The sequence below is a fragment of the Saccopteryx leptura genome, chromosome 12 (genome assembly GCF_036850995.1).
Source record: "Saccopteryx leptura isolate mSacLep1 chromosome 12, mSacLep1_pri_phased_curated, whole genome shotgun sequence".
Classification (NCBI taxonomy): domain Eukaryota; kingdom Metazoa; phylum Chordata; class Mammalia; order Chiroptera; family Emballonuridae; genus Saccopteryx; species Saccopteryx leptura.
In genome coordinates this window covers 15,365,771-15,509,949 of record NC_089514.1, presented here as the reverse complement: position 1 = coordinate 15,509,949, position 144,179 = coordinate 15,365,771, and the positions used below count along the sequence as shown (strand labels likewise).

The window sequence follows — 144,179 nt, the reverse complement described above, 5'->3', positions numbered from 1 at the left end:
CAACAAGGATGAGATTTGTAACATGGGCCGACTGGCCTGCACCCCAGGCGGCCTGACAGAGTCATTGGCTTGTGCCATTGGTCCCATATTCTCACTATGTCTTTCACAGACTTCATCACGGGCAGAATGCTTTTTGCCTAGCGCCTTCACAATTCGTAGTTTGTCATCTCTTTCTTATCAAAGACACCACAGCACATACCAGGACCTGCCAGGGAAATGCAGGGAGACGTGGGACGTGTCTCAAGCTTTCAGAAATCACCAGCAGAGCACCGCACAGGTGCCCCAGGACCAGCTGCCAGGTGAAGGGGGTGGCAGGCAGCAGCCCCGTGACTGGCTGGGTTCAGAGCTCTGCCTCCGAGAGCTGGTGTCCCGAGGGCCACACTGACCACTCAGAGCCCTACAGAGTGCTCCGTCTCAGAGGTAAACAGGACCAGCAGCCAGGGCAGATCAGTTGGGCTGGGGGAGGGGAGTCCAGCAGGTCTTAGAAAACCATTTTCCCTAACTGTGCTCTGAAGTGGAAAGTGCTGTCATGTACACAGGCATGGGGGCAGGGGGAGAGGGCTGTCTTAGCAGTCTGGAGTACAGAGCGTTCGTATATACGCCTTTGCCTCCCCCATAAAGTGACCCTTACTATTAATACCTTGTGTTAATGAGGTACGTTTGTTACAATTAATGAGCCAATATTGTTACATTATTATTAACTGAAGTCCACAGTTTACATCAGGGTTCACTCTGTGTTGTGTAGCTCTGTGAGCTTTGACAAATATAAGGTCTACCGGAAAGTTCTGTCCGTTTTTGGAATTAAACAAAATACAAATTTTTCTTACCATCAATCAACTTTATTAAATAATATAATTGCCATTATTATTAATGATTTCTTGCCAGTGTGAGGGCAATTTGTATATTCCATTTTTGAAAAATGTTTTATCTTTTGATGCGAAAAATTAAACCAGTGCTTATTTGATATCTTCTTCATTTTTGAATTTTTTGCCCTTCAAAAAATTTTGTAAGGACAAAAACAAGTGATAGTCGGAGGGTACTAACTCCGGGGGGAATATGGTGGATGTGACAGACATGCTTCTGTAGCATTTCTTCCTTGTTGAAATTCGTAAAAATTACAGTGGTGTAAATGAACTTTATCAGTAGCCATGGGTACACTATCACTTCACACATAAGACTAATGTGAATCAACTTTGTTTTAATTAATTTGCTACGTCAGTATGTATACATTAAGTGATAAAAATAGAGAGGCACACATGCGCCAAATAAATATGTGCTTACGTGTCAAAACTTGTGATAGAAACGGACAGAACTTTCCGGTAGACCTTATACATGATGTCATGTATTCACATTACAGTATCACACAGAATAGTGTCACAGCCCCCCGAATTCCTTGTGCTCCCCTAGTCAACCGTCCTCTTGAATCTCTAAGAACCACTGATGACTTTGCTTTTTCTAAAGGCTGCTTTGTCTGGAATTAATACAGCCACCTTCACTCTCTTTACACTCAGTGAGTGTGGTCTATCTTAATCCATCCCTTTAGTTTTCAAAGAATTGTGGCTTTCAAATAGATCTTCTGTACATAATAGACACGTAGGTGTCTTTATTTTATATTCCTTTAGACAATTTCTGTCCTTTATGCATTTAGACCTTTGACATTCAAAGTGAATTTTGATATGTTTGGATAATATCTTAATTGTTTTTGTTTTCTGTTTATGGTCTTTTGTTTCTTTCTTTTTTTTTTTGTCTTCCTCTTTCTTTTGTCATATCTGGTTTTAGTTGAGCATTTTATATGATTCCATTTTGTCTCCTCTGTTAACATATCAGTAATACTCCTTTTTAAAATTTTTGAGTAGTTACTCTTGAGTTTGCAAGATACACTTATAACTTATTCAGGTTCACTTTCAAATAACATTACACTACTTGAGGGGTTCTACAAATACCTGATAACAAAATACTTCCAATTTCACCTTTCTACCTCTCATACTTATCATTCATATCACTTATCCATAAGCTGTAATCACACATCTCTTAATACTACATTGCCCTTGGGTAAGGTCAATGAAAAGTTACCACCCAATCCAGGCAGGACCAGTGATAGCCCAGACCCTTCCGGAATGGCGGCTGTGGTCCCTTCTCCAAGTACAGTCAAGACCCAGAATCAGCCGAGGTGCTTGCTGACGGCACAGGGAACACAGACTGGGGAGCAGAAGAAGCTGTTACAATCACCAGCTATGAACTCGTGAACAGTTACAGAAACAAGGACTATGGCTGTCACAAGTCTGGTTATAAATTTATGTGTATATAGATATGTTTAGCAAATACCTTTGTTTTCCTTCCTCTTATTCCCTTGTCATATAAAATGTATTGACTCTCTGTCAGTTACAGTCACATGCCATATAACATAAAGATAGCTGGAATTCCAAATACCTAAAAATGTAAATTTAATAAATATTGACTGATTGTTTCTCAAAGGGTTTTAGCAAAGCAAATTTCAATGTACGAGAGTGTTTGCTTTCTGGAGAGAACTTCTTTCCTCAAAGGTGGTTTGGAGGACAAAAATGATTAATAATTTATCTTTTTGATACCAGTGCCTTAGAAGAGGAAGTATATGTAATAGAAACAGAATGGGATTTGGGCTAACTGGTTGTGAGACATTAAGGAAAACATTCTACCTCTCTAAGTATCACTTCCCCATAGCAAAGAGTCACTGCTGAAGCCTTTGGAATCTGACTCTTGGGCTTCCAATCTTACTAATAATAATATGTGATCTTGAGCAAATGAACTTTCCTGTGCTCCAGTTTCGCCACCTGGATCATAACAATAATAACGACTCAGGTCACCGTATGTCCTGGTTGGCCTGGGACAGTCCTGGCTTATGTTTTCTGTTCTGCTGTAATTGCTACTAGTGTCCTGGTTTCAGGCACTATGCTCACTCTAACAGACCTATGTGTTACAGGGCTGTCGAGAGGACTAAGCTAGTTATTATGTGTAAAGTGTTTCAGCCGGTCCGTCGGGCTAGTATTCATCCTTTCAGTGTAGCTGAGTGCCTGCTATGGTCCAGGCCCTCTCCTAGGGGCTAGGCTTCACGGGGAACAGCACAGACCCTCAGGGTCTGGGGCTGGCCTAGGCCTAGTGGCTCGGTGCCTGGGCTCCGATGCTAGGCTACATGAGCATGAACCCTGGCTCTCCTCTCTGTTAGCTGTGTGACCTTGAGCAAGTAATTTTAGTTCTCACTTGTCCTATGACCTGTTGTGAAGATTGAATGGGTTAATATGTACAAAGCACTTAGACCAATACCTGGCACATAGTAAGTACTACCCTATGTATTAGTGAAATAAAATAAATGGAACTTTCATTCCAAATGTTAGAAAAATTAGATGCATTGGTACATGCAATGGTTGTATGCATTTATACTGGAGACTTGCCTTTTTAACTCAAGTTGTTCATTCTGGTGGTTTCCCCAAAACAACGGAACGCTCTTCTCAAGGTAAAGTGATGGCTCCTCCACTTCTGGAGCCAGAAGACTTCCAGGACATTTTAGGAGACATGTTCTTCTAACTTAAAAAAAAAACATTACAGTCCCGTCATGTTCTCCCAACCATAAAGAGCAGATGTTCTTAATATGGTTCTTGTAAGGACACTGAGGCTCCAAGACTCTCTAAGGTCACAAAGCTTTGGCCCTTCCGATCAAGTCTTTTTTGTGTGTTTGATAGAGACAGAGAGAGGGACAGATGGGGCAGAGAGACAGGAAAGGAGAGAGATGAGAAGCATCACGTCTTTGTCGAGGCTCCTTAATTGTTCATTGACTACTTTCTCATGTGTGCCTTGACGGTGGGGGTGGGAGCTACAGCAGAGCGAGTGACCCTTTGCTCAAGTCAGCAACCTTAGGCTCAAGCCAGTGACCTTGTGCTTCAAGCCAGCGACCTTTGGGCTCAAGCCAGCGACCATGGGGTCATGTCTATAATCCCACGTGCAAGCCAGCGATGCCACACTCAAGCTGGTGAGCCCCTACTCAAGCAGGTGACCTGGGGGTTTTGAACCTGGGTCCTCTGCATGCCAGTCCGATGCTCTATCCACTGTGCCACCACTTGGTCAGGTCAGATCAAGTCTTTTAGCAAAGGTGTCAAGGTGAATGTGACATTTAAGTGTTTGCTGGAGGACAGTAAGCAAGCTTCCTTTGCCGAATGGGGCCAGAGCAAGTTCAAAAACCACACTGTCAAAGCCAATGTGAAGAAGCTGGACTGTCTTGTTAGTGGGGATAGACAAGCTATGATAATGAAATGTGCACACAGGCAGTCCCATTCCAGACACTGTAGACAGAAAACGGCCGCCATGGGAGGAGAAGAGACCTTGAAGCTGATGAGGGTTACAGATCCAACAGTCAGCCCTGATGTTTCATGGGCTGGGAGAACACACCCAGCCAGGCGTGCCTCCCGCAGCCTAACGACATCTGACTTGGTGGTTAAGGACCTTCCCCACCCACCACCTCCCAGGCTTCGCCAGATTTTACCCATCGCCGTTTCCGGCATCCGTAAGCACAGGAACGCTTCATTTTCTGTCAAGAGTCTCCAAACATTTCGAGTGGCTAATGCATCCGGGTCTCATTCCAGCTTTGCCGGCTGAAACCCGACTACAGGGACGACCTCTATTTGCCATAATGCACGCGCCTCTCCGTGCACTTAGCAATGCTTCCGCCCTCACCCCAGCCTCTTTGAATGTACAAAATGTGCCTGTGCCACATCCCACATCCTCCTCCTTTTTACTCTGAGTGCCCTTTTCCCTGGAGCCTCGCTAGCGTTCTCTACTAATGGCTTATCTTTAAAGGTCTCCTCGAGACCAAAGATGACATCCGGGTTTAAAATCTAATGGCCTCAGAGCCCTTCCCCATTTTAAATGTCTCTCCGATGCTCACAAAGGGGCCCTGGGAAGTGGACTACCCTTGTCCTTGCTTGCTCCTGTGCCCTAGGGCAGCCGGACTGAGAAGACGCCCTTCTGACTCTAGCGTAGGCTGTCCTGCCGGTGACACACTCAGGTGTGGGCTGGTGTTTGAGATCCCTGACACAGGTCACAGGCCTTTGACCCATCTCCCAGTCTCCTCTGGATGTTTGTGTGGTTTTTCACAGATGCAAAAGGAGAAGACTAAAGAGCAAAGACAGAAAATCTCAGCTCTGTAAAACAGAGGAAGGTTTATAGATGCTTTTTTTTTTATCCTTCTTAAATATTAACTATTTTAAATATATAGATGAAAGGAGGGCGCACTGATGTTGCCTGACAGCCCTCACAAGGGAAACTCCCTTTTCTGTCTCAATGCTGTTCCTGAATTTCCTTCCAGCTCTTAGCTGAAGTCAGAGGTGAAGTCCCATTGAGTGATTCTGTGCTTTGATGAAAACGCTTTGGTTCACCCACAGGGCAGTTCCGCAGTAATTGTTAACCTGGTGGTGAGCATTACCTTTTCTTATACTGGGTTGTGACTTTCTAACTGCAGAGATGCCAGGCAAAAAAATACGATGAGAGGAGAAAAAGGATAAAAGGGTGAAGGAGTCTGAGAAAATGTGTTTTCTCCCTGGAAGCTCTTTCTGTCTTCATGCCCCGGGGAACAGTGCACCACCAAACAGCCACCTGTAATTACTGTTCGTGAGGCCAGGAGCTTGGGGGGATGTTGACCCTGAGCAGAGGCAAGAGTGGCAAATCTCGATACATTTGCGAAGGGAAAGACACCTGCCTTTCAAAAGTTGAAATACAGCATGTCATATATTAGTTGCTAAACTCATATGGTTCTACTTAAGGTAACTTTTAAAACAAATGCTATAAGGATACATTCCTTTTCAAAAAATATATATACGTATATATTTGGGGAAGGGAGTCACTATTTTCCTGATGCAGCCACTTACCATCTCCTGCGCTTCGCCAGGGGCGGAGCCGGCCCATAAGAGTGTTAGAAGGGCGGAGGCTGGAGCTCCGTGCGGAGCGGACTTGCGCAGCGCCAGCCTGTGAACGCACACGGAAACCTCGCCCGAGTTACTGGAGTGGTCCTTCTCCTCCTCCTCCAGCTCTGGCCCGTCCAGCAATGCCTTTGGCAATGACACGCATCCTATTGGCCCCAAGGCACTCACTCTGCCTTTACCGCTCAAATGCAGGCAAATCGGTTCATTTACGGGCTCTGAAAATACTGCCATCCAAGGTTGCGCTACTAGATCATGTAAGGAAGCCAGACAGACAGGACTCGTAGGAGTTTCTGGGGCTTCCTGACACTGAGGAGCTGGGGAATAGGTCATGCTGTACTTCTTTTTATAAATATTTATTATATTTTTAATTTAGACACTTAAATTTAACAGGGTGACGTTGGTCAACTAGAGCAGTGGTCCCCAACCTTTTTTGGGCCACAGACCGGTTTAATGTCAGAAAATATTTTCAGGGACAGGCCTTTAGGGTGGGACGGATAAATGTATCATGTGACCGAGACAAACGTCAAGAGTGAGTCTTAGACGGATGTAACAGAGGGAATCTGGTCATTTAAAAAAATAATAAAACATTGTTCAGACTTAAATATAAATAAAACGGAAATAATATAAGTTATTTATTCTTTTTCTGCGGACTGGTACCAAATGGCCCACGGACCGGTACCGGTCCGCGGCCCGGGGGTTGGGGACCACTGAACTAGAGTACATAGATTTAGAGAAAACATCTCTGTATCACTTGGACAGTCGATTATGCCATGCTGTACTTAATAATCAGGTTTTTATTATATATATAGCTCTGCACTATTTACAACATTATTTTTTGTGTTTGCTTTGGTAATACATACAGTATATGAAATTGATTTTAGCAGCATCCTAGTGATTGGGAGGCAGCCTTGTTTGGTGGGAAAGACGTAGCTTTGGGGTAAAGCAGGGCTGTGTTTTTAACGCTGGTGCCTCCACTCCGCGACTCTGGGGACTCAGGAGCTGAACACTCGGCTCCTCTGACCTCCATTCCTCATTGGCAAGTGTGAGCGATGACACCCAGCGGCGAAGAGCGAGAGAGACCACATTCAAGTGCTGTCAAGGGCGGCGGGCCTGAGGGGCACGCTTTGAGAACCGGAGACCTGGCAACTATGGCCATCTTCCTGTGTTTGGTCTTCTTAAATAGAACATCAATTTGCCATTCATACTGCTGGGTCTTGCTTTGTTTTTCTATGTCTATCAGGATATCCAAATGAATTCCTTGACAAAAATCTGTCTTGAGGCCCTGGCCGTTTGGCTCAGCGGTAGAGCATCGGCCTGGCGTGCGGGGGACCCGGGTTCGATTCCCGGCCAGGGCACATAGGAGAAGCGCCCATTTGCTTCTCCACCCCCCCCCTTCCTCTCTGTCTCTCCCTTCCCCTCCCGCAGCCAAGGCTCCATTGGAGCAAAGATGGCCCGGGTGCTGGGGATGGCTCCTTGGCCTCTGCCCCAGGCGCTAGAGTGGCTCTGGTCGCAAAAGAGCGACACCCCGGAGGGGCAGAGCATCGCCCCCTGGTGGGCAGAGCATCGCCCCTGGTGGGCGTGCCGGGTGGATCCCGGTCGGGCGCATGCGGGAGTCTGTCTGACTGTCTCTCCCCGTTTCCAGCTTCAGAAAAAAAAAAAAAAAAAAAAAATCTGTCTTGAGTTATTAAGGCTTTTCCCTCCCTGTTATGGATGAATTGTTAGTCATGAATTTGAACTCGGTGCAGCAACGCGATTGATGCGGGTGGATTTCTCATAGTCTGCGACTCTCGGTTTTCATTTCCTTCCTCTTGTTGTTTGCTGACTTCCTGCAGTTTACAAATAATAGTGAAACAGGGACAGTAGCCAAAGCACGTGCAATCAGAAAACAACCTAATTCCTCCCCTCACTACCTGTTAACTGTCAATTTTTCCTTCCCTGCCATTGGACCACATCCGTGGCAGGTCCCACGACTTCCTCAGCTGATTTTAGGTGGGTATAATATTGTAAGTCCTTAATATTGTTCTGGGGGGGGGGGGAGCCCCAAGCCTGTCAGAACCCAAGCTGGCCCCAGTGCTGAAGCAGGTTTCTGGAGGCGCCCTGCTGGGCCTGCGGGCCCTCTCTGATTTCTGTATCTTGGGGCCTGTGGAGGGCCCCAGGGGTCATGACCAGGAGAAGGGTCACGGCCATCACTTGCACGCATGGGGCTCAGGCTGGGGAATTTACCACCTGGCACAGATGTACTTACATACGTTTATGATACTGTGTGGACTAGCAGGACCAGCCTTACTCTTAGGCAATAAAACAATTCCCTTGGTCATGTTTGGTGCCAAGTCACTGGTTACAATTTTATCTCATATACTAATAATCTAAAGGCTAAACTTTAATATTAAAGCCGTTCTTCTACCTCAACTTGAAGAAAAGAGAGAAGAACAGCATCTCTCTTTCCTGCCTGTCCCTTCCACTCTGTCCCAGTCTCCAGCAGGACTCTGACCGCTCCAGGTCTGACAGGTGGGGGCAGGAAGGCAGCTGACTCCAACCAGGAAAGGCAGAACTTAACAGGTACAACCTGGCACCGGGGTCTTTGATGGTCGCCGCATAGAATACTGTCTACATTCCTAAGACTATCATACATAAAGAAATTTCAATACATAAATCGAAGTATGTGTTAACTGGCTGTGCTTGTGAGAATGTAAATGGCAGGTGGGTTCAAATGTCGATATCGCCACCAACTGGGCACAGAATGTAATGCAGCATTTTACTTGCATCAAATTGGGCAATATTATTCTATTCTATAATATTAAAAAGACCATAAAAAAGGGGGGTTGAACAGCACGTATACACCTTTTAAAAAGTGTGGTAAAAAAATTTAAGAGAAAAATGAGAGTAGCTAAAATGTATGTATGTGTATTTATTTAAATAATTTTCAATAAGCAAACCACATTACCAAGAAACGCAAGTCATACAGAAAAAAGAAAAGAGGAGCAAACAGAATCTCTCACCACTAACACAAATGCGGTTAAAATTTTTGTTGCATTTTCTTCTAAGAGTTTCCTTATAACAACAATAATAATTACTAGGTGTCGTTTAGCAAGCTCATATTCTACGCCAAACACTTTTCTAAATGTTTTAAATATATTCTCTCAACTGGTAAGTGAATGAATAAAATGTAGTATATACATACAATAGAATATTACTCTTTTTAACTTTTTAAAATTTATTTTAGAAAGTTTTAACTTTTTAAAATGTATTATAGAAATGAAGGGGAGGAGAAGAATATAGTTCACACACATAGATCACACACATAGATCACACACATATATCTATTCCTGCATGTACCCTGACCAGGGATCAAGCCAGCAATCCCTACCCTTTGAGATGATGCTCTAACCAACAGAACTATCCAGCCAGAGCTGTGGAATATTATTTAATGATGGGGAAAAAAGGAAATTCTGGTATATGCTACAAAACGGATAAACCATAAAAACATTATGCTGAGTGAAATAAGCCAGACACAAAGAGACAAATAGTCTGTGATTCCATTTATATGAGGTGCCTGAAAGAGGCAAATTCACAGAGGCAGAAAGTAGGGTTTTTGGGGACAACGGGAAGAGGAAGATGGGGAGTCAGTGTTTAATGAGTAGAGTTTCTTTTAGGGATGATCAGAAGTTTTGGAAATGGATAACGGTGACCATAGCACAGTATCGTGAATGTGCTTAATGTCATTCCGTTGTACACTTAAACATGGTTAAAGTGGTAAGTTACATGTTATGTATGTTTTACAAAAAAAAATGTATTCATTCAAACCTCCTAACCATCCTGTAAGGTGAGTTACACAACTAATGAATGGATTTGAACCAAGGCAGGCCGTCTACAGAGCCTAGATCCTTTGCCCGTAGCTTAAAAAAAAGAGAACATTGCAATGAAACTCCACATGCCCGTCACCTGGCCTCATCAATGATCTGTTTATGGCCAAACACCATAAACCCTGGGGTATTTTGATGCAAACCCAGACATGATTAATCTGTAAATATTCCAGTATGTATCTGTAAAAGAATAATTTATTTAAAAAGCATTGTAACACCTAAAAAAATATCTAACAGTTTCTTAACATCACTAATTATTCAGTTGCTGTTCACATTTCCCAAACTGCCTAATAATTTTTTAAGTTTGTGTGACTTAGAACCCATGTACAGTCCGTATATTGCTCTTGGTTACTATGTTTCTAAGTCTTCCTACACTAACTCCCCGTCCCTCTTTTGTTGTTGTTCTTATAGTTTTTTTTTTAATTATGTGTGTCATTTGTCCTGTGGAGTTACCCTCAGTTCAGTTTTTGCTCACTGCACCCTACGGAGTGTCATTCAATGTGTTCCTTTGTCCCCCGTGTTTCCTGTCAACTGGCAGTTGGATCTGGAGGCTTCACCAGAGGCAAGATCTGCTATTTTTGCAACAAATCACAGGTGGTGCTCTGTACTCCCATCAGGAGGCCCAGAATGTCCAGATGCCTGTTTTGTTTTTCGTGATGTTAGCTGTCACTGATAACTATTGCCCGGCCCCGTGAGTTCACCCAGGATTGGGAAAGGACGATGTTCCCTCTCCGTGTATTAGCTGGAATCCTTCTATAAAGAAAATGTTTCCTTTATTCAATTGCTGGTTACCGAGACACAGTTTGTACAGAAAGGGCAGGACGAAGAGTTGATCATTTCTCTTTATTTACCATCTTTCAAATTGCTGTTTCCTGGCAGTGAGTTTTGTTTGTCTTAATATAATTTTGGGCCTGACCTGTGGCGGCGCAGTGGATAAAGCGTCGACCTAGAACGTGGCGGTCGCCGGTTTGAAACCCTGGGTTTGCCTGGTCAAGGCACACACGGGAGTTCATGTTTCCTGCTCCCGCCCCCCGCCCCTCGCAAATAAATATAATTTTGAAGTCACACATTTAAACACATTTGCTGTGTTACAATCTGTTGTAGTTACTGTGGTAGGCAGAATAATGCTCCCCAAAGACGTCCATGTCCTCATTCCGGGAACCTGTGAATATGTTACCTTACATGGCAAAGACGAATGAAGGCATTAAATGGAAACAAGGCTTCTAACCAGTTGACCGTACAATAGGTACAGTTAACCTGGTGGGCCCAATGTATTTCTTTTTCGGGTCCTTAAAGACAGAAGAGGTTGGCAGAAGAGGAGGTCAGACTGATGCGGTGGGAGGGTTCCTCCATTGTTGGCAGTGAAGATGGAGAAAAGTGGTCCCAACCCAGGAAAACAGCCCCCAGAAGCTGGACAAGGCAGGAGAGAGGGTTTCCCCTCCAGCTGACAGCAAGGAATGCAGTCCCGCTGACATCTGCATTTCTAGCTCAGTGGGACCCATGCAGGACTTGTAACCTACAGAACTGCAACTCCCTGCTGTCCTAAGGCACTAAATTGTGGTACTGTTACCAACAACAGAGAACTGATACAGTTGTTACCCTTACTGATCCTCATATTCATCCATCTTTGGCCAGTGTTATCTTTTTCAAGTTGGCGTCCGAGTCCTTGAGTTGTCTTTCTTTCTGACAGGATGTTCCTGGACCACCTACCGCTAAATTGAGAGTTTCACTTTTACCTCCCCTTGTTCTCTTGATGGTAACCAGTGATTTTAAATAGAAAAATCCAGTCTTTATCATTTTTGTCTTCTCTGAGGCACTTGACACTATTCTTGTTTTTTTTTTTTTTAAAAAAGGCATCTACCCTCCCCTGTGACCACACAGCCCTGTGCCATTGCTCTTCCTGGATCTTACCTCCTCACCCCCTCATTTCTCCTTTCTCCACTCTCCACTGTCTTCCTCAGTAATTCCATCCCTGTGATACCCCCACCCCCACCCCAGGCTAATGGCTCCTGAACCTGTACTTCTCCCTTCACCTCCCCTCCTGGTACCAGGACCTCGTGTCCAACTGCCTGCTGAGGGCTGCCACCTGTACAGGCAGCCTGCACCTCAACTTCGTGGCGAAACTTTTACTCCCCTTGTCCCTCAACTCTTTCTTATTTCTGTTCATGGCTCTCTTTAATACTCAGATTCAGACTCTGGGTGCTATTTAAAAGCCTTCCTGCCAGACCTGTGATAGCGCAGTGAATGGAGTGTCAACCTGGAATGTTGAGGTTGCTGGTTCAAGACCCTGGGCTTGCCTGGTCAGGGCACACGTGAGAAGCAAGTTGATGCTCCCCCCCCCCCATCCTTTTTTTCTCTCTCTCTTCTCGCTATAATCAATAAATAAAATCTTTAAAATAATAAATGAAAACCTTCCTTGTTCTGCAACCCTCCCCAAACAAGAAACATAACTGCCACCAAGTACTTACTTATAATATTTTCATTTTTGTTTGGTTTTTGTCATAAGAAACAGGGTTTTTAAAGTATGTTTTGCCCGTGAGTGACCATCCATAGACAGAGCTCCCCATGTGAGCCACATAATCCTCAGAGTTTGCTTTGTGAGCGTGGGGGTAGCTGGTTTGAGGAGTTAATGGTCTGCAGCTCCAACGATGCAGTGTGTGGCCTTCTCACGGGAGTGTGACACATGAAGTCTTTGCTAAGGCCCCCTGTTCACCGAGAGAGCTCGGGTTGTCTCCACGGTGCTTCTGCAGCCTTTCTTTCCAAGTCCCTGTGTCTGACCAACCTCATTTTGTTTTCCTTAGAAATATTAGTATCTTCAATCTAGTGATTGGCAAATCTTACAGGCATGTAAAATCACAAAATTAATTGAGATGGCTATCTACTAAACTGGGATGGCTATCTATCTCCCCTGGATATCTAGCGAGGGGAGAAGCTATACATTTCTGTTTAACAGTTGGTATAACCCTTAAGAAATATCACTTAAAAACAACTATTTGTATATCTGCTATGATGCCAGATGTGGGCCTTAAAGGCCTGTGCATCACTGTGGAGTCTAGCGCCCTCTTGTGTTCACTAGAAAGCACAGCCGCCTCTCCAGGATTTATCAAGCGTATTTTTAAACAGCTCTACAGTGTGTCTGTAAAGTCATGGTGCACTTTTGACTGGTCACAGGAAAGCAACAAAAGTTGATAGAAATGTGAAATCTGCACCAAATGAAAGGAAAATTCTCCCAGTTTCTGTAGAATGATGTGGCAGCATGTGCGCATGCGCAGATGATGACGTAACACCGTGTATACAGCGGAGCAGCCCACGGCCATGCCAGTCGAGATGTGGACGATACAGAGGAAAAATCAGTGTGTTCTGTGGCTCGCTAAATTTGAATCCGTGACCAAAGTGCAATGTGAATATCGGCGCGTTTATAACGAAGCGCCACCACATAGGAATAACATTACTCGGTGGGATAAGCAGTTGAAGGAAACCGGCAGTTTGGTGGAGAAACCCCGTTCTGGTAGGCCATCAGTCAGTGATGAGTCTGTAGAGGCTATACGGAATAGCTACCTAAGGAGCCCTAAAAAAATCTGTGCATGAGCCCACATCGAACTGCACTGAATAGGTATGAAATTGGGAGGGTTTTCTTTTTATTTGGTGCAGATTTCACATTTCTATCGTCTTTGTTGCTTTCTTGTGACCGGTCAAAAGTGCACCATGACTTTACGGACACACTATATATTTGGGGGGAACTGAGAAGAATGTGAAATTCTTTAGATCCCATTTTTTCCTTTTTCATCTACTTTCTCCAACACTGTCAATTCCCGTTTATCCCCCATTTATTCTCTCCAGAGCTCCCAGAGCATATCTGATCCAGTAACTTGTTATTAAATCATCTAAATTTGTCTATACTCCCAAAATAAGGGGAGACTACTGTAAAAACATTTAAAGCAAAATTAACGTGTGCAAAGGCAAAGAGGCATAAGCAGCTTGCTGTGTTTGGAGAACTGGGAGATTAGAAGGGCTCAAGCTCAGAGAATGGGGGCGGGGAGGGGGGCAGGAGTTAGAACTGAAAAAAGTAGTCCAGGCTTAGGTTATCGAACAATGTTCTGTACGGCTAAAGAATTAGGACTTTGTCCTGAAGGAAGTTTCTGGAGAAACGTAACAAGGTCAGACAGCTGTGCGTTAACGCCTCGGCGGCGAGTGTTCAGGACGGAGGGAGAATCGAAGGCAAGGACGCCAATCAAAAGGCTGATTCACAAGTTCCGTGGCGGCAGAATGTGGGTGTGAACTAAGGCAGTGACTAGAGATGAGGAAGGCCAGGAAATCAAGATCTTTCTGAAAGGTCGAGTCGACAGCTTGGCAAGCGATGTGAAGTTAACGGCAAAGAGCTGGAAGGGTCCAAGATAAATCAAAGGGTGTTAGCTTTGATGGTGATGCCATCAACTTACAAAGGCAACAGAGGGAGAAGGTAAATGTTGGTCAGGAAAAATAACGATTTCATTGTCAGCCTTGCTGCGCGTGAACTGTCTGTCTGCGGGCAGCACAGGAAAGACCGGTGCTGCTTTGCGCTGCCGCTCAGCTGCATCCAGAGGGCCACGTTCCTAATTGCACAAGGACGGACCCCGGTGCTTGGTCAGGGAAGAAGTCCGGTAGATGGGGCAGAGTGAAGACCCCGGCAAGCAATCACAATGCAGAAGACATAACCATACACAACTGCACTGGCCACGACAGCAGCCAGTGGCTACATGTGTCTATTTACATTCGATGTCGTCAAATTAAATTATTTTATTTTATTTATTTATTTTTTACAGAGACAGTGTGTCAGAGAGAGGGATAGACAGGGACAGACAGGAACAGAGAGAGAGATGAGAAGCATCGATCATTAGATTTTTGTTGCAACACCTTAGTTGTTCATCGATTGCTTTCTCACATGTGCCTTGACCGCGGGCCTTCAGCAGACCGAGTAACCCCTTGCTGGAGCCAGCGACCTTGGGTTCAAACTGGTGAGCTTTTGCTCAAACCAGATGAGCCCGCGCTCAAGCTGGTGACCATCTGGGTCTTGAACCTGGGTCCTCTGCATCCCAGTCCGACGCTCTATCCACTGCGCCACCGCCTGGTCAGGCATTTGATGTCATCAAATTAAAGAACAGATTCATTTCTTCAGTCCCATTAGCCACATTTCATGTGCTCAATGACCAACATGATTAACTGCTACAGTATCGCCTGGTAGAAATTAGAGATTATTCCCATGATCACAGGTAAAATAAGAGGAAAGGTCTGGGGACAGACCCAGGAAAGAGGACAGAGGATGAGCGGGGTGAGGAGGCGCCCAAGGCGTATAAAGAGAAAGGAAAAGGCATACCTCCGCGACCAAGAGATGAGTTCAAGGAAATGGAATAGTGAGAAATGCGAAAAACCGAAAAGAGGTCAAGTAAGAAAAGAAGTGAAAAAGGACCTAAAGGCAGTTATTTTCCCCTGGCATTTGGCGTAGTGTTGGAACCGGTACTAATTTTTTTTTTTTCAGTTGTAAAAACTCAATGAGATGAATTCTACCACTCAGGCGACAGATTCAGCTTTCAGAAAGAACCCCACAGGAAGGGGAATGTTGCAAATGTGGCCATTCTCTTCCCATACTTTAACGAAGGTCAGGGCTTGCCTTGCTGTCATCCTTAGCTGCTATCCTTCTGGAAGTTTCCAAGAGTCTCTGGTTAAGATTTATATAATTGGCCCTGGCCGGTTGGCTCAGCGGTAGAGCCTCGGCCTGGCGTGCAGGAGTCCCGGGTTCGATTCCCGGCCAGGGCACACAGGAGAAGCGTCCATTTGCTTCTCCACCCCTCTCCCTCTCTTTCCTCTCTGTCTCTCTCTTCCCCTCCGGCAGCCAGGGCTCCATTGGAGCAAGGATGGCCCCGGGCACTGGGGATGGCTCTGTGGCCTCCGCCCCAGGCGCTAGAGTGGCTCTGGACACAACAGAGCGACGCCCCAGAGGGGCAAAGCATCGCTCCCTGGTGGGCGTGCCGGGTGGATCCCGGTCGGGCGCATGCGGGAGTCTGTCTGACTGCCTCCCCGTTTCTAGCTTCGGAAAAATGAAAAAAAAAAAAAAAGATTTATATCATTGTCCAATAGGTCTCTTGAACTTATATGTCTAATAACTATATTCAGACATAAAACAGCACACAAAATTATCTTCTCATAACAAAAATCAAGCTAATAGAACAGCAGTTCGCAGGGGTTGGAGCCAGGGAGCGTGGGGAGTTATTTTTTAGTAACTGCAGAGTTTCAGCATGAGATAAGAAGAAAGTTTGGAAGGCTAACGTTGATGTTTGTATAATGATATCAGTGCCATTGGACCGCACTTAAAAACGGTTAAAATGGTACATTCTCTGTAATGTATATTTTACTACAATCGGAAAAATACATATATTTTAACAAAGCTGAAACTTAATCATGTAATGTGGGAAAGGATCTAGAAGAACCTCTTACAACTCCCGACACTGGAAAAGCAAAGATACCCAACATAAAAGTTGGAAACAATGATCGCCAACACCTGCGACTTGAAGTAACATACGTATTTGTGTTACATTTATGATATTAGGGGTGAAAATATGGGCTTGGCAAATGGTAAGGTATTAAGCATCCCTTATTACTGTTGATATGTCTCCTATGAAACTGTCAATGATCTGGAAAATTAAACAAGTGAGACTTTAAACGATGCTAACAGAACAAACATATGTTAGGTCAGTTTCATAATCAAGATGTTATTTATACCCCTTATCCTTTTTTTTTTTATTATTTGTACCTCAAGTCAAATGCTGCCATTAGCCGGTAGAACAGCACAGCATAAATGTCAGATGCCAACCCCGAGGCAGCCACATTTGCACGGGCAGATGCTCACTCTGCAATTACAGGAGGGCAGTACCCATGAGTCACTCCTCATGAAGCCTCAGATAGGCCCAGGGCAAGGCTCAGGACCAGAAACACGGAAGAAATTCTAAGAGTCGCCTACAGCTACTTCCTTTTGTGTTACTGCATCCAGGAAGCAGAAAATGAAGCTAAAAATGAAAGCAAGTAAATGTTCATGTATGTAAAGTAATACTAAACTAGTGACTTTTTGGTCCAGAATTGTTATAAGTTATACAATAAATGATCTCAGAGGAATTTTAACTGCTGTCTCCTATTGCAGCCAGACTTTTCCTTGTGGACATACTGAAAAACTAAAAGTAACCCCTTGCACATTCATGGATCACCCCAAGGATATTGATTAAATACAGAGAACAAAACCATCTTTTAATCAAGTCAGTTTTCCTACACTACTAATTGGAGCTCTACCCACATTATACAGGGAGTCTGCTAATGCCAGAACACGACAAATAAAATCACCTCGTGACTGTAAGTTAAAAAGGCGCCAACACAATGCAACAACAGTCACTGGAAGTTGAAACAAACCAAAGAGAAAGAATGGTAGAAGAAAATGACATAGACAATGAACAATTCAAGACACAAGTCGTACTGTACTTACAACTTTCAGCTGGACAGTCTGGCACAAACTGCTCATCACTGTCGGGGACCTGAGCTGGAGGGGGGGATTTTTATTTAAATTAAGAGATAAACTGCTAAGGCATAAGGCATGTTAAGAAAGATCTTTCATGTCAGATCTTTTTGGGCTGAGATCAAACCTGTCATTATCTGCCAATGAGCTCCTATTTAAAATGGCACTGCCAGCAATACGGGGGAGGTAAAGCAGATGTGATCATTGATGTCAGCTAGAAAACATACATGTCAGAAATACAATGGTGGCAGCCCCTGAATTTCACCTGCCAGGTGGAAATAAAAGAAGCACCAGGATTTCTATTAGCTTTAGTGTTTTCTTTTTGCAAAAGTGGAGTAAAAGGCATTTCAGTTCACCCACTGCCAGTGCTTACGCAGCCCGCTCAAATTAACCACACAAATCTTTCAGATAACACACGGTTGTCACACACTCTCCCCTGCTTCACAAATGTCAGCTTTTGGTCTGTATGGTCGATAGCAAATTAGACTACCATCATTGAAAATGTTTGCCCTAAACTTGGCCAGAATATGTAACAAAGTTTTTTTTTTTAATGAAAGCATTGTCATTGATCTTGCTCATGTATAATAAAATATTATGTCAATGCATATAGGCATAATAATACAAATAATAAACAATAAAAATAAACTCTATCTTTTCATGCAAAATGGTTTCCTGGAGACTCTTCAGCGCTAACAAAAGGAGTATCACTATTTTATCAGTCCTAATGTCAAATGACTTTCCTATTTTTAGTAAAGGAAAAAAAAATACTGAATAGAAAGGATTTAATGCATTCAACAGCAATCAAAACACAGGACACTTTTTTACTTTAAAACATTTTCATCATGGTTGATTTTTTAGACATCACAATAACCTATCCAAATTGACAAGCTATTATGAAAATGAGTTCTAAAAAATACACATACTCCGTTCCTGTCTGTCTGTCCCTATCTATCCCTCTCTCTGACTCTCTCTCAATAAAAAAAAAAAAAAAAAAATATATATATATATATATATATATATATATATATATATATATATATATGCACACTCATACCCATACAAACTACCTAAAATAGAAGTTAGGTTACTTTTACTTTGGAAAAATATAATGAGTTATCATACTAATTAACTTTAGCAATGATCTAATTAGCTAGTATTACTGTGCTACTGGTATATTACCTAATACTTAAAACTTTATATCAAGTTATATTACAACAGATGTCGGTTAATTTTTAAAAAAACCTATTCTGTATGGGGACTGCTTATTAATATAATCAGTCTCTGTTGAAAATGTTTTGAATTGGTAATTGAATGAGTTAAGAAAAAGTCTACATAAGAAGAAATTCTATATTAAAAATTCTATAGATGGTAAAAAACAAATAAGACAGAGTTAAAGGTTCTTTTTATTAGCTTATTTAATAGTATTTTTAAAAACAGAAATATGTGGCTGAATAAAATTTACATTACTGTATATTATTAAAGCAGAACCAATGATAATTTTACCATTTGTCAAAATATATGCAGTTTCACATTCAACCGTTTTCTAACAATTTCCTTCTGTACACCAATACTTATACTTATTAAAGACGAATTCCAATATGTGCCACCAAATGAAACCAAACAAATTAAGAACTTTCCCCTCCTAATTATAAAAAAAATACCTATTTTATCAGCCTACACTGGAAGATTTTTTTCCCCTCTTCATATTCTACAAACATCTGATACCATGGGTAACTAATCTCATGCAAACTTTAAATCATAGTTCTATGGCTTACTAGCTGTGTAAATTGTGTAACATTATTTAACCTTTTTAAACTCCATTTTTCTCATTAGCTTAATAGGAATAATACAGGGTGTGTGTGTGTGTATTAATTGAAATTGTCTAAACACAATACCAGATACACAAAGTGTTACTTACCTTTTTCTTTCCAAACTACAACCACTCACCCATTTTTTTTTTCAATTCCCACACAAAAAGCTAAAGTAGTCTCGCCTTATCTGAGATTTGCTTTCTAGCCTTTCCCGTGGTCACCTAGGATAAAACGTGATTCGAAAATATTAAACGGAAAATTCCAGAACATAGTAACTGGTCACTTTTAAACGGTGAGCCATTCTGAGTAGTGCGCTGAGCTCTCGTGCTGTCTGCGCCCTCCGCCGCTCCGTGCGTGGCCGAACCTGTGCCCGCGGCTCCACGCCACGCCGTACACCTCCCGGACGTCAGTTACTCGGCTCTGCTGTTGCTAAGCTTGTGCTCAGCAACTCTTATTTCACTGAGTAACAGCCCCAGAGCGCAAGGGCACTGATGTTGGCAATTGGGAAATGCCACCGAGAAGCTGGGAAATGCTTCCTTTAGTGAAAAGGTGAGCACAGTCCACGAAGATTGAGAGAGATCAAGACAGATCACGTTCACAGAACTTTTATTACAGTATATTATTATCGTTCTATTATTAGTTATTGTTGTTTATCTCTTACTGTGCCCAATTTATACATTTAACTTATTTTTAGGTATGTACGTATGTATAGGAAGAAGGCATCGTATATAATGTATAGGATTTGGTACTGTCCGCCATTTCAGGCATCCACTCGAGATCTTGGAATGTGTCCCCCATAGATAAGGGGGCACACCTGTACTGTATTAGTGCCAGGGATATGAAGATAAATAGGACATAGACCTGTCCTCCAGGGGCTCAGAGACTCATGGGAAATGGGTGGTGTGAAGGGAATGCTCAGTGTGCAAGAGGAATGGGAACAGGACTTAAGATGCTTCTAATGTCCAGAGTTATTGCTTCCTGCTATTAGAAAAGAATACTACCCAATGTTTCCATCACTTGGAGAAAGCTCAGTTATAATTCATAGCCTCTTTCCATTCCCTTATGGCTTTCTGTGGAAAACTAATAATTTAGGAGTAGTTAAAATGGACATGTGTGGACTGAGTCTTCTCTTCTTCCTTTTGGGAGCTAGGTGCTCAGGAAGCAGACATTCTATGTAATTCTGGTTCAGTATAGCCTACAAGTGAGTTCTTAAATTTGCCTAACTCTTGCCCTAAGCTTTCTAACTTCATGTTTATCAGAAATTAAGATTTAATTTCCCATATGCCTCTGCTTTATTTTATTTTTCACTTTGTTCAGAATTTGTGTAAGGAAAAGAGATCATTATTTAAACCCTCTGGTGACACCACTCACTCACACAGAACTTTTAAAGACCATATGAACTCCTCCAATCACTGTTGTCTGAAGTATTGGTGGAAGTGGACCAAGAGCCAAAACAAACATCCAAAATACTATACGACTTAAGGCCGGGATCAACAAATGAACTGGGCCAATTCTATCTTATACTGAAACAAACAAACAAAAAAATTGATAGCAGGACAGAAAGCTGTATAGAGTGTGGCTGGATCCCAGTAACTGTGGTGTTCTAGAGTTAAGATTCCCGCTGCTCTCCAGCTCCACTCGTTCTTGGTTTTCATTAAAGTGCACAGATACATTGGGAGACAATTCTCCAGGGTCTCTCATGTTTTACTTCCCTTGTGAAAAAGAGGTACTGTTTTAGAGAACAGGAGCCTTTGTCTGGGTGATTTTTTTTCACAGATGTTTGTGTAATGAACAGCCTTGGAAGAGAGAGACAGTGTGTCCCTCTGGACAGGATTTTTGATTGTCTGGTAAAATCAAGATAGTGTCTCCTAAGGGAGAAAGGTCAGAGAGGCGTAGGCCCACTATAAAAGATCGGGTTCCCTATGTTCTGTGTTCCTTGTGTGGTGCAAATGCAGGTATTGTCTGACCCTCTGCCCTTGTCCGTTGGGAATTGGGGATCGGGGAACTGACACAGCAATGCTGATGCTCTGACTTCTGTTATTACAGCAATTAATAAACTATCCTTTGTCTTTGATCAGGGAGTCTTGTGTCTTTTGCCAACATCCACTAAATGGCAGCAGGATGACTTGCTAGTTTGCTAGTAGGGTGTAAAGCCAGAAGCCAGGGCTATCAGGGCCGCCCAGCCCGTGCAGGTTCGCATTGGATTCGGACAGTCGGTAAAGAAACCATGGAGCCAAAAACTGGTGGGCCATAGCCTTTAATTCTACCTTGCACCCGGCGGGCAAGTAAAAATACACACTGGGCTCCAAAACCCAGTCACACTCAGTGCTCACAAAGCCACTGACTTATCCGAGTTTCCTAGAATCAAAGGTTTCTAGCTCACCAACCTTATTCTCCTCAGTTCCCCATCTCCTTCCTTATCCCAGATACAAACTCTACACAGACTGGCATCTCACTCAGTACTCCGCCATCTTGGCTGCTTCTCCTGGCCTACTCCACGTGGCCTCCTTCCGCTGCTGGCTCTACTTTCTCTGCTCTCTCATGCTAACCTCAGGAACCAAGAGCCCAAGCTCCCACTTCGTCCCCATTTTATAGTGTAGCAATCCAAACTCTTAATCCAATATACAAAACAGGGTAGTCTCTAATACAGTCACTTCTCTGAGGCATGATTGGATTGTACCACCCTACAGCAAAAAGGGTGGGAAAGGCTTAATCCCAAAACCAAGCCCCAGGTTACAACGATCTCCAACACACATTAATATCACCTGGGCGACTGCCTCCTCGTGTTATCTTTAACAAAGTGAGCATAATACATTTTATCCACCCAACAATCCACCCCTATGCTCACTTTACTACCCACAATTTACATCACCAGCATTCCTGTGCAAGGAAATTAGAACATTACACAGATTACAATAGCAAAAATCATACAGTTTCAACAATTACAAAGGTACACTTCACCAGTCTCTGAGCACTTTGCCCAAAGCGCAAAATGTCCTCGGCCTTCTTCCTAGCCATGGGAAAAGCTTCCCGGGGCAGGGGAGTGCTTCTAGAAAAGCCACCCCCCACCCCCATCAGGGTATTTCACATTGTCCAAAATCCATAATCCGTAAGTCCATCCAACAAAGGAGCCAATGCCCACTCCAGTCGTAGTCCAGGAAATCAGTCCACGCACGTGGGTCATCAGCCACCCCCCTCATTCCTGCCATCCTGGCAGGTCTTACACTGTCCCAAAGAGGGGCATGTGGCAATGGCAGTCAGCATTTCCATCTCTGCTCTGGATAGCATATCCAGCCCTATGTCCCAAAAATCGCAGACCTACCGGGGCCGCAGTAGGTGCTCCTTCCAGCTGCGCTTTCACCTTCCGGAGACTGCGGATTGCAACTCCGGCCCAATTCTCCTCATCCTCCAAAGAGGAACTGAAAACAGCAGCTCCCACTGCCGGGCTCGAACCCCGGGCCACTGCCGCCTTCTGCTCCGCAGACCTTGCAGCTCCGGACCTGGCCTCAGCTTCAGCCTTTAGCCTCAGCCTCAGCCTTCTCATCCTCAGAAGAGGAGTCGCAAGCGCCTGCTCCCGCTGACTCAAAGCCAATCCACCGGCACGGATGCTGCTGCTCCTTTGGTGACCGTTTAGGCTCCTGTGGCTGCTGGCTTTTGGCCAGAAGCTGAGACTCGAGCTCTTGAATCCGCAGTTGTTTCTCCAACAACTGCCGGTGAACACGTTCAACTTCCAGGGTAAACTGCAACTCACGAACCCGTAATTCCTTCTCCAGTGCTCGCTCCAATTCCAGCCTTTTCTGCCGTTCTATTTTCAATTCATACTGAAGCTTTTGACCTCGGGCAGTTTCCTCTTCAGTAAAAAACATGTAGCCCATGGCCCCTAAAAGGACAGCCATGGGGAGCCAGAGCAGCAACCAGTGCCGACTACGCCAAATGTAAAGCCAGAAGCCAGGGCTATCAGGGCCGCCCAGCCCGTGCAGGTTCGCATTGGATTCGGACAGTCGGTAAAGAAACCATGGAGCCAAAAACTGGTGGGCCATAACCTTTAATCCTACCTTGCACCCGGCGGGCAAGTAAAAATACACACTGGGCTCCAAAACCCAGTCACACTCAGTGCTCACAAAGCCACTGACTTATCCGAGTTTCCTAGAATCAAAGGTTTCTAGCTCACCAACCTTATTCTCCTCAGTTCCCCATCTCCTTCCTTATCCCAGATACAAACTCTACACAGACTGGCATCTCACTCAGTACTCCGCCATCTTGGCTGCTTCTCCTGGCCTACTCCACGTGGCCTCCTTCCGCTGCTGGCTCTACTTTCTCTGCTCTCTCATGCTAACCTCAGGAACCAAGAGCCCAAGCTCCCACTTCGTCCCCATTTTATAGTGTAGCAATCCAAACTCTTAATCCAATATACAAAACAGGGTAGTCTCTAATACAGTCACTTCTCTGAGGCATGATTGGATTGTACCACCCTACAGCAAAAAGGGTGGGAAAGGCTTAATCCCAAAACCAAGCCCCAGGTTACAACGATCTCCAACACACATTAATATCACCTGGGCGACTGCCTCCTCGTGTTATCTTTAACAAAGTGAGCATAATACATTTTATCCACCCAACATAGGGTAAAATCTCTGACTCTTCACCACTGACCATATACCTTAGAAAAACAAAACAAGCCTTCAAAATTTCCCCTTATCTGAGATATAAAGGCTCTTTTTCTTGATAGTAGCTCTGACTAGAACATATTTAAAACAAATCATTGTGGGGGGAGGGAGAGGCAGTTTCAGCTATAGGAGTGGTATAAAAGCTATCTAGGGCTGGGAGCTAATCGCACATGCGGACCTACCCAGATCTGAGTCCAGGGAGTTTCCCTAATGTTTGCGTGGACCATGATTCCACTTCCTCACCCACATCCTCTGCTCAGTCCAGGCGAGGCCAGTAGTTCCCTGAGGCTCCATCAGCAAGTGACTAATAGCTGCACCAAGATCTGGATACTCTTCTTTTTAGAGAAACAAGTTACTTCAGAGCCTTTGGTTGTTTTTGTGTGTTCTCAGCCACTAACTAGTAATTAGACATAGTATTTTCCCCCCTTTCTATGTATTTGTTGTTGTTGTTTTGGACATAATATTCTTGACTTTTGTTATCAGCCTTTGGGACTATCCTGTGTGTCGCTGCATTTTAACTGCTCAGTCAAGGTGATGGCTCTTTGAGTCAACCACACTCTTACCAGGGCTCCCTGCACGGTCACGGTAACTAGGCAGGATTGAGGTTGCAAACTATGTGTGGCATCAACCACTGAGAACTGAGGGTCAGGAGGTAGAACTGCACTAGAAAGAACAAGAGCTCTGGAGTCAGAGACCTGACTTCAAATATTAGTTCTACCATGTACTGATGAGCAAGTTAAAATCTCTCAGCTTCATTTTGTGATAAACAAATAATTACCCCCACACCTGCACAGGATTGTTGTGTTAAGTGAGACCAGTCATAGAAAACATGATACCCATGCAGCTGGAGCACAAAATATCAGAGCTATAGAGTAGCTACCGTTATAGTTTTTAACATGGATCTTTGACCTTGCTTACCAAAACGGTCACAAATGGACTCATTTATAATTTAGAGAAAAGAATGCGACATACACGAGGGTGATGAAGGCTTTTATTTGGGGCATACATTGAAAAACAGAGTGCAATTTATCTATGAATGTCAAAATGAGGTTTCTTTCATGACTGATTTGGAGCTGGTGCAGCACTTACCCCAGAATTATCAACAAGGAGAGAGGAGTTAGAGTGCTACCAAGTAAAATCACGGGATTTAGAAATCAAGCAATCCTACTTTTCAGGGGAAAGGAGGAAGAAGACACAAGTATTCTTCACTCTGGCCTGGGATGCACAGTGAGACTAGTTTGGGGGTCTGGAAAGAAACAAGACTTGAGACACTGTCCGTCTGTCATTAAAGCAGAGTGCAGATGCCACCAGGCAGCTTCCTTACAGGGACAGGTCATGGGATAGATGGTGTCATGCAGGAGGCGGGAGGTCCACCTTCCTCTCAGCTCGGGAGCTAAAATGAAGTGGGTTGAAGACAACGAAGAAGCAATCAGGACTTGGTTAGATCACATTAGAGAAGAGAGAACTCGCAGAGAGAGGTCTGTAGCTGTATCTTCCCTTGGAGAAATGACCCACTGAGGTCGGGGTAGGAACCTAAGAATTCAGGGGAAGGGCATGGGCAGAGGACCTCCGATGGAGAGACAGGAAGTAGAGACTTGAAGGGTGCATGTCTGCGTAAGAAGGAAGGGGGTCCTGCTTTGGAGACATCTGCCACGTTTTCAGGTTGAACAGGGCAGGAGGCTCACAAGCCAAGCCGGAAGGCTCCAAGGAGCAGAGCCGTTTGTGTCAGTCTTGTAGTGCAGAGGAGACAAGCGTCGAGTTCAGGACTCGCCCTAGGACGAGCCCAGGCAGCCCTGGCTCTGCTGGAGCCCTGACAGGCTGCACTTTGAGAGCACAGTCGAACCTGACTTAGGAAAAGACGAGGGTGAGTTTTAACCCAGCCAGGAGTCAGCTCAGTCTCTAAATAAATTAAGATAATCACCTCCATTCCAGCCACCCAGGAAAACAAAGGGTGAACTTTCTCTGGAGGAAGATACCATTGGGTGTCTATAATTAGTCACAGTCCATATCAGCATTCGATTAAAAATTACCTGGCATGTCGAGAAAAAGGACAAAGTGACTAAAAACTGAGGGAGAAAAAGACAATAGATCTAGAAGTGATATGGATATTGGTATAATGGGTAAAGACAATAGATCTAGAAGTGATATGGATATTGGTATAATGGGTCAAGGACTCTTTGGATGTAAGAATGTCCAAACCTGCACAGGATTTTTACAAGATTTTATCTGAGACACACTGACCACGTTGCCGGGAACCAAGATCTCAAAGGCTCCGGAGAACAGTTTTGCGGCTCCTTTAGCACCTTTGGAATTCAGGTGGATGTAAGGAAGACAACAGGAGGGTGGGCGACACCAAGCTACAGGATAGTGAACCAGACAGATTTCCCTTATCACCCACCCCCGAACCGAAAGCTTTGTAGGGACAGCTACAATTTCATGAAACTTAAACTGAAGGGAAAAGATGTACTTTCTAGAACTTACACGGCGTATTTGTTCTGTTGGAGGACAGTTCCCAGGCTGAGCTCCTGCACTGAAGTGAAAGCCAGAGCTAGCTCTTCCAGTTTCTAAGGGAGAAGGGAGCAGGGGCGCAGGGGGTCCGCAGGGGGTGTCAGACTGACCACGCTGCAGCGTGTGGAACACCTGGCGCCGCTGTCTGATGTAACTGAACATTCTGAACCATATCTGAATGAAGAACAACCTTTTTGAATGTAAGGGATGGTGAACAACAAGAACCCTGTAGTCAGGAAGTAGAGATTTCCTATCTGAAATGAGAGGCCAGGCCATCTGCTGTGAGGACGGAAGTTAAGGGTGAGGTAAGCTTGAGCATGATGAACTTCTGAATCAACCACGAGGAAGACTGGGAGAGAGCGAACACACAGAAGGACAGTCGCACAGGGGGTCTGCTGGTTCAGATGGATCAGCGACAGAAATAGAGACAAGGGCTGATACCAAGTTGTGATCAGATTGGTGCAGTGGGTTTTCTCAGTTCAGAAGTGGGGAGGTTCTGAAGCAATGATGGGTTTAAGCTGCAACCATGGGAAAGAAGTGCTGAGGCCCTAGCCAGGTAACTCATTTGGTTAGAGCGCCGTCCCCACAATGCTCAGGTTGCAGGTTCGATCCCCGGTCAAGGCACACAAAGGAATCAACCAGTGGCAGCATGAATAGGTGGAACAGCAGGTTGATGTTTTTCTCTCTCCCTTCTCCTCCCTCTAAAAATCAATAACTTAAAAAAAAAGTGCTGAGAAGAATTGAAATAAAAAAGTTTGAGGCTACTGTGGCAGTAAGAATAGAAATCATTCATTCACTTTGTATGTAGCTATAACTGGTATAATTCAGGGGAAAAAAGTCAGAATGAAGTACATAAACTAAGTGCTGAAGTTCTCAGTGAACAGCCAAGTGTCCGCGAAGATGTCAAGCATCTCACCCAGATAGTTCTGCATGAGAAAGGAAGAGTGATCTGGAAGATGCCTGGACCCCAGGCCGCGGTTGTGGACAGTGTGGAAGAACCAGCAGGCTCCACCTGCGAGGGCCGCAGGGGGTCAGAGGCCTGGAGAAAGCTGCCTCTCGTAGGGAAGGTGTGAGTTCTGTAGAGGCAGAGGTGACCCAGCTTACATGGAGTTCTAGAAGGCACTGGGGAAAGGCAGGGTCAGCACACATGATACTTCCAAAGTAATACTCCTCGATGACCTCTGGCTGTAACACCTCTCTGAGCCTGCTTTAGGTATAAAATAGGGACAGCAGAGTAGGTCCTCGAATAACGTCATTTCATTATCACATTGATGAGACGCTGTAGGAATGTAACTCTCGTTTATAGCAAGTAATCGAGGGTAGAATTGGTTTTTTTTTTTTTTAATTCATTTTAGAGAGGAGAGGGAGAGACAGAGAGAGAGAGAGAGAGAGAGAGAGAGAGAGAAGGGGGGAGGAGCTTGAAGCATCAACTCCCATATGTGCCTTGACCAGGCAAGCCCAGGGTTTTGAACCAGCGACCTCAGCATTTCCAGGTAGACGCTTTATCCACTGCGCCACCACAGGTCAGGCTAGAATTGGTTTTGTTACATGTCATTTTGCTCAAGTCACAGACCCTATCATCAAAGGACTTATGGTACCTGTTCTATTCAACTTATGAGGCAGTGAGGGTAAATTAACATGTGAATACACCCTATACTAGAAACAAGTTGAGTTATGGGAATAGAATTTGGGCAAATACCATGCTGAAGTATGTATTTGGGTTACTCGTAAGATTGCTGCTGAGCATTGCCCAACAGATGATCACAGCTATACCTGCATAATTTTATGTCAATGCACTTTTTGTGGAATTAACTTGAACTGAGGGTGGTAAAAATATTAGTCAAGGGTATCAAATATCCCAAGTCCCTGGTTGGCAAACTGCGGCTTGCGAGCCACATGCAGCTCTTTGGCCCCTTGAGTGTGGCTCTTCCACAAAATACCATGTATGGGTTCTACCTTGATAAGGAATGTACCTACCTATATAGTTTAAGTTTAAAAAATTTGGTTCTCAAAAGAAATTTCAATTGTACTGTTGATATTTGGCTTTGTTGACTAATGAGTTTGCCGACCACTGTTAAGAGCATCGGTGACAACTGAGAGTAAAAAGACTAGTAGGCATGGATGGTCACTGCTAAACTTGGAAGCAGTAAGTTTTTATGTGATTTTCAAGGGACTTCACCTCGATATAAAATGAACAATATTTCAGCCCTTCCGAGTTAAGCCTTCACAGATGTCACTCAGTGAAGGCTCAGCAGAAATCTTATGAGGTACAGGTTATTTCTGTTCTCCAGATCCAAAAATGAGATTGTGTGATCTATTGTAAACCAGGCGTTGAGAGCCTTATTCTGTCAAGTGCAAGCCGGTGTATTAGGCTTCGTGGGTCACAGTCTATAGCAGGCGTCCCCAAACTGCGGCCCCCGCCGCACTTCCGGAAGGGGCACCTCTTTCATTGGTGGTCAGTGAGAGGAGCACTGTATGTGGTGGCCCTCCAACAGTCTGAGGGACAGTGAACTGGCCCCCTGTGTAAAAAGTTTGGGGACCCCTGGCACTGCTCAGCTGATGCTGTAGCACAGCAGTACTCAACCTGTGGGTCACGACCCCGAACAACCAAAACACAGGGGTCGCCTAAAGCCATTTTCCAATGGCTTTAGGGTATCTTGGTGTGGTTTCAGCTTTGTTGTTCAAACACTTCTCCCAATTTAGACAATACTTTGTGGCAGGGGTTGAGGGCAAAATGGTAACCAATCCAGAGGTATGGAAGAGGAGGGATTATGGCTCCCCTTCCCCAGGTCAGTGGGCAAGACCACTTTTTCGACTGTGGCCACTTTGGGGTCAGCACCCTCCAAAGAATAAGCTCCCAGGCAGAAGGGCTTCTCACCACATGGGGGAGGGAAAGGAGGAATATGGCCACGTACCCCCCCCCCCCAACTTCCACTCACCACTTACCTCGCCCCCTCAGGAGGAAGGTTTCAGGTCAGGGACTGGGCTAAACCTGTCCCTCTCCAAACCAGGTGTCTGCCTTATGACTGTCCCCCTCTTCCCCGTGATTAGTTTGGTTGGTCTACCAGGCCGTTATATGGCCCAGCCCAACACAAGGCAAGTAGTTAATAGTTCCCTAAGTCTAGCTCAGGTTAATTTCACTTCTTATCACAGCTGGGTAGTAAGAACCTCTAAGATGTCCTTCAGTTCCAACATTCTGGGACTTGTCTAATGTGACTGAAATATCTCATTTCTCACTTTACCAAAGCTCTACCTGGTTAGTCCCTCTCTTGCCATTTCTAAAAACCGGCAATGATGTATCAATTACTGCACTGTCCTCCTGCCACTGTCTAGTCCTCTGTATGGAGAGCTATGCTTGCTGGTGATATGCAGGGAGACTACCAGTGAAGTTCCTGCTAAGAACCTGGATACACCTACTGAGAAATAGAACACCACCTGTTTACCTGAGTGACCCAACCAACCAGAGGTATGAGCAGTTTTCAAATACTACCCTCTAAATAGTTACTAGAATCCAACTGGTAATAAGCAAGTGGAAACCCAGTATCTACTATACTCTTACTATGTGAACACCAGGACAACGGGCAGTCTGGGCACAAATAATGTACCCCGAGTTCACTGCAGACCCCAGAACTGCCTAGCGGAGAATCATCCGGGAGACAGACTTCAGGTCACTGTGGAGTTGTCGTCACACGCCCTCAGGCATCAGCCTTGCTTGTGTAAACTATGCCTTAATTAGCCACTTAGTCCACGCTCAGCAACATCTTATTTGGCTTCAAGGTACTGATACAATGAAGGGAGCCAAACACCCCATCACTAGAAATGAATCCTCTCCCTTGTATGAAAATTGGTTTTCGTTTACTCCTGCCCGAGCCTGACTGGCCTGAACCAGCCTAAGTCCAGCGTGCTGAGGCAGGCAGCCTGGTAAGGCCTCTTCTAGACAGCACGTGAATCCCACCACGGCCTTACAGTTTAGTCTTCAGTGGTTAAGGCAAAAATGTACAATGTCTATTTTAAAAAAAAGAATACAGCCAGACCAGGCGGTGGCGCAGTGGATAGAGCATCGGACTGGGATGCGGAGGACCCGGGTTCAAGACCCCGAGGGTCGCCAGCTTGAGTGCGGGTTCATCTGGTTTGAGGAAAAGCCCACCAGCTTGAACCCAAGGTCACTGGCTCCAGCAAGGGGTTGCTCGGTCTGCTGAAGGCCCGCGGTCAAGGTACATATGAGAAAGCAATCAGTGAACAACTAAGGTGTTGCAACGCGCAATGAAAAACTAATGATTGATGCTTCTCATCTCTCTCCATTCCTATCTGTCTATCCCTGTCTATCCTTCTCTCTGAGTCATTCTCTGTCTCTGTAAAAAATAAATAAATAAATAAAAATTTAGGGGGGAAAAAAATACAGGAAAATGACCCAGAGGTGTATTTCTACTAGAATGTCACCAACCTAAAATAAATTGCCAACTTAAAAATGGGTAAGTATAACATGGTAAAGAAAAGAGGTGAACATGAGATTTAGAAACGGGAACTGGACTGTGTTAAGGTCACTCTGGCATACTTGCATGAACCCTAGCTTGAGAAGATAAAAAGCCCAGGAGTGCTTCTGTCAAGACCACTGGCTGTCGCTCTAGATGTGTTGTCAACACTAACCACTTGTGCTCTGTAAACTTCAGTCAGTTACAATGAAATACTCAGCTGCAGTTACACTAGCCATGTTTCAAGGCCTTAACAGCCACATGTGGTAACTGGCTACAACACTGGACACAAGTCCAGTCCATCATCACAGAAAGTTCTTTCAGACAGTGCTGTTATAAACAAAACCCAGACGGTGTATGACACTTGAAAGAAATAGTCCTTAGGTATATCTGGCTCTCATATTTGATACTATTCACCAAGCCTCCTTTGATGAAGTACTGGGAATGAAGCTGTGGGTAATACAGCTGGAAATGGCCCTCAAATTTATTAGGGTCATTTACACTGTAAATAACCAGAGGCATTGAGTAGAACTAGCCTAGACAGCAGGTACTCAGTAATTATCTCTGCCAACACAGGCCTTAGCTGATGTAGGAAGACAGAAATAGATCAACTCGCTGGCCTTCCATACGGGTCTAGAAAAGTCTTTTAGAAGCTATATTGCTACACTGCCACTGAATATCACTAACTTATGCAAGTCCTATTACAAACGCTTTACCTCTGAAAGAATTCTAGGATGCATCTTTAAATTCTCTACTATTCACACTCAGATTAGGACTCAATTTCTCTTAGCATCTCCATAAATCTTCCAGGAATTACTCTAAATGTATGGTAAGGACTGTGGATGAAATAATTTCATGCATAAATAATAGTTATATATCACAAAACTATGACCAGAAGCACATTCTTCTATCCACTCTTTGGAATTAATGCTACAGTGTTCACGCTAGCCAAAGAATTCTAAGGATGAATAATTTAAGGGTTCTAGTTTAGGCTGTCCTAGAGGACCAAGTAAACAATCTAGTAGTATGACTAGTAACAGTGCTGCATCAATATTCGGGGCTATTGTACTTTTCAACCATTAAAATTTGGTCATCAGGCATTAAATCAAGCACATTAGGAAAAATAATTATCTGTGATTTTTTTTTAATCATCTTCAGCCATAATTTACAATTGTGTTGATGATCGATTCTCCTCTACTTTAATCCTTCTAGTCAGTTGGCAGAAGCACCATCACCAATCACACACATATATAGTAATTCTACAGTTGTTTCTGAATAGCTGTTCAAGACAAGCCTCTATTATAACTTAGTCTGACTAAAAATTCAGTGTGCTACTATATCTTGTCATCTTTGTTAAAATTTTAAAACCATCTTACCTTATAATCTATAAAATGTGAGAAGTGTTAAATATTCTTTATTTGATATTATACATAAACCACACTAAAATGCCTTCCTTCAGTAAAAGGCAACAGTTTAGATACAGGGCATTTTAATTAAATTGGCATAGTTAGAACTAAAAAGATAAAATGGACACTGCTAGTGTATCTTCAGCCCTCGCCTTGTAACAGGCTAATCAACACAACTTGAAACACAAGCAAGTCTTGTTCCAAGAGACAGTGAAGGGGCTTCCTCAGTCCTTAAACATATCAATATAACCAGTTTTATAAATCTAAATATAAAACCAACCTCCTACAGGTTTGGAGATGGCATTCACCATCTCTGTGAAAAGCCGAACATTATGAATTAAGTCTAATCACATTTTCAAAAAGGGAAAACAGTCATAGCACTTAACTGAAATTACCATCCAAGTTCAAAAAGCTGATCATATTCATTTAGCCACAAACCAATCTTACTTAAATCTGGACTGCCCAAAAGAAATGTTCTATCAGCCGTTCATGATCTGAATTCTGGTGTATGAGATCAATTTAAATACAATACACATAAAAAAAGTCATGGAACATTTGTTTTGTAATAAATAAGGCAGCGGCCAACCATTACTCATTAGTGGCTTTTTTGAGGTAAGCTATCAAGTCTGCCCTTTCTGCACTCTTCTTGATGCCAGCGAAGATCATTTTTGTTCCAGGGATGTACTTCTTGGGATTCTCCAAATACTCCATCAGTGTAGCCTCTCCCCAGGTGATGCCTGAACAAGAAGACATACATTATTAAGTACTTGACACTCCTGATAAAGGGTTCACCACAGGTTCCATTCATGGAACTCATGCTTTGGTTATTTAACTGTCTCCCTCTTACCTTTGTTCTTGTTGGCATCCGTGTAAGAAAATCCAGGGGCCTGACCTGTCTTCCGCCCAAAGAGACCATGGAGATTGGGCCCAGTCTTATGCTTGCCTCCCTTTTCCACGGTATGGCACTGGGCACACTTCTGAACAAAAATCTTCTTGCCCTTCTCAACATCACCCATTTTGAAATCTAAAAACGAAAGACTCAATTTATCAAGTTTTTCCTCCAAGTAAAAATACAATGGGGAAAAAAAAAAATCAGCGATCACTTAAATCACCAATCCATTGTAAACCTGTGACATTAAGTACCAGGCTCAATCTGTTTTGACTTAGCACACTTGCAAAGGTGCTTTAATACCAAAACACTAAAGAACTTCCTTAAAAGCACATCTCTGTGTTTTTCAAGCCACAGAAAGTTAAAGCCCAAGTAAGCAAAGGGGGAAACTAGTTCAAAACTGCTTGAAAAGATGAGGTCAAGGTCACAAAAAGTCACGAACCCGATAAAGTATGAAGGTGAGTACGTTAAGCCCAAACCACTGAAACTGCAATTAAGAATAAGAATGCCTCTTTATTCGTACGACTTGAAGCCATGTCTCTGGAGACGAGGGAAAGTACACTCAGAGGTCAGCGGCGGCCGCGAGGTCTCCCGGAGACCCCCACTCTCCAGCTCTGGGATCCGGGGGCGACCACGAGGTCACCCGCCCAGACCGGCTTCACGGAGGCTGATGAAGACGTCCTGAGAGGCGGGGGCAGGTGGAGAGGAGAAGCGACAGGTGGCCCGAGGACCACCCCTCATCGGGGCAGCATCCGTTGTTGCCCCCCTCGGAGGGGAACGTGAAGCGCCGCGCGCCGTCCTCCCGCCCCCGCCCGGGAAGACTCGCGTGTCGTTTCCACCGCCCGAGCCCCGCCAGCGGGAGCGCCGCGTTCAGTCGGATCCGCCTCCAAAGCGGGATCTCAGGGCCTTGACCCAGTTAGCTGGGGTTCCGCCCCACCTCAAGCCGTAGCCCCCGGGGTTCAGACTGGCCACAGCCCGGGCTCCTAACTCCCGGCCCGCCCGACCGCCCGCGTGGGCTCCACACGGAAATCCCAGGCGCAGGCCTCCAACCGCCTGCGCGGCCCCCACACTGATGCGCGCCCCAAGGGTCGGCCACCCGCTGCTGCGTGCTCCGCGCCCTGCGCTCACCGCTCTTTGGTCGCGCGCGACACGCAGGTGCCTATTCGCAAGCCGGACGTCCCGCTCTCTAAGTCCAAGGACACGCCGATCCGAGCCTATGTACCGGTGTTGGTGCAACCAAACTCGCTCGGCCCGTTTGCGGCCTGACGTGCAGCCGGGCCTACTGATACGCAGTGACGTTACCGCTTTTCATTGGCTGAAGTCGCCAGGGCCTGTGCGCGCGATCTGTGCGCGCATGCTCGCTAGCAGGGTAGGGTGTATTGCATGTGTGCCCTTCCTCTTGAAGCCTCTCTGGCCGGGCAGTTACGACAGTCGGAGGGACATACGACACTGTGGTGGTGCTGGGAGGGGCTGCCATCGCCCTCCGGCTATTTTATGCATGCGTGCGCCGACGGGGAGGGTGGAGTGGAGTCCCGTGGTGGATCGAGGGCGTTATCCTAAGGTAACTGCTCTTGTGCTGCTGACGTATTGCCTTTGAGGACGGCGTTTATTCTCTCCGGAGGGAGACGTCCCTTGGCGACCTTCCCGTCAGCCGGCGACCTTTACACATACTTAGTCACACTGTCACAGCTGGCGCCAGCTGCACCCAGATAGCCTGGAATCAGGCAGGAGTTTTAAGAGTTGAACATGTACACCTGACCTTGTTCTTCCTGCACCCTGTTACTTTAAGTCATCCTCCAAACCTCCCCTTTACGGCCGCCCCGGGACCGGGGTGGGTGCTGCAGTTGTAGTAATGGCTGGATTACGGCTCTGGCCCCTCACCTACCGCCTTCTTTTCTGCCAACTCCAGTGTCGCTCCCTCGCGTTTGTGTGCACAAGAAAGAGGAGGTGTGTAGTCAATTTCTAGGAAGCAAGGTTGTTACATGGTTAGAAAATTCTTGGAAATCTAGACAGGATTTGCATCCCAACTAATCTAGGTGAAGGTCATGTTCAAGTAAGCTAATGTGCTTGGGGTCATATTAGAAATGCAGGTTTGATCACCAAAGCTTCCAGCTGTATACTTTTCCTCATATATTATCGAATATTGTCACATTCATTCAGTCAAGTGTTCCTTCAATACATATTATGTATCTAGAGTAAGTCAGTGAGGACTTTTTCTCTGGCAAGATTTACCTTCTATTGTAGCAACCTTCCTCCTGCCTCCAAGTTACAAGCAACAGATACTAGGAGGATACACTAATTACCGTGGATCCCTTCCAAACCATGGGGCCTATGATTTCTTCTCTAGACCACCCGATGTCCTATATGATGATTATTTTCTCCTGTGTCCTGACTTCCAGTTCTCCTTTCTCTATTCTCACTATTGCCGCAAAAGTGTGCTGTGAAACAGAGCAGAAATCACACATATTCAAGACCATTTCTCCCTTTTGGAAGGGGCCACAACAGTGAGCATTTAGATGGACTACTGAAGTAGGTTTATTTGGCTAACCAAGTTAGTAAAAGAGCAAGCTTAGCAACACCGTTCAAATTCAGCGTGTACTTTTGAAGTCCTGATATTGTCTACCAGACAGATTTTGAAAACAGATAAAGATAACTTGTAGAAATGAAAATGATAATCATTGAAATAAACTACATTTAGTATAAGCTTTCTACAAAGCTCAAGGGCAAGCAAAACGAAGCCATATAAATGTGGATTGTATATATATATTTACAATACATATATATTATATATAATATAAATACATATATATTATATATAAATATATATATTATATAAAGATATATATATATTTAGACACAGGAGCATATATGGTGTATGCCATGGCTATATATAAAGTAAAGGAAATATAACTGACAACAATAGCATATAAGCCACTAGAAAACCAGTGTTAAAATAGTCTGCCTGACCAGGTGGTGGAGGAGGGATAGAGTGTTGGCTTGGGATGCTGAGGACTCAGGTTCAAAACCCTGAGGTTGCCAGCTTGAGTGCAGGGTCGCTGAATTGGGTGTGTGATCATAGATAATGATCCAATAGTGCTGGCTTGATCCCAAAGGTTGCTGGCTTGAAGCCCAAGGTAGCTGGCTTGAGCCTAAGGTTGCTGGCTTGAGCAAGGGATTACTGGCTTGACTGAAGCACCCCTCCACATCAGCACATATGAGAAAGCAATCAATGAACAACTAAGGTGCCACAATGAAGAATTGATGCTTCTCATTCCTCTTCCTGTCTGTCTGTCCCTCTCTCTCCCTCTCCCTCATTCCCCGCTAAAAATAAATAAATAAATACATAAATAATAAACTAAGGTCCTTGTATTATCCAGGAAGAGGGTATATTTTTAGATTCTAGGAAACTAATAAAATAATAGAAAAGTTTTGTGTATTTTACAAATTAATGGAAAACAATGGAGTGCCAATAAATATTTTCTAAAAGGGAAAAATAAAAGGCAGGGAAATTAAAAAACATTGTAAGCTGATAGATTAAAACCCAAATAGATTCTTTACTATAGTAAATGAACTCAATTCTGTGGTTACCAGACAAATATTTTAATTAATACCTTTTTTTATTGATCTTAGAGAGATGGGAGAGGGAGAGAGAGTGGAAGAGAGAGAGAGAGAGAGAGAGAGAGAGAGAGAAATATGTGGATTTGTTGTTACATTTATTTATGAATTCATTGATTCTTTTTTTTTTTTCAGAGACGGAGAGTCAGAGAGAGGGATAGATAGGGACAGACAGACAGGAATGGAGAGAGATGAGAAGCATCAATCATCAGTTTTTTGTTGTGACACCTTAGTTGTTCATTGATTGCTTTCTTGTATGTGCCTTGACCGTGGGCCTTCAGCAGACTGAGTAACCCCTTGCTCAAGCCAGTGTCCTTGGGTCCAAGTTGGTGAGCTTTGCTCAAATCAGATGAGCCTGTGCTCAAGCTGGCGACCCCGGGGTCTTGAACATGGGTCCTCGGCATCCCAGTCCAACGCTCTATCTACTGCGCCACCGCCTGGTCAGGCTTCATTGATTCTTGTATGTGCCCTGATGGGGGATTGAACCTGCAACTTTGGTGCATTGAGACAATGCTCTAACCAATTTAGCTACCCTGCCAGGGCCAAACACTTTTAAATTTGGCTATTTTAAAAATATAAAACATAATAGTACAAAAGGTTTGAAAGTAAAAGAATGAACCAATACAACAGATAAATACCTGGTGCGAAAGATCAAGAAAAAATACACTAAAAATCCATGTGGAAAATGACAAATTCTATAGACATTGAAAAGATAATTAGTATTATTTTATTGAAAATTAAGATCAAATGAAAAATCCTTTGAAAAAGACAGTTTATAAAAATGTAGGAATAAAGACTAAACTTGAGTAATACTATAACTTAAAGAAATTAGTCCATAATTTCAAGCCTTTCCATGAAGAAAACTCAAGGCTCACATGGCTCCAATCATGGACTATACCAAGTATTTATGGAAGAAATAATCCCAGTACTGTAACTTTAATAAATTCTTCCAGAGGTCAGAAAGAGACTGTATACTCTTTTTTGTTGTTGTTATTCTTGCTGTTGTTACAGAGAGAGAGAGAGAGAGAGAGAGAAAGAGAGAGAGAGAGATGAGAAGCATCAACTCATAGTTGCATCACTTTAGTTGTTCATTGATTGCTTCTCATATATGAATGGACTGGGGGGCTTAAGATGAGCCAGTGACCCCTTACTCAAGCCAGCAACCTTGGGCTCAAGCCAGTGACCTTTGGGCTCAAGCCAGCGACCTTGGGATCATGTAAATCAGGGGTAGTCAACCTTTTTATACCTACCGCCCACTTTTGTATCTCTGTTAGTAGTAAAATTTTCTAACCGCCCACCAGTTCCACAGTAATGGTGATTTATAAAGTAGGGAAGTAACTTTACTTTATAAAATTTATAAAGCAGAGTTACAGCAAGTTAAAAGCATATAATAATAATTACTTACCAAGTACTTAATGTCGGATTTTCGCTAAGTTTGGCAGAATAAATCTTTATAAAACAACTTACTATAGTTATATCTATCCTTTTATTTCTACTTTGGTTGCTCCGCTACCGCCCATCATGAAAGCTGGAATGCCCACTAGTGGGCGGTAGGGACCAGGTTGACTTCCACTGATCTAGAGAGAAGGGCTTGGAAATGCCACATAGCTGACAGTGGACAGTTAGTTATGCCACCACCAGTTAAGCTATATACTCTTACTACATATAGAATAGTAGTTTTAATTAGTCATCATCATCTTAAGAAATTTAAAATAATACTTTCTCATTCTCCCAAATCCATGTATTTTGTGAATAGACTGAATAGAGATTTAAATGGGATGTGACAAGAATAATCACCCTGCATTTTTCAAGTCTTCGATGATGGTACTAATTAATAACCTGTGCGTTCTCTCATCTCAAGATGTGGTATTGACTTTGGGGGGGGGGGCGAGAGGAGCTTAGATACTTCCACTTTAGAGGTTAGGGAGCCAAAGCAGGATTCTGCCAGTTGCTGAGTATATCTATTCCAGTGACACAGTCAAGAGTAGATATATGTGATTCTGCCAGTTGCTGATATATCTATTCCAGTGACACAGTCAAGAGTAGATATATGTGATTCTGCCAGTTGTTGAGTATATCTATTCCAGTGGCACAGTCAAGAGTAGATATATGTGATTCTGCCAGTTGCTGAGTATATCTATTCCAGTGACACAGTCAAGAGTAGATATATGTGGGGGAGTAACCCCAGCGTGTCTGTGATCCTGTTGGCTTGAACAGGAGGCAAGCTTTGGGTAAAACCTGTTAAGCCTCTCTCACAGTGGTCTTCTCATAGTGGTCTCTCGTGCGGTCTTCTGGCTCCCAAGGGGTTAGCTGAGAACCAGTGTTTTGTAATCTTGAAATAAATGGGCACTTCCCTTTCTGCAGTGTGTGGTTACCCCTTGGGATCCCTTTGTGAAAGGGTGGGTCAGAGATCTATAATAGGTACTCACTGTGGTTTTAATTTTCGGTTTCCTGATGGCTCATGATGTTGAACATCTATTGTGCTTATGGTCCATCTATCTGTCTTCTCTGTGAAGTGTTTTTTAATGTCTTTTGCCCATTTTCTAATTGGGTTGTCTGTTATTTTACTGTTGAACTTTTAGAATTGTTAATATAGTCTAGATATGAATTCTCTGTTGGATATGTGGTTTGCAAAATATTTCCTCCCAGTATGTGGCATAGCTCTTCATCCTCTTACCAAGATCTTTTCTACAGCAAGAGTTCGAAATTATGATGAAGGCAAATTTATCCATTTTTTCTTTTATGGATCACATTTTGTTGTCAAGTCTAAGAACTTATGCCCGAATATACATTTTCTCTGTAAGGCATATCACAGACTTCTTGCACTTGGGAACACTAGACAGCACTTCACAGCAAAATCACCAGTGAAAGATACAAAAAATATGAAAAACGTGGCATGAAGTAGACCGCAAAAAGGACACTGTGTATAGTGTAAGAACTGAAAAAAGAAGGCAGAGTGTGGTGACGGTCAGCCTCAGCCGGGAACTTGCTCTCTCTTGCAGAGGTGACGTCTGTTAGTTTTCTGGCAGCTGGTGGGGAAGAGGGCTGCGTCTCAGATTGAGGGGTTGGTATCCGTAAGATCACGGCACTGGTTATTCTCTTCTTGCCTGTCTAGATCCATTTTCCATCCTTTTGTGCCTTAGGACAAGGGTGTCTAAGGACAGGATCCCCTGGGCCCCTCGCTCTTGGCTCCGGTCGGTTCGCCAGTGGGAGGCACTGTAACACTGGGCCCTTCCCTTTCCTGGAGGGTTGGGAGTGAGTGATCAGCCTTCTTGCTATTGCTAGTTCCTGGGTGCCCCCACTATCAAGGATCCTATCACCTTACCCACATCTCTGTAAATAGTACCTGCACTAAATTCCCCTCAGTGGAAGCCCTTGAGGGTCTGTACTCTGCTGGGACCCTTATTGATAAAAGTACTCATTTCCAGTTTTCAGAATAGTAGCAGTTCTCAGCTATGCCTGGTGTTTTTGTTTGTTTGTTTTTTTTGTGTTTTTTTTTTTTTTTTCAGAGAGAGGGATAGATCGGGACAGACAGACAGGAACAGAGAGAGATGAGAAGCATCAATTATCAGTTTTTCGTTGCGACACCTTAGTTGTTCATTGATTGCTTTCTCATATGTGCCCTGACCATGGGTCTTCAGCAGGCCGAGTAACTCCTTGCTCGAGCCACGACCTTGGGTCCAAGCTGGTAAGCTTTGCTCAAACCAGTTGAGCTTGCACTCAAGCTGGCAAGTTCGGGGTCTCGAACCTGGGTCCTTCCGCATCCCAGTCAATGCTCTGCGCCACCGCCTGGTCAGGCTATACCTGGTGTTTTGAATGCCAGAAATCCTTTCTTACATTTCTTCAGAAATAATCCTTGGGACTTCTGCCAGGATGAGGGAGGTAGTTTCCTAGCTCTGTGGAGTGGGGTGGGGTGGGGCAGGGAGAGGATCTAGGTAGCCAACGTGTCTCCACTTTCACTCAGCCTTCCCTGATTTAGCAGCCCGACCCCCACTCCACCCCTGCCTCGCACACTCCTAGTGCAGAGTTCCTGAGCCTTTTAAGGATTCTGATGTGTAAACTGGGCTGTTTTTCCCACCGCCAGGGTAAGGTGCTGGTGTCTTTAACTAGTTAGGATTCATCTTTTATATCCATCTCCTTTCCAAAATGTGCCTAATATCTCAGCTCCTCTTCCCCATATTGACCTGGCTAGTTAATGCTTTTGTATATAGGATAAACAATAACAAAAGTCAATAAAAAAAAAAAACCTAACGAAGCTTACTGTAGTTTTCATGGACTTTTTAGAGTAAGTGAAATTAGATTCATGGGTTCAATCTGTTTTAATCTAAAACCTCCATAAATATTGTTTGAAACTGAGCATATGATGAGCACACTTGGAGCATAGGTGTTCTCTGTCACCTAATAAGGCCAGATCCATGGACTTTAACAACCAGCAGAGTGAGGAGTAGGGCTTGACACCTTATGAGCTTTGAGGAGGATGACTCGCCAGACGTCTGAAGGGAAGGCTACACCCCTGCTGCACAGCGGGGGGTGACCACGCGGCCAGAACGCAGTCCTGGGGCCCCGCTGCACAGCGGTGGGTGCCACGCAGTCAGAGTGCAGTCCTGGGGCCCCGCTGCACAGCGGTGGGTGACCACGCGGTCAGAACGCGGTCCTGGGGCCCCGCTGCACAGCGGTGGGTGACCACGCGGTCAGAACGCGGTCCTGGGGCCCCGCTGCACAGAGACGGGTGACCACGCGGTCAGAACGCGGTCCTCGGGCCCCGCTGCACAGCGGTGGGTGACCACGCGGTCAGAACGCGGTCCTCGGGCCCCGCTGCACAGCGGTGGGTGACCACGCGGTCAGAACGCGGTCCTGGGGCCCCGCTGCACAGCGGTGGGTGACCACGCGGTCAGAACGCGGTCCTCGGGCCCCGCTGCACAGCGGTGGGTGACCACGCGGTCAGAACGCAGTCCTCGGGCCTGCAACCCAGGGTGAAATGTGCAGTGAAAACCCCCAATTCCTATACTGCAGCATTGTATCTTCCAAAGTTTGTTCTTTGGAATTCTAGTCCAATGGTGCTTTATGATAAAATGATCAAATTGGTTTGAGGTATGTGTATGCTCTTTCCCCTTTACCTTGGACATTCCCAAATATGTTACATATTACAGACGATGGAGAATCCTGTGGTCAGGTCAGATGATTGGCTTTGTGGCCCCCAGTTTTCTCCAATACTATTTTATCATGAAATCTTTTGCTTCCCATAATATTTAATATGACTAGTCCTATAGAAAAGAGTTTGGAAAAAATTCCATAATTTTAGCCCAGAAAAGTTTTAAAGATGGTGCAACCAAAAACATGTTGGTCGAATGAAACAAAAACCAAAATTAGAAGAAGGAAATCTCAACCAAACCCTCCTAAAAGTACATTGTGGTCTTCCAGTGATAACCGTCTGAAATGTGCCTCTTGGCACATTAACTGGATTGACCCACACCTGGGATTGGCCAAACTCTAGTGGGCACCTTCCAAAATGATGGCTTTAGGATAAATGACACTAAACCATTTGTTATGGTCTAAATGTGTAGCCTGAAATTCACATGTTGGAATCCTAACCTCTAAAACTATTTAGGAGGATGGGGCCTTTGGGAGGTAATTAATCGCGAAGGCAGAGCTCTCACATGTGGGATTAGTGCTCTTATCGAAGAGGCCCTGTGGAGAACCCTCGTCCCGCCACCACTGGGAGGTTGCAGTAAGTCTCATCAGCACCCAATCTGCCGGCCCCTGGCCTTGGACTTCCCAGCCTTCAGAACGTTGAGAAAGAAAAGCTTGTTTCTAAGCCCCCCAGTCTCTAATATTTTGTTCTATAGCAGGCCAAATAGACTACGACACCACCCTTTCTTACACAATAAGAACTCACCAGTTACTAGTTAAAGCCATTGCCAGTTCTTCACAATACAGTCATTTTTTCTGCATTAAAGAAATGTTTATGTTTCTCTACCAGAAGGTTAAGGGAAAAGAAATATCCCACTTAGAATGCGTGCATGCAGGGCATGTGGGTTTCATCTTTTCCACTGACTTATTTTGTCCACACGTTCACATAAAAAGATCAGGGCCACGTGCTTTATTAAGGCAATGTAGTTTGTAGAGTTGTCCATCTCTCAATTAACCGAGCATTTGAGTTTTGTCTTGTACCTAATGCTATTCTATACAAAAATTTCCATAGAGGGATAGTGTTCACATATTTATTTATTTATTTTTAATTATAAAAATTTATTGATTTTAGGGAGAGAAACATCTTATTAGTTGTTCCACTTATTTATGCATACATCGGTTGATTCTTGTATGTGCCCTGACCATGGATTGAACCTGCAACCTTGGCATATTGGGATGATGCTCTAACCAGCTGAGCTACCCAACCAGGGCTACATATTTAAGGTAATATAATTTGTATAGACATCTGTCAATTATTGGGCACTTGAGTTTTTTTCAAATATTCATTTATTTTAAAACAGTAATGTAAACTTTGTCATACACATTGTTTTTTATAGTTTTGGAACGTTCCTTGGGATATAATTTGGAAATGAGATTAAAGACTATAAACTTTTCTGGTACTAATATTTTATTGCCTAATGGTTGAACTTTTCAAGAAGTCAAAACATCACCTTTCCTGGTTCCTCTGACCAGGTCCTAACTTAAATTCCTGGAAACATAAACCTCATTAACAAGGTCGTTATGGCTCCTCTATAAAACAGAACCCAGCAACAAGGAAGAAATTCTGTTATATTTTCTTTTCTTGCAAGAGGCTGGGTTTTGAAGGGACAGACGAATCTCTCAATTATAGAAATAATAGGAGTTGTGGTCATAGAATTGGTGTTTCATGCCCGAATGTACCTGATCCCGGAGGTCTTTGCGGTCTTCTAGAATTGATTTATGGAAACGTTTCTGTGCTCCAGTTTTTGAAAAAGAGTTCTGAAGCTCCAGCAGGTCAGTCTGAGGCTTGGCCAGCCCAGCTCTAGGAATCCAACCCAGAAGAGATCTTGTTTCGTCATCGATTTCTGTGTTAAAGGTCATTCGTTCTTCTGGCTTACTTAAAAAATGTTTAAGAGCTAAAGCTTCCGAGTCTGGTTTATTTTGTAAAGTACTAGGCTTACTAAGGCTAACAGGGTTTTGACACATAGCATATGAGTCACGTAAGGCAGATTTAAAATAGTCATAGGGAATGTAGTGGTTTGGGTTGCAGTAAGGTACAGGTTGGGGTTTTAATGCCAACTGTCTCCAGTACAAATCTTCTGTCTTACTAGTATCTGTGATTTTTGGAAATGGTTGTATGTCATTAATGCTAGTCAGATCTCTCGCTCGGTAACAAGGTGGGCATCCATAAGTAGAGAACAAGCTTTGTTCTTCCTTAATCCTGTCTTCTATTTCCTGGTGTTTGTGGGTTGTACCCGCTCGTATGTTATCACTAAGTGCCATCATTTCTGTAGAACTGGGTATGAAGGTATGAAAATTACACAGAACTCTAGGGGTACAATCTGGACAGGAAGGTGGTCTCTGCTGGACAACAGCCTCCAGAGGACGTCGGTTCTGAAGTAGTCGCGCAATTCTTCCTTCTAAGGGTCTGGAGGGTTTTAAGACAGGATGGGATCTTTCTGTCTGTAGTGGTGGGACAAAAAGGAGAAAAGGGATTAAGTAATACTCCTGGCATTGTAAGGATGTTGCCACAAATGGCCAGTCACAAATCACACCCATTTTCACTGTCTGAGTAAACACAGGATGGGTGTTTACACATTCCACTGTCCTTTGATATTTAAAGATATTGGGTCCTACTAAACACATTTTTCCCCTCTACCAATCTTTGCCAATATGGAAAGGGTGCATTATCACTTGGCCATATAGAAATTCCTCTACGTAGGAACTCTGCTTTCAAAGTTTCAAAGATATAAAAGTCACTGGAACAAAACTTCTGCCCATCATCAACAGATGATGTTAACAGTTATGAGCAGTTATTTAAATCTCTGCCAAAGGCTTCTCTATTAGGCCAAGGCAAGGGTCCTCCAACCTTGGTTGAATCAGAGCTCTGAAGTTGGCAGAAAGTAAGGTTCCTAAACGTGGTCCTCTCTGAGACTGACTCAGAGGGCCGCAGCGGGGCTCAGAGATCTGCTTTTTACCCAGCGTCTTGGTGATGCTGAGGCTAGTGACGTGTGCTTGCAGAGACAGTGGTCTGGGGGAATCTGTCATATCTGTGCTTGTTTTTGAGGTGTTTCGTAAATATTGTGAATTCAGTCATGTCTATAACTGAAAGAGCTGTGAGTGTATTGAAAGGGTTATTAATAGATATATGTCTCTGGGGGCCAAAAGGAAGAAGGGAGGAAGTTGGCTTAGAAGAGCCATGAGGGAACTTTCCGGGATGATGGGAATTTTCAATATATTGGTAAAGGTTTAGGTTAGAGAGATGTATGCATTTTTAAAGACTCATTGAGTGTACACTTAAGATTCGTGCAAGTCACTGAATGATATTTTACTTTAGAAGAACAAACTGCGGACAAGTTGAACTCCGGTTAACGATATGCATGCTGAATGTTTAGAGTGAATTATACTAATGTCTTCAGTTTACTCTGAAATGCATAAAATAATAAGTATTGTTGAAGGGATGGAAAGATGGAGTATGTGATTAGTAAAATGCTAATGGAAGCATCTAGGCAATGGGCGTATCGATGCATGTTAACAATGAATTATTTAAGCTTTTCTGTGTGTTTAAAAATTTTTATATGTTGGTAAAAACTAAAGGAAAATGGATATATGATGATGATGGAATAGACAGCAGAGATAAAAAACAAGACTGGGCAGAAAGTAACAGTAGTTTGGACTTAGGAAAAAGAATGGACTTAGGAACAGCCTTTGGAACCTCCTTTGTTCATAAGTTGGAGGAATTTCTATACTGTTATTAACAAGTCTGTTACAACCTTTAACTAATCAGGTCTGAGTAGATACTATCAAAAAAGGGGGGGGGGGGACTCCAGCTCTTTGAAATGCTTTGTTGAATTTGTCATAAACAAAAAAGCACATGGTGTATCATACCCCACTTTGACAGTATCCCTTTATGCAAGAAGCAGTTTTTAATACCTTTATTTTATTCTCCCACCGCAAAATATTTCATACACATATTTATTACCAGTGAAATATGCCTTCCCAGAGTCCATTATTTATGCTTTAGTCAGAAACCAGCAAGATTCACTGAAACTTCCAACTATTTTAGGCATATTTTAGCTTTTTTTTAAAAAAAGTTTTCTTTCTTTTTAAATTTTATTGATTTTTAGAGAGAGGTGGGGGGGGGGGGGGAGAGCAGGAAGCATCAACTCATAGTAGTTGCTTCCTGCATGTGCCTTGACCAGGCAAGCCCAGGGTTTTAAACTGGCGACCTCAGTGTTCCAAGTCGATGCTTTATCCACTGCGCCACCACACGTCAGGCACATTTTAGCTTATTATTAATAAAAACTTAGGTGTTGATTTACTTACACAGTAATTTTGCTTATAATATACTTGGCAGGCATCCTTTGTATCACTGTACACGTATTTCTTAATAAAAATGACAAAGCTGCTCCCCAAGGGGCTGGACCCTACAGGGTTAAATCTGTGGAAATCTGGACAGTTGCGGAACACTCCTGGCAGTGTCAGAGTATACGAACACTCCTGACAGTGTCAGAGTATATGTATCATCTTTTCTAGCCTTAGAGAACGCTTCTTGCAAGTGAAGATAAAGAAAGTAAAAACCCTTCAGTAAATGATACAGCGCAGCCTGCGGAACGGCTTTAGGTGTTAATGATTTTATATTGCTTTGGGAAATACTGAAGCTAGTGTAAAAGAATGTGCACAGTTCAGTGGAAAAAGAGTTTATGTTGAAATATTTTACAGTTGTTTTTTCATGTGTTTTCCATAGCTTACATCTTTGAAACTATTAATTTTGTTTTCAGAACTTTGTAGTTTTAGACGGTAAAATCTGGGCCCCAAATAAAACAATAAATGAATATTATTAGGTCATTTTACTTCGCTTACATAATGTAGCCAACAAATTATAGCCTCTGTCACGAAAGGGCTTGGTCATTTCTTTCAGGCCATTTCACATAATCAATTAAGAAATTGATATTGGCCCTGGCCGGTTGGCTCAGCGGTAGAGCGTCGGCCTGGCGTGTGGGGGACCCGGGTTCGATTCCCGGCCAGGGCACATAGGAGAAGCGCCCATTTGCTTCTCCACCCCCCCCCCCTTCCTCTCTGTCTCTCTCTTCCCCTCCCGCAGCCAAGGCTCCATTGGAGCAAAGATGGCCCCGGGCGCTGGGGATGGCTCCTTGGCCTCTGCCCCAGGCGCTAGAGTGGCTCTGGTCTCGGCAGAGCGATGCCCTGGAGGGGCAGAGCATCAGCCCCCTGGTGGGCAGAGCATCGCCCCTGGTGGGCGTGCCGGGTGGATCCTGGTCGGGCGAATGCGGGAGTCTGTCTGACTGTCTCTCCCCGTTTCCAGCTTCAGAAAAATACAAAAAAAAATACAAAAAAAAATTGATATTTACAGAGAATTTGTTGGCTTTTGATTATAATTCAGCCAACTCTCAATTATTGTAGATATCAGGAAGAGGATTTTATCTTCAAAAGCAGTGATAATGTACAAGATACGCTAATCAGCAGAGTCACAGAATTTAGGCTCTTGTTAAATTACTAGGTAAACTTTTGTAAACCAATTCCTTTGTAAGTTTTAGCAATAGTAGTATAGTATAAAATTTGTTAAAAACAACAACAATAAAACAAGTACCATGAAGAAAAAAAGGAAACCTTGCTTGTTCTTCAAAATAGTGGAGAAAGGTATTCAAAATGTGTTAAATTTTCCTTTTCCTCATTTTGTCACCAATACTCAAGAAGCAAATAAGACGTGGGCAAACAAGAAAGAGCTCAAGCCTGACCAGGCGGTGGCGCAGTGGATAGAGCATCGGACTGGGATGCAGAGGACCCAGGTTCGAAACCCTGAGGTCACCAGTTTGAGTGCGGGCTCATCTGGTTTGAGGAAAAGCCCACCAGCTTGAACCCAAGGTCGCTGGCCCCAGCAAGGGGTTACTCGGTCTGCTGAAGGCCCGCGGTCAAGGCACATATGAGAAAGCAATCAATGAACAACTAAGGTGTTGCAACACGCAATGAAAAACTAATGATTGATGTTTCTCATCTCTCTCTGTTCCTGTCTGTCTGTCCCTGTCTATCCCTCTCTCTGACTCACTCTCTGTCTCTGGAATAAATAAATAAATAAATAAATAAATAAATAAATAAAATTAAAAAAAAAAAAGAAAGAGCTTAACAGGTAGATACTTCTCCCCAGATAACTGAGAGCTGACTGCAGTTACTTACGGGCTCTGGGTCAAATCCTGTCCGGCCAGTCAACTCTGCTAGCTCCTTTTCATGGTAATCGTCCAGCTCCAGGGGGTTCATGGGCCCCAGACCTTAACAGAAACATCACATCTTATTATTTTGTTAAACGAAAAATGGCACATAAATGAACTTTTAGAGAAAAACTTACCCATTCATTCCCCTTCGTAATATAATTAGAACCAATAAAATGAAGACCTACTTTACCTCCCAGTTACCCACTAAGAGAAACTTGCCACCCACCTTAATTTCTGTTAGTACTTAGATTAAGAAATGGGGGTGCCTGACCAGGTGGTGGCGCAGTGAATAGAGCGTCAGACTGGGATGTGGAAGGACCCAGGTTCGAGACCCTAAGGTTGCCAGCTTGAGCGCGGGCTCATCTGGCTTGAGCCAGAAAAAAAAAAAAAAAAAAAGCTCATCAGCTTGGACCCAAGGTCGCTGGCTCGAGCAAGGGGTTACTTGAAGGATAAACATTCTGCTGAAGGCCCGCGGTCAAGGCACATATGAGAAAGCAATCAATGAACAACTAAGGAGTCCCAACAAAAAACTGATGATTGATGCTTCTCATCTCTCTCCATTCCTGTCTGTCTGTCCCTATCTATCCCTCTCTCTGACTCTCTCTCTGTCCCTGTAAAAAATAAATAAAAATTAAAAAAAAAAAGAAATGGGGGTGATGTGGGGGGCTGACCAGTAGTGGTACAGTGGATAGAGCGTCCACTTGGGACGCTAAGGTCCCAGGTTTGAAACCCTGAGGTTGCCGACTTAAGCGTGGGCTTATATACATGATCCCATGGTCTCTGGCTTGAAGCCCAAAGTCACTGGCTTGAGCCCAAGGTCGCTGGCTTCAGCAAGGGGTCACTGACTCAGTTGGAGCACCCCTGGTCAAGGCGTGTATGAGAAGCAATCAATGAACACCTAAGGTGCCACAACTATGAATTGATGCTTCTCATCTCTCTCCTTTCTTCTCTCTCTCTCTCAAACAAAAAAAGAAAAAAAGAGAGAGAAAAAACAATGGTGGAAATATTAGAAGATGACAGCTTATAACAGCACTGGTCAAATGTCTAATTTTGTTCTTTTTATTTGTATTAAGGTGAACTCATACCTGTAAAATCATGTTTGTAGGAAGTGATCCAGTGAGACTTCTCAAGATTTCTTTGTATGTTGGCTTCTTTTACAGAGTTAATAGGATCCCATGGATTTAAAGAAGTGTTAGGAGCGAAGGTTTTAGGAGGATAAGGGTAGAATATTGGCTTGTTTTTCTCAACACATTTAGGAAACTAGGATATGAACAGAAAAGATTATTGCTATTAATGTCATGTAGTAGAATAAGGGCGGATTCACCATCTCACCAAGAGCAGGGGCGAAGAAACTCCAGGCAACAGAAACGAGAGCTGAGCCGAGCTTGGAAGAGCGAGCAAGTTTTAGACAGGCAGGGAGTCCTGCAAGGAGGCACTCGGGAGTAGGAGATGGCCGTGACCCGGGAGGACCAGCTAGTGGAGCCAGGCTTGCGGGAGGGAGAAGGCCGGATCCTGAGGCTCTCTGGAGCCCAGTAAAGCCCTGGGATGTACACTTAGGTAAAGGGGAGCTAGTCAAGGCTGTCGCAAAGGGGTGCCAGGTGAGGAGAGCACCATTTGAATGAGCAAGTAGAAATGAGGGAACTGAAAGTGGGAAATTAAACTAGAGTTAGACGCTTTGGCTATGAGAACATGTAATGATGGAATGATCTCTCAACTGTTTTCTCATATATCCAGCTGCTTAGACACAGGTTTAACTTGAGAATGAAAGAGATTCAGTAAAACAGATGATTCTTTAAGGGCTTTTCTTGATGTAGAACTTTACAAAAAACAAACAGGAAATTGCTTACTTTATATGTGACCATGTGACAATGTACTGGCCACACTCTGGCATGACACAATGGTTTTTCTAAGTGGAATTCAAATGTTTCCAGCCTTCCATAATTATATCTTGCCTACCCAATAGATTGTTAGGTACTGGAGATAACATGGAAAGCCCTTGGCACTGCCCTTCACAAACTCACTGTGCCAATGAATGAATAACTATTATTTTCAAATTTCTAGATATTTTCCTTCATGATTTAAAATTTTCTTTTTTTTAAATCCATGTGGAATCATGATATGGAGGTTAAGGGCAGAGACTGGAGTCTCACAAGCCTGACTTCATAAGATAGTCACAAACTCTGTGAGCCTCAGTTGGCTCATCTATAAAATGGGGCTGGTGATACTAACCTTATGAGCTTATTATAAGGGCTAAATGACATACTGTATCTATAATAGTATGTAGCAATTTCTCAGTAAACGTTGGCTATTATTTTATTTTATTTTTGTATTTTTCTGAAGTGAGAAGCGGGAGGCAGAGAGACAGACTCCCGCATGTGCTGGACTGGGATCCAGCCGGCATGCCCACTATGGGGCGATGCTCTGCCCATCTGGGGCCCTTGTTCCTTTGTAACCAGAGCCATTTTAGTGCCTGAGGCAGAGGCCATGGTGCCATCTTCAGTGCTCGGGGCCAACTTGCTCCAGTGGAGCCTTGGCTGTGGGAGGGAAAGAGAGAGACAGAGAGAAAGAAGAGGGGGAGGAGTAGAGTGGAGAAACAGATGGTTGCTTCTCCTGTGTGCCCTGACTGGGAATCGAACCCAGGACTTCAACACCTGGGCTGATGCTCTACCACTGAGCCAATCAGCTAGGGCCTTATTTTATTTTTGATTCTACACAAATATAATAGGACAGTAAATTACAAATATTTCTGAAAAATCTACCATTTACTCAACACATATTTGGAGTTACTTGATATATTTTGAATTGTAAGAATAGAGTTGGGAGATACACAGTGGGTGAAATATAGTCTTCTTCCACCTTCTTTTGAGAGGAACCCTTTTTTTTTTGTAACTGGAAATGTTACATAACTGCCAAATCTGAAATCAGCTAAGAAAACCAACAAGCTGGCCCCGTGGTGGCACAATGCATAGAGCATCAGGTCAATACCTGGAACACTGAGGTCGCTGGTTCGAAACCCACCCAGTCAAGGCACATATGACAAGCAACCAATAAACAGCTATAGTGAAGCAACTACTTCTCTTTCTCTCATCCCCTGTAAAATCAATAAATAAAATCTTACAAAAAAAAAAAAAAAAAAGAAGAAGAAAACAAAAACATGTGAATCCTGGTCAAAATCTCAAAATTTTTACCAAAATAGAATATAAAAACAGCCCATCTTTTGGATTTTTATAAACCTATAGAATAAAAACAAATTTTACTTTACTTTAAACATACATTTAAGAAGATACTTACATCATAATATACACCCTGACCTGGCCAAGTCAAGGCTTTCTTCTTGGAATCCATGGGAAAGTCAAGCAGTTCGTATCTGTAAGCATTACCTGAAAATTTCAGGGAAAATGCTGTTATCCTGAATATACAAGAACTGTCTTCTAAGTTATGAGATTTGTGGGTGCAATAAATAGAAACAAGATAATATGAAGTGGAGAGAAGTGCAGGTGCACATGTTAGCTACATAGTTATAGGTTCATCTGACTTCTTGCACCCCCTCCTGAATGTGCAGCATGTGGGCCACACAGACCGAGAATGACTCTCTAAACCTAATACGCGCAGTTGTACGAGGGGCAACTATTTAATTTCTTGTTAATGAAAGGAATTTTTAGGTAAATTATAAATCTTCTTGGATCCTTTTTCTAGTTTTAGCGAATATAATTCTAAACCATCTATTTTGGCTTTTTCCTGCCTAAATATCAAGAAATGGAATTAGTACTTACTTATCAAAAGAGTACTGAAAAAGAACATCTTAAAGAAGAGGGCTTCTTCTAATGGTGATACAGTGTTCTCCCCTTATCCACAGGTGATATGTGAACCTGAGGGTAGTACTGAATCCTCTATATACTGTTTTTTCATTCTGATAACCCAGAGGCCTTCTCAGTGACTAATGAGTGGTTAGCACATACAGTGTGGACACACAGGACAAAGAGAAGATATATGACAGGGTGGAACGGAGTGCGACATTGGGAGATTTCATTATGCTACTGAGAATGGGGTATAATTTAGAACTTATGAATTGTTTATTTTTGGAATTTTCCACTGAATATTTTCAGATCACGGTTGACTGCAGATGACTAAGTAATAAAAATAGAAACTGCTGCCTGACCGGGCAGTGGCGCAGTGGATAGAGCATCGGACTAGGATGCAGAGGACCCAGGTTCGAGACCCTGAGGTCACCAGCTTGAGCCCAAGGTCGCTGGCTCCAGCAAGGGGTTACTCGGTCTGCTGAAGGCCCGTGGTCAAGGCATGTATGGGAGAGCAATCAATGAACAATTAAGGTGTCGCAATGCGCAACAAAAAACTAATGATTGATGCCTCTCATCTCTCCGTTCCTGTCTGTCTGTCCTTGTCTATCCCTCTCTCTGACTCTCTCTCTCTGACTCTGTAAAAAAAAAAAAAAGAAACTGCTAACACTTATCTCTATTATGCATGAAGGTAGGTACTAATATTCCCATTTTATAGATTGGGAAGTGGAAGCATAGAAGTGAAGAAACTTTCCCATGGTCCATGGTGAGTAAATGGCAGGGCCAGAATTCTTCTCATGCAGTCGGACTCCACAGTCCATGCTCTTAAACATTCTACTACAATATCTCCCCAAATGCCTCCTAATAACATGCTGAGGTTGATAGTGATGATGGCAGTATCTGTTCTCACATTTGGGTTCAATTATTCATGTATAGAGGACCTGCATTACAGGACAGTTCTTGGGTCTTACCTTCCTCACAGTCTAAAGTCAGTCAACAAATATTTATCTCGGCCCTGGCCAGTTGGCTCAGTGGTAGAGTGTCAGCCTGGCATGTGGAAGTCCCAGGTTCAATTCCCAGCCAGGGCACATAGGAGAAGCACTCATCTGCTTCTCCACCCTTCCCCCTCTACTTCCTCTTTATCTCTCTCTTCCTCTCCCGCAGCCAATGCTCCACTGGAGCAAAGTTGGCCCAGGTGCTGAGGATGGCTCCATGGCCTCTGCCTCAGGTGCTAGAATGGATCTTGTTGCAATGAAGCAATGGCCCAGATGGGCAGAGCAACGCCCCCTAGTGGGCATGCCAGGTGGATCCTGGTCGGGCACATGCAGGAGTCTGTCTCTCTGCCTCCCCGCTTCTCACTTCAGAAAAATACAATATATATATATATATTTATCTCTGCTTAGCATGTACTTTTTCTGTCACCTTCAGTTACCTTCACTCTTTTGCCATAGGTCTCTTCTCTGTCTTGAGGTGTCTACTGTGGGAGAGACTTGATGACTAGTGTATGGATTAACCATCCTCTATAATAAAACTCATCTGGGGAGACCCTGATGTTTGCAACTAAGCTAAAATGCTCCAAGGTGTGAACAGGAACAGAACAAACCACTCCCATCACTTTCCGAGTCTTATTTCAATGAGGATCTTTCACTTTCATCATGGCTGCTATGTCCATGTTGAGACTCTGATGCTCTGAAACTACCATTGTCTCTTGTGTTGATTATTTGAGTTAGGATGAAATTTATAAAAGCTACACCATAGGAGACAGCAAAAAGAAAATAACAAAATATAAGTGGAACAGAAACAACCAATTCTACAATGTTTGTTTCTGATTCTACCCTGGGAGGCTTGGCATAAAGGAGAAAAGTGAAGGGCACCTGCAGAGAACCTGACTCACCTGGTCTGAGGTGAGGTCCCCGCTGATTCTACCGCACAGCCAACTGAGAACAACTTTTCTAATCTGACGGGTCACACTTTTGTGACTTGAGTCCTTTGTCCTACTTTCTTTAATTTTATAATTGAATAAAGTCCAAATATAAGAAGAATTAACACTGTTCTGATTTCAAATCTTATTTTACCTCTTGTCTTCAAAATCGTCGTATCATAAGCCTTCGTTGGCACGGTGGGAGGAAATGGCTGTTGGCTCCGGGCTTTATTGCCAGTGTATGGATCCTTGGGTGACGTAAAGGTCGGAAACATGGCCCCACGAGGGATGTGTGTGTGGTAGGGGTGTTCAGTCGGATATGGGGAGCAGATTTCGCTGAGCAAACAAAACAACAGAATAGAAGTGCAGTTTTAAAAAATTAATCATCAACTATTTGTTGTCACTTTTCTTTGTGGCTGGTACCATTCTAAACCCTGAGGAAATAACAGGGAGCTGAAAGTCTAACTCATGGAGTTAGCATTTCGGTTGACTACATACCTTAAAACAGATGAAATTTTCTTAATTTTGCTAGACTAATTAAAAATAAATTTAAATTTTAAAATAAATGATTCTGAATTATCGTGAATACCTTTCACAACTAATATAAAAATGTTAAGAAAAAGATATGTGAATTTTATAGTTTTTAGAATTTCTAGTTGCTCTTAATTCTTGTTCTAAGAGGACTCTAGTACTTTAGTTTATGGAGTGATGTTGGGCATTCAGCTTCAGTCTGCAAAGTGATCTTTGACATCTGGGATTGAACTTTCAACCCAGGCCATCTGTTTCTTTAAGCAATCAATCAACAAAATATACTGCCTGCTTCTGTACACCGTACTGTTCAGATATCAAAAAGCCAAAGGTAGTTAGTACGCTGAAAGAAAAATTCAACAAGTTAAAGAGACCACAGGGATATAATTTTCCTATCATTTGATGAGCTAGCAGGGGTTTAAAAAAAACTGTGAGAGCAATCTGAATTAGAGGAAAAGAGAGATTAGGAAGTACATGGGATAGAGAAATATTATATATGATTAGAAAATAAAGTAAGAAAAGGCAAAATCAGTGTTAATGGTTGAACTGTGTCCCTTTAAAATGTTTATATTGAAGTCCTAAAACATAGTCCCTTAGAATTTGACCTTATTTGGAAATAGGGTCATTGTAGATGTAATTAATTAAACTGAGGTTATACTGGAGTATCGCGGGTCCCCAATCCAATAGGACTGGTGTCCTTATAAAAAGGGAAATCTGGACACAGACGTGCACCCAGGGAGGATGCCATGTGAAGACGGAGGCAGACTGGTGTGACACCTGTACAGGCCAAGGAACACCATAGATTTTCAGCAAGTTGCTACAAGTCAGGAGAGAGGTGTGAAATAGCTTGTCTCTCAGCTCTCAGGAGACAACTCTGCTGAAGAGAAACCTCCATCTCGGACTTCTAGTGGCCAGAACTATGAGACAGTAAATTCCTGGGGGGTTTTCCCCACAGCAAATATAACCAGGAGGATTCCGACCTCCAGTGGAGCACAGGCAAGCTGTGAGAAGCCCCATGCCAGGAGAGCGGTTACTCCGGGCTCTGGAGGAGAACAGCTAAAGAGCGAGTTTAAAAGAGGAACTGTGTTGAGAATGCTAACAGTTTCTACCCACAGAGTCTATGGCAGAGATGTTTAATGTCCACATTTGCCAGGTCAAAATAAATGTACAGGTTATGCCGTGAATGTTGGTGTGTAGTCTTGTTATAGGATTTTCCCTTTCATTATTTTCTATCTAAGTATCAGCAGAATTTACATAATAGCTCCTGCAAGTCACTATGGATGGTGAGACTGTGAAATAAGGAGGATAAGTTCTATAGGAGACATTTAAAAATGTCTCACTGCCTTCTCACCATAATGGTATGTTTCAATCTCAACCAGTTTTGGTTGGTTGTGACAGATATTTGCAGCAGCATTTCAATCAAGGTATCAGGAAAAAATAGCTTCATAGTCCAACAGCTAAAATGGCAAACTTATTAAGGTATAAGTTATATCATAAAGCCTCAATTTCAAACCCAGATCTCAAAGTGTCTGTTGTCTGACTGGTAGATAACAAGCTGCGGTGGCCCAGCCCCAGATTTGGGCCCCTCCCCTTGCTCAGCCTGCTGATGCACACCTGTTCTAAATCAGTAGCCATGGCCCCTTGGTGGGCTGGCTGAAACACCCTGGTCTTATAGTTACCATAGAAATTAAGGTTCATTTGTCAGAGAAACAAGCTGGACTCAAGGCAAAAGTCACTTATGAGGCCAGTCAGATCTTTTTTTTTGTTTGTTTGGAAAGTGATTTTTTTTTTTGCCCTTGTCAAAAACTCTCATTTGAACCTATTGTGGGTTTGAATTGGGTATAGCATTACTTTATTGCTAATCACTAAATACTTTTCCAGTTTACTTACTTTGCTTATAAAGTGTCACATCAACTACAGCTTTATGCTTGGTACAGGGCACAAGGTTGTCAACTCTGATGACTTGAGAACAGAATCAGGGCATCCCTAAATTCCAAGTGACGGACAGTCCTCGGGGTCATGGCAACTGGTGTAGAACTGCTCTTTCAATGAAGCAATACAGACTGTACTTCATTTTATGTACTGCACATACGTTCTAAATAACTTTCCGGTGTCCAAGTCAATGGATTCTATAGTAGACCATACCCTTGAATTAATTTCCTCTTACAGATCTACTTGAAAATAATATAAGCAGCTCTGGCTGGTTGGCTCAGTGGTAGAGCCTCACCCAGCGTGTAGAAGGCCCAGGTTTGATTCCCAGTCAGAGCACAAAGGAGAAGCAACTATCTGCTTCTCTATCCCTCCCCCTCCTCCTTCTCTTTTTCTCTCTCTTCCCCTCCCACAGCTATGGCTTGAGAGAGTTGGCCCCAGGCACTGATGATGGCTTCATGGCCTCACCTCAGGCACTAAAATAGCTAGGTTGCTGAGCAACAGAGCAGTGGTTGCAGATGGTCAGAGCATTGCAGGGTAGGGGGCTTGCCGGAACTCCGGTAGGGGCGCATGTGGGAGTCTGTCTCTCTGCCTTCCCACCTCTCACTTAATAAAAAAAAAGAACAACAACAAAAAGAAAAGAAAGTCAGCATTTACAAACAGAAAGTAAGTTATTTCTGTTTGTGTTCGGGGGGGGGGGGGGTGTCCAATCTGGAGTGTAGATAGGATTGTGTTTACTGTGGTCTAGTGAAAAGCCCATGTTGTAAGGAAGGCTCTTGGATGTTCACCTCTTGTAAGGAAGGTAGAGTTGCCAGGAAGTAAGGGACCTGGACAAGAAAGAAAGAGATCCCGGGGATAGTGGGGAATGAAATGAGAAAGGGGTTCAAATATTGTCCGGTAGCCAGTAGACAGTTACTCACAGAACGTTCTAGAAAGAATGGCTAATGAAGTAAATTGAATATAATTGTCTTAATATGTGCTAATTAACTTATCTGGATAGAAAATTCATTTTGATTCTCTTGGATTCTTCCCAGTAAGTCCCAGGCTGAGCTAAGATGTAAGCCTCAGGGGGACGTGGAATCATTGATTGACTTTTGAACTGCTGATTCCATTTCCCGCAGGTTTCGTGCTGTTTAAGGAAATGCGGTATGAATATTTTCACAAAATGGCCAAGTCTGGTTCGCTGTCACTAGAAAATATCGCAGAAGGGGATCTGGGAGGTCCTCAGAGATTGTGACTGCTGCATAAGCAGGAATTATATGAGAGGACAGTGCCTTTCAATGGTGTTAACCACAACAGTAACTGTGACAATAAAGCACTTTTGTGCCAGGCTTTGTGCTAACTGCTTTATCTACAGTCTTTATCAGAGACGCAGTCACAGGCTGAACACTAATAGGCACTGAGCACCAGGCCAGAGGCCAGGGCAGGGAGGCCCCATTTCCTACTAATCTGGTGTTGATAAGGACTTTCTGAACAAAGGCCATTATGTTTGCTTTCTTTATATCTTTTATTTTCATCACAGAGACATGACCAGAAGGTAGAGATTAATTTGTTAATTTAGCAAGTCCTAAGGGCCAAGAATATGTTACATTACAAAAACAAAAACAAAAACACAAAAAAACCCACAAGAATCCCATAAACCATTTCTTTCTGGGGATTGGTCTCCTTGATAGGAAGTAAAAGTTGTAAAATGTATATGTGTAGTTCTTATGATCTCCTGTTTTTTGTCTCTGGCCAGGATTTTGGCTACGTGAAGAAGGGAGAAAAGGTGGGTGTTGGAAGGCAGGGAGAGGCCCCAATTAATTCTGATCATGTGGAATTGAGGCAGGATTTTTTCCCCGTTGGATTCTAGAAATGTATATTTCCTAGCAACTACAATAGTATTAAGTTCATGGTATATCTAGTAATGATTTAGGAAAATGTGATTTACTCTTAAGACCTGAACTATGGTCTCTGTGTGTCTTGGGTCTATGTGTGAGATTTCATTCAGTATATTGCAAAGGTTATTTCTGTTTGTTAACATATTGAAAAATTATACCTTCCACTAAATTTTCAGGTTTTATTCCATTCAGGTTTTGAATACAACAGTATTCAATGACCAGAATTTACTTTTATTCCTTTAAATTAAGACTATGCAGGGGAAAAAATTATGTTCCTGTTATATTAAATGATTTATAAGGATTACTTTTCTTTTTGTGTCTTGAGTCCCTAAATAGAGAAGACATGATAAGAAAAGGCAGAACATCAAATATTTGCTTAACCTCAGCTGCACTTAAATAAAGGAATTTAGTTCTTCTTCTATATTATTATTCAGTTAGAGGCATAGGCTGTCTTGGGACTCAATCTGCCTTGTTGAGCAAGATTTACAAAACTGTTTAACAAGATGTTACAAAGCTCTTCCATTGCTTGACAAAGAGGCTAAAGAAAAGACTTTGGAATTTATCAGGCTACCAGCAGACAGGTGATCTGATAAAAAGAACTCAACAAAAGAGGCTTTACTTTTCATATTGCTATGAAGAGAATTTGAAAAGTCCAAAGCAAAGGTCTTCACATAGTTTTAAATAAAAACAAACCCCCAAACAACCTAGGCTTTAATTTTAATAGCTTTTTTAGTAGATCTTTGCTTTCCCTGCAACACAGTTTTAAACGTCAGCTTATTATTTTCAGTTAAGTTGACAGGGACAGGGACAGGGACTCTAGTAGCGCCAAGCCCGCCTAGTGCTCAGGTCTTGGTTTCCAACACCACCCTTCAGTAGAAGGAACTGGGCTCCTGGGAGAAATGGCTGATTCTAGGACCAGGTAGGAAATATATGTTTCTGGAGCATCTTCTAGTGCCAGGACGGAAGGAAGTGCTCAAAGGAAAAGACAAAAAACCCCACAACCGTAAGTGAAGTCCTCAAACAAACAAAGAAACCAGAAAACCCCATAACAATAGGGATATGGATAGAGGAACCAATGAAAAGAGTTCCCAATGGCCAAGTTGAGTAACAAAATAGTACAGATTACTACTCAGGAACCCAAGTATAACATAAACAGCCACGAGTCCATATTGATGTAAGTGGGTGAATAAATAAATGGGGTGGGACAGACAGACCCCATGGAGAAGGATGCCATTATGTAGGTACCTTGTCCACAAGGAGGAACATAGTTCGAGATCTCTAAGTGGAGGCTGCACATGATGCCTTTCTTCTAAAGGGTACAGGACAGAAAGAGGAGGGAAGAAGCTGTGCTGTGCTGTGGGATCGCTGACGAACACTACCTCGCCTCCAGGATCAAGGTCAACAGCAACAGTGATAAGGACATTGATGGCATGTACTCTTCATAGGCCCTGGTGAAAATGGCACTTCACCTCTTCCTCCCCAAAACTCCGTACCTGGGTCTACTCATGAGAAAACACCAGACAGTCCCCAACAGGGGACATTCTCCAAAATATTGGATCGCAATCCTCAACAGTATGTACATTGTTAAAAAAGGAAAGAAAAGAAAGCCTGCATAACTGTCACAGCCAAAGGGAGACTACTAAATGGAATGTGGTGTCCTGGATGGGGTCCTGGAACACAGAGGGGACACTGGGGGAAAACAGGACATCTGATTAAATTGTGGACTCTAGTTAATAGTGATGCATAAACATTGGCTCATTGATTGTGACCAATGTATAAGGTATGTAGGAACTCTATTTTCCAATAATTCTGTAAACCTAAAACGACTAAAAACATTTGTTAAAAAAAAAAAAAGATTAGCAGGGGATGTAATTGTAGGAAATCACTAACACTAATCTTGGACTCATACCAGCCTCTCCTCCCACTTGTTAATCCCTTTCATGAGCCTGACCAGGCGGTGGCGCAGTGGATAGAGCATCAGACTGGGATGCGGAAGACCCAGGTTCGAGACCCCGAGGTCGCCAGCTTGAGCGCGGGCTCATCTGGCTTGAGCAAAGCTCACCAACTTGAGCCCAAGGTCGCTGGCTCAAGCAAGGGGCTACTTGGTCTGCTGAAGGCCCAGAGTCAAGGCACATATGAGAGAGCAATCAATGAACAACTAAGGTGTTGCAATGAAAAAAACTGATGATTGATGCTTCTCATCTCTCTCCATTCCTGTCTGTCTGTCCCTATCTATCCCTCTCTCTGACTCTGTCCCTGTAAAAAATAAATAAATAAATAAATAAATAAATAAAAACACAAAGTAATACTACTATAGACCTACTGGAATGGCTAAGATTAAAACAAAACAAAACAAAACAAAAAAACCTTTCATGAAAAGGCTCATGTATCCTCACAGAAAGACCCATGGATTGCCAATCCTTTCTTCTTGATTAGAACAGGGAAGGGAAATGCAAGTTGTATACTTACCCTACTGTTGCATTAGGTGGTTTGGGCAGCCTAGAAAAAAAAACAGAAAACAAATCCTAATTTATATTGAAGACTTTTTAAAGCTTGCATTACTATTAGAAACCTGCTTAAGAATAAAGAAGTATCCAATTTTCCAACTACAGTGTCTGGAAGATAATACTGACTTTATACTATTGGTTTTCTGGAACCCTGACTACCTGACCAGAGAGAGATGATGTCATCACACCTCAGTTGTCTATTGATCAGTTTCTTCCATTCTGCTTCCTCGAACTTCAGTCCTACTCAACACCTGTTTGCATTCCTTATTTGCAGTGCAGGCAGGACCGCCTACTTCTAACATTAACAGAGCTCTGGTTCTTACTGACTTCCACCCTCACAGTCAGGCGGTAGCCACAGTGCTCTGAGGCAGTCTGCCACCTTGCGTGTGGTGCAATTACATGACCTAAAGTGACCCGAGTGTGCCCTGGTTGGAGAAGATGAATCTGTGCTGTGTGAGTGAGCTTTGTCCTTTGCCCAGTAGAGCTGACTCCTCCCAGCTGACCTACAGGCGCGAACAGAACTGAGCAAGGTTCTGAAGGTAGGCCTTTTCTGAGTCAGTTCATTCGAAGGCTGTGTGTTGACTAAGTACGCTGAGCCCTGCATGTCAAGCTCTAATTCCGCAGCCCGGGAACAAAGTCCGTACCAGGAAAGAACTGTCATCCACTCTCACTGGATTCCAACAATTAGTTTCAAACTATGCAGATATTTCTGAAATATCTCAGGCATGAAAAATGGACAGATGTTAATCAGTTGATAGTAAAGATCAGTAAGATTGGGTATACTCTTTTTTTGTTTCTCTATTTAGAAAATGGTATGTTAGCCATATAATTTTATTAGTCTATCATATATTATAAACACACGATTCACAGGAACCATAAAAGTTTATGTCCTTCTTTATTTGGACTCTTAAGTCTGTGGGTCCTGCCTTCCCGCAGTATTTCTTCCGGTTGAGCTGGGGAACAGGAGGCAATGACTATAAGAACCCAAGGGATCCAGAGCTACTAGATTGGCTATTATTTATGAAACATGAAGTCAACATATAAAACTTTTCTTATGTGTCAGATTTAGCTATGATATTAATAAGCATATGTCTAAAATTGATTTAATTCAAAATGGAAAACTAATTAAAAGGAAAGCTTCTTTTAAAAAAAAACTTTAAGTTTGAAAATCAAATGAATGAAAAAAAAAAATACTCAGAGACACCAGATCCTTGACCTGAACCGGTCTGGTATTTTACTGCCCTATTCTTTATCTATTGATACTTTTCACTGAACTCATCCCAAAGCGGCAAACAGGGCCCTGTAACCACAAGTGTGTGCTTTTGGCTCCCTCTTGTGGCTGACCTCTGTTAACTTACTTACTACCTATCAACAGATTCCTAATAATTTTAATAAAGCAGTGTTTTATTTTTATCTGAAAATTGAAAGTATCACTTTTGTATTATATACAACAAACAATTTCAAAGTGAAAAAAATAAATACCAAGTATTCCTTATCTAAAAGAGACTTAGGGAGTAATCTTACTTATTAAGAGTTATTTGTAGATTTTCATAATAAACATCTCATAAAATTATGATTAAAAACTTTGTTGAGGGTGGTGCATTTTCTATGAACCTTTAAAGAATTGTAACATTTTCATTAGATTAACTAGGTCAAAGGCAGGGGAATGGACCGACGGCCTGTACAAAATCCCTTTGAACATTACTATTCCATTTTTCCTATTTTTTCTTCTCTTATTTAAATACCACAAACTATTAGTGGGTTTTAGGTTTATTTGTTTTATTTTTGTCACTTGTTTGGTCTTGGTTTCTATGATTAATTATAGCTATTAAAAAAAGAACATTTTTGTGTTTTCTAAAAGTTCCCATTTGGGGGATTTTTTATTTCTCATATAACTCATTTTCACTTAAAAATGTTATTTGATCTCATATAAGGAAAGGAAACCCCAAACTTACAAAGAATCATTCCCATAGGTGTCACTTTTTTTGTTCTGTGTCAAATAATAGAATTGTTCAATAGGAAGCTTTCTGAAAAAAAAAGAAAAAGAAAAGATTAAATTGAACAACTTATCAGACGTGCAGAATGGTAGACACTCAGTTATGGCTGAGTGTTGTCCTAAAGAGTGTGGCACAAGCGCTGAACCAGAGACTAACAAATAGTTTCTCCCAAAGCTAGAATGCTCGCTCTAAGAAAGCGAAGGCTGGACGTGGGGGGTGATGCCTCTCGGTTTACTTTATGTTACACTGGAGCACTAACTTTTCCTTCTTCCACAGCCCCTTGGGCTTTGCTGGTTCAGAGGTCAAGGGAGAAAACGCTCTCATCAGAGAACACAACAATAGTACCATGGAACTGGAAGTTGAACTGATGCTGTGGTAGTCCGGGGCTTCTTATGACTCTGGGGAAAACAGGCAAGAAAGCACTGTGCCAACTAGGCTGGGATGACTGATCCTTAAAGCAAGGGGCAAGAGCACTGCTACTATACAGTGATGGGGGTAAGAAGTATTTCTAGAACCTAAAGCATCTTTTAGACCCCTCCTAGCATTGCTTCTCGTTGCATACAGTTAACGGAATACTGTAGCAGCCGCACACTAAGAGTTTAGATCTGGCAGAAACAGAATTTGGGTTTGCTTCACCAGGTAATGAACTTGTACCAGCTCCAGACCTGGCTGAGGGCAAAGGAACTTGGAATGGGTGGTGGAGGAAGGAGATTATAACACCAACAAGAGCCTCATGCCAGCTGTAGAAGTAAGAAATACAATTGTGTGCCATCTTTTCTTCCTTGTTGTGTCCTGTATACTTTTATATATTAACTAATTTTTCCTCTCCTTTTCTATTATTTCATATAGGGTGTGTTGGTGATGGTTTATTAAGTGTAAACATGTGGACTATGGAGACAAAATCCTGACAGAACTAGACAGGAGTGAACGTCACGCAGAGAGCCTGGACTCGGAGCTGGAAGCAGAAACTGATGAGACCTGGGTCTTCCCTTTGGGGGAGGTGAGAACATTTTCCTTTGTCTGCTTTTCATTGCTTTACTGAGGCTTCGAACAGGTCGCTGGCCGCCACCCGTTCCTGTTGTCACTGTTTCTCTAGCTGTGACTTGTCTTTCCAGACTCCTTTTAGCTGCTTTCGACCAAACTAGTCAGCTTGATTGTTAGCAAGTAGGTAGCTAGATTGTTAGAGAAAGTAGGAGGAAGGGGGCCTTGTGTGAAGGATGATGCATTTTATTTTGAATAAATTTTATGATTTTTAGTAAATAATGTGACATTTTATTTGCTGCTCAGATTTTTTTCTTTTGTGTTCTCTTAAGCTTTAACCTGTGTTTTAAATAAAGTTGCTGAAAGAGTGACTTTAAGATTTATAACTGATGCTTGAAATATTTTAATAATTGAAAAACAATGCCCAATAGATTCTAATGACTATAGATTGATGAACAAATTAGAAATCAAAAGTTCTAAAAAATCAAGAACATCTGTACAAATTAGGGAAGCTATTTGCTCAAGAAAAAACATTTTTAATTTAATCTCTCTCAGGAATATTCCATTTATGTAATTTTAGAAAAAGTATGATTAGTGAGGGAATTAAATTAATCAAAATTTCTGATAATAATACTTGAACATCTCTAAGGACAGCAAAGATATCCATAAACACAGATTTTTAAAATTCATTTCACAATTAGAAAGTATATAATTAGTTTTCCATCTGTGTCTTATTTCTTTTTTTTTTTAAACATTTAGTTATTGATTTTAGTGAGAGAGGGAGAGAGAGAGAAAGAGAGAGAGAGAGAGAGAGAGAGAGAGAGAGACAGGAACATTGATCTGTTCCTGTCCATCTGTGTCTTCTTATGAGTAGTAAAAGAAGTTTGGAGGTAGATTTGAGTTATGAAGGGCTCACAATAGACATAAAAATGGATAATAAATACCTCCATGTGAAAGATCATTTACCTTGGCCAGGTGTGTCCACCAAACCCACAGTGCCGATGTCCCTTGCCCGTGACACAAGGAGGTTCACATTTGGGGATCATTCCACCACATTCCCTGTCAGCGCCCCATGGAAGCCTGCATTGTTGGAGTGACTCCCTTAATTCCTGATACCTGTAAAAAAAGAGAGACTTTTACATAGCTTCAGGATGGAATACTATGGTTTGAATGTTTGCGTCCACCAGATTTATATGTTGAAACCCTAATGTCCAGTGCGATGGTATAAGAAGGTGGGGCCTTTAGGAGGTGGCTAGGTCATGAAAGTGGAGCCCTCATGAATGGGTCTTACCCTCTTATAAAAGAGACCCCAGAGAGCTTGCTAGCCCCTCCCACCACGTGAGGACAGCGGGAAGGTGCCCATTGTGAACCAGGAAGAAGGCTCTCACTGGACATGACCCTGCGGGTGCCACGACCCTGGACTCCCAGCCTCTGAACTGTGAGAAATAAATGTTTGTTGTTTGTGGTAGCTCGTTATAGCTGCCCAAACGGACTAAGATAAACAATTTATATGCCCATAGTTTCAAAATTATTTTTAGATTACATTTTCAGAACTCAGACAGAAGTCTCAGTGCTGGGTGGATTGTAACAGATACTGGTTATTTAGGCATCACTGGATTGCTGAAGGAATGAGATTAAATTCCTGAGTGCCTAGAGCAGAGGTTCTCAAACTTTTTGAAGTCAGGGTGCATTTAAAATCCTACAAATAATTGTAGGCGCACTATATACAAATTTCTGAGAAATATGTTATAATAATTAAGTCAAATATTAAAGAAAAAATAAAGTCCAAGCATGCTTTTATGGTAATTAAATGAAATAAAAACGACAAAATTAAAATTATTCTGACATTAAAAAATTTTTGTTACATTTTTTGAGTTATGCTTTTTAGAATTCGTAAAAAAGAGGGGTTAAAAATTTTTAAAAAAAGACAAAAAAGTTATCTTTATATATATATATATATAGATACATTCTTAGTAAGATTTAGTAAATTTGGCAGGTCCTGGCGTGAATGTGTTAAGTTTTTTCATTCTTGTGTTTATGAGAAACAGCCTGATGTGTCCTAGCGATTTCTTCAATGTTTGGGCATATATTTGAAAGGCAAACTCTCATTTCCTCATCAATACATTGAAGAATTCCTCTCTTTTTACTCTTAATTGTGTTGAGTGCAGAAAACCTCCACCATACATATCATCTTAACTTTACACCAAGCAAAGGATAGAAGAAACTTGCCTCCAGTCTTTCTGGGGGACATGGGGGTAGTGTAAACAATCCAGCACCACAGCTTAACAGCCTTTTGCAACCTAATCAGGCAAATGAGGTGGGGGGTTGAGCAGACTGTCAGCTTACAGCCAATTCCCCACACCTCTGTCCCCCCAAAATCTAACCTCCAAAAACCCTGTTGGTGTTTTGGTCCCCAACAGGCACATATTTCTCTGGAATACCATAGGGGCACACCTGGAAATCTTCTAGGGCGCACACTTTGAGAACCACTGGCCTTTTCTTTTTTTACGGTTGCAGTATGTATGCTTATTTCTTTTAAATGTCTTTATTGAGATATAACCCACATGCCATAAAAGTCATCCCTTTAAAGTGTGCAATTAAATTGTTTTTAGTACATTCATAAACATGTACAACTGTCACCACTGTAATCAAGAACATTTTCATCCCTTTAGAAAGTACATCACCTTGTGCTCCTTCGCCGCCATCCCCCGACTCTCCCCTCCCCGCCCACGGCAACCGCTCATCTACTTTCCATTTCTATAGATTTGCCTATTCTGGACATTCCACGTAAATGAAATTGATATGTGGTCTTTTTTTCTTTCTTAAGGGAAAGAGAGAGGGGGAGAATCATCAACTCATTGTTTCACTTAGTTGTTCCAGTCGGTTGTGTACTCATTGATTGCTTCTCTTATGTGCCTTGACTGGGTGTCAAACCTGTGACCTCTGGTGCCTCTTTGGGTTGACGCTTTATCGATACACTGAGCCTCCTGGCCAGGGCCTATGTGTGCTTTTGTTACTATATCAAATTTCACTAATTTATTTCTTTTAACGGCTGAATAGTATTCCATTATATGGTTATAGTACATTTTCTTTGTCCATTCATGTTGGTGGACATTTAGGTCGTTTTTACCTTTTTGCTCTTGTTTAATGCTGTTGTGAACATTTGTGTGCAAGTTTTTGTTTGAATACTTGTTTTCAATTCTTTTCGATATATATATATACCCAAAAAGTAGTGGAATGCTGGGTCATACAGTAATTCTATATTTAATTTTTTGAGGAAATGTCAAACTGTTTTCCACGGTGGAAAATTTCTACCACCAGTGATGTACAAGGGTTCCAGCTTTTCCGTATCTTTGCCAACACTTGTTAATTTCCTTTTAAAAAAAGTTATAGCCATCCTAGTGCATGTGAAGTGGTATCTTTTTGTGGTTTTGAGTTGCATTTCCCTAATGACTAATGATGTTGAGCATTTTTTCATGTGCTTTTTGGCCATTTGTATATAATCTTTGAAGAAGTGTCTACTCAGATCCTTTCCATTTTTTAAACTGGGTTCTCTTAATATTGAGATGTGAGTTCTTTATATATTCTAGATACTAGTCTCTTATCAGAGATATAATCTGGAAATATTTGCTCTTTTTCTCTACGTTGTCTTTTCATTTTCTTGAAAGTATACTCTGAAGCACAAGTTTTTAATTTTGATGAAGTCCAATTTATCTATTTTTTTGTTTTGTTGCCTGTGCTTTTAGTGTCATATCCAAGAAAATATTGCCAAATCCAAGATCATGAAGATTTACTCCTATTTTTTTTCTTCACAGTTTTTTAGTTTTAGCTCTTAAATTTAGGTCTCTGACCCATGCTGAGTCAATGTTTGTGGTTGGTGTGTGATAAGGGTACAACCTCATTGTTTTGCATGTGGCTATCCAGTTGTCCTAGCACCATTTGTTGACAAGACTATTTCCCCATTGATTTGTCTTGGCTACAGATTATCTTTTGATTTAAAAAAATGGAGAGTACTGCGAAGGTGCAGGGAACACTTGCTCCTAAGCTCTATCTGGAGCTCTAGAACAGTGGTTCTCAGAGTGGGGATCACGGACTAGCAGCATCAGCAGCTCCTAAGAGATTGTTAGAAAGACAAATTCTCAGGCTCTACCTCCAACCAAAGAATCAGAATTTCTGGGGGTGGAGCCCAGTAATCTGTTTTCACAAGCCTTCTAGATGATTCTTATGCATGCTGAAGATGTAGAAACACTGCCTTATTCAGCAGTTCCCTCTCACAGAAATCAAGTCTTCAGTAGTCTGACCCCTTACAACTCAACCATTCAGTGGGCCGGAGACATGGGCCTTTCCTACACTGACTGGTAGGGCTTAGCTTGACCTTAAAAATTGGTAGTTCAGATGACATTTTCTGCTCTTTCTTAACAAAGAAGTGAAGGGCAGGGACTGTCTTGTTCACTGTTGTGTCCATGCTTCAGAGGAAAGGATTAGAACTAGATAGACGTCTGTTGAATGCAGGGAGACATGAGCGAGAAAGCAAAAGCGAAGGGACGATCTGTTTCCTGGCCTGCAGCCTCTGACACAGTACTGAACACTTCAGGATGGGGCGGGGACCCCACAAAACACTAAGGCGATCTGGCAAAAGATCTGCTTCTTACTTAGGAAGGATTTCATGACTTCTAGTTTCCAGTAAAGGCGATCTAGATTATTTGGATCAACCTTCCCACTAAAAACAATTAGAAATGCTGGAAAGGGAACTTCTGGGTTGGTGGACACTTGGAGATGCAGGAAGAGCAGTGTGCTCAGACCAGGAAGCTCTGTGTCCTTCCCACAGGCCTCACCCTGAGCATCTTTGCCATCTGGCTGTCCCTGGGCTATCTACTTCCATAATAAGACAGTTATCCATCACCACGAGACGCAGAGTATAATGTTCCAGAGAACAAAGAACACTGACTCGCTGCCGAGCAAGAAGAGGACAGGTCACTGTAGGTAAGGTCTCCGCCACACTCCCCACAGACTCCCCAGGACATAGCAGAGTGTTGTGCAAATATGGGATGCTCAACAAATTGATTGACTTGAGAGCAGACAATAACATGAGCGTTTTAAAGAGGAAACCAATTGTACTTGGGGTTAAATTTTCTTGGGGAAGTTGAATTCTGTTTCTCTTTGACCTTACTGATTTGCCTGGTGAAGACAAAGCAAAACAAGAGAAAAATAAAGAAAAATGTGTTCTTAAAAGGAAGGGATACCAGGCCTTCATAAGAGCGAAAATAAGACCCAAGGAGGGAAGCAAGCACAGAAGCCTCTTTTGTCTTAGGGCAGTGCCAATTTGGTCAAATTTCATCTTTGTTTTAAAGACTTTGCAGGATGAGGGATACAGGTATTAGCCAGGCGAGGAATCTAAAGGAGACCATCTCCAAAATAAGCTGGGACCCCACAAGGCTACCCCTCTCATGTGAAAGATGAGTCAGAAGTAAACCAGCAACAGGGAGCCAGTTAGAACCGCGGGAGAGGCGCTCAGAGAGAGATGGCTGTGCAGCCACTTTCTTCTCTGCAGCGTACAGTGCTTTGCTAAGTGTAATTCCCTGTCAGTATCTGCTGATTGGAATGAAGAACCAACACGCATGGCTGTCTTACGCGTGGAATGCTTTATCTTATAAAGTCACTAATGGAGGTGGGCAAACTATAGCCCGTAGGCCAATTACAACCTACTGCTTGTCTTTCTAAGTAAAATTTTATTCAAATGCAGCCACAACCATTCATTATCTATTGTCTATTGTCTAAGGCTGTTTTTGCCCTACAATAGCAAAGTTGAGTGGTTCCACAGAAATTGTCAAGTCTAAAATATTTATTGTTTGGTACTTTACAGAGAAGTTTGCCAACCTCTGCACTAGCTAGTCGGGGCGGATCTGGGGGACTACTGATTTGGGGTGCTGTGGAAGGGGTGGTGGCATTCAGCTCAGAGCTCTGAGGCCGTCATCAGCACTGTGACTATGATCAACAGACATGCTTTGGGGGGTATGACAAGTGAAAAAATTTAAACACATTTGATTAATGACAATCTAAGCTTTAATATCTAAGTTTTTAAAAGTTACATTTAAATTAGATGAGTCAATTTCTCAACATCTGACCCCTATATATTACACTGTCCCAGAAATATGAGCCAGTAGAAATATTAATCAATCATTTGAGTTGGCATCTATGCCAGTAAGTTGTAAAGAACCATTTAAAATAAAAGGCAAAGCAAAAATAAGTCACATTTCCCTTTTATTTTAGAGTCTCACATTTATTCCCTTAGCTTTACATGAAGCTCAACAAATATTTACCTTTAACAATACTTATATAGAAGGAACTAATTTTATTAGCTTTAATAAAAATTATTAGAAGGAACTAATTAAAAGAAATATTGAAACTAAAGGATCAAATAATTTTAAAGTTTAAATAATACATGTCTCCATAACAAAGAAAATAATAGATTGTTAGTGTTATAACCTGTAACCTCAAAAAATTAAGTGTTTACTTGTTTTTAAGAAAGATCTGCCCTGGCCAGATAGCTTAATTAGTTGCTAGAGCTTTGTCCTGATATACAAAGGTTGTGGGTCTGATCACGGGTCACAAAAACAGATCGATGTTTCAGTCTCTCTGTCTTTCCCTTCCTCTCTCTAAAATTAATAAGTAAAGGAAGACATACTCCCTGTGAATAATCAGTATCTCTTTGATGTCACTTTACAGAATTTTGAACGTTACAGTCCAATCTCAAGGGACTGAATTTAGTAATTATTAGAAGGCATGATTAAAGGGCAGCTCAGAACAAAGATACTCTCACTTTTAGTTGGCAGAGAGCTAATAGTCAAAAAAGCGTCCAGGCTCTGGCCGGTGGCTCAGGAGATAAAGTGTTGTCCTGGCGTGCCGGGGTCATGGGTTTGACCTCTGGCCAGGTCATATATGAGAAGCAATCAATGAATACACAACTAAAATGGAACAACTAAGTGGAACAACAAGTCGATGCTTCTTTCTCTCTCTCTCCCTCTCCCCTTCACTCCCTCAATTCAATGGGAAAAAAATAAAAAAAAACAAAAACAAAAATTTGGTAACTAGAAAGCAATGGAATAAATCCAGAAACAAAATGGGAACATGTAGTGGAATCTTAGGCAATTCTCAAGGCGCTTTGTTAATCGAGCTGTTTGTCTGCCTGCTGAGCTAGAGAACTTGCTAGAGGTAAGGGTATGTCCACCGAATGGAAAGAGGGGAGAGACATCTGTGGTTCTGAATACCTGTACCTGCCATTCTTAAATGTTCAATGGAAGAAATACAAAAGAACTCCACCAATGATTAATATTTTATGAGGCAATTAACTGAATATATACACAGGACAGGGGCAAAAGCAGGTTTACAGTGTGAGTACTTTTGCTCCAACCCTGTATTAGTGACTACTGTAATTGCCTCAGAATTTACCAGTGAAGAAGTAACTGAAATACAAAGATGAACTTGCCCCAGGACAGTGGGTGGGCCGGAACCATAGTCCTGGTTTTCTTACTGTTTTTAGTGCTTTCCACTAGCTCAGTGGCTCTCAAAATAAGCTGGAAAACTTCTAAAAGTGCCCATTCCCTAGACACACCTCAAACCTAGTGAGCTGGAATATCTACAGACAGAACCTGGGAATCTGTATTTTTAGAAAGCGGGCCAGGTGATTCTGATGTACCCTGTCTGCATACCAGTGGTGGGTAACATGGTGATAGAGTGCATTTGCTTATTCTGGAAAGAAAAAAAAGTAGGCCGATGCGAGGAAATCATTTTTCACTGCAGTTAAAATGACCAACTTAGTTCAAAATACATTAGGAACAGGGTTGTACATAGGTATTGCTTCAAATAAAGCCTTATTGTAGTTGTAACTGAACACGTGTTTATTTTATAGTCAGTTAATGAAAAGCAGTTAGTTACTTTCTCAAAGATGCTTCTCTTAAATTTCATGCCAGTTAGAGGGTTTTGGAACCAATTACTAACCAACCGTAGGCTCATTTAGATATAAGAGCTCAACATTTCAGTGAAAAGCCTAGATGAATACTTCTGAGGAGATGAAGAATCAGTCAGGTATGGCAGACCTACAGTCCTACTCACATCCTTTCGGCCAACCATAGAACCTCACAATGTTGCCTTTGAGCCGGAGTCAACTGTGCATCCCTAGTCACACATGATCTGCTAAGGGTTCCCTCAGACTCGGTGGAAACCTGCCTAATCTGATGGCCCTTGGAGCTGAGTAGGAATTTTGGGCTGACAGCCACTTTTTGGACTCAGGTAGTAGTAGTAGAAAGCAGGTGCAGCAGGATTGGCTCAGTAGACGTAAGCTTAGCTTTCTTTCCTACAAATCTGAAAATAGTCCTTTTCATTTAGTGAAAACAGCAGTTTACAAAAAAAAAAAAAATACATTGAATCTGATCGTTAAATAAAAAAAAAGAAAACGAAGAGAATACATATTGAGATATTAACAGGGGCCGTTATCTCTGGATAAAGGATTTCCAGGGGTTGTCTTCCTTGTGCTTTAATTTCATAATTTTTCTTTCTGTCAAAAAAATGAAAATTTGTTTTCTTTATGGATTTCCATGATTTCAAAATTATTCATAAGGAATGTGTTAGTTTTATAATTAGGAAAGAAGTCTTCTTTCTCCTTATTCATACAAGGAGCATGTTTACAAACTGAAACAAATCCATACACATCTCATCAAGATGGCAAGAGCCTTAGATGCAGGAAGAATGAAGAGTCAAGTCTGTTGAGAGCCAGCGTCTAGCCTGGCAAAGAGAGCTCCGAGTGCCAAAGAATCTTCACCCCTTCTCGGGCTTCTCTCATGGAGATGACTGGGTTTTCTTACTTTGCATGGCTTCAGAGGGAAGAACCAGGATCAGCAGGTAGAAGTTAAGAGGAAAGCGTTCTTAGTAGGAAGAAAATAACAATCAGAAACATTCAAAATCGGAATGGCCTGCCTGTGTGGTAGTGATGTCCATTTTGGAAGTGTTTAAACCGAGGCTGGTGACTTCCTGTCTGATTTCTTAAGGAAATAATTTTTAAGTGAGAAGTTTGGCCAAATGAAATTAAAAAACAAACAAACAAAACAGACGAACAAGAAAACAACTACACAGGCTAGTTTTTCACTGTTTGAGTGTTCTGAGAATCCTTTTCCTCTCAAAATGATTCAAGTAAATACAATACATAAAAGCTGGCACTAAGATCTTGGAAATTTTGTTTTACTTGTTAGTTCATTGTCGGGAGCCGATTTACTAATGCTGCCTAACTAGGTCACAGCAGAAGAAAATTCACAACTGCTGATTGACAAAGTCACAGCAAAAGAAGATAGAGTCACCGCAGTAAGACCAACAGCTGCGGGTTGACAAAGTCACCGCAAGGAAAGGCACGATACTTCCCCCTTTAACTTTTTAAATTAATCTGGCCTTATATTCCCCCTTTTTTCTGGGTGTGTGCTATTAATTATGGCACAGGGATAATAGTACCGTACTTTCCCTGTAGATTTGTAGTAATTTCTTTGGAAATGAGACAAAAGGTGTAAGTTCCACAGAAAAGCCTGTAAGCCCCTTGAACTGGGCTCATAAACATAAGAGGCTGGCTATGATATCCCTCATAAAGGGTTAAGTTTGTAGGAGAATTCCTTCTTAATCATGTTAGAAAGAATAGATTGTGACTTGTGACTAGATAGAAGGCAGTGGCTGTGCACAGAGCACCTCTCGGCCTTCACTTAATTCAACATTTTTTCTCCTTAGCCTTTTCATGTGATAGAGTAGAGAAACATTCCTTTCTTCTTGCTTATTTGATTTGCAAATAGTGGTACACTCTGAGAAGAATAGAGTTAGAACTTAACTAGTGTTTAAATATAATAAATAAGTAATATTTGACTAGACAATAGTATCTTAGATAAGGTATAGTAGAATGGCCCATTGTGTGGCCTAGAATGAGAGCGCAGTCGGCAAGAAAAGAATGTTTTACTAAGAGAATTGTCTTTTGACTAAAGGCAATTGCTAGGCTTTCTCAATGAGATGTTTTCATGAGATTTATATGCTTTTCAAGATTTTTAGATAGTGAGAAAAATGTAGAGAAATTCATAGAAGTAATAACAGTTAATGTCTTATGTTGCTACTAGGCTATCTTGCAAGTACACTCTGTATATCTTTGAATGAAAGCTACTCTTAATGTTATGTCAATTTCTTTATAGACAAGCCTTTTAGAATCTTGTGAGAAAAAGTAGGACACTGCATAAAATCAAAGCTATTTACCTAAGCAAGCGGTGGTCCATTGTTAGTCCTTAATAATTTCATCTGCTACTCTCTCTCTGCCCCTTAACTCACAACAGCAGTAAAGTTAGTTAACTATTAGTACTAATACTTTAAAAGTTTTTACCAATGTTGTTATCACTATTCAAGTTATTTTGTACTTTGAATGATTTGCTACCTGGTTTGTAATTTATAGATATAAATTAACTGTTATCCAGAAACATGTAAACATAGTGAAACAAAAGCAATGATTAACACCATGTAATTGTAACTCAGTGTGTGTGTATAAAAAGGGAGCTATACTAGCATTGAGCAGAGATGCCTGGCAGTAAATGCTAACTAGAGAATAAAGAGAAAGAAAAGAATTCGGCTCTCTCACTCAATTTCGCCGACGCCGTCTCTTCCTGTGGGACCCCTGAATCCCCCCCGGGGCTGGACCCCGGCAGTTCATACATAAAATGGGGATAATAACCGCACTTATCTTACAGGGTTGTTGTGAGGATTAAAAGAATCACTACATTGAAAGCATTTGGTACAGTGCCTATACACAGTAATGACTCAATATACGTTAGACGCAATTTTAATCATATTCTGTAATTAATGTGTTATAGGAAATTTCGTAAAGCAAAAATTTAGGCAGCATTATGAACAACAGATTCTGGGAGTATTTTTAACCAGATAGTGTTATAAAATTTAAAAAATGTTTGAAACAGATTAACTTTTAATTGAAGGAGCCAATCATTCTAGAACGTAGTGGGTGAATTTGATGTCTACCTTTTAAAAATACACACCGACTTACTTTGTATCAAGTTCCTAACTGACCTTAGCACTAAGGTTTACATAATTGTGATAGTATTCTTTCCCTATGGTGTGATAGACAGAAGAGCTCCACAACCATCTGTGTTTTTTCTCATATATAAAAATATACAAATATATTAAAAATCCTTTTAAATTGTTTCAGTTTCTCTAGTTACTGTTTTACCTGTCCTCTGAGGCAGTTGGGCGAGAAACTGTTTGCAGTGGAGTGTGTACTTCATTGGAGTAAAATGTGTCTGACAGTGTGTCCGCTCCTTCAAGCTCCCTGCAGCAACAGGGCCTGCTGTGGAGGACCTCCATGCTTCTTGGCTAAAAAGGCACAATCTGGAAAAGAAAATGAGGGCACACTTGATTTGGAAGTGGCCTGACTTGGTCACTGTCATGCTGACCCTCTCTCAGGGCAGGCGGGGAAACACGCTTCGTACTAGATTGTGCTAGATTGTTCAACCCGCGCAGGTGCAGAGAAATCAGGGACTTCCTTCCTCACCGAGAACCCCTCTGGATCCCCAGCTGCCATCTCAGTTAATAAATAGCAAGTGAAGTTCTATGGAAATAAATTTCAACGGAAACAAATCCACAAAGTGGAAGATGTTCCTAAGTACTCTGAACAGTATGTGGATGACCTGTAGGTCCATACAAGATGGACCTGGACATGAAATTCAATTCTTGCTTCAAATTTAACCATAACCACTCAGGAACACTAGCTGATCACTCCCGCCCCCCATGGCGTTTCTAAAAAGCAGGGAGACTCATCCTACAGAATCAAAAGGCTTCGGGTATCCTGAACGAGGGAAGTCCTCTGCAGAGCAGCGGATAATCAGTGGTGCAGCATGAGCAGGACCCCCAAAGGGTGAGAATCCACCCCTCCCTCGGACGTTGGAGGGGTTGCCAAGGAGGCGCCGCGGGCCCTGGGGGCTGAGGCCGGGCCTCCCAGCCATCAGCGCCCCGCCGAGCGGCGCTCGGACGCACCTGGGACATCAGCCCGCCGGCGGCACTGGCCGCGCCCCCGCTTCCCTCCCCAGAGCGGGCGGGCCTGCGCGGGGTGTGGAATTCCGCCGTCGTCCGCACCCGCGGCCCCGGGGCGCTCGCGGGCAGGTGCGGGGGAAGGAGGAGGGACTGCGAGGCGGCCAGGGGCGGGGTTGAGGGTGCCTGTGACGGCGACCGTGACCATGGCGCTAGGTAATACATTCCCGCGGGGCCGCGCCGGCTCGCTGAGGTTTCGCGGGGAGCCAGCCCAGGCGCTCCCGGACCGGCCAGAAGCGGAAGCGGGGCCGGAACGAGGGGAGAGGACCGGACGCCCAGTCCCGAGGCGAAATAGAATCCTCCACCGCCCGGCCCTCGGCTCGGTCCCTCGGCCGCGGTCCTGCCGGGTCTCCGTCCCCGCTCCTCGCCCCGCCCCGGGCGCCCTCTACTGACGGCAGCATTTTCTCCTGCGAGGGCTGCCTGTTGTAGCGGTGTCTCCCGGCCGGGGCCCTGCTTTCCATCCAGCCCCTGGGATTGCGCCCTAGCACGGAGCCCGGCCCTTCTTCCCCTGGGTGGGTGTCTGTTGCGATTTTCTTTCCTTATCTCGTTGAGCTTTCTCTCAGTCGACGTGGCTGAGTTCCAGTTTTCCTGAGCCCTTTTCGCATAGAAGGTGGTCTCCTTTCAATAGAAAGAAGTGCTTCTCTCCAATTCCTTGCCCATGTCTTCCGCCATCTTCCTGTAGAGCAGGGGTCCCCAAACTTTTTACACAGGGGGCCAGTTCACTGTCCCTCAGACCGTTGGAGGGCCGGACTATAAAAAAAACAAACTATGAACAAATCCCTATGCACACTGCACATATCTTATTTTAAAGTAAAGAAACAAAATGGGAACAAATACAATATTTAAAATAAAGAATAAGTAAATTTAAATCAACAAACTGACCAGTATTTCAATGGAAACTATGCTCCTCTCACTGACCACCAATGAAAGAGGTGCCCCTTCCAGAGGTGCAGTGGGGGCCGGATAAATGGCCTCAGGGGGCCGCATGCGTCGTTTGGGGACCCCTGCTGTAGAGAATACAAATCTGATTTGTGGAGTTCATGTATTCAGGCAAGTTGAGAAGTTGTTTTTCCACTTCAGAGCAGCACATTTCTGCCTCAGTTTTTTCCCAAGTTGCCTTAAGTGATCTTCCTGTGGTTCAGGCAGAATTGGAAGTTTCAGCTTCAGTTGCCCACTCTCACTTCCTAGGTTTGAGTTTTCACACTGCAAAAATACTTCCTTGATTGCAGATTGGTGGTATGTGCTGTAAACTCTTCATTTATTTGCTTTTCTTCTCACAATTGTCTGGCTATGACATGATGTTCCTCAACATGAAGAAACACATTGAGGTTGGCATCATTAGGGGCGCCTTTCAGATCAACTTGTGACCGAAGGATGGGGTGATCGTTTTCTGCTTCCCTGTCTTGTTCAACCGACCTGCCACTTCACACGATCTAAGTGATCTCCAAGGACATCAGGCGAAGGGGTGGTCTGCCACAGGTGTTCAGACACTGATATTAAATGGCTGATTTTCTCTGTGCATGCGTTCGAGTGCTCCAGCCTCTGTCTCTCCTCCTTTCCTGGTCTCTTTATCTCATAATTTCTTGTTGTAGCAGTTGTGGAATATCTTTCTTTTCTTTTTCTTAAGATTTTATTTATTGACTTTAGAGAGAGGAGAGAGAATGAGAGAGAGGAAGGAGGGGAGGGGAGTGGGAAGTATCAACTCATTGCTTCTTGTATGTGCCTTGACCAGGCAAGTCTTGGATTTTGAACCCGTGACCTCATTGCTGGTTCATCCACTGCACCACCACAAGTCAGGCTGGAATTTCTGAAGAAAAAATGAGTGTTGTTTTCACTGAAATTATTTTCTTTTGAAGTTGTTCTCCATTGACGTCTGATGCATTTGATGTGGGTTTTTCATCAGCCAGCTGGAGAAGTTTGTTCCCAGACTGGCTCTCCCATACCATTCCAGAGAGTCCACCGTGTCCTGGAGTGATAACGTGCTCAGGTGCGTATTCAGTACCAACAAGGATGAGATTTGTAACATGGGCCGACTGGCCTGCACCCCAGGCGGCCTGACAGAGTCATTGGCTTGTGCCATTGGTCCCATATTCTCACTATGTCTTTCACAGACTTCATCACGGGCAGAATGCTTTTTGCCTAGTGCCTTCACAATTCTTAGTTTGTCATCTCTTTCTTATCAAAGACACCACAGCACATACCAGGACCTGCCAGGGAAATGCTGGGAGACGTGGGACGTGTCTCAAGCTTTCAGAAATCTCCAGAAGAGCACCGCACAGGTGCCTCAGGACCAGCTGCAAGGTGAAGGGGGTGGCAGGCAGCAGCCCCGTGACTGGCTGGGTTCAGAGCTCTGCCTCCGAGAGCTGGTGTCCCGAGGGCCACACTGACCACTCAGAGCCCTACAGAGTGCTCCGTCTCAAAGGTAAACAGGACCAGCAACCAGGGCAGATCAGTTGGGCTGGGGGAGGGGAGTCCAGCAGGTTCCCTAACTGTGCTCTGAAGTGGAAAGTGCTGTCATGTACACAGGCACGAGGGCAGGGGGAGAGGGCTGTCTTAGCAGTCTGGAGTACAAAGTGTGTGTTCATATATACGCCTTTGCCTCTCCCCCTCCCCCCAAGGTATCCCTTACTGCTAACACCTTGTGTTTGTGTGGCACATTTGTTGAAATTGATGAACCAACATTGTTATATTTTTATCCACTGAAGTCCATAGTTTACATTGGGGTTCATTCTTTGTGCTGTGCAGGTCCGTGAGCTCTGACAAATTCTAGCTTCAGGAATTATGGAAATGGGGACCGTAGTAATGCTATTATTTCCTTCCTGGCTTCTGGTGGAGTAGATTCTAAAGATGGCCCTCAATGAACCACACCTCCCACCATTAGTGTTCATGTGTAGTTCCTGCCCACATCTGTATGGGCTGGTCTGTGACTCGTGTTAGCCACTTGAATACGGTGGAAGTAACGCTGTGCCAATTCTAGACCTAGGACTTAAGATGATTGTCAGCTTCCACTGTCTTTGTTTTGGGACACTGCTTCTGGGAACCCTTATCCACAATGAAATAAGTTTCACTACCTTGCTGGAGAGACCCTGTGGAAAGGTTACACGTGGGCTGACACTGGTCTTTAGGAGCGGTCTGCTCTTGTTGGAGGGTATGAGTGGGCCGGACTCTTCTGTAGAAGTGGCTTGTCACTACTGGAGGGTGTCAGACAGATGTGGCTGTTGGTGGAGAAAGAGCAATCTGAGGGCACAGCCAGAACTCCTCTATGTGGCTTCTGGGCTTTTGTGCTGAGCAGTAACCGAGGACCAGTACCTGAAATGGAAGGGTCTTCCTGTCATCACTGCCTTCCATTGTCACTGCAGTGCGCTCTATTGACGAGCTTAATTCTACCATCTAACCAAGGAGAAATGTTTGCAGGGTCCAGCTCCAGTGCCACAGAGCAAGGCAAAGAAAAGTGGGTTTGGAGCTGAGAGCTAATAAATTGATAACTCACACACATCTTAGTAGTAACAATGACACAGTAGTCCTCTCTAATCCATGGTTTCAGTTACCCTTGTCAACAGCAGTCTCAAAATATTAAATGGAAAATTTCAGAAATAAAAAAAAAAATTGTTAATTTAAAATTATATGCTGTTCTTAGTAGCATGCTGAAATTTCGTGCTGACCCCAGCCCTGCCTGGGACCTGAATCATCCCTTTGTCTAAAGTTTCCATGCTGTATATGTTACCCATCCAGTTAGTCACTTAGTAGCTATTTTGGTTATTGGATCAATTATTAAAGAGAGAGAAAGAGAGAGATCACAGTCACAGAATTTTTATTGCAGTATATTGCTATAATTGGGCTTTTATTAATTGTTAACCTCTTACTTTGCCTACTTTATGAATTAAACTTTATCATTGGCATGTACATATATAAAAGAACACAGCACATGTAGGGGTCAGTGCTGTCCATGGTTTCAGGTATCTACTGGGAGCCGGGAATGTATCCCAAGGATAAGGAGGGACTACCATATTGGTGAGGGAGGTAATCATATAAACCAGTAGGTGCTGCAGTATTAGTGCTGTAATACAGAGGTAATACACCTCACTGACAGGGAACATAAGAGGAAACATTTAACCTTCCACAGAGAAGAAAGGAAAGTCAGGACAGGAGAGAGGATAAGAGCATAGCTTTGATCTCCAGACAAACCTAGATGATTTTTTTTCACATGCCAGATGAGGATAATACCTACCTCATAGACTGTTGTAGGATTTAAAATTACATCCACACATACACACAGACTTAAAATTGTATCATAGCATGTACATTGTATATGTTAAGTAAGTTAACATATACTGTCTTTATGGGATACATTTCCAGACACCCAGTAGATATCTAAAACCATGGGTGGTACTGAACCCTATACATACTATGTTTTTTTTTCTCTATATCCATGCCTATGATAAAGTTTTAAGAGTAATATACTAATAGCAGACAGCTTAGGCACCATATCTGACTTTGAAGGGAGATGTAGGTAGCCTGTCTTAACAATGACATTACTTTTCCTATCCCTACACTTTGTTTATCTGGGATTCTTACACTTTGTTGATAATTTGGATGGATATAAAATCCCAACAAAGTGTGAAGGAGAAAAAGTCATTTTTAAATGAATTAAGCCTTCAAAAATGTACCTTCCACGCATTTCTATTTGTTTAAGTCAACAATTTCTTCCCTCCTTGAATTGAAAGGCAAATTTTAACTAATACAAGTAGTATAATAATTTTTTGTTTGCTTTTTGTTTGTTTCAGAAATTTGAAGCCATGTAGAAAATATTCTAAATGAATTCAGAGTAGTTGGTTCTGGGGAAAAAAAATGGGGGTGGATGAGGTTGGGCTTGAGACAGTAGTTTTTCACCCAACTGGGACGGACACTTTTAAGGGTGAAGGGGCACTATTAAAATTACACTGGGATAATAAACATAAGTCAAAAATGTCCTTGGAAAACTGGGTGCAGTTACCCTGTAGAATTCTTTTGACTTTTTAAACTGTGTGCAATGTATTTCTTTCCAACATAAAATCAATCTTAAAAGGAGACTGACACGGTTTTGGAAGTCATTTAGTACAGCTTCCCAGTCCATGCAGAAACGACACCTGTGATATTCCTGATGTATAGCCATCCAGTCTGCTCAGACACCGTTCCCTGGCTCCTGTTTGGTCTAATACAGCACAGCTGTAATTGCTATCCGGTTCTTTCCAACCTGCCAATTTTACCATTCGGCAATAATACAGAACACTGACTCCTCTGTGACTAGCTCTGATTTTAAAAATGTGTGGCTTTCACTAGTCCAACAGAAATGACACTGCTACCTTATCTGGTGTTTATTAGTATTAGAGTGAACAGGGCCCATAGATCTGAAAAGTGGGGAGAGCAGGTTTGCTTAGGGTAAGAAACAAGACTTCAGAAATGATTTAGTGTCGCGGGTAAGGTCACACGTAGCTCTATAAGGTAAAGGTTTGACTGTCAAGTGAAAGGCTCATGCATCAAGGAGATCGCTGACTCCAGTGACGTATAACCTCTGGCTCCAAGCCTGCTCGCTCCTCTCCCAGGCTGCCACCATCGCCCTCTTGCTGTCCTAGGATGTAGGACATGACCAAGATTGACAGAGAGAGGAGGTTGAAGGGGCAGTTGTTAAAATGTCACCCATCCAGACTGAAATCCAAATGGCTTAATTTACCATGACGTATTTTAATTAATAAGAGTGAAAAAGTGAAGAGGTTATGGTTTCTAATCAAACAAAGTAATGCTTTAGCTACTGAAATGCAAATGGCTTAATTGGAAGGGAAACAAAGTTAATTGGTCAAAAAGATATATTAATGGGAAACTAAACACATCTTTGCCACAGTTAGATCTATAGTCGGTTTGTGGAAGAAGGTACACACAGAAAATAAAGAGTCAAATGCGAATATTTTAACATTTGGTCGCCTTGTAGCTTCAGTGACAGTTTCAGTTTTATAATCAATACAACCTTTGCATTTCATTGCAGATATTAACGTAGAAAGAATATTGCTGATTCTCGATCGCAGCTTGTTTTCTTTTGTTTAAGTATTCCACCTTTTCTTAAGGATGTTCCGATTCCCTGATGCTAATAACTCTCAATTCATAGTTAGACTCAGGCTGCAGAAATGTTTACTTTGCCTTCTATAAACTGTTGATTAAAAATTTAAAGTTGTTAACTGAGCCTGAAGTTTACAGTGTATTGTACAGTGTAAACCAGACGATCTTCAGAGACTTATTTTTGTTGTGGTGGTTATTGTTGTTTTGGTCAAAGAATTTAAAATTAGTTAAGTACAAATATGGAGCATTTTTTGCCCTCTAGTGGTTAAGGACATTTTTGCAATATTGGTTACATTGCAGTGCTTTAAAGTATAAGGGAAAAGCTACATGTTATTTAAAAAGCGGTTTGGAAATTATGTAAGTGTATTGCTGTAGCTCATCGGTATTGTTACATAGTTTAAGGAAGAGACACAATAGTTTTATGTTTTATTAACCACAGGATACCAATGCCTGGAAATCTGGTGAGAAGTAAAATAAATTTCGAGATAATTTTTCTTCAGGATTAAATGATATTTCTCTGTCTCTATAAAGAGTATTCATTTGACATTGATCTTGTTATAATTGAATTTGTGATTGTAATTGTGATTTTCCTGTTTGACTCCTTTCATATGTTAGTTCCTGTAGTTAGAGAGAGAATAATGGGCAATAATACTTCCTGTTTCCTAAGCTACACATAAGAATGAATGTATTACATGAGTGTTATATTATGAGAGTGGAGTGTTATATATCATATATATCATGATGTATGAAAAAAGAAATTGAACTATTAGGAAGAATGTGATAGAGCTATGAAGTTCAAAGAAAAGTGGTATAAAATAGCTTAGAGTGATTGTTGACCATCCTTCATTTCTCAGGAAAATGAAACTAACCCAACTCTTAGTTTCCTCACTGTTATGATGGAAATACTCCTCACACCTGGCTGTTCCAGGTATTTCCCGAGAAGCATTAGCTCGGGCCCCACGTGATCCAGTATGGTATGTGCTAGTGAGATGATAGCATAGTTCAGGAGAGAAAAGATGAGCAACAATCACTCTGTTCAAAACAAGCTTAAAGGGAATAGAGGGGAAACTTACTGTTCTGGTGAAAAACGAGACACTCCGCCCTGGCCGGTTGGCTCAGCGGTAGAGGGTCGGCCTGGCATGCAGGGGACCCGGGTTCGATTCCCGGCCAGGGCACATAGGAGAAGCGCCCATCTGCTTCTCCACACCCCCTCCTTCCTCTCTGTCTCTCTCTTCCCCTCCCGCAGCCAGGGCTTCATTGGAGGAGCAAAGATGGCCCAGGCGCTGGGGATGGCTCCTTGGCCTCTGCCCCAGGCGCTAGAGTGGCTCTGGTCGCGGCAGAGCGATGCCCCGGAGGGGCAGAGCATCACCCCCTGGTGGGCAGAGCATCGCCCCTGGTGGGCGTGCCGGGTGGATCCCGGTCGGGCGCATGCGGGAGTCTGTCTGACTGTCTCTCCCCGTTTCCAGCTTCAGAAAAAAAATAAATAAATACAAACAAAACAAAACAAAACAAAAAAAAAATGAGACACTCTTAAATAGTATACGAGTCTGTCAGAGTCAGGGCATCTCTAAAAAGCGTCAACTTTATTGTTTTTGTAGGAATTTTTTTTGGTAGGCAAAGCAACGCTAAAGCTTTGGGTATAGTTATTTAGATATCAATACTGTGAGTATAATTAGAGAATGGACGAGGTAGGGAAGTGAAATGCATTTAATGCCACTGAATTATACACTGAAGATGGTTAAAATGCTCAATTTTATGTTATATATATTTTACCACAGTAAAAAAAAATACATAAAATAGGCATGTGAAATCTCCCTGATTTTTGAATACCTCTAACAACAATCAGTAAAATGTGCAATACTTCATACACATCTTAGGAACTCGGGGCCACTTAATAAATAGAAAGTTAAAACAAATATTGGATATAATAAAGAGGAACAAACATTCACCATGTAGTATTTTCCTAATTCAGGCCTGATTCTAAGACGCAAAGTGATTATATTTTCCCCAGAACCTCTGCCAGGGGGAGAGGGAGGGGAAGGCTCCAATACTGGAATTCCCCTACAATTCAGGTCCGTGTATTTTATTCTGATTTATTTTAGTTCCTTTACTGCTCTGTGCTAATTGACGAATGAGATCTTGAGAGGCTGGAAATGGCCCGAGACTGAAGGACCTATGCTTGCGGAAGTTTATCTCACTGGCGCCTTTCGCCCACTCCACTCGCCAATGACTACATATTTTAGTGGCTCTCTTGACCGGTTCAGCTCTCCATTGAAGCAGAAACTGATAGTTGAAGTTTCATCATCAACAATGGCGCTTTGTCTGCTCCGGGAGGGGAAAATCGTTGATTGCTCCTTTAAGAGTCTAAGATAAAAGTGTTCTAGCATTTCTTCTGTGATGTTTTATTTACCCTTTATAATCATGACTCATAAGGTAGTTTTTTAAATTGCTGACAAGATAGGCATCTCCTCACCTGCTATTAAGGTAAATACTTTATCAAAGCTGTCCAGAAATCTGTGGTCTTTTTCCTTCCTTCTTTCCTCCCTCCTTCCCTCCATCCCATTCTCTGTCCTCCTTTCCTCTCTATGAAATCTGTATATAGTGTTATAAAACACTGAGGATCTATTCCTGGGCTCTAGGGCACTCATGACTTTGTTTGTTTGTTTGGTTTTGTTTTTTAAGCTTAATTCAACAAAGGTTTCCTGAAGGCTTACCACGTTTGAGTGCTGGCCAGGAGGCAGGGTGATGGGGGGCGGGATAGCCGACGGAGGGGAAGAGCATGAATGTGAAGTCAGACAGATCCTCTCAGTCCACCTGTTAGCTCTGCTTCTTCAGGACGTTCTTTCTGAGCTTCGTTCTCATGTATAAAAACGAGCATGACAGAGATGGGTAAGACAGCAATGAATGTTAAAGCAGTTACAATAATAAATAGTCATGATTTTATTAAGCTCAGGAGGGGATACAAAGAAGAGTAGAGCAGTCTAGTGCAGTGGTACCTACTTAGGAATGACTGTACCCCAGGGACCATGTGGCGATGTCTGGAGACATTTTTAGTAGTAACGTTTGTGGGGTGGTGCTACTGCTACCCAGTGGGTGGAGGCTGTGGGTGCTTTAAATACCCTATGGGCACAAGGCAGCTACCCACAGCAAAGAATTATCCAAAATGTCAACAGTGTTGACATTGGCCTAGTAAAAGAAAAAAAATAAGCTATGTTATGTATTTTCTAAAACAAGGAAGTGAGTTTATAGATGCTGGACTGAATGTCCAGTTGTTCATCCACTATCCATGCTCTTTCTGCCATAGTAATAGTGGCTGGGGCCAGGTGTCCAATGGAGAAACTACATTTCCCAGCTTCACTTGCCAATGAGGTGGCCAATGACATGAGAGATGTTGGATGGTGATCTTGATTTAAGGGGCCCTTGGAAAAAGAGCACCCTTTGCCTGTCTGTTTCCCTTTGTTTCTGCTGCTGGACACATGATGTCCTGGTGGGAGCCACGTGCCCAGGACAGTGGAGTAGAAAGATGGCAGGAGTCCGGATCCTTGATGACTGGCATTCTTGTACCAGCCCAGACAGATCGCTTCCTTCCAGACATTTTTATATGAGAAAAATCAAGTCTTACTTGGTTACAACAATGTGATTTAGGCTTTCTATTCTATGCAACTGCATTCAAATTTGACCTGGGTCCTGAAGGATTTTAACAGAAAAGAGGCCTTCGAGGTGAGGGAATTGAAATGAACAAAAGTACAGAAATATGAAGGTGTGTGTTTCCAGGAATAGCATGTAGTTCGACAAGCTCCAAAGGGGAAGTATCACATGATGTCTGCAGGAGGGTCTTTAGGGAAAACACACACACACACACACACACACACACACACACACACACACGAAGTGGAGGCCACGCCCTCTCACCTTTCTTGCCTATTTCATTTTTGTTGGTCACACTCAGGTGAACATTGACCTTTCATTTTTCTCACTGAGAAATTGGTCCCTGAGTCAGGACATTTTTTTTTCCTTTTTGTATTTCTCAAGGTCACTGTCATAGTATGATGTATGAAACGTGGGCCTGAGATCACGGGGAAGTTGCCCTCCATGAAAATTGTTGACGTGTAACACGGGTCTTCCCAGCTTCCCCCAGAGCCCCTGCCCCACACTCCACTCACCTGTACAGGCTGTCCGAGTTCCAGGTCAGGACCAGGTCAAGTGCATCTGCCTTGGGGAAGGGAGGCGTTGGAAGAGAGGCTATGTGGGGGGTGGGCCTGGGGAGCTCATTGAGGAGAGCAGAACTAGCACCTCGCTTCCACCTGACCCCACTGCAAAAAGCCAGTCCTGAGAAGAGGCTTGTGCCACTTGGGTGATTCTGATCATTTTGGCATTATGTTCATAACACTTGAATGGCCAATCAGATAACACTGTTCATTTATAAATTGAATTAGATATTAATTTAAAATAATTTTAGAAATAAAAATCTGCTGCTGCAGTAGTTCTTGAGCTTCATGAGATCACAAGCCCCCATGAGAATTTAACCACAGAACTCCCAACTCTCTCCCCTGAAAAATGCACATATATGTTCAATGATTCAGAGAAAATGTCATTTTTTTTAGCAGCTATAAGCATTCCGTATAAGGAGAAATTTATCTTTGTTGCAAAGGATGTCAAAAGTGAAGTTTTAACTAAAACACCAAAATCTAATAGATGTAAAATTCCCAAAGCTAGATCACCATGTGCAGACTTTCTGAAGGAAGTGGTTAGAAAGTGGTTCTGCTAGTTCTTAATTCCCTCGCCTCCTTGCGGGCGATGAGAGGGCAGGACTTGGGTTTCTGAGGACATTTCTCTGCAGGGCGTTGTTACCTTGCTGTGAATGCCCGTTACCCATGCCCAGGTGTCCGGCATTACTGACTCCCTTCCCTTCACCGAGGAGGGGCCTCCATAGGACGAGGAAAGGTGTTCCACTTGGTCTGGTGCCTGCCTCCGGGCCACCCAGCGGGAGTGTCTGGGAGGCGGGATCCAGGAGAGCCTCCATGTGGAGGGTGAGCTGTGTGTGAGCAGATGGAAGCTGTGGGAAGGAGAAGCTGTTTCCTCCTGAAGAGGACCCACAGAAGAGGAGTGGGCACGAGTGCGGTGTGCCCGTGTTTCAGGGTGAAGGCTGGGGCCCGCCTGGTGAGAACTGGACTATGTCTTTGCCTGTCATCTCAAATTCTCTCTTATTCAAGTGAAGTCCAACTAAGCAGGCAGAGAGTGAGGAGGCAGGGGAGGCTGGAGGAGAGAGTTGGTAGAATTTGACCACACTCCTGTCCTTGAACGCAGGCCTCACTCGGACAGTAGAGGATGAGTGAATAAATGAATGAATGATTGAGTGGCTGAACACAGATTCAACTGTGGATCACAATGAAATGGAGACTTACGTCCATGCAGACTTTAAATCTGTAGAATTGGTAAAGCTATAAACAAAGTTTGTGCCTTCATGTGCAGAATATTTGAATTCATAATTTGCATTAAGCTTCTTAAAGCAATCTAGTTCCTCTGTCCCTGGACTATTGTAAGACAACGATAAAATTTTAATAAAATATATAGAGTGGATATAGCCATGTGTTAGACAGCAGGGACGTAATGAGGAGTTGAAATAAGGAGAACGTTTATTTTACTGCAGTTCCTCTCTCTCAGTTTTTGATTTGCGTTGTTTATGGAGTCCGTCATGTATTTTTATATTCTGAGTTTGGAGACACCGCCCCTGCCTCCCGTGTCTCTCATTCCCCCGTCTGTAAAGGCTGTAGCATTGGCTACAAGGAGAGATGCTGGCCGGATTTTACGGACCTGTTGGAGGAGTCCCCACTGAGTTCTGTTTTCACTGGTTCCTATTAGGAGTTCCAGTCTAAAAGCATTTCTCAAGAAACCGATTGTATTTTTATTAGTATCTAAATTAAATTTGTAGTAAAGCACCAATTAGTTTGTGGGTCACTGCCCCAGTAATATACCAACTTTAAGGAAACCATTGAAAATACAGCAACTGTATAATTAGATTCAGTATAACCATGGAAGTTTGTTCATATAAAGATTTTTAAATAATTGTTTTGCCCTGGCCGGTTGGCTCAGCGGTAGAGCGTCGGCCTAGCGTGCGGAGGACCCGGGTTCGATTCCCGGCCAGGGCACACAGGAGAAGCGCCCATTTGTTTCTCCACCCCTCCGCGCGCTTTCCTCTCTGTCTCTCTCTTCCCCTCCCGCAGCCAAGGCTCCATTGGAGCAAAGATGGCCCGGGCGCTGGGGATGGCTCTGTGGCCTTTGCCCCAGGCGCTAGAGTGGCTCTGGTCGCAACATGGCGACGCCCAGGATGGGCAGAGCATCGCCCCCTGGTGGGCAGAGCGTCGCCCCTGGTGGGCGTGCCGGGTGTATCCCGGTCAGGCGCATGCGGGAGTCTGTCTGACTGTCTCTCCCCGTTTCCAGCTTCAGAAAAATGGAAAAAAAAAAAAAATTGTTTTATGATCTAACTGTAAAAAACTCATTTCAGCAAATTTGGAAAATATCTAAAAGCAAGAAGGAGAAAAAAAATAACTTGAAATTTTGCCATCAAGGGATCAATATTTTAGTTAGATTTACCACAAATTACCAGCTTGTATTTGCTAAGTAGAAAATATGTTATATATATAATTTATTTATTTATTTTTCTGCTTGTAGTTGAAGACAGTTTAAATGTCCAGCTGAAATGTACCCAGGTCTTATTTCTGCAACTGTTTATTATAACTGTGTACTTCTGAGTCAATAGAAAATGATGAATGCACTCTATGCTTGCTAAGTATCATACCCTGTACTTACATTGCCATCAAAGAGGCCAGGCTGTTCGCTGCTGTGTTAAAAAAGTATGAGTTATAGCAATCCAGTGTCATGGGAATGCTGAAGTTTGACAAAAAACAAAGCACAAAGGAACTCTTCCTTACTCTTCACAAAAGCATTTGACTCCGGACAAATATGTAGCTCGTGCTAGTCACATAGATAAAGAACTTACTTACCTTGGAATATTTGTCATAATTTTCTTTGCTGTGAAGATTGGACATCATGAGGCAAACGTGATAACCACTACGCTATGGAAACTGCTGACTGGACGTTGTTAATTCATCTGCATAAAAGATGTTTGATGTTAACTAGCTGGAAGTGGCTAAAGTCAATAAAATGAATTGTTTTGATGAAATAACTTCCATTTTGTTCAGAATCTAAAATTAAGTTTATATGTGCAATCTAATGTTTACAAGAATAGAAATCATGGTTTTATTATAGTGTCTAAAAACAAAGCAAAGTTTGCTTTAACAGGGAAATCAATCCCACATGTTTTAAGTACTAATATTAATTAGAGTATTTAACTAAAATATGTATGTAAGGAATGTGGATAATTAATTCTGGAAGACAGCAATGTTTCTGCTTACAAACTTATTAACTTTGAAAATATATATTTTTTTCTCACTAAAAAAGGGTTTCTAATTAGGTAAGTATGGGACCATAGTAATTAAGACTCCAAACAAACAGAATGCTTTATTTCTCCTAGCTCGAACAAGAAGTATTTTGATGTTTGGGTCAATTCTTGGGAGAAAGAAAAAATAGTATGCAATATATGCTAACCACATTAAAAGATTTTTTTTTTTTTTAATCTACACTAAAGAGTTAGGTATAGTATTTTCAAAATGTCAAACAAAATTAAGAATGTGAAAATAATTCTAAGTCACATAATACTCAAATAAAATGCCCTTAATTAACTTTTTGTAAAATGCTGTTTGGTTATTAAAAAGCTTCAGGAGTAAATGTCAGCTGTAACGTGGAGGGTGTGCATGAGACCATGCGATAGGCATTTTGACAAACTGGCTGTCTTGAGAGAAACTGGAGGCAGTTCAAGGCCTTTCATATTTGCCCTGTGGGCCTTATTTGGCAAAAGTGTTTAAATCACTGGGATTTTATTTCTGTGAGATGTTGCATCCTACCTTCCTCCTCAAAGCCCTTAAGAACGCTAGCAGAGGTTTGGTAAGGCACACACATGCTGATTTTGTGGCTCCCCTGGCCCGTATTATTTAAGTAATCTCGCAATGCCACGGGCATACAGACATCATGGTCTAAGAAAAGAATATGCAGAAATAAATGCTTATTTACTGAAATGCCAAAGAGAGTCTCTTGGAGCAGCTGCCTGGTATTCTTAAAGACCTGACGGCCCTGGCCGGTTGGCTCAGCGGTAGAGCGTCGGCCTGGCGTGCGGGGGACCCGGGTTCGATTCCCGGCCAGGGCACATAGGAGAAGCGCCCATTTGCTTCTCCACCCCCCCACTCCCCTCCTTCCTCTCTGTCTCTCTCTTCCCCTCCCGCAGCCGAGGCTCCATTGGAGCAAAGATGGCCCAGGCGCTGGGGATGGCTCCTTGGCCTCTGCCCCAGGCGCTAGAGTGGCTCTGGTCGTGGCAGAGCGACCCCCCGCCCCCCGGAGGGGCAGAGCATCGCCCCCTGGTGGGCAGAGCGTGGCCCCTGGTGGGCGTGCCAGGTGGATCCCGGTCGGGCGCATGCGGGAGTCTGTCTGACTGTCTCTCCCCGTTTCCAGCTTCAGGAAAAAAAAAAAAAAAAAGACCTGCCTTACCACTAGACTGCCTAGGTTCTAGAGAAATCATCACTTGTTCCCACTAGTCCCTTCAACCCTTCAAGGAGAAAGAGACCTTACCTTGATTGATTTCCAACGCTCTAGCTGCTTCTAGACACAGGCACTTAGAGGTGAATTCACAAAAGAGCAAATCATAAGATTGTGTCAAGAATTGTACCACAATTTAGCCTCTCTCACCAGCCTAAACATAATCTGAGGTGTAAGATGGGCAGAAGTGAAGACCTTTGTCTATCGTATAGATTTCCAGAATAAATCAGAAAGTTGAAACAATAGTGGGTAGACTTTTGGCTACCACAAGTCACACTTGCCCACTTCTTAAGGCAGTTGACATCACTGGCCTCATTATTTTTTGACTGTGGTAGCCAAGGTTCCCCGCGATAGGAGGCAATTAATTTAATTCATGGTCTAAAGTTAATTTTGTGGCGCTGTTATTGGGTTATTTGTGTTTAATTTCCCGGAGGATTTAATCCATTTCTTTTCCAAATGGTTCCTTTGCAAATTGCTGATGGAACTTCCTTTTTTTTTTTTTTGTAGTCAGTAGATACAAACTTTTGAGAAATGGGAGAAGCAAGGAGCAAGTTATGTTGGTCTCATTCACATGCTGGAAAAAAAGAGAAGAGATTGGCCTGGGTCTCTTTCAGAATATGTTTGTGTCTCGTTGTTTCAAACTTGAGTAGTTCATCAGTTTTCATGCAGCTACTGAGGGCTTTGAGATGTCAATTATAGTTTTCCTGCTTTCAGATCCAGAGTAGCTGATGTGACCAGTTACTCCCCTGCCTCCTCCAGGCTTAAGATTCCAAGTTGGGAGTATTATTAGTTATCTTATTAGAAGGCTTGGCTCTTTTCAATCGTATTTGCAGTTAACTTTGAAAACGTTAATAGATGTAAAATGAAATTACCTAACATATACAATACAAAATCACCATAAGTCTTGATGAAATGTTCTGCCACATACAGCATATTTAGGGATCCTTGATGAGACATATGACCACACATGCATGTGTGCGCGCACACACACATGCGCGCACACACACACACACACATTTTTTCTCCCCAATATGTGGCATTTACATATATTCCCCATTTACTAAGACTTTTAGAGACCTTAAAACTATTCTCTTCTAAGTTTGTCTAGAGCGCGAACACATGTCCTGAGCTCTAAACGCCCAGATACTCAGCTTCCTACCGGCAGCAAGCTTCTCAAGCCCAGCATATCCAAACGGGAACCGATCTTTTCAGTACCGGTCTCCCTCCCCGTGTTTCCCATTTCAGTGACGAGGACTGTGTTGGTCAGGGTCCCTATATATATCAGTCTGGGGGCAAGGGAGATTACCCAAGGAAGAGACAAACTGACTGGAATTCAGACCAATTGAAGAAGGTGTGGATGGCAGGAAAGTTTGCTGGGTTACCTTACCCCGGGCCAGAGCCTGGCCACTACTACAAGTGGGAGACGCCTTTCCAGGGTGCAGATGGGTCAAGGCTGGGAAGGCAACTTCTGGGGCATCTCAGACTCAGTGGGCATCTGGAATCTGGTGGGGTGAGTGCTACTCGATGTCCCCCATGTGCACCATTGTCAGCCCCACGTGGGAGCAAAAGGAAGCCAATGGAAGCACAGCTGAGAGAAGCCCCTTCTCTCTGCATTAGCCCTCTAGTGCCTTTTATTGGAAAAGCCAAATACCAGCTGCAAAGGAGAGCTGCTTACTCGGTCCGTCTCCGTTATTTCCGAGCGTGAAATGAGGAGTGGGTGGGGAGCTGAGAGGCAGTAGATAGATGACCGGCTCAGTCTGTGTCATCTACCCTTTTGTCCAAGCCAGAATTCTGTGTAAGGTCTTTGACTGTCTCCTCCTCTTTTCTCCCACATCCCATTCTATAGTTAATGAACAATTGTTTCTATACTGCTCACAAAAATTAGGGGATATTTCAAAATGAATATGAAGCGATAAAATATCCCCTAATTTTTGTGAGCGGTGTAGTTTTGAGCTATTACACTTAGTAGGCAATGTGGGGTTTTTTTTGAGCACTTATGTGCCATGAACTGTTCTAAGTACTTTGTGAATTAATTTATCTTCCATAGTAATCTCATAAATGGGTACTGTTATTATTGTTTCTATACTACAGAAGGGAAAACTAAGGGGCAGAAGGATTAAGTCACTTTTCTTGTAAGTGGCAGAACCAGGATTTGAACCCAAGCCATCTGAACAGTTACTCATTATGCCCGTCTGCCCAGCCACGTCTGGTCTCTTATAACTTCTAAAAAGCTCTGACATCTGTCCACGTCTCTCTATTCCTGTTGCCATTACTCAGTTACCATTTTCTCCTGCTTAGACTTTTTTCTTGCTCCTCTCCAATTCTTCCTTCGCAGCACAATCAGAATTTATTTTATAAAATATATTTATGGTTCTTTTAAAATACCTTTCTGTGATTTCCCATTTCTCTTGCAAAACTTTTTTTAAAAGATTTTATTAATTTGAGAGAGAGAGAGAGAGAGAGAGAGAGATAAAGGGGCAGGAGAGGGAGAAGCAGGAAGCATCAACTCGTAGTTACTTCTCGCATGTGCCTTGACTGGGCAAACCCGGGGTTTCGAACCGGAGACCTCCGCATTCCGGGTGGACGCTTTGTCTGCTGCGCCACCACAGGTCAGGCCTCTCTTGCAATCCGTAGAGAGCCCGCTTTTCATTACCTGTGCTCTTCTTAGTTCTCCAGCATTCTCTCCCCACTCCCTACTGCCTCTCTGTTTCATGACAGACTCCCTTCTGTTCTTCCGATGGCGGTGCTTTCCGCTGCCTCCGCGCCTCCGTTCATGATTTGCCCGTGCGTGGACTCTTTGTCCGCCTCTTACACCTCTTCATTGTCTGGGGCTCCACGGAGGCGTCACGTGTCTTGAGAAGTCTCTCCTGACTTCTAGCTCCAACCAATGCTTCTTGCTCTTCCCCAGTCAGAGCCTTGTTCCCTCTCTCTTGTCTTGCTTCCTTGTTTCCCGCTCTGCTGCTCCGGAAGCTGGACGAGGGCAGGTCCTAGCTGTGCGCATCGTGGTGGCATTGCCATCGTCACAGATGCTCAAGAATTTTATTTCTGAATGAATGAATAGATTTTTCATTTGTGTTGCAAATAGGAGTTTAAAACAGAAGTTCCTTGTTAATTATTTTTCCCAGTTTTGGCTGTCGACCAGAATTTTCTCTTTACTGTGACATATACTATTAGAGCTTTCGCTTGTTGGTTTATCCTGAAATCATATCCTCTTAATGTTCTCCTGTTGAGGATCACACCTAAGGCCCTCCAGGACAGAGACCCATACGTGGACAGTCAGGGGTACGTAGGTTGATGTGTGTTTAGGGTTATTCTGTTATAGTGCAATGTACTGCTTATTAGATTCAGTATGTTCTGATGGCTCTGGCCATATTGATGGGCCCAGACACCAGAAAAGGTGTGGAAAGGGACCGCACAGCCCTATGGAGGGCTTTCTGATCATGCTTCAGGGCTCCTACCAGGCAGGCTTTCCAGGCTTCCCGGCTTCTGTGGCTGAGGGCAGGGCAGGGTTCCCTGGCGGCTTATTCCTTTTCCATGCCCACCAGATGCACCCGAACCTCTGGCAGGCAATTAGAGTGGGGGCGGGTGGGACAGATCATTTCCACCAATCAGGAACTGAGCTGACTTGAGTTGGGTTTAGGGCTTTTTTAAGGCTCTAGTAAAATATTTAAAATTAGAGGTTGTTTTTGTGCCATGGGCTGCAAGTTTTTATTTAAATCTTTATGTAGAAGGAAGGGCAAGCTTACTCTACACATTTATCCAGGTCCCCTGAGGCCATGGGGAGTCTTTCAGAGAGGTGGTGAATTTTAATATCCTGAGGAAGCTCATTACGGAACCCTTCTCCTCACCCTCGACCCAGCAGATTACTTCCAGGGCGTCTGCCTCTTCACACTGCTTATTTCTTCTTTCCATCTAAGCAGAACCCAGTTGTGCTACGCAGAAGAATTTATGGGCATCATAGTCTTATTTTGCATTTCATGATTGCAGAGTGTTTTGCAGCCATTTGTTAACTAATTTCAGGCCCTCTTTAGAGGTGGGTAGTGGAATTACCGTATAATTCATTTCAGCATTATGTGTGCAAAGAGAAAGAAATGCCCGCCTTGGCTCCGAATAAAATCATCCTATGCAAATTGCATAAAATTACTATTTTTAAAATGTGTGGTGGTGCCTTTGTTTCAAGATTTATGAGTGGTTTATTATAATGAGCTTGTCGTATTTTGATAGCAGGCTTGTATTTACTTCTCTGTTTTTTATTATGACAGATTGCAACGCCAGGGCCTTGAAAGGTGCCCGCCCGGATGTGCGACACAGATTATTCGTCCGTGTTCTGAGAGCGGTTGAAATTCAATTCTAGTGGAAGTCACTTAAAGAATCAACCTGTACAACACAAGAATAAGCATTAAATATTTATAAAAATTAAATCATCTGATTTATCCTAGAAAATTGTTTAAATGGCAAGGTCCCTACATCTAAAGGACACATTTTTGAACAGCCTATTGAACAAACTTTCAGCGTCAGTATTAGATCTTTCAAATAATATGGTGCGGTAATGTTGTAACAATTTGTTTTGAAAGCACAAGGCTGATTAGGAAGCAGCTCTCTACCGCACAGCTTTCCAGTGTAAGCTTTTATGCTTTTTAGTGTTCATTTTTATTGACATTTTTTTTCCTTGCAGGAAAAAATGTGTGAGTTTTACTGGCCTGGCAGGGGGTTGCGGTACTTCTTGCCAAAGTGTCAGAAAAACTCAGAATTCTCTACATGAGGGACAAAGACCATATGTTTGGTTAAAACAACACATAGCTTTTATATAAACATAGGTAATGGAAACCAAGACCTTTACTTGAATTTTTTTTTTTTTTTTTTGGCTAGTCTTGCTTTTGATATTTTTAAAATAAGCCAGCAGCCACCTTGTTATTCCAACCTGAGCAGAATAATTTAGTTTTCTACCAAGTGTGTGCTTTTTCAATATCTTGGTTTTTTAAAAAAATTTTGTTTTATCTTTGTTTTGGAGGGTTCTGCTCTAAAAAGTGGAATATGCTCTTCAAATAATAATTTGCTTTAATAAAAAGAAAAATTGAGGCTTTCAATAGCTTAGCAAGGACCTAGCCTAGCCCAGAGACCTTCCCTTCCAGCCTAGCCACACCTTCCCTTCTAGCCTAGCCACCCCTTCCCTTCTAGCCTAGCCACACCTTCCCTTCTAGCCTAGCCACACCTTCCCTTCCAGCCTAGCCACCCCTTCCCTTCTAGCCTAGCCACACCTTCCCTTCTAGCCTAGCCACACCTTCCCTTCTAGCCTAGCCACACCTTCCCTTCCAGCCTAGCCACACCTTCCCTTCCAGCCTAGCCACACCTTCCCTTCTAGCCTAGCCACACCTTCCCTTCTAGCCTAGCCACACCTTCCCTTCTAGTTTAGCCACACCTTCCCTTCCAGCCTAGCCACCCCTTCCCTTCTAGCCTAGCCACCCCTTCCCTTCTAGCCTAGCCACACCTTCCCTTCCAGCCTAGCCACACCTTCCCTTCTAGCCTAGCCACACCTTCCCTTCTAGCCTAGCCACCCCTTCCCTTCTAGCCTAGCCACACCTTCCCTGGGGAGGGAATTGGCCGCTCCCACCTCCATGGCGCTGGGTTGGGAGGATGGTGATGAAGTCCACCGTTCTCCCATCTCCAACAGGAATAAGGGCAGATGGGTAGCTCAGAAAAATGAGCATCATCACTAATGCAGACCCTGCGAGATGCTCTTTCAGCTCTCTTGAAAAGAGCTGATAAGGGGCTAGTTGACATATGCATAGGATTTTTTTTTTTTTTAAATCGAGGGTTCTGTGGTGTCTGTGCTCCTGAGTGCTGTTAGGAGCTCCTGCCCAAGTTCACAGCAGCCACGCGACTGCCGTGGCCATGAGCAGAAGCAGGGCTAGCTCTGCACCCTTGCTTTGACACACCTGCACTTCGACTGCAGCTTTTTCCTGTTACCAGCCTTTTGGCTTTGGCCGTACCCCCTGCCCCTCTGCTCTAGGTCCGAGCTCAAGTGGATCCCTCATACCAGTGGTCCCCTGCATCATAGTGGCTGGACTTCGTCGCTGAGAAGGGGTTTACGCTTCCCTTCAGCACTGGTTTTATTGCCGCGTCCAAAGGGATGTGTTCATGATGTAGCCAGGAATTAGAGCATGGCAGTTCTTCTGGATAAACTCCACCACCCCAACCCCTCAAATAGCTGTCCTTGGAGGAGCACGTCAGAACATACTTTTAAATCTACAGAAACTTTCGGTATAAATGTAATCAAAGGAGATTTTCTGGCAATCACCTGATCCCAAAAGGTGAGATCTAGACAGAAAGCCCTGTACTTAGTGAGGCTAAATGAGCTAAACAGACATTAATGTAACCCTATTAAAATACCTAGAGAATTTAATTCTATAACTGGAGTTTGTACCAGGTAAGTTTGAAAATCAAGTATTTCCCCTTTGAGAACCTGTAATAAAGAAAATAGGCAAAGCTGATAAGGGTTTTAATGCACAACCAGGCATATAATCTCTAGGGAGAATAGCATATGATAAAATCAGGCCTGAATGATCTAGAGAAGTTTTATAATGGTGGGCTGTGGCCGATGGGCCCTAGCAGAGCCCTCTCTGATCCACTGATAGGAGTAGCCAATCATCCGTGACTTAGAAGCATCCAGCCGGGAAGACCCATGTACAGTGGCCCCCAACCTTTTTTGGGCCATGGGCCAGTTTAATGTCAGAAAATATTTTCACGGACCGGCCTTTAGGGTGGGATGGATAAATGTATCACGTGACCGAGACAAGCGTCAAAGAGTGAGTCGTAGATGGATTTAACAGAGGGAATCTGGTCATTTTTAAAAAATAAAACATTGTTCAGACTTAAATATAAATAAAACGGAAATAATATAAGTTATTTATTCTTTCTCTGCAGACCGGTACCAAATGGCCCACGGTCTGCGGCCCGGGGGTTGGGGACCACTGCCCATGTAGATCTTCCAGTGAATACTACCTCTGTTCACTCCCCACCACACAACCTCTAAGTCAAGAGCAGCGCACTAGCCCTTCCTGTGTTTCCATATTCTTTAGCCTGATTTATCTGTTTACATTTTCCACTTTAAGACTTCCCTTAGAGCAGGGGTCTCAAACTCAACTCAGCATGTGGACTGCAGAGCAAGATCACAGCCATTCGGCGGGCCGCACTAGGTCTACAAAAGGCAACTGTTACGCAACACTTTTCTCACTGCAGTTGAAAACAAAAAAAAAATCAGTACAACAAGCACAATCATACATGCAGTTTACTCAGTGTCACAAAACGACCAGAAACTGTAGTTCGCATCACAACTGCTGTTAACTAAGCTAATATCTAGCTAGGATGCTAGAGAAATGAAAAATACAAGTAGGCTCCTAGGCTTACTTAATTTTATCCAAAATATTTTGAACTTCGTGGATTAGTCTGCGGGCCGCACAAAATTGTTCGGCGGGCCGCATGCGGCCCACGGGCCGCGAGTTTGAGACCCCTGCCTTAGAGTATGTCCTAACCTGATCTGACCTGGATAAAAATACCCTGGGAGAAGGCATCCCGGAACCCTGGGCTAAGCAGGGCATGGTGGAGAGAGGAAGTAGGAGAGAAATCACCGAGGGCTCACCTTGGACCTCCCTGCCTCTCGGGCAGTTTCCTATTCTTGTAAATGTTTTGTAGCTGAAGCTTCCACATTGTTACGTCTGCAAGACTGGGCTCTCCTTTACCTGGAATATTACTCAGAGCTCCTTGGTTGCATGTTCCTGAAATTTATAATGTGTTTAAGCAAAACGGGGAATTTATTATGAGGGTGCTGGGATGTCTTATGAATGGGATTGGGGCCTATAGAACATCTGGAGCCTAGGACTTGGATCATCATTGGGACTTTCTCCTGGATTCTCTTTTCTTCCCTCAGTGCACCCGTGTCATTATCCCCTCCTACTGCTGTCTTAATTTTTCCACTGCTCAGTACCTTCTGAGCTTATATATTTTCAATTTCAGCCCCTCCTTCCTTCAAGAAACTGCCTTACTTACAGAATCAAAATGCCTTACTTACAGAATCAAAATACCAGGGAAGGATTCTCATTGGTCCAGTCTAGATAAGGTGCCCCATCCTGAACCAATCATCTGTGGCCAGGGACGGGTCACATTGCACTCACATAGAAGATCCTGTAGCAGACCCGTGAAAGAGTTGGGGGTGGGTGATGTTACTGGGAAGACAATAAAAAAGGTGTCTGCTATAGCGGGATAGTTACAGTGTAAGGGACAATCTAGATTCTTCTCTCCCTGAATCCATTTTCCTGTTTAGAGGAAAAATCCTTCCCAAGCTGATAGAACACGGAATTCGGAGCTGCAGTCAGAGGAGCACTTAACCATTCTGTGTTGGAGTGGGCATTTCTGTTTCTCTCAGATGCTGAGGAGGTCTCTATCCTAGCCCGGTGATTCCAGTTGACAATGCTTTCATCTAGGCCATCTGGGTCTTTGTTTTTGCTAGCAGGTGTTCTTGTGCGATATTTTTGTGGCTCATGTGGGGCTTTGATGGTAAAAACAAAACAAAACAAAACAAATTCTAGATCTTCCTTCCCCAGGGGCAGCTGAGGGCACACTTCCCAGCTATTTCTCTACATATCCATCAAAAGCAGTGCCAACTTTGAGAGCCTGTAAGATTACCTTTCTCCCCCGGCAGGTGAGAGCCCTGGCTCAGGGGTTTCTCTGGCATTTGGAGCATTCCTGTTTCCAGCGTTATTCTCAGCACCAGATATGAAGTGCTGTCCCGAGAATTTCCAGACCAGGTGGTTTGGTCCCTAAATGGTCCTAAACTCTTTCTTGAACTTGGGCTTCTTGCCTAAATGTTCCGTGCCCTTTGTTTTGCTGGCGGGATGGATATCTGCTTGCCTCATTTCTTCTCATTGATTTTTATTAAAGTTGGGTGAGTTCTATGACCTGGAGTAGAGTAGGTCATTGTTTTTTGAGCAAGGAAGTTTATTTTTCTATTAATTTGGCAGATTTGCCATTCTCTGCCTGACACTTGCATAGTCGGCTCTTGGAAACACTCCAAAATTCCCTTTGGTTGTATAATGAACTGTGTAGAGATCAGTGAGTGTTTATTTTGGAGATAGTATAAATAAGACTCTTGTGTATTATTCGAAATATAAGCATCTATTCCTTTGGTAATTAGCTTCATTGTTCTCTGTCAATTCTTTGACAGTATTTATACTACATTAGAAGTAGTAATAATGGGACATCCTCGTTCAGTCCTACAAGCATATCTGTCTATAATAAAATATGTGCTTTCAGTGACAGAAAGTATTGTAGAAGTGTTCATTAAAACAATTTGATAACTGTGTATCTATTATTAATAACCCCAGGCAGGGAATTACATATTACATGACTCATGTAACCAATAAGGAAGCTGCCATTTCTATAATTATAAAGAATTCATATCACATTCATTTTACTATTCTATATCATTTGACCCATTTATGGCTCATTTTGAAAGAGAAAGATTTAAAAATTTATAAAGTTTTTAAAATGAGAAATCTGCCAGGAAAGTTCTGCCTTGATAGCTAGCAGTGGGTGCTCTCCATCCAAGAGGGTGGGTGTGTGGGGCCACACCCCTGCCTCTAACTGCACTCAGGCGAAGGGAGCGCAGGGTGCTCTGGGCCAGGCTGACCCTCCTCCCGAGGACAGGGCCTGAGCGGAGGGCACGTGCTCCCCTGTGGGAAGCCTTCCGCGGGTCAACTGTGAGCGCAGTTGGAGTGGGGGAGAGCGATATGGCTTGGCCACATTCTGGAATAAATTAAAGCCATGGGCTGAAGGGCCGCCGCCATGTCCACTGCTCTCTGTTCAGTGGCTCACGTCAGTTTCTGAACGGACTATCTGGGGAAACCATTTTGCAGATCCTTAGCAGGGTGGACTGAGTCATCAGCCCAGAAGGTGGCCCCCACCTGTAGGATGCTGGTTGCTGCCATTGCTGTCGTTTTTATTCTCGCTGTCATCTCGAGCCGATTGCGGGGTGGGGAGCCAGTGGGCTGCAGGCTGGGAGCGGGAGGGCGTGACTGGAAGGCGGGTGGAAGATGAACTTCTGTGTTCTAGGCTTGCTTTCTGGCACTGCAGAGAGATCCAGGCCTGGGCACTAATCCTTGGCCTGCTGTTCTTTTCCCTCACCCCCTGCCACCCCAATCTCAAAAGTGACTGAATTTGGAGCATCTTGTAATTAGGGCTAAGGAGATCCTCAGACTTTTGTCACACCCCAGAACCCGGGCGGCACGGTTTCTAATACGTGGTGAAATTAGTACCGAGGGACTCGAACTCCGCTCACACGCGATCCAATCGCACCCCCCCCCCCCCCCTTCTCCCTTTGGCCGGGCCGCGAACAACAGCTGCTGAAGTGATTTTGATGGGATGTGACATTTGCAGACTGTGGCAACTGACCAAAGAGGCTGAGCTGCGCTATCCAACGTTTTACAGGCTACGAAATGTAAGCCGGCAGCCTTTATTGCTTGTACTAACAGCTCGACCCAAGTTTCCTAAGCCTCGGGAGCAGACCGCTTACTGCTGCTAATTTTACTACCAGCAAACAAAAGGGAAAGAGGGAACAGCCCGCAACAGCCAAGTGAGAGCGTTTCTGGAGGGTGTCACACACTCAGGTCACCTGCAGGGTGGGCAGCTTTCTTTTTTCTAAACCTAAAAAGGACTCCATTTGCACAGATATAAAACGGGGGGAGGGGGGAATGTAATGTAGAAACAGTGATAAGCAGAGAGTCGGCACTGGCCCTACTGGAGGGCAGTGATGTGCACATTCAGGCAGCCACAAGGGAAATGTTAAAGTCTCTATGGGGAAATTTCCCACATGATGGATAGAACTTTAATATAGGATTCATCACAGTAATGTAAGTCATAGATCAAGATCGCTCTTTATCCACTGAATCAACCCTTTGCTGGCCTATTATACAGGTTGTACATGCTTTAAATAGTGTCCTCTAACACGCCTGAAGTCTTTCTTCTGCTGTGGATTCTGAGGTTCTATTCACAGGGACAGTGACCCACCGACTCATTCATCTTTTACTATGTCACCAGACCATCGGCATTTCTCCCCTTTTTATTAATATTTAGCACACCTTAAAATATACTTAAATTGTATGTTTTTTTTTTCACAGATAGGAAAAGATGCTATTTCACCTACCTGCGGTGAGTTTGAAGGGAAGATCTGATTGTTCATCTATTTGTTGATTATTATACAAAGAAGAAAAGAGTTTGGTTTCGGTGTCTAGTACCTGATCACCGACCCTATGCGTGTGTGTTGTTTAATCATCTCACTCTGGGGTTCCAGTCTTGTTACACTGACGTCAATCAGTGGTGGCATAGCCTCTCTAGAATTCATCCTATGCGGCCACGACAGCCCTTTGGAAAGAGAATGATTGTGGAATGTTAAGACTTACCTGCTGCTTTTTTCAGTAGGGATTCGAACAGTCATTAGTGGAATGTACGACCACCTGTCCTTATCTGAGTCTAAAATACAGATGAAAATCAATCCCTGAGTACAGATCACGAACACAGACGTGAAGCGTGAATACAGACAAGTTAGACTCAGGTCCGTAAAGGAAAAGGGCTTTCCTTGGGCCTGGTATTCACTGCATACAGTGTCCTTCTTTTCTAGATTCGCGATTCTCGTTGACCTCACTCCCCATGGGCAGTTCTTTGCCCACGGAGTAACCGGTGTTAACACTTGGGTGTTTCATCATATGTAACTGGTTGGCATAAATTTTGAGGGTGTAAACGTTCTAAGGAGTCCTTCTGTAAAGAAAACTGTAGAATGTTGTAGGAACTAGCATTGCCTAAACTTTCTTTTGAGCATGGGGTTATTATTATTATTATTACTTTCAAATTAAAACTGTGAACACATTGGGAACTGCTGCCCAAATAGAGGTCTTCATGAACTTGGCCTCTTCTGTTTTCAGGCTTTGATTTCCCCTGGAAACTTTGTGATGAACCCCAGTCTAGCCCTTAAGGCCTGGCTCAGGTGTCTACTTCCTCTGTGAAGATTTATCCATTTGTGCTAGAATAGATGTCTAATTGTTCCCTTTTATTCCCTACCCCATAGCAGTGTGTGTGTGTGTGTGGGGGGGCAAACCTATATTGTTTAGCTCATGAGCTATTTATTTATTTATTTAATTTGTCCCTTGATTTGAGAGAGTGGAGAGAGAGAGAGAGAGAGAGAGAGAGAGAGAAAAGCATCAGATCGTTATTTCACTTAGTCGTTCCATTTAGTTGTGTGCTCATTGCTTGCTTTTCACACGTGCTCTGACCAGTGGTCAAACCTGCAATCTCTGGTCTGCCAGGTCGTGGCTTCATCCACGGAGCCATCCGGCCAGGCTGAACGAATTCATTGATTCTTTATTTTCTCCCTTTTCACCTACAGTCTCCTTTATTTTAAGGAGTGTGTTTTTTTTCTTAGTGCCCTACAAAGTGCCTGGCTCATGGTAAGAATTCAACAAATACCTGCTGAAGGAATGAATGAATAAGTAGAGCCTGGGAAGTTGAGCAGAAAGATTATCTCTCTGGTGTGTTGATATATGATTAATGAATGAACCCTTTTGAGTTAAGTACTTTTTCTATTATAGCGACTAATTTCCATATAGTTGATTGGATTAAGATAGACTTTGATATGAACTGGTTAATCATTTAGTCTACAAAAAATATAAGATTGATTGTTGTTCAGTCTGTTTTACCCTTTGTACAGACATGAGCGGTATAGATGAGAAATTCTAGCACCCAGTTTAACAGACTTTTTAAAATTTACACACACAATCAGTCTATAACTCAGAATTTTCCTTTTTCATTAATTGCTATGGGAAAAAATAGAATTTATAGATCTTTTAAAAACTTAGCATTATGGGTTTATAGGATTACAGATATGACTATATTATGCTTATAGCCTTTTTATTTATACTACTTAAAACATTTATTTCTAATATATTCTAGGTTTCAGGCTTACAAATCTTATTGTGGTTTAGGTATGTTTTCCTCATTTTTCTTCTCACCCTTCCTCTCTCTCCCTTCCTCCCTCCCTCCATTCCTTCCTTTTAAAAATCTGTTAAAGGATGTACTTTAATAGAGATAATAGTACCCCTCTCTGGCTCTACCGCCCTGCAGTTTGTGCCCACAGACTGACATTGTTAACACTATGGTGTATCGCTTCAAGTGTTTGGTTGGCATAAATTTGGGGGGGAATGTGAGGACCCAGGCCAGGATAGAGGCTAGAAGGCTACATTTATAACATACTTTTCCACATTTCCCTATTCTCTCTCTCTCTTTAAAACTTAAAGTTAAATTGACATACAATATTATATTATTGATAGTTTTAGGTGTACAACATAGTGATGTGACATTTATAGTACTTATTATGCGATAACCACAATAAATCTAGTGACCATCTGTTGCCATACAAAGTTATTGTGATAATATTAACTACTTTTCTCCTATTGTCTTTTGAAGATGATTTACAAAGCCCCAAGCTGGTAAGGACACGAGAGAGGAATTAATATGCCCATGAAACTTAATTATGTTTCTGTCATAGAGACTAGGCTGGCAGATGAGCTAGGGTTAAGTCAGCTCGTTTCGCAGTGTTGTCAAAATGCGAAAAAGAGGTGACAACTGGTTGGAAGAGGAGGAGGAAAGAAGGAATGAACCCAGAGAGGTTGTTAGACTGGGGGTCAGGAACACCCACTATCTGCCTGCCCCCTCCCTCTCATCCCTTAATTTTTTTAGCAATGAGGCTACCATTGCAGCTAAGTGACATTCACGGGTATCCCTGGTATCATGGAAAGGCCGAAAACAAAAGCCAAAGGGATGACAGTTGTTGGAGAGGAGAGAAAGTGAGAGGAAGGAAGAGGAAGAGGAAGAGGAAGGGGTCAGTGAGACTATGTGAGTAGTGGGCATGGGCAAAGCACTCGATTCAGAAAGCAGATTTCTGAAAGAACTCTATTTCGAAAGGACCCAATTTAGAAAAGTCTAGTTTTTTAGCTTCTGTGTGATCTTGGCAGTTACTCAGCTTATCGTTTCTTCATGTGAAAAGTTTATGGACTGCCGGTTGATCTCTGAGGACTCTAAAAGTCCATGCGGGTGATGTGAGAAAAAGAATGTGAGAGAGCTGGAGAAAAGAGAGGAGCATGCATGGGATCCGTAAAGGTCACCCAACTCAGGTGCCCCTGAACTTGTCTGCCCGGGAGCAATTCCTGCTTCCTCAAATCGGGGAGGGGGGGGGACACCATTGATTAGATCTGGAAGTTTCTGTTCATTAGCTGGGGTGGAGATGAGAATCTGGCTAATAGAGAAAGGAGCTGTTTCACATGCAGTAACCCTGCCAGGAAGCCAAAAATGGTGAGCAGTAGCTAGAGTGCTGGTTAACCGGGTAACACTTGCACCTGCAGGTTCATCGTAGGATACCAGATGTGGAAATGGTGACGAGATCCTCCGACTTGCATCTTTAGATGGCATTATCTTGACAGGGCACAAACTCCTTGAGAGGACTTCTAAAGGCTCCTGAGAACCCACCTCTGTAGCAGGACTTAGACCCGACTAGTTGAAGACCAAAACAAAGAGAATGAGTTTCACATTCTTATGCAACTGCTCTGAAGTCTGAATGCTAAAGGTGCTTTGGAAACAGCTCAGACTTGGACCCTCGACCGTAGGAGTTGTCCCTGTAGCATATTTCAGGGTAAGCTTGGGGACCATCCGCTATGGAATGCTAGCCCAGAAGAGTAAGTTTCCAGGGCTGTCAGCTCTTAGCGGGTTCCCCAGAAAGCAGTCCTGTGAAGCCATTCTTATTTTTATATACGGCATATCTGAAAAAGGGATTACTTGGCAATTGCAACATTTTTTGTTTTATGTGCCTCTGAAGGCAAGGTATGTTTTGTCCTCCATTAAGTCTTAAAAAGTATTTACCCTGGCATCTTCCCATTTTTCTTTCCACATGGAAACTCTATATTTTTAAGACTAGTTGTGAAATCATTCCTAGGCATACACATTATGGAGATTTTAGGAAAACTTTTAAGGAAAATGAATATAAGATGCTATTTCTTTTATGTACCAGACATTACAAGCCCTTCTTTTGTTGAGATTTTCTTGATTAGCAAGATGTAATAAAATGACGTCTGTTCTCACCCTGTGGCAGGTATGCTTTAGCTAATGGGATAGAATATTGAAAACAGCATGGGAGATAAGAAAAAAAAACAACAATGAGAATTTGAGACAATGTCCTCACAATTGCCTTATGAATGCAATGCTCTCTTCTGGTTAAATAAAGCACCGGCAATAATTTTGGGTTAGGTATGTTCTTCAATTATGCATTTGATTTTGGTAATAAAAGACACATGCTTTTCAATAATGTTTGGAATTTAAATACACTGTGCCTTTTCCCCGAGTCTTCGGGAGAGCACTTACCAATGCAGAAGTTACCTCTAACCCATTCTTGTCCATTAAAAATTAAATGCTTTTACAGTAAATTATTAAAAGTGCTAGGCTGGCTGCAAATCATCAAAGGTACCATAAACTATTATGCAGGCAAGCAAGTGAGAAGTCTGATTAAATCTAAGGGATCAGAAGGCGTACGCATCCCTCGATATCCATCGCAAATTCCAAACTACAAAAGCAACCATAAAATGCTACATTAAGTTACTTGAAAAAACTCTACCAGGATTTTCAAAATTCAACTGCGACTTGCCTTTTCAATTAAGTATGAACCAAGAACCTTCTACTGCAAGGCTCAGATACACCATTACTTACAGGTTATTTCCACTTTCCTTAAACCTGCAGCAAAATTAGCCTCATTTTTTCCAACTGATACCACTCACTTAATGGAAGTGAGGCATTCTAACACTTGGCCGAAAAGCTGGTTCTCACGTCCTCTTTTCCTACAATGTGTCTTTACTATCCTTTGATTACATTGAAAAGAAATGATGGGCCCCTGAATCTTGCAGCGAAATCATATTATTAAAGGTAGTGAAATAAAATATGTTTAAAGAAAAAAGATAACTCACGGGGTTGGTTTAAATGAGACTATATATATATATATATATATATATATATATATATATATAGAGAGAGAGAGAGAGAGAGAGAGACTTTAAAGTGTGTAGCTATTCACATATGCGTAAAATGGCCTCTTGAAACAACTCCTTGACAAAGAAAAAGATGTAGGAAAAAAAAAACATAAACATGGAGGGAACGTTTGGTCAAATTGTGATAATTGTGGAGAAGAGGAACAGCGGCTAAAGAAGCATTTACCGTTGGGTTTTAGAGCAGGGTCTGCCCCCAAGTCTCCCACCCCTTGTTCCCCAGCTGCCAAGGGAGATGAGAAATAGTTCTGCAGCTTAGCTGGGAGTGGTTCAGGTGGTAGCACACCCGAATGGGTCAGTGAGAAGCAGACATCTGAGGGCCAAACAAGTGCCATGTGGTTTCATCTGTCGGTGGTTCTGAAACTTTAGTGTACGTCAGAATCACTTGGAAGACTTGTTAAAACACGGACGGGTGGGGGAGACGGTACCCCTTTCTGCTTCAGTAGGTCTGGGGTGGGGGCCCAAGAATTTGCATTTCTAATCAGCTGGCAAGGCAAGTCCAGTGCTGCTGGTCCCGGGACCCAACATGAGAAGCACTGAGTTAGGTGGTCTAATGGTCACCACCACCCTGTGAGGTAGGGGGGATCAGCCCCATTTTATAGATGGGAAAACAGAGGAGTGGTGAGTTTGGGAAACTTGTCATGGTTTGAACTCTGGTTAGAGAGAAGTTGAGAAATTGCCTTCAAAGACTCCTTAGAATTTCTGAATCACTTCAGTGGATGTCAGAAAAGCATGATGACAGCTTCTCATCTTGACCCTCCCATCAGCAAGGACGCCGTTAGAAAGAGACAAAAATTATCACTGATGCATACTCAGCACCCAGAGACCACAATGAAGACTGAAGCCATTCTTTCTGAGATCCTTGAGCACTTTAGATGGAGAAACTGAGGCGTGGAAAGGTTTAACAATTTGTTTGGTTTCTACCTGTTGTGGTGGCATTGGAGTGTCAGATGTCCTGGGACTCCGTCAGGGTTTAAGTGTTAAGAGGCAAACTCCGGAGCTTGTTTGCCATCTTGGTTGCTATCCGCCGTGCCCACCATCCGAAAGGTGACCGAAGGCGGGGCAGCCTGACGAGCTGGAAGAGGTACCAAGGCCAGAGTTCCTTTATTTAGCCCATATTCACTGAATATCTTCCACATCCTAGTCACTGTTAAAGGTGCTGGGCACAAAGTGGCAAACGAGATGGATAAAATTCTTGTTTTTGCATTCTAAGGGCAGTGAGACAATCAACAAAGTAAAAAAAGAAAAAACAAAGAGGAAATTTAAGTGAGCAATAAATACTATGAAGAAAATTAAAACCAGAAAATGTAGGAGAAAATGACTACAGACTCAGAAATTTGTAAACATGGGTTTAATAATTTTCTGAAGAGGCAGAAAGAAATGCAGAGGACTGACTACCAGTCAAAGGTTGAGACTTCCCAGCCCGGCTCTTATTATTTTAATTTTATGAGATGTTCTCTTTTATTCGTGAGTGGAACCCAAAATCTCCCAAACATCTTTAGAGATTGTTTTAGAGTTCTCAGCCATGGTGGGAGTACTAAACCCTGAAATGGGCAAATGGTGGCAGGCCTTGTAAAAGGCTGTCGGGAGAAACTTCCACGGTCTGTCGTGCTCCGGCACGTCTTGCTGGGTTTGCCAAGAAGGGAGGCCCTGTCTTGTTTTTATGCAGACCATTTCTCTGGGTTGTCTCTGCAGCGAGCACCTTTGAAGGATGAGGTAATGTCTTCCTCTGGGACAAAAAAGCAGGCTTGCTTACTGCTGGTTATAAAATTGGTGGATTCTTGAAAGTGTTTCTTTTCTGTAATGAAATGCACTACATATACAATATCCATCTGGGCCCTTCCCGATGCCTTCGTGGGACTTGGGGGCCGGGGGAGCCAGTGTCGGCATGCTGATGCTCCTGTTGCTTTCTGGGCTGTGACTAATCAAGTCTGTGGTCTCTGTTACCAGAGGCTCATGTTTTCTGCAAGCGTCCGTGGAACAGTAACAGGCTGACTTAATAGCTGATAAAAGTAAAATCAAATTGCAGCTTTGGCGGTTTTAGTGACAAGAATGGAGTGCTGGTGGAGACATGACTTTCTGGAAGGGGAAGGACAGACTTTTCATGAACCAGATTCGGAGAGATGAGAAAAATTCCCGGCATGTGGTAAACGAGTCTTCTTGCCCAAGCACTGAGGAGAAGAGCTATGTGCAGGGAAGGCAGGGGTGGAAGAAAGGAGCAGTAGTGGAATTAATGCCCGAAGTGTGAGCTATAAGAAGTAGGACTAAACCAGCTACCCCAGTGGCACTTGGTTGCTGCTATTCTTTCCTCTTGGTCCGCAGAGGAAGGGATGTTATCACGACAAGGGCCCAGTAAGCTCCATGGCCCCAGCTGAACGGCCATGTGGCTGTAGTTATTGACTCAGAAGTAAGTCCTCCAAGCCAAAAAATTGATGTCAGCGGTGAGGACCTTGCTGTTTAAATAGAGCTTTAGGCCAACCAAAAGCATTACTTTGGATGAATTGAAGACACTGGTTAAGCCATAAGGAGGCCACTCGGAAAGAAAAGTGAGCCCAGCACGTGTCTTGCTCAACGGCACAGAGACACTGCACTCATCGACCTGGCTCTCTTCACTGCTCAGCTTGGGCAGGGAGAAGATGGGGTGCTAGGCCTAGGGGTCACTAAAGGCCCCCAGAACGGCACAGAGACACTGCACTCATCGACCTGGCTCTCTTCACTGCTCAGCTTGGGCAGGGAGAAGATGGGGTGCTAGGCCTAGGGGTCACTAAAGGCCCCCAGAACAGCAGGGTGGAACTGTAGAGACTAGAACTGTGTTCAGGGACAGAAAAAAGGGGACCCTGAGTCCTGGCGCTTGCTGGTCACCAGGAAGTACATGAGGGAGGAAATAGGATTTATGCTTAGGCGTGGCCCTAGGGTGAAGGGTGAAGGGCTGAAACAGAATAAAGGATAAAGGCTGACAATAAACTTCCCTTTCCACCACGCCTGCCATCCCACCGCAGTCTCCATCCTCCTGCTGTTCTTTAAGTCCTGCCCTCCCAGCTCTGGAAACTTGCTGTAGGCTCTGACGTTCATTCAGCTAGACTCCTCGGTGCCTGAATTCACTGTATGGGATTTGGACACAGTTCAAAGTGGGGAAGGAAAGTTCAAGCGGCCTACGATGGGGGGTTTCTGGGCCATAAATGAACTATTGTTGTGGTTTCCACTGCTGAGTGAATAATTGGTCATGACGCTTTACATGCTTGTACTGTGAATGACCGTGAATGTCAGAGGGAATTGTCCTGCTCAGGGTCCAGCACGGTACTGCTGCCTCCTGACTGGGCCAACAGAAACAGTACATAAACCCAGATGGAAAAGGGCCACTCTCGGCTTCAGCGGAGGGTGTAACGACTGCTGGAGGGCTAGGAGAGGCCGTGTCCACTGCAACGGTGCCACCTTTCTGACACAGCCACCGCAGCCGCCCTCCTTTCCCCTAAAGGCAGCTGCTGACCTGCTACTAAGCTCTTGTTAAAATTGAACATCTTACCAGGCTGGATATACCCATCTTACCAGGGTCAACACACACTCAGCAGAAAGTGGCAAGGGTCTAATAAGTTAAGTCTTGTCAAATGGAAACAGTATATTTAAAAGCACAGCTTTAGTGTCATCTGAGTTTTACAGGAAACTTACTTTCTTGGGAGTTTTACACGAACAGTTGAGTTTGACATGAAAAGCGTCTGTTATCTCTTTGGGAGACACTGAACCCCATTCCACTGCCTGAAGCCAAGCTGCTGGCTCCGTGGGGCCCTTGATTCATGAAGATTCGCCTATAATCTCAGGATTTGTGCTCAGCTCAGTTGAAAGTTGACGGTGGCCACCAGGTGGCAGCAGTTTTCCAATCCCTGTGACAGTTCTGGAAGACGAACTGCAGCACGATGGGCTAAGTCCCCTTTGCTTGAGACAATACTCTCAAGGACTCTTTCTGACTTTTGGACAGTTCCCAGTGGCCAGTTGGTCTACCCACTTGGAAGACTAAGGCTGGCAGATTAAAGTCCTCTTTGGGACCATGAACTGGGTAAACAAATAGTATCTGCCCATCAGTCACAGTCACACGTGTAGGGACGCATGGTAAGGGCCTGTTCTCTGGTCAGATCAACAAGAATTAGGCTGTTGACCAAGTCTGCAATGCCCAGATTGCCACCATTAACACCTGGTTTCATCATCGTCTTGGACGGGGCAGCACATTCCATATCACAGACAGAGCACACTGTAAACGACCGTGTGTTTCTGGTGGATGCGGAGGCTTCCACTGTATGCCAAACTTGTGACTTCTGCAAAAATTCAGCTTGTTTGTTCTGTGGTGAAGGAAGCTACACTGCATGGGACATTACCTCTCTCTCTTCCTGGCAAATCGACTACATAGACTCTTTGATGTCCTGTGGGCCTGTGGACATTGCCGCCCTGCTTTGAAATGTTTTCAGGGCCTGGTCGTGCTGTTCCAGGCCAATCAGCCGACTCTAGCTATGCCACTGTGCCCCTTACAACAAACCTGTTTTGTGTGTTAGGCTTTCTGGGTCATTTGCAAAGAACATTGAATGATGGGATAATAGTCAAATAATTTAATATATGTCTCACGTTCCCTGCCATCCACAGTATCACTGAGTGCTGGAAAACATGCACCTGTACACAGAATAATAGGTTAATAAAAACATTAACATTTGGTGAATTTGAATCAAGAGTATAGGGGGATTATTTGTGCTATTATTGTAACTTTACTAAAAGTTTGAAATGATTTCAAAATTAAAAAGTTAAAGCAATAAGGAGTCATATAGACGAGGTAAAATAATCCACTGAAAGATGATTTAGACATAAGTTAAGAAGAAAGAGGGTCACACTTCTCCTAGTCTTCCCTCAGGGGACTAGGACTTTGAGGAAATAAAACATTAAGGATATTTTTATTCATTGAGTTTTTATCTTTTAGGACATGGAGGGGGGGCTGATTTTGTTACTGGCTGTGGGCAGGGGGATGTTAGAGGTTTTAACTGGGATGGTCAAACCCAGCCTCTGAGATCTGATCCCTGAAGGCGGAGCAGACAGCTGGCCCAGGCCTGGGGGCAGTGGGGACTGTAGAAAACCAAGGGCCCCATAGGGCAAGATCTTGATGAGCTCAGGACTCTGCCAGAAGACCATGGAGGTTGGAAGGCCTATATGCTGTTTCTAATTCTGGTAGCTCATCCTTGGGCGGGTCGTTTTACCAAGTGTGATGTTACTTCCCATATCTCTAGTGCAGCCCCATCTGTCAGCGCACTGTGGGGCCTGATACGTATATATTGACTGAATGAGTGGATAAAGAAATTAATCTGAAAGATGAGGGTCTCTAAAGACCCTTACAGCGCCAACATTTTATGATTTATTTAATATAGATTGTTTACGGAATGCCCGCCGTGGCATTCAGTGTTTGAAGCTGGAGGGAGACGGCCTGGAACACGCATGTTCCTGCTTTCTCCAAGTTCATAATCCAACGCAGCCGACATCCAGAAAAAGTGATGCAAAGTTTCCCAGTGCCGTAACCTGACCCAGGAGTCAGTTTCCTTCTCTGCTTTTAGTATTTATATTCGTCCTCCTGGTGGAAGTTAATTTAGATCCATTTTTCTAAATTTGAAGATGTGTACAGGACAGTTCAAAGCAAAATATTTTTTTACTTGCCTCTGTAGGTGAGGAGATCAAATTTTACATTATGTCAATGCAGGCAAACGTTTTAGCTGAGCCAGGAGCAGAGTTGGCGCCTGCAGGAAAGGGCCATCTCTGCAGTGAGAGGGCCCTGAGCTCTTTCCTCATCAGGCCCGCGGAGCGCTAACAGTAATAATTACTGCTAGAAGGTGACTAGGTTGCAGGCACCGGTCTCGGCATCTGTATCTATTACCATGCTTTCCGCCATGCTGCAAGGCAGATATGATGCTGCTGCTGCTGCTGATATAGAGAATTTTAAAAAATTCAAGACTAAGATTCTTATATAAGGTTTGAAGTAGTGGGAAGCACACCCAGGATTCAAACCCAGATCCTTCTGAGATCAGATGAGATCAGGCGCGTTCAGGATACTATGGCCGTAGACAAAACCTAGATTTTTCTGATGCGAGGACCCATACCCTTTTCACTGTAGAGCGCTTCCTAGGGATTCTCTGAAGTTCCTTCTGGGCCTAGCTCCTTGTGTCTCCGCGATTCTGTCATTTTGGCAACAGTGTTAATGCAACCGCACCAGCAGATCCGAGCATGCGCGAGGCGCTGGGGAGGCGGGTGGTCCCGGCGGGCGCAGTAATCCCAGACGAGCTGTCTACTGGGTGTCAGAAAGCGCGCCCACAGCACAGAGCACAGTGTGTGGTATTGGTTGAGCGAACTGCTACAGCTGAGCTGCTACAACAAAGAGGCCCAACGACACAGTGGGTGAAGGAACAAAGAACGAAGGACTTGGTTCTCGTTCCCACGGCAGTTCAGGACGGGTGGGGGCGGGGCACTGGCTCTGTGCGGTCACCCGGGGTTCCTTCAGTCTCGTTTCCCTCTGCCCCTCGGGCTCTGTCTTCTTCAACATGGTTGAAGTAGTTTGCAGGCATGCCCATGTTCTAGCTGATGAGACGGTAAGAAATAGTGCACACGTGTATAGTGTTCTGAGGCCTAGCGTGGAACTGGCACTTACCACTTCCACCGTGTATTCCCGGTGGGGGAATTTATTTATTTACTTTTTTAGATTTTATTTATTTACTTTTATTAGAGAGAGAGAGGGGAGAGAGAGAGAGAGGGAGAGATAGAGAAAGGGGGGAGGAGCAGGAACATCAACTCCCATATGTGCCTTGACCAGGCAAGCCCAGGGTTTTGAACCAGCGACCTCAGCATTCCAGGTCGACGCTTTATCCACTGCACCACCACAGGTCAGGCCCGGTGGGGGAATTTAATCACGTGCCTGTGCTTAGTTCCCAAGGAGAGTGTTCGGGGCGGGGGCTGGCTCTACCCTCAGCTGGAGCTCCATCACTATAAGGAGAGTGGAGTCCATTTTGGTGGCCAGCTATAAATCTTTGCCGTGAGTGCCCTTGCTGCATCTCTAGCATAATCTGTGTAACCTGGTTTAATTTATTTATCTTCCCACTAGCCTGTGTGCACCTGGAGGACCATGGCCTGCGCTCTCACTTCGGAATCACGTCTCTAGCTCACTGCCCCCCACATGTGAAGCGCGCATTGTATTTCTGATGAAGAATGCATGAGGCAGGGTAAGTGTGGGTTTGCGGAGCAGGACCAGGGCAAACATGAGCGGTACTTTCGTAGTTCCGGAAGCCAAGCAGAGCCTGCCTCGTGTGCTACCCCAGCTATGTGTAAGGCATTGGATGAAACGTGTTGCTGTGAAAAGAATGAACTAATTCAGCCATATATATATATATATATATATATATATATATATATATATATATATATATATATAGCAAAATTCAAGTGTGACACTCTACAGCTCAGCTCAAAAGAAACAATGGCCTGATTGTCACCAGGTGACCTCACTTTTCTCCGCAGTCATCAGCCTGGGTAGATATAAAACAGGTGAACCTGTAAGTCTGCACAGCTTTTAAAGAGGTAGAGGTTGTAAAAGTGGTTCTGAAGCACACGGGAGGAGCTGCCTGGAGAACTCCCGCGTTCCCAGCCACACCGTCAGACCAGAGCAGGGGCCCAGCACCTTTGTTCTTCTGCAGACCCCACTCTCCACTCCCTATAAAAGGAGAGTTTCCATCTGGCCTAAGTCAGCAGAACCACACAGGGCCGCCCGTCCGGGGCTCCTGGAGACAACAGCAGATGGCAAATAGGCAAAGCAAATTAATCAAGCCACCAAATGTTCTCAGATCTGGTTTTCAAATTCACTAGGCAGTTCTGCATGGCCACTGTTGTCCTGTGCATCATATTTATTTGACAGCTTTGTCCAACCTTACGTTCCCATCACTGGCTCTGGCCGGAGGGTGTGTGCGTTGTGTTTCAATGAGCACTTCTCAAAGATGCAAGGAGTGCTGAGGCTGAAACTACCCAGATGCCAGCAATGTATGCACAAGGGCTGTCTACCCGTGGGCCCGTCCAGCGTCCTAATGTGGCCTAAGGCTTGGGCTCTGTCTTTTTGAAATACAGGTTTTAAAAAGTTCCTTGACCATCCCCTTTGGGTATTTTTTGTCCATCTATCTGGAGAAGTGCATCAGGACTTTTTGTGTGTCTGTGTGATAGAGAGAGAGACAGAGATAGAGACAGAGAGGGACAGACAGGCAGGAAAGGAGAGAGATGAGAAAGAAGCATCAATTCTTCGTTGCGGTTTCTTAGTCTCCTTAGTTCATTGATTGCTTTCTCGTATGTGCCTTCATGGGGGGTAGGGAGCTACAGCAGAGTGAGTGACCTCTTGCTCAAGCCAGCAACCTTGGGCTCAAGCCAGTGACTTTTGGGTTCAGGACAGCAACCATGGAGTCATGTCTATGATCCCACACTCAAGTCAGTGACCCCACGCTCAAGCTGGTGACCTCAGGGTTTCGAACCTGGGTCCTCTGTGTCCCAGTCCGACTCTCTATCTACTGTGCCACTACCTGGTCAGGCAAGTCAGGACTGGGAAGCTCCCTTCTCATCCTTCCTTCCTGTCTCTTCCCGTAGGCTTCCTGAGAGCCTAGCGTAGCATGGAGCAGGCTGGATTACAGTCTCAATACCCACCTGTCCCCCTTCTTTGTCATACTTAACCTCTGCACATGAAAGGCTCTCGGCAGTGAGTAGGCAGCCAAAGGTCAGCATGACATCAGCCTGGCCGGGTGGCTCAGTTGGTTAGAGGAGCACCCCCGGATGCCGAAGTCACAGGTTTGATCCCCATTCAGGGCATAAAAAACCAAACAGTAAAACCTGGCATCGAACTCCAAAGAAAGCAGTAGTCTCCATGGATGTGGGCCAGCAATGCAGGGTATGAGTTCTTCTTATACAGCACCTGGGTACGTGTGTCCCTCCCACAGGACAGTTCTAACATAAAACAGCCTTCTGGTAGGAAAGAGCAAGAGGGCAGTTCGGTTATTGGCAAATATAGGCGAGAAGGAGAATGAATGGGTGGAATAAAGGTATGGGGCCAGGCATGTGGGTACATAAATGTCCCAAAGGACCACAAAAATGTCCCAAAGATATCTTAAGGTACATTTAGACTCAGTGACTTCAAGACAGTGTGACATAGTAGGCTGAGAGTCAGACGATCCTGGTTCTGGTTCCGTCCCTGCTGGTACCATGTGTCACCTCTCCGGAGCAGTTCCCTTTCTGTAAAATGAGGGTGTAGAAGTCCCTCCATGACCCTTAGGGCCATGTCCACGTGGTGTAGCAGGTCTAAGACAAAGTTCCATGAGGACAGAGAAGGACAAGGAGGATGAGCTGCAGGCAGGGTCCACTCTGGGGACACTCTTTACCAAGCACAGGAGCTATTCGGCCCAGACTTGGCTGGAAGGACCTTAAACAGAACTTTTTGCTGCTGCCGAGAGAGTGGAAACCAGGAAAAGGCCTGCTGGGACACCTTTGAATGAGAGCTTGTCTTGAGATAAGTCATAATAAGTTATTTTTGTTATGTACCACCTTTCAGTGTCTAATGTGCTTTTAAGCCTTACTCTTTGGGGGCCAATGGGGATTATTAACTCATTTTGGAGATAATGTATTGAACCTGCTAGTAGTTGGTAGCAAAGGGTTAGAACTAATGATATAACTGAGAAGGGCAAAGCTCTCCTTATCTGCCCCAAATCCTGTCCTTTAACACTGCCAACATGTGAGAAGTACTCACCCATTAACCCTGTAGCATGCGTTAGTGATCAGATTAAACTGGTTAGCTGTCATCGAATGAACAGCAAACTCCTGCGAAAGGCACAAATGAGATATATTTTGTTGGACAAGAGGGTTTGGGAAAAGGCCTAGATACTCACATAGTTCTCACATGGGTAAGATAAGTCTAGGTTGGTCCTTTAAGAGGGACCCAGGGCAGTGTGAGTGCCTAATACATTCTCAGGGCTGAGGATCTGAGAGGGCTATAATTTGGGGTACAGGAGCAGAGGTGAGTCCATAAGCAGAGATTTTGACACATTTAGTTGTAGGTATTCCATGTTTTTGTCTAAGGTAGACCCTATCTGGAATACCATGGTTAGCAGAGTGAAGGAAAACAGTTAATACTTGGAAGAGAGGTTCTCAAATGGCTTCCACAGCTTATTATATCCATATATCCATATTCCAAGGCTCTCCCCCAGGATTCTGACTGTCTAGGTCTGGGGTGCAGCCTGTGAACCTGCATTTTCAAATGACCGTGCCAGGTGATTCTGGGTTTTCATACAGAAGATGAACAGCGGGCGTTTGGCGTAATACCTGCATGGTAGGCAGGTCTCCCCTGACCTGTGGCCATTTTGTGCATCATGTTTTAGTGCCCCTGGGAGTGAGCGGTGCCGGCCGCATCTGGAGCCAATGGGCGGAACCATCACGGTCTTTACATCTGCAGCTGTGGGAGAGGTTTCCCACCGCAATCCTGCGCAGCGTCCTTGGGTTGAGTGATGGGGACCTCCTTCCGCATCTTCTCAACAAGGATGCAGCTCACACAACGTGTCACCCTTACTGCGTCTGAGGCAGATTACGTGAAGCGGTCAGGGAGCTTCTTGGTGTGACTGGAAGGGAGTGGCGGTAGAAAGTAAACAGGGAAATTGAGCAGGAACCCAAGTCCGATGCATCCGTCAGAGAAGGGACAGAGCCGGCAGACTTTGAGTTATGGGGCCATAATTCTACCTCAGGGTTCTGGCAATAGCATGAGCCACTTGAATTCTTCCTGGTTAGTTTACAACACTCTACCCTCCCAACCCCCACGTTACCTCTTGCCTTAGAAGATGAATGGCTCTGTAAATTACAGTTGTATGAAAATGTATGCATTATATCTTAATATGAGGCTTTCGTAGGGGTATGAAAGTGCCTTCAACATACATCTCCCTGGTGACATGTTTTGCTCTGTGCACTAATGCGGCTTCAGTTTTGCAAAATAAAAAGGGACTTCCAGGCGGATATAAGCTCCACAAAAGACTGTGGGTCTTGAGTCAGATCATTCTGGGCAGCTGGACAGCAAACAAAAAGCACGAATGGAAAAAAAGAGAGAAATGGGTATTGGAGAACACCCAGCAGAGAAATGTGGTTAAAGTAGAAAACTTGAGACCATGGTGTGTGTGTGTGTGTGTGTGTGTGTGTGTGTGTGTGTGTGTGTGGTGCAGGGGAGATCCTGTGCACAGGTATTTAGACTTGAAGCCAATATATCTTTGAAGATTTGTGCCTTTGAAGGTATATTCAAAGAAATGTACTTTGAAGATTTCTTGTGTAGGGATGTGATGTGCTGAGCATTATATTCAGGATGGACCAGTTGCTCAGGATGGCCCTAGGGTCGGCAGGCTGGTCGGAACAAGGCCAAGAGAAGAACAAGGAGTTTTATTTTGAGGCCACATTTGTATAATGAGCATTGCTTCTGAGAACTCGACTGAGCATGTTTGGGGTGGCATGCCGAGGGCGGCCCAGAGGGCAGAGGGGCCACTTTCCTGCCTCCTGATTCCCTGGGATGTTGTGCTCATGTCCAGGTTTGTTCCTTGGTTTTATACAAAGACATTACATCCACGTCACCTTCAGGGACATGGCCAAGGGCAGCGAAAGCCACATCTGCCCATTTCTCCCTCAGCATGTTAGGCTCTCTCGATGCCATGGTATTGCTCCTGAAGGTGATCGGTCTGTAAGTGCTTACTGACATTGGGTTGTCTGAATTCCTTAGAGGCAAGCTCCTCTCCCCAGACAGGCGGTCTGCAGCAGTTTCAGTCCTCACTTGGGGCTGCTAAACAGTACTGTGGAAGGTTCTGGAAGGCAAGGGGGGTAGGGAAGAAGTAAAGGAGAAGGAAGAGAGAGAAGATAAAAGGAAGAAGAAAAAGAATAAAAGGGGCAAGGAGGACAGAGGGGAGAGAAGCAGTTAAAAACGACTTAAAGACAGGATGGTGGTTGAAGGGCTCACGCAGGTGGCTGCAAATACCATCACGCAGAAGAGGGCATACTGGGAAGTAAGCGCAGTGTCTCACTTCCGCCACGTGGGGGCAGACTCTACTTACCAGAGAGCGACAGTTGATGAAGGCTCAGGGGAAAAGCGATCCTGGTGCAGAGAGAGCTCTCTATTGACATAATTCAGGCCCTGCACCCTTTAGGGTTTTTTTTTGTTTTGTTTTGTTTTCTAGCTAGAACCCTTATATCTGGGCTCAGTGCCTGGGTGAACTAAAAATGAAGCTGGCTTTGTTCAAATTCAGATTTCACATAATGTAGTGTATGGAATTACAGTTAAACAGATATGGAAAATAACAAAACGCTTTGTCATTTAACTATTTAAAATGTACCATTATCCCCAGCTTTTATGCAAGACTGTCTTTTCGGTATGTCTCTCTCTTTACTGCAGGGTTACTGCATAGACATTGCGTGTGCGTTGTTGTGCTGGGCATTTCGAAAGGGTGGAATGCGCTCTTGATTTCTTCCAGCTCCTTCTCCATCTTTGTTTCTGTTTCCACGTAAGGCGATGGAGTGCACAGGAACGTGTACGGAACTTTCAAAAAAAATAATAATTCATAAACTCTGAGCCTCTGTGTGAAACGAATATTTTTATCCGGAGAGTGGTTGAAAACAATCAAATGACTGCCGCTAGTTCTGCGGTGTCTCAAAGGCAATTACCGCAGGCGTCTGATTGCTTCCGGACATTATGCGACTACCATAGAGATAGAGGAAAGCCGGGGCTGAGATATGACAGGGGGCCCCTTCCCCCACCCCCGAAGGTCAGCACCATCCCAGATAAACTGCACTGCAGTGTCCAGTCCAGGCTGTTGTCTTCCGGTACAATTGGCCCTTTTCTGAACCATATAGATGAAGCTCATTCCAGCAAGTAAGCACGTTTCTAAAATAGACTTTCTAAGTAGCCAATTAAAAGCAGAATCTCTTTAAAAAAAATCTCTTTGAAATGGTGATTGGGCCTCTGAGATTAAGAATCCCATTTGCAAGTTTACAAGGAATATAAGAACCTTCTTACTGGTTCAGAAAAGGCTGAGGAAAATGAAACTTTTTGTAATTTTTTTTTTTTTTTTAATAAAGGGAGAGCAAATTGATCAAACAGTTGTGGAAAGTCTGGCTCCATTAGTCTCCTGCTTTTCAATGTGCCCAGTGAGCAACGAAACGCAGTGCGTAGTCAAGGTGACAGCTTTACTCAAGTTGTTAAATTTGGTAGCACGAGCTATGGCTCTGCTGCAAGGACCTGGGTCCCACTCCCTCTGCCTTTTTAAGGAGAATGGGAGGGGAATGACCTCCAGTTAAGATTTAGATAACTTTTTATGAACTGCCCTCACACTCTTTGGTCAATGGCCCCTTTAACATTCATCATTCATGGCAGTGACTGGGAAAGGGTTATTTCCGGATGTGGTTTCCGGTCTTTCCTGTCTATTTTGTGAGCTGTGTGCCTATGTTATGAAGATCTTGCAAGGAAAAAAAAAATTAAATGCCTTCTCAAATGATTTCTTGTTCTTAAAAAAACAACAACAAAAAACAGAACTCACTCTAAAGAATGATTTTCTCTTCTTGGTCTGTCTTTGCAACAGTAGAAAATGGGGAGAGGATCAAACATCCTCTCCAATTTGGCCCTCACCTTCCTGGTTTCAGACTGCTTTTAAATGAAATCTGTGACATAGTCTTCATCAGGGCTACTGATGTCTACCTTGCAGAAATGTGATTTAAAATTTTCTGGAGAACAGACCAAGGAGAAGGGTCTATAATGAAGAAGTATAAGGACATCCGGAATTTCCTCTGAAAGCTGATGTGATCTGTTTATTTTTAGTACCTAGTTTTATTGTTCATTCTGCTAACCTTCAAATCTCAATGCACTTCTAGAAAAAAGGAAACCAAAAGTTAATTACTTAGGGAACACAAAGGCCATATCTACACATGAGATCAGACATTTCCAACCTTCCCTTGCTATTTACCTCTAAATAACTACTCTTCTTTCTAGAGCATTCAACTTGTTTTTGTGACAAACAGCAGGGCTGTCTTCAGGTGCGTTACACAGGACTGTAGTGGGACCCCCCAGGGAGTAGAGTTTTATCTTGACTTGACTTTTACGGGAAACTAACCAGGCCTATGGCGACTTCTCTGATGGCTAGAAATTCTGGTCTGGGTCTCCTTTCCCCACCACTAACCAGAGGGACCCTGATGTTCTAGAAGATGACTTCTAGTTTCCTATGGAGAGGTGGCTTCCAGTGATCTAGTGTTGTATAACCAACCCCTCCCCTCATCCAGAAGTTTGAATGTGGGTTTGAAAATAATGAGAAACAAAAAAGAGGGCAAAGGTAATAACAGTGGCTGAAGACATAGATTATCTTCTCTCTCGACAAAAGTATCCCACCGTAAACTCTGTTAGGTACATAGACACCGAGACTTTCTCAGAAGATCCCATCCCACACTGCGAATTCAGCTCTGAGCTCCTGCCTAGTCCTGTCTGCTCTTGGGAGCTGTGTACGGTGGCTTCTAAGAGAAATATCTCCTGCAGCTGCAGGTGACAGATTCTCAGTTGGACTTCTGTTGAGAGGAATTCCACGGGTGCCTCTTGCTTCCTGGGTTAAATGATGTGGCTGAGTTGTTGGCCTTCTCTGTGTCTTGCACTGTACGTGTGAAAGGACAGCCGGGTGAGCAGCTTGGCCGCGGGGTGCCGGAGCCCTACCTTGAGCCAGCCGAGGGACCTCACGTCCCGACGAGGGCATGTGGAGTCAGGTCTGGGTCCTGTGCCCACTCTGCAGTGAGGGGTGGACAAGGTGAGCTTCACCCAAACCATAACAAATGGGCTCTCTGGAGGAAAGATAGGTTCTGGTATCAGAAGCATACAGTCGCGTCATTCTGGGCACCTCAAACCAAGAGATGTCTAGCACACAGTCCTTATCTGCGCACGCCAAGGAAGTCACTGTTCCCGAGTTAATAATACATTGCTGTTGTCTGTGTGGGGTTTTCTGTGGAGGAAACTGATGTTGGTTTCTCTGTGAGCTCTTTTGGGTCCGGTTTGAACCTGTGCCTTGACCCTGGCTGGTGTCCTTGGAGCTCTGCGTCCGCTCTCACACAGGGCTCCCATCACAGGACTCGCGGCTCATCTCATCAATATTTCTTAACTGTGTGAATTTCTTCAGTGGTGGCCTGATACGCCTCTTCGGCTTCATCATGGGCACTCCCAGAAACTAATATCTGTCCAACGCGGTGGGCATGGCTCTCTGTCCTTGCTCCAGTGGTGACCCATTCCCTGGAGGGAGCACCATTCCTCACGTCTGGCCAGGCCAACCCAGCCCCCCCTGTGGCCCCTCCCAGCCTGCTCTGTCTCCCCGCTGGGCCTGACCAGGTACTGACGGGATGTCTCGTTACCCTGCAGAGAACCTGCCAGCTTTGTGCACGGACTGATCCCCGGCCAACAGACTCACTGACGAGCCTGCCAATAAGGGCCTGGAGAAATGCAAGGGCGGGAGCTTCCTGATGACAACACCAAACACGTGCGGCCAGCGGCGTGCTTTTCCCTTTCATGTGCATGGAAAGTGTTAGGAGGGGAATATTCCCCTCGGGGCATATTTTACATTGGCAGTCCTGTTTTCCTGGAAATTGACTTAACTGGTAACACTTCAGGAAGGATCTGATGTAAAACATTTAATAGCCTGGGAGAAGAACCGTGTTTCCTACCTTTCAGCACCGCCGTGGCTGTAAAATGCCTTCCTCACAGACTAGGTTAGACTGTTCCATACATTATGACCTCACCATACTTCATTCATTTACTCCCCCCCCCCCCCCCCCCCCGTATTCATTTATGTCAGGCGCTTGGAAAGGCCTTGAGTTGGGAAACTGCATCAGACCATGGCTCTGCCCTCAAGGGGCTGTGCTCTAAGCCTAATCAAAGTCCCGACGAACAAACACAGAATTCAGACACGGTAGACAGATGCGCTTAGGGGCATCTGGGACATCAAACAGCGGTGGGCTGGGGAGGGCAGGCAAGGCTTCAGTGGGGAGACAGCCCTTGAATCGAATCTTGTAGAATGTTCCAGCAGGAATTCATTAAGTGGGAACATGGAGTAAGTGTATTCTAGAAAATAGAATGTTCCAGGAAATGTATTCCAGGAATGATCATGGTGGATGACCTTGGGCTGGAACTGGTGGTGGGCTTGAGGATGACTAGCAGGTGCAGCAGAGCACAGGGTGGGTGCAGGGCCAGGAGGACAGGGAGGTGGCTGGATACAAGTGCAGATGGTGGGCAGAGGCCAGATCGCAGAAGGTTTTGTATAATAAATTATTGTAAGGGCTTTGTTTTTATCCAGGGGGAGGGGGAAATAGGAAAGGGTCTTAAGTGGGAGCCTGTTCTGACTTGATTTGCATTTTGGGAGGACCTCTCACTCTGGCATTAGTGGTAGCATTGCTAGAGGCGGGAAGAATGAGGCCGGAAGACCAGCTAAGGGGCCATTGCAGTGGTCCGGGCCCGGGATGGTGAGACCTTGAACTAGGGCAGTAAGGGGGGGGGGCTTGGAGACAAGGGAGCAGATTTAAAATACATTTAAAGGAAAAAAATAAAATAAAAATATGTTAAAAGGCACCAAAAGTGGCAGATACTTAGGATAAATGCCCGGCTTTTGTGTTGGGTGATGTAGTATGTGATAAAGCCACAAAACTCATTTGGGGAATATACACTTATTAGTAGTTTTGCAGACTAATGTACCAGTTCAGTTTTAGATCTGTCATCCAGTTGGAATTAAATGATGACATCCTGGAACAGATGTCTGGTAGGTGGCTGATATATGAACTTGGAGCTCAAGAGAGAGGTGTGGGCTGAAGATTTATATCTGAGAGTTGTTTGTAAACAATTTGGAGAGAATGGATAAATTGCGGGGCAAGGGCATGAAGTCATTCAGGGAGTGCACACAGAATGAAAAGGGAAGAGGGCCAAGGACACAGCCCCCGAGAACACATCCTTTCAGTGAGAAGCAGGAGGAACAGGCAGAGACAGAGAAGGCCCGGGCCAACGAGGAGGGTGGGGACATCAGGGAGGTTTGGGGTGCGGTACATTTTCATAGGAAGGGGATGGTCAACTGGGCCATGGAGGAAAAAGGTGAAATGAAGACTGGTAGAGTGTCGCTGGATTTATCTGTCCATGAAACTTGCTCCAGTGACTTTGCCTGAATAAAATGTCACCAGAGTTGAGCAGCAGAAGCTTGATTGCAGAGAGCTGAAAGTGACTGGCTGGTGGGGAAGCGGAGCTATGGAATGGAGAGTGTTGGTATTGCTGACTGAATTCTCACTTCTCTCTCCTACGCGGTCAGCTCAGAGGAAGAAGGGCTGATGCTGATTTTGGTCAACGTGATAACCTCAGCACTGAGTGCAGTGCCCCATCCACAGGAGTCATTAGTAAATATCTGGTGAATGAGAAGAGAGAGCCACAGTGGTAGATAAGGGTTTAAAGTACAAGGGTGGCTCTTTATTTTCTTCCACTAAATTTGAAGGAAAAAAAATAGACGAGCTTGAAAATCCTCGTGAAGCGAGGTTTCAGAGGAAGTATAAAGAGACAGATTTCCGCTGTGAATATTACAACATCAATTTGGCATTTCCTCTAGCTCTCTCTAGAAATCATCCGAGAACAAAAAGGAGCACAAGAAACACAAACTCCCCGATCCCAGTTTTGATGTAACCGAGGAACTGTAAACTCCCAAAGCAATGGTAATGGAGAAGAGGAAGATTAATTTATGAGCACGTGGAGGGAGGATGTAGAGATTGCAGATCTCAAAAACCCAGCAAACGGAAAGCGGGGACACCCCGAGGTGCAGAACCACAAGCCCTCATTGCACAGGATGCCGGGCCAGTGGTGGCTCTGGACTCTGTTTACTTTGAAGAAGCAGAGGAAGTGGAGCCAAGTGAGAAGTCATGCATAAAGGCTGTGTGGAGGAAATGGACTGTCTCCATGGCATCAGGGGAGAAGAGAAAGTTGCTATTGTGAGAAAGAATCTCTGCTGCCAATCAACAGCACTCACAAACCCTGGGTAATGAGAGTCTTTGAGCCACAGCGGAATGTGGTGCTGGCCCCTTCCCAACATATCCCTGTGAATAGTTGGTCTGAAAAATAAAACTCATTTCCTTTAATAATGAGGAATCAAAAAGTGGGAATCCACAGAGATATGGACCACAGAGAAAAGGAAGAAGAAACAGGAGAACGGTTGTTAGACAGAGGATACTCATGAGAGAAATGAAAGCTCGGAGCAGATGGATGTTCGACCCAATGTGTAGGAAGATACTGGGGGAGTGTAGAAGATAGAGTGTTCTCTGGGAGAGCTCAAGAAAGGAACGCAAGAAAAAAGGGAAAGTTCTCATAAATACGAGGGCTACGTTGGAAGGAAGACAGTGACACTAGATACTGCTAAAACAGTCAAGGGAGGTAGAGGAGGGTGGAGGGGTCAAATATATGGTGAGGAGGGAGACTTGATTTTGAGTGGTAAACGCACCATGCAATAGACTGATGATGAATTATAGAATAGTATACCTGGAACCTATATAATTTTACTAACCAATGTCACCCCAATAAATTTAATACAAAAAAAAGAAAACATAGTAAAGGACATAGAGATTCAACTAAGAAAATAAGAAAGATAAAGAGAAATGAAGAAAATATTTAAAAGAAGGAGAGAAAATGAAAGATGGAGAAAACAGGCAAAGACGATCCAATGTACGCAAAGACATTTAACAGATGCTCAACCGCCCTGATAGTGAGAGAAACGCAAATCAAACACGCGCTGAGGGAAGGGCTTCTGTTTCTAGCAGTCTCACTAAGACACAGGTGGATCCCGCTCAGGGACAGCATGGATGTTGTTTCATGGTTGGAAGAGAAAGAACACCTTTTTCTATGAGACTGGAGGGAAGGAGGTTGAATTGGTTCACATACAAGAACTGCATCAACTTTCTTCCTTTACAGCCTGTTTTCTGTGTACAGTGGGAGTTAAGTACAGCTGCCAGGGGAACTGGGAGGGGGACAGGGGGCGGAAAGGAAGGAAGAAGCATCAGAAGAGGAAGTGCTGGGGATCTGGGAAAGCATCTCTGTGGAATGGAAGAGTGTTATCTGGAAGATGTAAAAGAATTGGATGCGAGTGTCTCTGAGCCGCCAGTCTGTACGAAGTGGCCAGCTATAGCGTGGCTCGCTGCCTGTTTGGGGAGCGAGGAAGAGAAATGTGGGGGGCTCCAAAGTAGATCAGATGGAGACACAGGGGCCAGGGTGCTGGCAAAGACTAGTTGAAGTGAAAATGAAGCGGTCACAGGAGGTTGGTGATTTATTGGGATTTAAGATTTTAGAAGTTGAGTATTCCAAGTCGTGGACCTCTAGAAGAGGTTTCTTTCTTTACCCAAAGCAGGTGATGTGCTAATCTCCTGGGTCGGGTTCCAGGATGTTGATCAGGCCACATTTACTTACGGTGAAGGCACTTGGAGAAAAGGTATCAGTTCGTGGATGTGACTTGCTCTCCTCTCTCTCTTTCATCCTAGTGGCCAAAGTGGTAGCTGACCAGGATTTATTATGAGGAGTGAGGAGCACTGGCCACCTCTTCTTCCTCCATCTTCCTTGTCCATGCAGTTTAAAGAGATAAGCCCCGTGGGCCAGCACGCTTGCCTTTTTATTCGAGATGCAGGTTTGGCCCCCATACACTGCTTTAGTCTGAGGCTCACGAGTCTGTGGGGAAAGCATGCTCCTTATGCTCCAGCCAAGCCTCTTTGTTTCCCAGAGTTCGCTTGTTCCTCGCGCAAGGGTGGCTAAGACCAGAGACTCTTAGCAACTATCTTCTTTGCAGCACAGGCAACTCACCCCCTTCCAACATCAGGCAGCCAGAGGAAAGAATGTCAGGGTGTGTTCATGGGCAAGAGACTCTGCATGAAGAGTTTTCACTCACGGTCATTGAAGTAAGAGAAATGTTAAAGCTCTGTGTTTTGTCCTAGACTTAGAAACGTCAGAAGCATTTTTGGTTCAAGTTTGGAGTGAAATGCTTCAGAAGGGAGTTGCTCGTTTTTAAACAGCCATCTTGAAAACCTGAACGATGTATTTTAAATTTATAGTATTGAAAAGAAAAAGAGCTTAGGAGTATGTTGGAAACAAACAAACAATGATTTCGTAAACCAGTAAGTTCAGTAACACTTCAGATGAGCACTAAACAGCCAGGCCTAAGCTATCAGCGTTCACAGCGGGCCACACAAGTCTTGCTATGGATACCCATGTGAATACAGAGGGGTACATTTCAGATGGGGAATGATAAGTTCCGTAGTAAAATAATTTGTTATAAAGGGAATCCATATCTTTGTACAGAAGATAGAACAGAGAAAAATCCAGTACAAGCACGGTACAACAGAGTTTGTTACTCTTACTTGGGACTTAAACCTTAGCCTTTGTGGAGATTCCTAAATCTATCAATAAATGTGGCTTCCTTATTAATGCAGGTGACAGATTTACCATACAATGTCTGAATAGGTAAAATACTTCCTTTTAGATTCAAATGACATTTTCGTTCTCAAAAAGGGTCTGTATTTCCATGGGGACAGGGATGGGTTATCTTAAATCCCCAGACAGGAAACGGATTGAGAGGATGGCAGCTCCTTGGAGGACGGTCCCTGCAGATTCCATAGCTGGTCAGTGGGGGAGACTTGAGGGTAGAGGGTGGGACTAAACTTGAGTGAAAGAAGTCGCCAATTTCTGCACAGCACCTGTCTCTTAACAAGTAGGCAATAGGTGCTTGTTATAATGATTTCTTTTGTGTCTTTTTTTAATGTAATAAAAGAATCAACTTTAGTGAAGGCACCTGGAGTTGAGTTGTGGACTAAGTTTTGAACAAGTTATTTTTCATTGATGGGTGGAGGAAGAGAGAGAAACCATTACCTGGGAGTGGCTTAGCCATTCTCACTGGTGCGATTCTGATACCTAGTCAGCTCCAGAAGCTTGCCTGCAATAGTGCTTACCTGGGTCTATGTATCATCTATCTATCTATCTATCTATTTTCATCATCATCATCATCACTATCTAATATCAATCAGCCATTATCATCCATAATTTTGTACTCACTATATTGAGATATAATTCACATACTATACAATTTACCTATCTAAAGTGTGCAAGAAAATGAATTTTTAGTATGTACAGAGTGCTCAAACTAAAAAGTAATAGAAATGGGACTACTATTTGTGTTTTGACTCAAAATCCAGTGTTCTTTTTACTCCTATGCTGATGATAGGCTAGTGACACTATAGACACTGGCTCACAAAGGCAGGAAATTATCGCAAATCTTAATTAAGGGCATTCCAGAGACTGAGAAAACAAAAAAATTGGATTGAATCATGAACCACTTACTGTTGGAAGGAATTGCATGGCTTCTTGTGCCTCATTAACAGCTAATTAATTGCTACCATGTAAATACCTTAATTATGCAAACATCTTATGAATAAAGGAGAAAATAATTTATAAACCAAAGAAAGAACAGATGTGACTCTACACGTTAGATAATAAAATGATTATCCAAAAAGTACTCAACCAGTTGGAGAGATGAGCTGGAGCTATCAAGATGATATGTAACATTAGACGAAGGCAAAGTTCTCCACGAAGGCAAAGTTCTCCACTTGGGATCTCGAAATCTGCTGCATGTGTGTTGAAATCGTCCATCACGGGGGACACCAGCTTCTCTCTGTGCTAAGCTCAGTTATGATACCATAGCACCTGGATGGATATGTGGTAGGTTGGTAGCTGCTGCATCTGTGCGGGAACTGGCAGTTAGGATTTGTTCTGCAGTGTTCCAGCATGTTCCTCTCTGCTGCATGTCCCATGAGGAAGCTTGGCCAAACTCTGCTCTTGTATCTGAATCCTTCTTTGCACCCAGAAAGGTGCTCAAATTAATGCTATATTGTTTACAATAGCTAAATAGCAAGTATGACAAAAGATATGACAGTGTGGTGAAGCTATGGGAAAGGCTAATGGAAGTCTTTCTTTAGTAGAATACCATCTAAAACAGAGATCAGCAAATTATGAATTGTTGGTCAGTTATGTCCTGCTGTTCTGTAAAAAAAAAAAAAAGTGTTTTATTGACACATGGCCATGGCCATTCTTTGATGTACTATTGTAGCTGCTTTCATGCTACAATGGCAGAGATGAATAATTGCACAGAGACTATATAGCTGGTAAACTGGAGGTGTTTACTCTCTGGCCCTGTACAGAAAATGTTCGCCCATCCATAATCTACAGCAAGGGTGTGGGGTAGGGAGGGGGGTACAACTCCAACCCCAACTCTAGCCATTGATGTTTAAAAAGTGATAAGGCCAATGGAAGCAGGCTTAGAGGAATACTTGCCATCATGTGAGAAAACTCAAAATTATGTCCCATCTGGGACAAGAGAGAGATGGACATAGTTTAACTGGAAAAGATGAGCTTTGAAGATGGAGGGGGGTGGAAGGGAGTGGAAGGTTCTTAGCGGAATTAAAATTGCTGAAAGAATGCTGAGTGGAAGGACATTGTAGCCCCAACTAGGACCATGAGTGACAGTTACAGAGAGGTCCTTTAGTGGAGTTTCTGACAATGAAGAATTAAAAAACAGAACAGGATGGCCCGGAAGGTGGGTTTTCCGTGGTAGGGCTCAAAGTGCTCATGGCTGGACTGGATGATTGCATATCGGGGACATTAGATGGAGATTCAGAAGTAAGAATTGTCATCATTTTGGGGGTGCCTGCTATCCGCCATCATCTTTTTGTATAATCACCTCTAATCTTTGTAAATAACCTTGTATTATGAACCTTACTTTGTGGATGAGGAAACAATTCAGAGAGAGAGAATATTTGCCCGAACTCACAACACTAGAACATGTGTAATCTATAGTCAGATGGGGTGTTGGATAAGAGTTCTTTCCTTAAAAACACTTTGGAACATTTTGAAAAATAGAAAAGGACAAAGAATAACATAACTAACATAGATATTTCTACTACTTAGAATTCATAATTGTTAACAGTTGTTAATCCTGGGTTATGAAAACATCTATGAAACTTATTTCTAAGTTTGTTTTATTAATTATATAATTATATATTTTAAAAACCTTTTTAAAAACAAAATAATTAATAGATACCCAGAAAGGTTATACTTTCAATATTTATAGACACTATCTTTTTAAAAAAAATTTCCCATTGATTTGAGAGGAAAAGAGAGAGAGAAGTATCAACTCGTTCCAATTAATTGTTCCATTTAGTCATGCACTCATTAGTTGCTTCTCATGTGTGCCCTGACTGGGGATTGAACCTGTGACCTTGGTGTGTTGTGACAACACTCTACACACTGAACCACCTAGCCAGGGCCGACACTATCTTTTTTAAACCATCAGTATCTTCATCCTCCTTCTGCCTTTTGTGGAAAACACTCTTCAGTTCTTCATGAGACTCTGAGCACAGACTCATTTGTGGGGGCTAACTTACATACAGATGTTTATTTCCATTGACAAGTTGATTATCCAACCCACTGCTTCTTTTTGCATGTTCTTGGTACCTTTTTGTGTGGCCCTGCTCTCATGGACTCAGTAGAAAAAACAAGATTTTGCATTATTAAACAAGGTTTTTATCTTGTAATGAAACACACTTTATTTAGGGTGTATAGAAAATTGGAAGTGAGTGATTCAACATTTTGCATCACAATTTCTGTTTTGTGTTTTTTTCTTCATTTCCTCATTTTACTCTCCATTTTCCCAATTGAAAGAGTTGTGTAAGCTGTACTTGACTGCTGGTCATCATAGCTGACTGCAGTTGTTAATGTTTTCTAAGTCCATTTCTTTCTATCTTCTCTGCAGTCCTGCCAAACTGCTGTTCTCTGGACACAAAATGATTCCCGTTAACAGCTCAACCTTAATGATATGGGCACTGGCGCTTGCGTTGTCCCCAAGGTGAACAGAGCGAAAGTCCCGGGTCATTTTCCTAATGAAAATGTTGATCAGGTTGAACAAGGGTTGTTCTGGTGACTTGTGCTCTGCTTGGTCGGGGAGTTGTGCCTCCTGCTTAGTGATGGCGCGTGTGGTCATGGGAGTCCCACGGGGGAGGGAGGAGCTCTCACATGCCTCTCAGACCAGGGGCAGCCTCAACTTGCCCTCTTTCCTTCTACTTGGATGCCCTCCTTCTGGGGTTCTGCTGCGTCCCCCAAGCATTTCATTGTGCCAGCCAGTTCTATGGGTTCCTTTGGTTACAATTCCTGAACACGGTTGCTGATGAAAAGAAAGTCTGTGAAAAGCCAGAGCTTCCTATGATTTGTGGCACAGTCGAGGGGACATTGACTCTTCTTTGTGTCTTTTCTGGGGTAGCACCAAGGCCCCTGTGCCCAGTGCCCCTCAGAGATTTTGATGAAGCCATTTGTATTAGTTTGCTAGGGCTGATGTGACAAGTACCACAAACTGGGTGACTTAAAAGGGAAACTTGATGTCTTACGGTTCTGCGGGCAAAATCCGAAGTCAGGGTGTTGGCAGGATTGGTTCGTTCTGGGAACTGGGCGGGGGGCAATCTGTACTGTGTCTCTCCTGGTTCCTGGTACTTTGCTGACAATCTTCAGTGGTCCTTGGCTGGTAGAGGCATCACCGTGATCCTTCCTCCATGTGCACGTGGCGTCCCCCCGTGTGCCTGTGTCCAAATGCCCCTTTTCATAAGGCTACCCGTCATGTTGGACTAGGGCCATTCTAGGCCGGCATGACCTCATCTTAACTACTTACATCCGCTGTGACCTGATTTCCAAATAAGGTCGTATTCTGAGAGCTTGTCAGTGAGGGCTTGAACCTATGAATTTTAGAAGGACACAGTTCAACCCATAACACTACTCCTTCAGGGTTTTTGAGTATTCTCTTAGTAAGAACTGAAAGAGACACCTTAGTTGCAGGATTGTGACCAAAGGAGGATGAACAGGACAACACATGAAGCACTTTGTAAATGCAAACGCACAATCCAGATAGTAGCTGTCGTGGAGGAAGAATGCTTGTATGTTTGCATGGAGGACCCCGTCAAGCGCTCTGCACGGAGAACGCGGAAGAAAACTCTTCAAGCCCCCCTTCCTCTAGTCATAGTTAGAACCACGGGGGTGGTTGTTCATTTCTGCCCGGAGGCAGCTGTTGGTATTACAAAGGAGCTGGTGTTGCACAAAATAGGAGATACTCCTAGCACTCACCTCCCTGCCACTCGGGGGATTGCTTACCACCTTTCCCCAAAGCGAGGGAGCTACTCCAGCCCTTTAATTCAACCTTTCTTTTTGCTGCCATTTAAATGCACAGTAAATGTGGAATGCATAAATGAAGGTGGGAGATCTGTCTTTTATATGATACGAGGAGACTGTGGAGAGAGAAAGGGGATTGCTTATCTGCCCCTTCTGTTTTCCCAGCGTGATGAGGATGAAATCAGATCATTTACTAAAAGCACTTTGAATGTTGCTACACCTCTGGTAAGCCCTGTTAATGCCTATTCCTGGTCCCGAGGCTGGTCAGGAGAGTGGGTTCAGGGCTTGAGTAGTGCAGGGGCAGAAGAGACAAGCCTAGAATTCTCTGCCTGCTGTTTTGGGGCGAAGGGAGCCAGCACTCTGCCTCTTCTGTCTCAGGGAGAGCTGCACAGGTCTGGTTTCTCTTATCTTTCCCTGGCGCAGGCCTTCAAGCTCAGTTTAGCTTTTTAAAGAACTAGCTTCTCAAATATTTTTCCAGTCTAACAAAGTCAACCATAAATTAATAAAAGCATAAGCCAAGGAAAATAAATTGGTAGTTGGTTGAAAAAAAAATTTAACCCAGTGTCTTAAATGCCAGTTAAATAAAAAAAATTATATTCATGCAATCATGTGTCCCATAAGGTTTCCACAAAAACTTCTGAGGGATTTCACGGAAAAATAGATATAGGCTCTGTTTCAAACAAGTTATTAAATAGAGTTACCTATTGATGGCTGTGACTTGTAATGCTGTTGGGTTAAGAATTCATTTTCAGCACGTGCCCCTTAAGAAATGCTCCCTCGAGTTTCATTCTTTTGCATGTGGCTTTCCAGTTTTCCCAACACCATTTGTTGAAGAGGCTTTCTTTTCTCCATTGTGTGTTGTTGGCCCCTTTATCAAAGATTATTTGACCATATATATGTGGTTTTATTTCTGGGCTTTCTATTCTGTTCCATTGGTCTGAGTGTCTATTTTTCTGCCAATACCATGCTGTTTTGATTATCGTGGCCCTATAATATAGTTTAAAGTCAGGTATTGTAATGCCCCCAGCTTCATTCTTTTTCCTTAGGATTGTTTTGGCTATTCGGGGTTTTTTATAGTTCCATATAAATCTGATGATTTTTTGTTCCATTTCTTTAAAAAATCTCATAGGGATTTTGATGGGAATTGCATTAAATTTGTATATTGCTTTGGGTAATATGGCCATTTTGATTATATTTATTCTTCCTATCCAAGAACAAGGAATATTTTTCCATCTCATTGTATCTTTTTCGATTTCCCTTAACAATGCTTTGTAATTTTCATTATATAGGTCCTTTACATTCTTTGTTATGTTTATTCCTAGGTATTTTATTTTTTTTGTTGCAATCGTGAAGGGGATTATTTTTTTGAGTTCGTTTTCTAATATTTCATTGTTGGCATAGAGAAAGGCTATGGACTTCTGTATGTTAATTTTGTATCCTGCGACCTTACTGTATTGGTTTATTGTTTCTAATAATCTTTTTGTGGAGTCCTTTGGGTTTTCGATGTATAGGATCATATCATCAGCGTGGCACATATACACTATGGAATACTACTCAGCCATAAGAAATGATGACATCAGATCATTTACAGCAAAATGGTGGGATCTTGATAACATTATAAGGAGTGAAATAAGTAAATCAGAAAAAAACAAGAACTACATGTTTCCATACATTGGTGGAACATAAAAATGAGACTAAGAGACATGGACAAGAGTGTGGTGGTTACCAGGGGTGTGGGGAGGGAGGACAGGGGGAGAGTTAGGGGGAGGGGGAGGGGCACAGAGAACTAGATAGAGGATGGCGAAGGACAATCTGACTTTGGGCGAGGGGTATGCAACATAATCTAATGACAAAATAACCTAGACATGTTTTCTTTGAATATATGTACCCTGATTTATTAATGTCATCCCATTACCATTAATAAAAATTCATTAAAAAAAAAAAAAAAGAAATGCTCCCTCGAGGTTTGCGTTGCACTGTCAGGTCTCTCACAGATCCACTGGAGATTAGGGTGGTGGGGGACAGAGCAGCCGCCGAGGAACGGGTGGGGACTCAGTGGGCAGTCTACTGACTGACGTGGAGAAAGAGGCCGAGAAGCCGATGGTCTGTGGTTCTTTTTTTTTTTTTAAGATATGCTGTCATACTGATATTATTTTTATTTTTATTTATTTATTTTTTTTTTAATTTTTTTTAAATTTTATTTATTCATTTTTAGAGAGGAGAGAGAAAGGGAGAGAGAGAGACAGAGAGGGAGAGAGAGAGGAGAGAGAGACAGAGAGAGAAGATGGGGAGGAGCTGGAAACATCAACTCCCATATGTGCCTTGACCAGGCAAGCACAGGGTTTCGAACCGGCGACCTCAGCGTTTCCAGGTCGACGCTTTATCCACTGCGCCACCACAGGTCAGGCCTGGTCTGTGGTTCTTGAGAGTGAATTGGCAATAGGGCTCTTGGTAGAAAACAGGAAGAAATTAATGGGGGAAGAAACGGGATTAAAGATTCAAGAGAAGAAACGGTATCTTGATGGAGCCCAGGAAGGGTCAACTCTGGTCTCAAATGGCAGGGAGAGTCTTAGGATGAAGAAGGGGCTCCGTTTCTTCTGAGCCAGGAGGAAGTGAGGGCGGGCAGGGAGGCTGTGGTGACAGCCCCCTCCGTGAAAGTTTAGAGATTTCATCTTCACCTCATGTATACAGGAGGAAACGGAAGTCCAGAGAGGTGAGGTGACCTGTCCACGCTCACCTGGCACAAGGTAAGTGAGTCCCAGGTCTGGTACCTGGTTACAGTTTTTCTTCATCACTGCTCCATTCCTACTCCCTCTCGTTCCCACTTCCTTACAACCATACTTTTTGTTTCCTTAGAGCATTAAAGCAATTGTTTCCTAGATATGGTTGATGACTGTGGAAAAGAAAAAGAAAAACAAATAATTAAAACGCAAATTTAATTTAGATGAGAAACAATTTGAAGGCTTAATTGCTTGGGGGAAAAAAAAAATCAAGAACAGGTGGTGCTTTAGTCTGCCTGGAATCTTCAAATGATAGTCTGGATATTATTTTGTGTTCAAAATGAAAAATGGAGGCGGCTTTGGGTATAAAGATGCATCATAGCGTGCAAGGTGTAGAGGTTATACAAAGAAATCCAATTTGGACCGGAGGGAACAGCAACTTTTTAAGGAGTGGGGGAAGGTTCCAGCTGCACAGCGGATATTTACATGGTTTACACGGGCTCATCAGTGGTGTGGTCAGGCTTCCATGTTCGTCACAGAACAGCCCGGGAGAATATGGCCACACGGCCACTTTTTCAACTGTGCCGCACCGTTACTTGTACCACATTCGGCCAAAGGCAAGACATTCATGGGCCTGCTTTTCTGACTTTCGCTCCAAACCTGTGTATACTTCCTGTCAATGCCCTCTAGTCAAAGACCCCAAGAAACACACCTGTATTTGAACATGTGTGTCTCTGGCTCATCCCAGTGAGGGAGGATGCGTTCCCTGGGCACCACCGTGTGCCTCTGTCAGGGGTGTTGGAAAGGACTTATTACAGGGCGTGCGTTTGGTGGGTGGGTAATTTGGGGAGAACCCCAGGAGGCAAGGGTTTATTCTGGATTGGGCGCCCTCTGAAATCCAGGACAAGTCTCTGGTTGGACATCTCAGTGACCCTTATCTGTGGGGAGGGCACAGAGTGGCGCTGTGGTCACGAGGAAGTGGCCGTCCTTCACAGTACCTGGGCTGTCTGGTGTTTGGTAGATTGGACAGTGTACACGCTAGGGAAGACTGTGCTCAGGTATGATCACCAAGTGGCCGTATCTCTGTCTGGGCCCATCGTGGTCCCAGAATGGCCTTGTCCGATGTTGGTTTTCTGTGAAGTATTGTATATTCAACAGGAGAATGCGAAGGCCCAGCTTAATAGCACGGGGCCAGCTGTTTGGATGTCAGGGGCTGCTTTTCTTCCTCAGTATGAATTTATTTAGTGAAGAAAAGGCGAAGTTTTGAGATGTAATTGCCAAGATGGAGTGTGTGCTTGTGTGTGTGCACTGGGCGGTGGAGCCCCTGTACTAGCCACTCTCACTTCCTCACAGAGGCTCCCTCTTTCTTGTTACAATGAGGGAAACTGCTCTGTGAATTTCAAAGCCGAGAATAAACAAATCAGCACCGCAAGACTGGACACAGCTCATTAGCATGTTGCCTAAAGCAGCTGGATTAAGTAGCCCCAGAGAGTCCTGTACTATCGGGATTCTCAGATCTTTGCAATTTTCAAAGAGTTTAGAAGGCTCGAATGTTGAGGAGGAGAGTAAATAATTCTCAAGTTAAAGTACAAACGAATGGTTTCATATTGGCTGTGGGGGTGCCCTAACCTTCTATTTATTTATCTGCAGTACTCTTCAAGGCACTTGCTGCTAGTGACTTTGAGATTGTGACAAAGAGTAGTTATTAAAATCAAGTCGTTTTTCTTGTTCTCTGATCCACAGACTGTCTTCTGTAGTCCTGGAGTCACTTAAAAATTTGAGGGAGAACATGTTGATTTGTGGCCTCTGTATAGAAGCCATTTCACGAGAAGTTGCCAATTAGCAGTGCAAACAAAAAGCCTTTTAAGCAATCATCAAGCAGCTTGTGCTAAGTTATAAAATTTAGATTTATTCAATTTGGGTCTCAGAAAATTATGGGTGGCTTTCACTCTGTAAAGTGTTATATTTGGTCTCATCCAACAGAAAAATGACTCAGCAAAGAAAAAATACCAGATACCTGGAAGTCTGGGTCTCAGTCCTGGTTCTGCCCCTACCTAGAGGAATAGGCACACATTATAAGATTTTTTTCTGGATTTTAAGAGTCCTTGCCTAAAATGGCCATATTAATGCTTTCTTTTCCTACCATAGAGTTACTAGGTCAAGTGAGATCATGCTTACTAATGGAAAAAAAAAAACAAAACTATTTTATATTCCATGTGCTTCTAAAAAGTTGGAACCCCTTAAAGACAAGATGGCAATCTGCTAATGGTTCCTTCACATAGAAGAGCACATTGATACATTGATGGGTTTTGGAAATACAAAAGTGAGTTTGGCGTAGTTTGGGAATAGAGAGTGTGGAGAGCCAAATTGTTCTGCATAAGCTGGGTATGAACATAAAATCGGACTGTTTAGGGGCAATTAGGGAGCAGAGTGGTGTTGAGAGAGGGAAATGGGAAGAAAAAAATAATCAGCAAGAAAGGAGGTCTAGAGATGTGCCGGTGGAGGGTGCCTGATAGAATTTTCAAGAACAGTTAGGTGTGATGTACTCTGAGTGTGTCCGCTTGCAGCGCAGTAATATAACCCTCCACTCAGGACCTTCGGCAAAAGTTTTTCACAACACGAGAGCTTTGTATACACTTTGCTTGAAATGAAGATGGAAAAGGCTGGACTGGGGGCAATCTAGAAGGGGAAGAAAAGCCAGGACTGCAAAACAGAGAACAAAAATTTAGTAGACGCAGAAAACTCAAAATAGAAACGACCATGGAATGTAAGTTCTCCCAGGAACCCAACAAGGCCTCTGGCAGGCATTCCAGAGAATACAGGACAGAAGCTGAGCCAATTTTGTAGATAGACTTTAAGGGGCAGGGTGACCTAAGCTATGTGGGTAAGGAATAGAAACGACTTGGGAAAACGGAAAACAAGGCAAAACCGTGTAAGTTGTTACCATGATTTAAAAAGTTAGGGAAAATACATAGATAATTCAAACCAAAATAAATTTAAAAATCAAACATCCTTTGTTTCTAATATGCAGCTAGTTAAAAAAAAAAAAAGCTCAGTTCTTAGCTTTCTGTTAATAGTCCCAGTGAAGAGGCAGGTTTGCAGGGCCTGTAAGAAGTGTAAACATGCACCCACCCCATCCTTTCTTGGTGTCAAAAAAGACAGCTAATTTGAAGTGGTTCTCTGATGTTCGTGACTGAGGACAGATTCAAAGTTTTCAAGCTTAGTTTTCAGTGTTTACTATCTGTCAGTGTCTGCAGACTGGGCTGATGTCTTAAACCTGAGGTCACAGTTGGGGTTTAGTTTGCGCATCCACCTTGGAGAATTTGGGGGTTCCCACGGCTCTCCTGGAGGCTTGATTGGCTTATAGTCTCTAGTGCTCCACCTAGGGAGAGAGTGAGGGAAACACAGGGGACATGGGACCTTTGTTTTGTCTTTCTGCCTTTCAGCCCTGCCTGGAGCAGGTCAAGCTGTCTCCGTAGTAACCCCTCTCCTTGCTACTCCGAGCGTGGTGGTCTGAGGGCCAGCTGCATCAACCTCTGGGATCTTGTTAGAAATGCGTACTCTTAGACCTCTCCCGAGACCCGCTGAACTGGAATCTGCATTTCCGCGTCGGAGGAGCACCCATCTCGGCAGTGCTACAGCAGTGTGTCTCTTTGGTGTATGAGAGCCAGCCGATGAAGAAGGGAAAGCGATAGCTCTGCTGTCACATCAGGGATGTGGCTGGGGACAGAGAAGGGACAGTAAAGACTTGGCCCTATCTGGGGCTCTGTAACGGTTTACAGAAGGACCTAGTTGGTTTCCCAACATGCTCCTCACTGTAAAGAGACCAGCAGTTGCCCACCAGGAAGCCAGGCATAGCTGGTATTTCCATTATTGTGAACAGGATTTTTAAGCTGACGGAGATTTTGAGAAGTAGTATAGCTGTTATCTTCCTAGGGAAGAGCTGGGGGAAAAAAAAGAGTAACATTAGCTTCTGAGGTCAGAAAAAGTATCTTCTATTTTCTTTGTATCATTTTAAAACTCCTGGTAAAGTGGGACTCTTGCAAAATGAGCACTCAATAAACGTCATTAACAGTGATTTGCACTCCTGTGGTAATATTTTTAATGCAACTCATTCCCACAAATGTTCTGCTTCCCGTGTTAACTTTTCTATACCCCGCAACTTAAAACGTAAACTGCTGAGCGCACAGAACATCGGGCTGCCGCTAAGTGTGATTAGATATTGATTTCTGAGTCCTGCAAACATTTAGGCATGCAGAAACTTGTGGGTACTGGATCATTATGAACTGTGGGGCTGACGTTGGCGGAATCCCAGCAGTCACAGTTTGAGAAAAACTCTAGAGGGGCTGTGAGGCCCAGACTATGGATGTGACCCTTGTGTGTGGCCCTGGCCCTGATCAGTGCCCTGGTCCACTGACGGTCCTCCCCACCCTGTCTTTCCCTCTGTCTTTGCAGACGTACACTTTTGGCCACCAAGGGGAATAGGCAGAGAGAAGAGATGTTTAGTGAAAAGTTATCCTGACCATTGGAAAAAAACCAAATAAAAAACAACACTCAGACTTAGAGGCGATGAGTGTTCCATGAAGGATTGTACAGTATTACTTATCCTTTTATATTCATTCTTATTGCATCCATGCTACATAGCATTGCTCTTTTTCATTTGCTGTGGGAGTTGTCATCAAAGAACTATGAAAAAATATCTCCTTAAAGCTCAAATGTGTGTTATTGAAAGTAAGAAAAGCTAATCTCTTCCCAAGTTGTGGAAGATTAAAGATAGCTATGAAATTTTGACTTTCCTCTCCCAAGACCTGCGGCCTGTGGCCCCCTCTCCCTGAGTCTGGGCAGGCTCTGTGACTGCTTTATCCACAGAATATGGGGGAAGTGATACTTGCCAGTCTTTTGGACCCAGTCTTGAAGAAACTTGCAGCTTTTCTTTTTTGTGTCTTAGATCTCAGCCACCATCCTGTGAGAAACCCAACTCACATATAAAGGCTACATACATGCATGCCGGTCAGCGGTCCTAGCTGAGCTCCCGGCCAGTGGCCAGTATTGACCAGCCGTGTGAGTGCTTGGTTTTGGCTGTCCAGTACAGTGGAGCCCTCGGATGGCTCCAGCCACTATCCAACCACAACTGAGAGAGAACCAAGGGAGGTCCAGCGAGCTGATCCAGACAACTTCCACAGAACTATGGGAGACGGTCATAGATTGTTTTAAGTCACTGCGTTTTTTTAGTGGTTTGCTGTACATATCACATAACATCAATGGCTGTCTGCATATATGACGGTGGTCCCGTATGATTATAGTGGAACTGAAAAGTTCCTATTGCCTAGTGACGTTGTAGCTATGGAAATGTCGTAACGTAGTAACGCAAGGCATTACTCATGTGTGTGTGGTGGTGCTGGTGTAAACACGCCTACTGCACCACCAGTCCTATGAATGAGCAGCACACACAGGACACAGTACTTGATATGATAATACATGACTATTTTACTAGTGCTTCCTTATTTCCTGATTGCATCATTTTCTCTTGTATTTGATTTAATATCATGTTTTGTACTGTAACGTGTTGTATAGGTTTGTAGCCTCAGGGCAATAAACTGTACAGTAGAGCCTCTGTGTGTAGTCGGCTACGCCATCTTGGTGTGTGTAAGTGTACCCTCTGATGTTCCCAGGATGACCCAGTCGCCTAGCGACATTTTTCTCAAAACGTATCTCAGTCATTAATTGGCATATGCATTAATGCAATAGATAGTGGAATACAAGTTATTCGGTTTATTTATAGTAGGAGGCCACTCTAAAGTTATACAAATCCATTTTTACTCTTTAGGCATAAACCCAAGCCTTATACTTAAAAGACTCGCTGATGCCCAGTGGAAACAATTGACCCACCTACACATGCAACATTGTACCTTCTATCCCTGCTCTGTCATCGCCTTCCCTGGGACACCAAGTATGCTTGTGCGTGGATGGAGGCGGAGGTGCTATGTGTGCCTCAGTCTATGTGCCTTCATTAGAATGCCTCGTATCCACCCCCACCCCTCACCAAGGTAGATCCCAGCTGCCATTGCTCTTGAATCTCTGTCTCTCGCTGCTCCCCGTCCCCATCTCTCTCTTTACTATTCAGTTAGGTTTCTTCTTTCTTATTTAAATGGATTTTCTTTACAAAGGTCTAAATACCTACTTTCTGCTCTCAGGGGCACGGATGGTCACCAGAGGGAAGATGGATGCCCCGTGGTCTGCTGCAGAACAAAACCTTGAAAAGCACCAAGACTGATAAGGCTGCCTGCTTATCTCCCACTGGCAAAGGACTAGCTATTTATTGAGTTAAAATGATAAATATTCCAAGAGCAAGCCTGAAGTCACCAAGCCCCACAGTACTCTGCAGAGTCTCTGTGGTAGCTACGCTGATGAAGCCACTAGATGTAAATCTTAGTAAAAACGCCAAAGGATAATTGTTTTGGGTCTTAGGGCCTCTGTTGAAATGTTACTGAGTTTCCAATTTCCAGTAATCATAGAACTGACTTCTCTGAGATGTATGGTGTGCTCCTTTCTCACGTTTTGTTCGTAGAATTTTTTCATACCCTGCTATTTACTCATTCATTATTACTTTTGCTCTGAAACACAAAAAGTCATCTCAGTTTTTTTTTCCTTATAATTCAGAATTTTAAGAGGTTACTAGAAAAGTCTTTGGATTAGTTCCCCTTTGAAGTTCAAGCCTTTCTTAACTCTTAATTCGAGAGGGAGTTACGATTCTGTGATGGACTCGTGACATTTCTTATTGGGATATAAAAGGTCAGATTTTAATGCCTTCTTGTGATATATGCATCTGGCTCAAGGTCAGGCAGTATTGAATGATGGAATTTAATCGTAATTTAGTGAAGGGGTAGGCGGTGAGAAATTATGGCTTTGCTGCCGTGCCTGAGCTATATACACCCATTCCTAGCGATCTGCATGAAGGTTTGTGGGCCAGGGCTGTGCTCAAAGTAGCCTTTCTGGGACGCCGTGATGATGGTGTGGGAATAAAAGCAAAAGCTCATCTTGGCTCATGTTCCGGCGATTACCTGACTTTCTGCCTTGGAAAAATAAAGACCGATGCCAAGATGTAACTCCTTGTCTTCTGAGTGTTACGGAAATTGAGATCCATTTCCTTCCATTTTGTCCAACCATTTCAAAATTCTTACCTTGTCTCTTTCCTCTTTTTCCCAATAAGCATTCTTGAGTTCATAAAAGATCCCCGCCCACTTGCTTCCTTTTTTGTGCATAAAAACAGAAGGACTGCTTCAGGTCAGATTTACTGCATGAGAGGTCTCCCTTCCAAGTCCAAGAAAATCACTTCTTTTCTGTTCTACATGAATCCAAGAAATGATCTAACTGGCGGGTATGAGTTGGTCATACGTTCATTAAGAGCAGAGACAATGTGTTATTGGAAAAGCATGGGCCTGGATGTAGGCCCTCCATCCTTCCTAGCACTGGGACTCTCTGAACTTCCCTTTCCTCATCTGTAAATTACTCTGTAGCCTCAGTTTCCTTCTCTACTCATTGCTTTGAGGCTTAAATAAAACTGTAGGTTCTTTGGAATGGTTCTGTTATCTCGAGTTCTCGGGCATGCTAATCCACTGTTTGTGGCACCTGATAATGTTCCCTGGTAGTGAATTCTTTTCTCATCTGCTTTTAATTTTTCCTGTGGACTCAATCCCAGCTGGGATTATTTTTGGTCCTTGTGAGTCATATGTACCCTGGTTTGTGGGAGTATATTTACAGAGAGGTTTTGTATTTGCCATGGCTGAGTGTCCCAAGGATTTCACTTGTCCAGTATGATTTGTCACAGTATTTTGTCATTTGAGAGTCTGACGTAGTAGATAGACAGGCATGAGCACAGGAGGAACAAGAGGCCAGGTATAGAAGGGAATGCGGGCAGAATGTCCCAGGTGCCCAGCAATGAGCAACACTGGGAAAACCAATGTTTTAGGCGGAACTTTGCCCCCGGAGTAACCTTTCCTCCCCTAGCATATCGCTGGTCATGTGGTTTAGACCCCCTGACCTTTCACACTGCTGGTCACGGGGTTCAGACCCTCCCCTGACCTTTGCTTGGCGTGTCACTAGTCGTGCGGTCGACCCCCTTCCAGGAGGAACGGGGAGGGGCGTGGGGAAGAGCCTCAGATGACTCCCACACAAGCCCTTGCACAAGCACTCTCTCAAGCCCTCAGGACAAGGTTCTGACCCACATCTAAGACTCTTAGGAACAAAGCCTCGGGTCTGCTGACCACAGAGACAGTTTTGGTCAAACTAGAGGGAACATCTAGGCTTCAGTTGTGTTTTAGCTCCAGGCCCCCAAAAGCAGCAAAACCAGACGACGGGATATCATGGCTAACATCAGGACCAGATGCAATAACCAATGACCCTCTACCCTAGCACTGGCCAATCAGACCGCGACTCTGAAAAGACACATATGGAAAGCTGATGAATAGTCTTGGGATCCTGTCTTGAGACCTTCCCTAAAATTCCCACCTTTGGAAAACAGGTAAAACCCTTTAAGACAAAGACCCAGTGCAGGCACTCTCTCTGTCTCCCCCCTCCTTCCCTCCTGGGCATTCCAGCGCCTCTCCTCCCTCTCTTCTCTCAGGGTGTATACCTTTGCTTGCTTTCTCCTAAGCCCCAAGGGCCCTTCTTTTGCCTCTGTGGCTCAGTCCACACAGCCCAGCAGGCTCACTTCTTCTGTGGTGCTGCTTCTTCTACCTTGGTGACTTTCTAAATAAACTTTCACTTGTATCTGAGTTCTTGGCTCTGAATTCTTTCCCAGCCAAAGTCAAGGACCGAGGTTGAACTTTGCTGGGAGCATCTGGTGCCATTCGCTGTGAACAATTCTAACACCATGCGGATAGTGTTCATCTGGACTCCATATCTTCAGGTGGCACAGACTAGGGCTGGGGGGCCACCAGACTTGAAGCTTCTTTGATTCTTTTCTGGCCCCTTGGCAAGTTCTCCCCTCCCCCTTACACAAAGGGGGTGGGCTTTATGTAGGAGTCTAGGTTCTAGCATTGTACTTCATGTGGGCTCAAGGCCTCAGTTCTGATTTTCGTGGAGATTTTATGACTCTAGTCCAGGGGTCTCAAACTCGCGGCCCGCGGGCCACATGCGGCCCGCCGAACAATTTTGTGCGGCCCGCAGACTAATCCACAAAGTTCAAAATATTTTGGATAAAATTAAGTAAGCCTAGGGGCCTACTTGTATTTTTCATTTCTCTAGCATCCTAGCTAGATATTAGCTTAGTTAACAGCAGTTGTGATGCGAACTACAGTTTCTGGTCGTTTTGTGACACTGAGTAAACTGCATGTACGATTGTGCTTGTTGTACTGATTTTTTTTTGTTTTCCACTGCAGTGAGAAAAGTGTTGCATAACAGTTGCCTTTTGTAGACCTAGTGCGGCCCGCTGAACGGCTGTGATCTTGCTCTGCGGCCCACATGCTGAGTTGAGTTTGAGACCCCTGCTCTAGTCCCTTGCTATAGGGCATGCAAACAAATTTGCTATTCCCCAGGATTCT

The 144,179-nt window shown here is 43.5% G+C and overlaps 2 protein-coding genes and 1 long non-coding RNA gene across 4 annotated transcripts; 1 reads left to right on the top strand and 2 right to left on the bottom strand.

Moving 5' to 3' along the window:
* Positions 1–32,159: 32,159 nt before the first annotated feature.
* On the bottom strand, positions 32,160–34,363 carry CYCS (cytochrome c, somatic). The gene is made up of 3 exons (XM_066354084.1): positions 34,227–34,363; positions 33,057–33,233; positions 32,160–32,946 (listed from the first exon to the last, which is right to left on the bottom strand). Exons 2-3 carry the CDS (start codon positions 33,223–33,225, stop codon positions 32,798–32,800), a joined length of 318 nt encoding a protein of 105 aa, XP_066210181.1. The 5' UTR covers positions 33,226–33,233; positions 34,227–34,363; the 3' UTR covers positions 32,160–32,797.
* Positions 34,364–34,524: 161 nt separating this feature from the next.
* Positions 34,525–140,568, top strand: LOC136384125 (uncharacterized). 2 transcript variants are annotated; one of them, XR_010747528.1, is made up of 5 exons: positions 34,525–34,659; positions 63,518–63,668; positions 113,747–113,864; positions 134,609–134,664; positions 140,465–140,568. It is a non-coding gene; the product is annotated as an uncharacterized lncRNA (long non-coding RNA). The 2 variants fall into 2 exon arrangements; XR_010747529.1 differs by lacking the exons at positions 113,747–113,864; positions 134,609–134,664; positions 140,465–140,568 and adding an exon at positions 81,780–81,836.
* On the bottom strand, positions 42,951–75,839 carry SPMIP4 (sperm microtubule inner protein 4). The gene is made up of 10 exons (XM_066354218.1): positions 75,707–75,839; positions 74,904–75,061; positions 64,616–64,765; positions 62,627–62,698; positions 60,634–60,663; positions 53,982–54,163; positions 51,401–51,489; positions 49,195–49,369; positions 48,075–48,166; positions 42,951–44,345 (listed from the first exon to the last, which is right to left on the bottom strand). The coding sequence occupies exons 2-10, from the start codon at positions 75,035–75,037 to the stop codon at positions 43,524–43,526; spliced, it is 1,746 nt and encodes a 581-aa protein (XP_066210315.1). The 5' UTR covers positions 75,038–75,061; positions 75,707–75,839; the 3' UTR covers positions 42,951–43,523.
* Positions 140,569–144,179: the final 3,611 nt, after the last annotated feature.

What these genes read in the sequence shown, in the direction of transcription:
- CYCS (XM_066354084.1), bottom strand. Translation starts at nt 33,225, where the DNA reads ATGGGTGATGTTGAGAAGGGCAAGAAGATTTTTGTTCAGAAGTGTGCC. An exon ending in GGATGCCAACAAGAACAAAG is followed by an intron (nt 32,947 to 33,056) that starts GTAAGAGGGAGA and finishes CTTCTTGTTCAG; the next exon opens with GCATCACCTGGGGAGAGGCT.
- SPMIP4 (XM_066354218.1), bottom strand. Translation starts at nt 75,037, where the DNA reads ATGGAGGTCCTCCACAGCAGGCCCTGTTGCTGCAGGGAGCTTGAAGGA. An exon ending in ACCTATGGGAATGATTCTTT is followed by an intron (nt 60,664 to 62,626) that starts GTAAGTTTGGGG and finishes TTTTTTTTCTAG; the next exon opens with GCTGCCCAAACCACCTAATG. An exon ending in CCACCTAATGCAACAGTAGG is followed by an intron (nt 54,164 to 60,633) that starts GTAAGTATACAA and finishes TTGTTTGCTCAG; the next exon opens with CGAAATCTGCTCCCCATATC.